At 45.2% G+C, this 144,179-nt stretch overlaps 1 protein-coding gene across 4 annotated transcripts; it reads left to right on the forward strand.

The window, feature by feature from the left end:
- Positions 1-9,441: 9,441 nt before the first annotated feature.
- LOC143792962 (nicotinamide N-methyltransferase-like) lies at positions 9,442-97,419 on the forward strand. 4 transcript variants are annotated; one of them, XM_077279509.1, is made up of 5 exons: positions 9,445-9,524; positions 10,187-10,255; positions 85,759-85,934; positions 93,170-93,380; positions 96,015-97,419. In XM_077279509.1, exons 3-5 carry the CDS (start codon positions 85,784-85,786, stop codon positions 96,436-96,438), a joined length of 786 nt encoding a protein of 261 aa, XP_077135624.1. In that variant the 5' UTR covers positions 9,445-9,524; positions 10,187-10,255; positions 85,759-85,783; the 3' UTR covers positions 96,439-97,419. The 4 variants fall into 4 exon arrangements, with proteins under 4 accessions (XP_077135600.1, XP_077135624.1, XP_077135611.1 ...); XM_077279485.1 differs by lacking the exon at positions 10,187-10,255 and having other exon boundaries at positions 9,442-9,524; XM_077279496.1 differs by lacking the exons at positions 9,445-9,524; positions 10,187-10,255 and adding an exon at positions 82,899-82,967.
- Positions 97,420-144,179: the final 46,760 nt, after the last annotated feature.

Here is a 144,179-nt window from a genome sequence, read left to right on the forward strand (position 1 = left end):
TGGACCTTGACTGGGTCCATCTCCACAGTAGAAGGAGAAAAAATAAAACCCAAAAAGGAGACCTTCTGTACTCCGAAGAGACATTTTGAGCCCTTCACAAATAAAGCATTAGCACGCAGGACCTGAAACACCATCCTGACCTGCTTCACATGGGACTCCCAATCATCAGAAAAGACCAAAATGTCATCCAGATAAACAATCATAAATTTATCCAGATATTCTCGGAAAATGTCATGCATGAAGGACTGAAACACAGAAGGAGCATTAGAGAGTCCAAAAGGCATCACCAAGTACTCAAAATGGCCTTCGGGCGTATTAAATGCTGTTTTCCATTCATCTCCCTGCTTAATGCGCACAAGGTTATACGCACCACGGAGATCTATCTTGGTGAACCAACTGGCACCCTTAATCCGAGCAAACAAATCAGACAATAGTGGCAAAGGATACTGAAATTTGACTGTGATTTTATTCAGAAGACGATAATCTATACAAGGTCTCAAAGAACCGTCCTTCTTGGCCACAAAAAAGAATCCTGCACCAAGAGGGGAAGAGGATGGGCGAATATGTCCCTTCTCCAAAGACTCCTTTATATAACTCCGCATCGCGGCATGCTCTGGTATGGACAAATTAAAAAGTCGTCCCTTAGGGAATTTACTACAGGAATTAAATTTATAGCACAGTCACAATCCCTATGAGGGGGCAGGGCACTGGACCTGGGCTCATCAAATACATCCTGGTAGTCAGACAAAAACTCAGGGACCTCAGAAGGAATGGAAGAAGCAATAGACACCAACGGAGTATCGCCATGAATTCCCTGACAACCCCAACTTGACACAGACATAGCTTTCCAATCTAAAACTGGATTATGAGCCTGCAGCCATGGCAGACCCAAAACGACAACATCATGCAAATCATGCAGAACAGGAAAGCGAATCACTTCCTGATGTACGGGAGTAATGCACATGGTCATTTGCGTCCAATACTGAGGCTTATTCTCAACCAATGGCGTAGCATCAATTCCCCTCAGAGGAATAGGAAATTCCAAAGGCTCCAGGACAAAACCACAGCGCCTGGCAAACGACAAATCCATCATATTCAGGGCAGCACCTGAATCCACAAAAGCCATAACAGAGTAGGACGACAAAGAACAAATCAAAGTAACAGACAAAATAAATTTAGGCTGTATAGTGCCAATGGTGACAGGTTTAGTGATCTTTTTTAAGCGTTTAGAGCATGCTGAGATAACATGAGTAGAATCACCACAGTAAAAGCACAACCCATTTTGACGTCTATGACTTTGTCGCTCAATTCTGGTCAGAGTTCGGTCACACTGCATAGACTCAGGTCTCTGTTCAGAAAATACAGCCAAAGGATGAGCAGATTTGCGCTCCCGCAAACGCCGATCAACCTGAATGGCTAAAGCCATAGAATCACTCAGACTAGTAGGGGTGGGAAACCCCAACATAACATTCTTAATGTCTTCAGAAAGACCTTCTCTGAAATTTGCAGCCAGGGCACACTCATTCCATTGAGTAAGCACTGACCATTTTTGAAATTTTTGACAATACACCTCTGCTTCATCCTGACCTTGAGATAGAGCCAGCAACGCTTTTTCTGCCTGATTCTCAAGATTAGGCTCCTCATAAAGCAAACCAAGAGCCCGAAAAAATGCATCTACATTAAGCAATGCAGGATCTCCTGGCGCCAGAGAGAAAGCCCAATCCTGAGGGTCGCCACGCAACAAGGAGATAACAATTTTAACTTGCTGAGCGGAATCACCAGAGGAACGAGGTCTCAGAGATAGAAATAACATACAATTATTCTTAAAATTTAGAAACCTAGATCTATCTCCAGAAAACAACTCAGGAATGGGTATCTTTGGTTCTGACATAGGGCTATGAATAACAAAATCCTGAATACTTTGCACCCGTGCAGTAAGATGATCCACACTAGAAGTCAGAGTCTGAATATTCATGTCTGCAGCTGAGCTTAAAACCTCCCAGAGTTCAAGGGGATGAAAGAAGCTAAACAGACTGCAGCAAAGGAAAAGCGGGACAAAAAAAAATGTACTCAGGTCTTCTTTTAATCCCACTTCTGCGATGCATTAAACACTTTTTGGCCTGCTATACTGTTATGATCCTTAGTGGTTGAGGATCACAAATTACTCCAGCAAGGTAACTAAAAAGGACAAGCTCTAGGGAGGTGGAAAACTGGACTGACCGCAAATCTGAACCTATCCAAACACACTAGAGGTAGCCGGTGAACGTGCCTAAAATTCCTAGACGTCTCGAGCCAGCCTGAGGAACTAACTACCCCTAGAGAGAAAGAAGGACCTCTCTTGCCTCCAGAGAAATAATCCCCAAAGATATAGAAGCACCCAACAGATAATAACGGTTAGGTAAGAGGAAGGCACATACACAGGGGTGAAAGCAGATTCAGCAAATGAGGCCCACTAATATTAGATAGCAGAAAATAGAAAAGGGATCTATGCGGTCAGTAAAAAACCCTTACAAAAATATCCACACTGAGATTTCAAGAACCCCCGCACCAACAAACGGTGTGGGGGGAGAAACTCAGTCCCCTAGAGCAACCAGCAAGCACAGAAATCACATTTTAGCAAGCTGGACAAAAAAACATGATGAACGCTGATAATCAGAAAAATGAACAAACGAGAACTTAGCTTGACTTGGAGAGACTGGGAGCAAGGTAGTCACAAGGAATCTGAAGAGCACTGAGTACATTGATAGCAGGCAAGGAACTGAGTATCCAGGTGAGTTAAATAGGAAACCAACCAAGGATAACGAACCAGCTGATGCAGCCAACCTGCAGAAAGACAACACTACACAGTACCGCTTGTGACCACTAGAGGGAGCCCAAAAATAGAGTTCACAACAAGAACGGCAGGGATTCAGATGTCAGAATAGGCTGTGTTTTTACTGTGGTGATTCTGCTCATGTTATTTCTGTTTGCCTTAAGCGTACTAAGAGGGTTGCTAGGTCTGTTACCATCAGTACTGTACAGCCTAAATTTCTCTTATCTGTGACCCTGATTTGCTCATTATCGTCCTTTTCTGTCATGGCATTTGTGGATTCAGGCGCTGCCCTGAACTTAATGGACTTGGAATTCTCCAGGCGCTATGGTTTTTCCTTGCAGCCTTTGCAGAGCCCTATTCCTTTGAGGGGCATTGATGCTACACTGTTGGCCAAGGATAAACCTCAGTATTGGACTCAGCTGACCATGTAAATGGCTCCAGCACATCAGGAAGATTGCCGTTTTCTGGTGTTGCATAATTTGCATGATGTTGTTGTACTGGGTTTTTCATGGTTACAGGTACATAATCCAGTGCTGGATTGGAAATCTATGTCTGTGACTAGTTGGGGTTGTCAAGGGGTACATAGTGACGTTCCTTTGATGTCAATTTCCTCTTCCCCCTCTTCTGAAGTCCCTGAGTTTTTGTCGGATTTCCAGGATGTATTTGATGAGCCCAGGTCCAGTTCCCTTCCTCCACATAGGGACTGTGATTGTGCTATTAACTTGATTCCTGGCTGTAAGTTCCCTAAGGGCCGACTTTTCAATCTGTCTGTGCCAGAGCATGCCGTCATGTGGAGTTATGTTAAGGAGTCTTTGGAGAAGGGGCATATTCGGCCGTCTTCGTCACCATTGGGAGCGGGATTCTTTTTGTTGTCAAGAAGGATGGCTCCTTGAGACCCGGTATTGATTATCGCCTTCTTAATAAGATCACTATCAAATTCCAATACCCTTTACCTTTGCTTTCTGATTTGTTTGCTCGGATTAAGGGGGCTAGTTGGTTTACTAAGATTTACCTTCGAGGGGCATATAATCTTGTTCGTATTAAACAGGGTGACGAATGGAAAACTGCATTTAATATGCCCAAAGGCCATTTTGAATACCTTGTGATGCCTTTCGGGCTTTCTAATGCTCCTTCTGTATTTCAATCCTTCATGCATGATATTTTCCGCAATTATCTTGATAAATTCATGATTGTGTATTTGGATGATATTTTGATTTTTTTCCAACGATTGGGAGTCTCATGTGAAGCAGAACAGGATGGTATTCCAGATCCTTCGTGATAATGCTTTATTTGTGAAGGGGTCTAAGTGCCTATTTGGAGTTCAGAAGGTCTCTTTTTTGGGTTTTATTTTTTCTCCCTCGTCTATAGAAATGGATCCTGTTAAGGTCCAAGCCATTCATGACTGGATTCAACCCTCATCTGTGAAGAGCCTTCAGAAATTTTTGGGCTTTGCTAATTTTTATCGCCGTTTCATTGTCAACTTTTCCAGTGTGGTTAAGCCCCTGACCGATTTGACGAAGAAAGGCGCTGATGTGACGAATTGGTCCTCTGCGGCTGTTGAGGCCTTTCAGGAGCTTAAATGCTGATTTACTTCTGCCCCTGTGTTGCGTCAGCCGGATGTTTCTCTTCCTTTTCAGGTTGAGGTTGACGCTTCTGAGATTGGGGCAGGGGCTGTTTTGTCTCAGAGGAATTCTGATGGTTCTTTGATGAAACCGTGTGCCTTTTTTTCCAGAAAGTTTTCGCCTGCGGAGCGCAATTATGACGTCGGCAATCGGGAGTTGTTGGCTATGAAGTGGGCATTTGAGGAGTGGCGACATTGGCTTGAGGGAGCCAAGCACCGCGTTGTGGTCTTGACCGATCATAAGAATCTGATTTACCTCGAGTCGGCCAAGCGGCTGAACCCTAGACAGGCTCAATGGTCCCTGTTTTTCTCCCGTTTTGATTTTGTGGTCTCGTATCTTCCGGGATCTAAGAATGTTAAGGCTGATGCCCTCTCTAGGAGTTTTTTGCCTGATTCTCCTGGAGTCCTTGAGCCGGTTGGCATTCTTAAGGAAGGGGTGATTCTTTCTGCCATCTCCCCTGATTTACAGCGGGTGCTTCAGGAATTTCAGGCTGATAAACCTGACCGCTGTCCAGTGGGGAAGCTGTTTGTTCCTGATAGATGGACAGGTAAGGTAATTTCTGAGGTTCATTGTTCGGTGTTGGCTGGTCATCCTGGAATTTTTGGTACCAGAGATTTGGTTGCTAGGTCCTTTTGGTGGCCTTCCTTGTTGCGGGATGTGTGTTCTTTTGTGCAGTCCTGTGGGACTTGTGCCCGGGTCAAGCCTTGCTGTTCCCGCGCTAGTGGGTTGCTTTTGCCGGTCCCTGAGAGGCCCTGGACGCATATTTCCATGGATTTTATTTCGGATCTTCCTGTTTCCCAGAAGATGTCTGTTATCTGGGTGGTTTGTGACCGGTTCTCTAAAATGGTCCATTTGGTACCTTTGCCTAAATTGCCTTCCTCCTCTGATTTGGTTCCATTGTTTTTTCAGCATGTGGTTCGTTTGCATGGCATTCCGGAGAATATTGTGTCTGACAGAGGTTCCCAGTTTGTTTCTAGGTTTTGGCGGGCCTTTTGTGCTAGGATGGGCATTGATTTGTCTTTTTCTTCGGCGTTTCATCCTCACGCAAATGGCCACACTGAGCGAACTAATCAGACCTTGGAAACCTATTTGAGATGCTTTGTGTCTGCTGATCAGGATGATTGGGTGGCTTTCTTGCCGTTGGCCGAGTTTGCCCTTAATAATCGGGCTAGTTCGGCTACTTTGGTTTCGCCTTTCTTTTGTAATTTTGGTTTTCATCCTCGTTTTTCTTCAGGGCAGGTGGAGCCTTCTGATTGTCCTGGTGTGGATTCTGTGATGGACAGGTTGCAGCAGATTTGGACTCATGTGGTAGACAATTTGACGTTGTCTCAGGAAAAGGCTCAACGTTTTGCTAACCGCCGTAGGTGTGTTGGTCCCCAGCTTCGGGTGGGGGATTTAGTCTGGTTATCTTCTCGTCATGTTCCTATGAAGGTTTATTCCCCTAAGTTCAAGCCTCGGTTTATTGGTCCTTATAAGATTTCTGAGATTATCAATCCGGTATCCTTTCGTTTGGCCCTTCCAGCCTCTTTTGCCATCCATAATGTTTTCCATAGATCTTTGTTGCGGAGATATGTGGTGCCCGTTGTTCCCTCTGTTGATCCTCATGCCCCGGTGTTGGTTGAGGGGGAGTTGGAATATGTGGTTGAGAAAATTTTGGATTCTCGTTTTTCGAGGCGGAGGCTTCAGTATCTTGTCAAGTGGAAGGGTTATGGCCAGGAGGATAATTCTTGGGTTGTTCCCTCCGATGTTCATGCCGCCAATTTGGTTAGTGCTTTTCACTTGGCTCGTCCTGATCGGCCTGGGGGCTCTGGTTAGGGTTCGGTGACCCCTCCTCAAGGGGGGGGTACTGTTGTGAATTCCGCTCTTGGGCTCCCTCCGGTGGTTGTAAGTGGCACTTTTGTGAGTTCTGCTCTTGTGCTCCCTCCGGTGGTTTTAAGTGGAACGGCTGCTCCTTGGATTTAGCAGTCAGCAGCTGCTTCCACTGATCGTCTCTTCTGGCTTGGCTATATAGCCTGGCTCTATCCTTCAGCCAATGCCAGTTGTCAATGGTTACTGGTTGGATTCACATCTCTGCTTGGATTTCCCTGATATTCTGTCCAGTTCAGCAAAGATAAGTCCTTGCTTTGTTCTTTTGCAGTCCACATTTTGTGGACTTTATCGTTCTGCTCATTCTATGTTTTTTCTAGTCCAGCTTGTCAGTATGGATTTATTCAGTTAAGCTGGAAGCTCTGGGAAGCAGATTTACCCTCCACACCTTTAGTCAGGTGTGGAGATTTTTCTAAACTCTGTGGTGGATTTTTCTAGTTTTTTAATACTGACCGCACAGTATTCTGTCCTATTCTATCTATCTAGCTAGATTGGCCTCCTTTGCTTCATCCTGGTTTCATTCTGCGTATGTCATTTCTCTCTCCACTCACAGTCAATATTTGTGGGGGGCTGTCTATCCTTTGGAGAATTTTTCTGAGGCAAGATAGCTTTCCTGTTTCTATCTTTAGGGGTAGTTAGTCCTCTGGCTGTGACGAGGTGTCTAGGGAGTGACAGGAACATCCCACGGCTACTTCTAGTGTTGTGTAAAGCTGAGGCACTGCGGTCAGTACAGGTACCGCCTCCTCCAGAGCTCATCCCATGTTGCTCCTAAACCACCAGTTCATAACAGGTAGGAGAAGGTTTTTGCAACCAATCGTGGACTTGTGTTTTGAGATCCGATCGCATATGAGCTGTGTGGTCTCACCTACATACAACAAGTCACATGGGCATTTAATCAAATAAATGACCCAGGAAGTTTCACATGTAAAAAATTCGGGAATTTTGAAACTCTTACCGGAGAGTGGATGGTGGAAGGTCGCACCCTTTTGGACATTATTACATTGGGTACAGTGCAAACAGGGAAATGTTCCTGTTTTAGGGTTCTGGAGAAAACGTTGGCGTGGTGGTACTTTTTTTGGGCCTAAATCTGCTCTGACTAGGGAATCTTTTAAGTTGGAGGCCCGTTTGAAACATGGCAAGAACGGTTCTTTGAATTCAGGAATGTCTGGATGGGCACTGGATAAGAGGTGCCAGTGTCTATGGATGGAACTGTGCAGAATGTAAGTGAAAGGGTGGAAGGAGTGAACAAACAGAATTCGTTTATTAGATTTATTCGGCCTTCGGGAGAGGGTATTGTGGCCTCCCTCAAGATAGAATGTAGGTAGTCCCTTTGTAGAAATTTATTGGACATATCGTCCAGGCGTTGAGGATGAAGACTCTCCTCTGTGACAATATTATTGACCCTCTGAAACTGAGACCTAGGGATGGAGCGTTTTGTGGACAGTAGATGCAGAGGTTATCTCCAGTTTAAATTTTTTTGGGGGCTGTTTCCTCGGTCTCTGGCAGTTCGTGACTTGGTGGATCATTCAAATGTTTGCTGGAGCAACCTGGAGGTCACTTTCAAATTAAAAGTCTATGAAGACCTCATTCTGGTATCTCCTAGACTTGCATTGAGAACTTGTGATGTAGTTTCTGACTTCCAAACAGTCAGAAGTTGCAGTCACAAGATCGCGCCATGGAACCAGAGCAAAGCCAAAAAAAGGTGAAAACGCCAGAGGGTGAATATAAGACCAGGAGCAGGGACATTACATAAGAATTACCACTACAGCGCTCAAAAAAAAGAAAACTCTGGAGTGGTGCTTTAAAGTATACAGTGCAGTATGTATTATTTTATTTTGTTCATACACTAATCATCTTCACTGTTTTCTGTCTCACACACTGTATAAATCGAATTTGTTTTTTAGTTTTTCTTTCCCTATATCTATGGTTAAAATGTGAACTGTGACATCCTCTCACTGTCCAGATTTACCACAAAATGGCTGCTGCATTTTATGCTTCTACTGTTATATAGGCCATGATAGTCACTCTTCACTAACTTTTCTATGCCATGTGATATGAAATCTGCACAGCAGCATCGGGAAGCCTGCCTGCAATCCTTTTGTGGTTGATGTAATTTTCTGTAATGTGTATAATGATAATGTCCATTTTAGGTGATTTAAGCTAAGAGAATGGCAAATTGTTCAGATTCACCTGTTTCTGGAAATTCATAGGATTGATTTAAAAAAAAAAAAGATTTGCTTGGAATCGATTTTCTGATCTCTGTTTATAAAATATGTGAGAATATGACTTTTTTCTGCTCAGTATATATAAATCTAAGCAAGTGAAGGAAGTTTTTTTTTGTGCAGCTCTATATCACTGTGAGAAGTACCGTAATGATAATTCTGCTCATAGTAATGCTGTGCTCCATCTTGGTACATTTCACTTATGCTGATAGTAACATCATATGTTCTGTTTCTGAAACGTAAAAATCTATCAACAATATCCTGTTCCTGCCCAATAGATAGGAAGTCATGGAACTTCTTCTGGTCTACTTGATTACTAGATAGATATCATAATTAGGACAGATTGAGCCTTCCTTATCTTAACAATTAATTTGTTTTCTCCACAAGAGCAAGTGAAATTTCATGTTCTGACGGAGTGACATAGTTTGTAGCCGGTGTGACAGGATGTAAATGGCTTTTTTTTCTACAAGCAGAGCCTGAAAATTCCATTTTATTGATCCTCCAGCAACATAAAAAAAAAAAAGTGCAACGCCTGCTAGGGCTGTGGGGTACTTGGAACCGGGTAGGACAGTTCTTCAGGTCGTTCTTCTTGCAGTCTGTGGCCCTGGGCGCACAATAAAAATGATGAGGGACAGTTTGTAGGGGATTTAACATGATGCCACCTGTGGTGTTCGGCAGTGAGTGGCCGACGCTGCTTAAGGGAACCGATGAGGCCGATGGTGATGTACAGTACAGACCAAAAGTTTGGACACACCTTCTCATTTAAAGATTTTTCTGTATTTTCATGACTATGAAAATTGTACATTCACACTGAAGCCATCAAAACTATGAATTAACACATGTGGAATCATATACTTAACAAAAAAGTGTGAAACAACTGAAATTATGTCTTATATTCTAGGTTCTTCAAAGAAGCCACTTTTTTGCTTTGATGACTGCTTTGCACACTCTTGGCATTCTCTTGATGAGAGGTGGTCACCGGGAATGGTTTTCAATTCACAGGTGTGCCCTGTCAGGTTTAATAAGTGGGATTTCTTGCCTTATAAATGGGGTTGGGACCATCAGTTGTGTTGTGCAGACGTCTGGTGGATACACAGCTAATAGTTCTACTGAATAGACTGTTAGAATTTGTACTATGGCAAGAAAAAAGCAGCTAAGTAAAGAAAAACGAGTGGCCATCATTACTTTAAGGCGGGCGTGACACTCAGCGTAGGGAAATACGGTCAGTATTTTACAGGCGTAATATGCAGAAATGATCCCAAAGCAGTGTTCCGTATGTCATCCGTAGGCAGGGTGTGTCTGCGTATTTTACGCATGTTAACCTCCGTATGTAATCCGTATGGCACCCGTACTGCGTTTTTTTCTCGCAACCATGCAAAATAGACATATTATGGATCCATGGGCTCAAATATTCGTGAAAACATATATACAGTCTATATATATATATATATATATATATATATATATATATATAAATTCAAAGCCATGAGTCTGACCAGATGTGTCTGACCATCTTTGAATTTCCATCTTTTAAATTACAGATTTTTAATTACTATGAATTACACTAGAATTCCATGAAGCATTTACCCATTCATCACTGTTGTACTTTCATCATCCTCATCACCACCTGTATCATCTAATCGAGTTGTTTTGTCTACCCACAGGTACGCTGCTGATCTACTCAGCTTTTCCTGCAATATCTGTCTATGTAAAGTGCATGTAATTGCCACCTGGTATGCTGCTCATCTACTCAGCTTTTCCTGCAATGTCTGTCTATGTGAAGTGCATGTAATTGCCACCTGGCATGCTTTCCTTACCCATTGTTTTCTATCCATATGTACTTCACCCCTCTTGCTTCTTCCTTGGCCAATGTACCCCACCCCCTCTTTATGCCTCGGCTTAATTGTGAACATGTGCTCTGGACACACACGCCCACATCCCTCTCAGCTGTGAGCCCTTAGGTGCACATAAATTCATAGCCATGAGTCTGACCAGACGTGTCTAACCATCTTTGAAATTCCATCTTTAAAATTACAGATTTTTAATTACTATGAATTAGACTAGAATTGTACTGGAATTGACTGGAAGGTAAAGGAATAGAAAGCTACTATAATGTTTCGGTTTCTTTTAACCAAGAGCTGTTTATCTCTCCCAATTAATCAACTGGAAGCAGTTGTTCTAGTGTAGTGTAGGTATTTCTTAGTCCTTGGAGTGATGTGGTTTAAAGAGCTATTAGGCATATCTGTTATGATCCCAGTGGCAAGGATCGCAAGTAGAACTAGCTAAGTGCCTGAACAGACTACAAACTCTGGGGAAGTGGTAAATGAATTGACCGCAACCTGATCCTATCCACACACAACTAAAAGTAGCCGTGGAACGTTACCTAAAAAAATCCTAGACGTCTCATCACGGCCTGAGAAACTGACTACTCCTAGAGGGAACGAAAGTCCTCGCTTGCCTCAGTGAAATGACCCCAAAGATATAGAAAAGCCCCCCACAAATATTAACGGTGAGTTAAGGGGAAAGCACAAACGCAGAGATGAAATTAGATTTAGCAAATGAGGCCCACTAACACTAGATAGCAGAAAATAGAAAGGGAACTGTGCGGTCAATTTAAAACCCTATTCAAAAAGTCCACGCAGAGATTGCTCGAGCCCCCGCACCGACTAACGATGCGGGGGAAGCAACTCTGACCCCAGAGTTAACCAGCGGCAAAAATCACATATTAGCAAGCTGGACTAAACTCATCAAACACGGAAATAATATTGCAGACTGATGAGCAAAAAATGATTAAACAGAACTTAGCTTATCCTGAAGGGACAGAAACCGAAGATTATCAGGAGTAATCAGAAAGGCACTGAATACATTGACAGCCGGCAACAAGTGGAAGTGAAACAGAGCTATATAGGAACCTCCCAGTGACTAATGAGGCAGCTGAAAAGCCACAGATTTGCAGGATAACAAACAAAGCCACCAGGGGGAGCCCAAAACAAAAGTCACACCATACCACCTGTGACCACAAGAGGGAGCCCGAAAATAGAGTTCACAACAGTACCCCCCCTTGAGGAGGGGTCACCGAACCCTCATCAAAACCCCCAGGGCGATCGGGATGAGCCACATGGAAGGTACGAACCAAATCGGCCGCATGAACATCAGAGGCGACAACCCAGGAATTATCCTCCTGACCATAGCTGTCATGATTCCCAATGGCAGGGACACGGGCAAAAACGGACTAGCTCTAGGAAGATGGTATCTCAGGTAACCGCGATGCTGAACCTAACACGCAAATAAAAGTAGCCAGGGGGTGTGCCTACGTTGTATCCCTAGACACCTCGCGCCAGCCGGAGATCTAACTACCCCTAGAAGAGGAATACACAGACCTGGCTTGCCTCCAGGGAAACCCCAAAAGTTATAGTAGCCCCCCACATGTAATAATGGTTAGGTAAGAGGAAAACACAAACGCAGTATGAATATAGATTCAGCAAAGTGAGGCCCTCTGACTAGATAGATGAAAATACAAAAGAGGACTTCGCGGTTACCTCAAAACCCTAAGCAGCCATCCTGAAACGACCTTAACTCCGTTATCAACTCATGACACCGGAGTAGTAATTTCAGATCACTAGAGCTTCCAGCAGCACGAGAAATATAAATGCATGCTGGACAAAACAAACACAAAAAGCCAAAGATTCAACTTAGCTGAATTGCAGACTTGGAGCAGGTAGCAAGCAACAGAGATGCTCTGGTAACATTGATTGCCGGCACTAGAGTGACTGAGAAGCCAGACTAAATAGGAAACTCCCAATTTGCTGATGAAAACAGGTGCACTGGAAACACAAGACCAAAGTCAACCAGTACCACCAGTAGCCACCAGAGGGAGCCCAAAAACAGAATTCACAACACATAGCCCTTCCACTTAACCAAATATTGAAGTCTCCGTCTAGAATCGAAGATCTTCTCCACCACGTATTCCAATTCTCCCTCCACCAGCACCGGGGCAGGAGACTCAACCGGAGGACCCACAGGCACCACATACCTCCGCAACAACGACCGATGGAAAACATTATGAATAGCAAATGATGCTGGGTGGTCCAAACGAAATGACACAGGGTTAAGGACTTCCAAAATCTTATAAGGACTGATAAACCGAGGCTTGAACTTAGGAGAGGAGACCTTCATAGGAACAAAACGAGAAGACAACCACACCAAGTCCCCAACGCGAAGTCGGGGACCCACACAGCGACGGCGGTTGGCAAAGCGCTGAGCCTTCTCTTGTGACAGCTTCAAATTGTCCACCACATGATTCCAAATCTGATGCAACCTATCCACCACAACATCCACTCCAGGACAGTCAGAAGGCTCCACCTGACCCGAGGAAAAACGAGGATGAAACCCCGAATTACAAAAAAAAGGAGACACCAAAGTATCAGAACTAGCCCGATTATTAAGGGCAAACTCGGCCAATGGCAAAAAAGTCACCCAGTCGTCCTGATCAGCAGAAACAAAACATCTTAAATAGGTTTCCAAGGTCTGATTAGTTCGCTCGGTTTGGCCATTTGTCTGAGGGTGGAAAGCCGACGAAAAAGACAAATCAATGCCCATCTTAGCACAAAAGGTCCGCCAAAATCTAGACACAAACTGGGATCCTCTGTCGGAAACAATATTTTCAGGGATCCCATGCAAACGAACCACATTTTGAAAAAACAGCGGAACCAACTCGGAGGAGGAAGGCAACTTAGGCAAGGGCACCAAATGGACCATCTTAGAAAAATGATCACACACCACCCAGATGACAGACATTCTTTGAGAGACAGGGAGATCCGAAATAAAATCCATGGAAATGTGCGTCCAAGGCCTCTTCGGGACTGGCAAAGGCAACAGCAACCCACTGGCATGAGAACAGCAAGGCTTAGCCCGAGCACAAATTATACAAGACTGCACAAAGGAACGAACATCCCGCGACAAGGAAGGCCACCAAAAGGACCTGGCCACCAAATCTCTGGTACCAAATATTCCAGGATGGCCCGCCAACACCGAAGAATGAACCTCAGAAATAACTCTGCTGGTCCATCTATCCGCCTGAAACTCCTGCAGCACTTGTCGCAAATCTGGGGAGATGGCAGACAAAATCACCCCTTCTCTGAGAATACCAGCCTGCTCTGAATCTCCAGGAGAGTCAGGCACAAAACTCCTAGAAAGAGCATCAGCCTTCACATTCTTCGAACCAGTCAGGTACGAGACCACGAAATCAAAACGAGAGAAAAACAACGACCAACGAGCCTGTCTAGGATTCAGCCGCTTGGCCGACTCGAGATAAATCAGATTCTTGTGATCAGTTAAGACCACCACACGATGCTTAGCTCCCTCAAGCCAATGTCGCCACTCCTCAAATGCCCACTTCATAGCCAACAACTCCCGGTTACCGACATCATAATTCCGCTCGGCAGGCGAAAACTTTCTTGAAAAGAAAGCACATGGCTTCATGGCAGAGCCATCGGAGCTTCTCTGCGACAAAACAGCCCCCGCTCCAATCTCGGAAGCATCAACCTTGACCTGGAAGGGAAGAGAGACATCTGGCTGACATAAGACTGGAGCCGAAGAAAACCGGTGCTTCAGCTCCCGAAAGGCCTCCACGGCCGCAGGAGACCAATTAGTCACATCAGAGCCCTTCTTGGTCAAATCCGTCAAAGGTTTAACCACGCTAGAAAAATTATCGATGAAACAACGGTAAAAATTAGCAGAACCCAAGAACTTCTGAAGACTCTTAACAGATGTAGGCTGCGTCCAGTCATGAATAGCCTGAACCTTGACTGGGTCCATCTCAATAGTAGAAGGAGAAAAAATGAAACGCAAAAAAGAAACCTTCTGGACTCCAAAAAGACATTTTGAGCCCTTCACAAATAAAGCATTGGCACGCAGGACCTAAAACACCATCCTGACCTGCCTAACATGGGACTCCCAATCATCAGAAAAAAACAGAATATCATCCAGATTCACAATCATAAATTTATCCAGATATTCGCGGAAGATGTCGTGCATAAAGGACTGAAAGACAGAAGGAGCGTTAGAAAGTCCAAAAGGCATCACCAAGTACTCAAAATGGCCTTCGGGCGTATTAAATGCAGTTTTCCATTCATCACCCTGCTTAATACGCACAAGGTTATTCGCACCACAAAGATCTATCTTGGTGAACCAACTAGCCCCCTTAATGCAAGCAAACAGATCAGACAACAATGGCAAAGGATACTGAAATTTGACCGTGATTTTATTTAGAAGGCGATAATCAATACAAGGTCTCAGGGAACCATCCTTCTTAGCCACGAAAAAGAACCCCGCACCAAGAGGGGAGGAGGAAGGGCGAATAAGTCCTTTCTCCAAGGACTCCTTTATATAACTCCGCATGGCAGCATGCTCCGGCACTGACAAATTGAAAAGTCGTCCCTTAGGAAACTTACTACCAGGAATCAAATTTATAGCACAATCACAATCCCTATGAGGAGGTAGAGAACTGAGTTTGGGCTCATCAAATACGTCCTGGTAGTCTGACAAAAACGCAGGGACTTCAGAAGGAGTGGAAGAAGCAATTGACACCACAGGAGCGTCGCCATGAATTCCCTGACAACCCCAACTTGACACAGACATTGCTTTCCAATCCAAGACTGGATTATGAGTCTGCAACCATGGCAGGCCCAACACGACAACATCATGCAAATTATGCAGTACAAGAAAGCGAATCACCTCCTGATGAACAGGAGTCATGCACATGGTCACTTGTGTCCAGTACTGAGGTTTATTCGTAGCCAATGGTGTAGCATCAATTCCCCTTAGTGGAATAGGGAATTTTAAAGGCTCCAAAACAAAGCCACAGCGCCTGGCAAATGACAAGTCCATCAGACTCAGGGCAGCACCCGAATCTACAAAAGCCATAACTGGGTAAGATGACAAGGAACATAGTAACATAGTAACATAGTAACATAGTAAGGCCGAAAAAAGACATTTGTCCATCCAGTTCAGCCTATATTCCATCATAATAAATCCCCAGATCTACGTCCTTCTACAGAACCTAATAATTGTATGATACAATATTGTTCTGCTCCAGGAAGACATCCAGGCCTCTCTTGAACCCCTCGACTGAGTTCGCCATCACCACCTCCTCAGGCAAGCAATTCCAGATTCTCACTGCCCTAACAGTAAAGAATCCTCTTCTATGTTGGTGGAAAAACCTTCTCTCCTCCAGGCGCAAAGAATGCCCCCTTGTGCCTGTCACCTTCCTTGGTATAAACAAGACAGATTTATCAACCTTTTTTTTACGCTTAGAGCATGCTGAGATAACATGAGCTGAGTCACCACAGTAAAAGCACAACCCATTTTGCCATCTATAATTTTGCCGTTCACTTCTGGTCAGAATTCTATCACATTGCATAGAGTCAGGTGTCTGTTCAGAAGACACCGCCAAATGGTGCGCAGGTTTGCGCTCCCGCAAACGCCGATCAATCTGAATGGCCAAAGTCATTGACTCATTCAGACCTGCAGGCGTAGGGAACCCCACCATGACATTCTTAATGGCCTCAGAAAGACCTTTTCTGAAATTTGCAGCCAGGGCACACACATTCCACTGAGTAAGCACCGACCACCTCCGAAACTTCTGGCAGTACACCTCTGCATCATCTTGCCCCTGAGAGAGGGCCAACAACGCTTTTTCAGCCTGGTTCTCAAGATTAGGTTCCTTATAGAGCAATGTAGAAACATACAAATGATTAGAAAAAGAAGAGGAAAAATCAAAAATTGTGTAACATATGAACCCCTTAAAATTTATAAACTTTAATAGATAATGATTAAAAATACCACTTCCCAGTGAGTACCAAAAAACAAAAATGAAATAGAACAAAAATCTATTCTGTGCACCTTTCCTACAGTACTGACCCTGCACTGGCCTGCTATCCCTGCCTAACAGTGGAGGTTGGCACCCTGATAGATATTTGGCGCCCCCACTCAGCGACGGCTGATACCTACTGGCCCTGGTATAAACCTGACCAGCTAAAGGCAGGAAAACAATGAGCCAGTAAAAGAAATGAAAGAAAGCACGGGTAGAGGAATCAAAGGTGCACAAAAATATGTTGCCAACCTCCCTACATTTCTTTTACTGGCTCATTGTTTTCCTGCCTTTAGCTGGTCAGGTTTATACCAGGGCCAGTAGGTATCAGCCGTCGCTGAGTGGGGGCGCCAAATATCTATCAGGGTGCCAACCTCCACTGTTAGGCAGGGATAGCAGGCCAGTGCAGGGTCAGTACAGTAGGAAAGGTGCACAGAATAGATTTTTGTTCTATTTCATTTTTGTTTTTTGGTACTCACTGGGAAGTGGTATTTTTAATCATTATCTATTAAAGTCCTTATAGAGCAATCCAAGGGCCAGAAAAAACGCATCCACACTGAGCAATGCAGGATCCCCTGGCGCCAATGCGAAGGCCCAATCTTGAGGGTCACCACGCAAGAAGGAAATAATAATTTTAACTTGCTGCACGGAATCACCAGAGGAACGAGGTTTCAAAGAAAGAAACAATTTACAATTGTTCTTAAAATTCAGGAACCTAGATCTATCTCCAGAAAACAACTCCGGAATAGGTATTCTAGGCTCTGACATAGGACTGTGAACAACAAAATCCTGAATAATTTGTACCCTTGCAGCAAGATGATCTACACTGGAGGCCAAACTCTGAATATCCATATCAGCAGCTGAGTTCAGAGCCACACCAAGATTAAGAGGAGGAGAGAAGCAAGACACACAGCAGCTAGACACACGGCAGCAGAAAAAAAAAAAAAATTCTCAAGGCTTCTTTTCTCCTGCTTCAGCCATGCAATTAACACTTTACGGGCTGGCTGTACTGTTATGATCCCAGTGGCAAGGATCGCAAGTAGAACTAGCTAAGTGCCTGAACAGACTACAAACTCTGGGGAAGTGGTAACTGAATTGACCGCAATCTGATCCTATCCACACACAACTAAAAGTAGCCGTGGAACGTTACCTAAAAAAATCCTAGACGTCTCGTCACGGCCTGAGAAACTGACTACTCCTAGAGGGAACGAAAGTCCTCGTTTGCCTCAGTGAAATGACCCCAAAGATATAGAAAAGCCCCCCACAAATATTAACGGTGAGTTAAGGGGAAAGCACAAACACAGAGATGAAATTAGATTTAGCAAATGAGGCCCACTAACACTAGATAGCAGAAAATAGAAAGGGAACTGTGCGGTCAATTTAAAACCCTATTCAAAAAGTCCACGCAGAGATTGCTCGAGCCCCCGCACCGACTAGCGATGCGGGGGAAGCAACTCTGACCCCAGAGTTAACCAGCGGCAAAAATCACATATTAGCAAGCTGGACTAAACTCATCAAACACGGAAATAATATTGCAGACTGATGAGCAAAAAATGATTAAACAGAATTTAGCTTATCCTGAAGGGACAGAAACCGAAGATTATCAGGAGTAATCAGAAAGGCACTGAATACATTGACAGCCGGCAACAAGTGGAAGTGAAACAGAGCTATATAGGAACCTCCCAGTGACTAATGAGGCAGCTGATAAGCCACAGATTTGCAGGATAACAAACAAAGCCACCAGGGGGAGCCCAAAACAAAAGTCACACCATACCACCTGTGACCACAAGAGGGAGCCCGAAAACAGAGTTCACAACACATATCACAAACAAAGCATCATTGATGGAATGGAAATTATGCTAGGCACAACATTAAGTGTTATGACGGCGGAGGGGCAGTCAAAGAAGAACTTTGACTCCAGCTGATGGTGTTGCTGTCAGAAGCTACATTATGCTGCTGTGACAAGACAAGAGACAAGTGATATATATGTCATTATTCTCTCTGCTCCCTTGCCATTCATATCCTTTCTAGAGGCAAAGTAAGTCAATTGTGACCTTCTTTTCATGCTACTACTATTACTACTGTCAGGACGGATGCTGCAAGAAGTGCTAGTTCAGCTGCAGCTAGTGGCTCTTACATATTTTTTCGCTCTGACATGTATATTTTTTCTAGCACAGTTCTATGTCCATTGTTAGTTCCACATTTAACATATATTTTTTTTACAAAAGTATAAAGTTGAAGTCCTTTACCAAAATTTGTCACCACCCTGAAAAAACTATGGAATCATCAATGAATGCTAGGCAGAGATCATGGGATGGCCACAAGACACCAGTCTGCCCGCAATATTGGGGTGGCGTGTAAGCATCTCCAATTTGACAATTTGAATAGGTGCATAAAAAAAGAGACCTGCAGTGTCAAATTTCTCAATTTACTCTAAAAATTAGTAATGAAATGTGTGGTTAAAGCAAATTAACTCAAAAATGGAAAACCTAACCTCAGATGCTAAGAAGCAGGAACACACCCTAAAAATCCAGCAAGAGTCCACAGTATAGTTATGGGGTCAATGATTGCCAAAGTGGATTACGAAAACAGATATGCAAAAAAAATAAATTGTGTGTATAATGTTTTCACATTTTGATTTTTGGTTTTTAAAACACTACTATCTCTTCAGACCCACAAAAATATCCTGGAATGCTATGGTACTTGATAAGTTCATGTACATTAAAGTAATTTAAGGAAGCAACCAGCAGTATTATTGCAGTGTATACGGTTGTTAAATTCCACTACGGAAATAATTGTAAAACCTTAACCTTTTTCTAGATTTTTTTTATTTTATCTTCTTCCCTTTCAAAAACATGCAAAGTATGTAAACCTAAAACACTGTGTTATTAGGTACTTACATGGAAAGTAATATGTGGTAACAACCAGCATTATTGTTATGACATATATGGTTGTTACATTTGACTATTAACCTCTTTCTGCCAGCTGACAGAATAGTACGTCAGCTGGTAGTATCCCCCGCTTTGAGGTGGGCTCTGGTGGTGAGCCCACCTCAAAGCCGCGACATGTCAGCTGGTTTGAACAGCTGACATGTGCACGCAATGGGCTCAAGCGGAATCGCATTCCGCCCGTGCCCATTAATAAGTTAAATGACACTGTCAAACTGACATTGGTATTTAACAAGCGCCGCTGGCCGCGTGGCCAGAAGTACTTGCACCGCTGACCCCCATCATATGATCAGGGGTCATCGGTGCGTTGCCATCACAACCAGAGATCTCCTCGAGACCTCTTTGGTTGTTGATGGCAGATTGCTATGAGCGCCACACTGTGGTCGGCGTTCATAGCAAGCCTCTAATTCTGCTGCATAGAGGTGATCTGTGCATCACCTCTAGGTAGCAGAGGTGATCAAGTAGTGCATGCTTCTAGCCTCCCATGAAGGCTATTGATGCATGCCAAAATTAAAAAAAGTTATTAAAAATATTTTTTGCCCCAATCAAAATAAAACAATAAAAAACATCAAACCTTCACATATTTGGTATTGCCGCATTCAGAATCGCCCGATCTATCAATAAAAAAAGGATTAACCTGATCGCTAAATGGCGTAGCGAGAAAAAAATAAAAACGCCAAACTTTAAATGAAATGACGGATGATCAAAAGAACGTATCTGCACCAAAATGGTATCATTAAAACTTCAGCTCAGCATGCAAAAAATAAGCCCTCACCTGACCCCAGATCACGAAAATTGGAGACGCTACTGTTATCGGAAAATTGCGCATTTTTTTTTAAGCACATTTTGGAATTTTTCTTACCACTTACATAAAAGAGAACTTAGACATGTTTGGTGTCTATGAACTCTATGAATCATAATGACATGTCAGTTTTAGCATTTAGTGAACCTAGCAAAAAAAAACTAAACAAAAAACAAGTGTGGGATTGCACTTTTTTTTGCAATTTCATCGCACTTGGAATTTCTTCCCATTTTCTGTTACACGACATGTTAAAACCAATGGTATCGTTCAAAAGTACAACTCGTTCCGCAAAAAATATGTCCCTAAATGGCCATATTGATGTAAAAATAAAAAAGTTATTGCTCTGGGAAGAAGGGGAGGGAAAAAAGCAACCAAAAAAGCTCCGGGGTGAAGGGGTTAAGTCAGCTGTAAAACCTATATTTTTTTTTTTTTTTTTTTTTTATTTTACTTTTTTTAAATGATCCCTTATCCATGAACAAAAACGTCAGCATGACGTAAAATCAGATATTGCAAAGTAGGTATGCATAGGTACACACCTCGAAACTTAGATACGTCAATATAGTGCATACGGCAATATGGAGTGTACAGTGGTACTGTCATGCTGCAGCAATGCAGGTATATGCAGACTCCACGAGGGGGAGTGGGTGAGAGAAAAAGAGGTTGCACTGTTACCGCAAAGCAGCAAAGTGCATGCTGCACCTTGACACCAGGTGGCAACAAAAAGTTGTCAAAACGAGCCAAGTCAGTAAAGGACGGTAAGCGTATAGTTTAAAGGGAAAAACAGAACTCATAGTCAAAATAAAAGCCGAGGGTCAGAACCAGCCATGAGCAAAGGTACAGAGACATGAGACAGAGAACAGAGTCAGAGTAAGCCAGTAGGTCAAAAGCCAGGCAGATGTGTGGTAGCAAAGACGGAAGACAGGAGATGAAGTCAGAGTTCAAGCCGAGTCAAAAAAAGGAGGGGATACACACCAGAGTCACTAGGTCAGGTACAGGAGACAGGTCACGCACCAGTAAGGGAAGTCAGTGGCAAAAGGAAAACTGGGTTTTAACAGGTTAGCAGCCCCAGCAAGCCCAAAACTATCACTGACACAAGCTGCCAGCGATATCTCCAAGAAATAGCCACTCCCAAATCAAAGAGAGGCAGCAATAGTTAACACCAGCATGACCAGGCTGGAGTAGGAGAAACAGAAAGCAAACTCCGACCGTCATGACAGGTACTAATATAGCTATGACAAAAAATAAATTATGTCCATTGTATTAGAGATTAAAAAAATATTGCACTCTTGGTACTTTCCAAAATAGATCAGGACAAAAAAAGCTTGTTAGATTCTTGTATGAAAAGTGATCTCCTGCAACAGGCAGTTGTGTTCAGGAGGCATGTACAATATTGGTCTACTACAGCAAAGACAGAAAAAAGGCAGAAAATGTTAACAAGCAGACACTTTGTGAGGTAGACAGTTCACTTTTTCCTTCTGGATTCTAGAGATTTGTGATTTGCATTAAAAAATAACAATAATAATTTGTTCTCTGCTTGGGACACACAAGCCTAGGTTTCAGGATTCTGCATTACAAGCAAATTAAGAACACAGGTTATTAAACTTCTGTCTTGGTTTGCACTTGACATGAATGAAGATTGAAAAAAAGGTGCTGCTATGCTGTTACTGACATATCTATGCAGCTACATCACTTTCTTATCACACTTAAATCTTTGGATTATTATTCACAGTTGATGTCTATTTTCAATGTGGTTCACTAGTGCAATTTTGATATTTTTCTGTCCCTGTGTGGAAGGAACTGGGCTCTAAGAACTTTCATAGCTATGCTGTAAAACCATAAAATGGCATTCCTTGGCCAGTGCTCATGTCATGTCAGACGCTGTTCACACTAGGGCGTCCGACAGACAGCGGTAATTCCTCATTCATCCACTATATGCTCAGTGGCGCCGGCTAGATTGATCCAGATTGTCCGGGGTTAATTTGGCTGGTACTCGGGTTGGAGGCTTAGTCACGCCCATTGCCTTTAAATAGTTTTGCTGGGCTTTGGGCGTCGCCGATTATAGCTTGTGTCTTGTGCCTGGTGATCTCGGTCTGGAGTGGTGGTCTAGGAGAGGAAATATCGTATCTGGTGGTGTATTATCCTTCGTTATATTTCTCCTTCATATATTTGTATTGTTTTGCCCTGTGCACATTATAGTGTTTTCCTGTGTGTCTGCGGCGTGGTGCGTTTTTAGTTTTCCCTGTCTGTGCTGTCATGAATCCCAATGGCTAGGGATAGCACTGGACAAGCAAAGTACAAATAAATAACGGACGAGCTCTAGGGTGATGGAACCTGGGCTGACCGCTGCCCTACGCCTGACAAACGCAACTAGAGATAGCCAGGGAGCGTGCCTACGTTGGTTCTAGACGCCACGCACCAGCCTAAGAGCTAACTAGCACTGCAGAGAAAATAAAGACCTCACTTGCCTCCAGAGGAATGAACCCCAAAAGGTATAGTTGCCCCCCACATGTATTGACGGTGAAATGAGAGGAAGGCACACACATAGAGATGATATATAGGTTCAGCAAATTGAGGCCCGCTGTAACTAGAAAGCAGAAGGATATAAAAGGGGTCTGAGCGGTCAGCAAAAAACCCTAATCAAAAAACCATCCTGAGATTACAAGAACCCATGTGCCAACTCATGGCACATGGGGAGAACCTCAGTCCACTAGAGCTACCAGCTAGCATAGAGACATAATTAGCAAGCTGGACAAAAAAAACCAAACAACTGAAAATCAGCACTTAGCTTATCCTGAAAGATCTGGGAGCAGGTAGTCAGGAACCAAACTGAGCACATCTGAATACATTGATAGCCGGCAAGGAGATGACAGAAAGGCCAGGCTAAATAGGAAACACCCAGCCTCAGATGGACAGGTGGAAACCAGAGACCGCAACCCACCAAAGTCACCCAGTACCAGCAGTAACCACCAGAGGGAGCCCACAAACAGAATCCACAACAGTACCCCCCCCTTGAGGAGGGGTCACCGAACCCTCACGAGAACCCCCAGGGCGATCAGGATGAGCTCTATGGAAGGCGCAGACCAAATCAGTCGCATGAACATCGGAGGCGACCACCCAGGAATTATCCTCCTGACCATAACCCTTCCACTTAACCAAATACTGGAGTTTACGTCTGGAAAAACGAGAATCCAAGATCTTCTCAACAACATACTCCAATTCTCCCTCCACCAGCACCGGAGCAGGAGGCTCAACCGAAGGAACAACGGGCACCTCATACCTCCGCAATAACGACCGATGGAACACATTATGGATAGCAAACGATGCTGGGAGATCCAAACGAAAAGATACAGGGTTAAGAATCTCCGAGATCCTATAAGGACCGATGAACCGAGGCTTGAACTTAGGAGAAGAAACCTTCATAGGGACAAAACGAGAAGACAACCACAGCAAGTCCCCAACAAGAAGTCGGGGACCCGCGCGGCGACGGCGATTAGCAAACTGCTGAGTCTTCTCCTGAGATAACTTCAAATTGTCCACCACCTGATTCCAAATGTGATGCAGCCTGTCCATCACCACGTCCACTCCAGGACAATCCGAAGACTCCACCTGACCAGAAGAAAAACGAGGATGAAACCCCGAATTACAAAAAAAAGGAGAGACTAAAGTAGCAGAACTAGCCCGATTATTCAGGGCAAATTCGGCCAGTGGCAAAAAGGCAACCCAGTCATCTTGATCAGCAGAAACAAAACACCTCAAATAAGTTTCCAAGGTCTGATTAGTTCGCTCCGTCTGGCCATTCGTCTGAGGATGGAATGCAGACGAGAAAGACAAATCAATGCCCATTTTAGCACAGAACGTCCGCCAAAATCTAGACACAAACTGGGATCCCCTGTCAGAAACGATATTCTCCGGAATCCCATGCAAACGAACCACGTTCTGAAAAAATAAAGGGACCAACTCAGAGGAAGAAGGCAACTTAGGCAAGGGCACCAAATGAACCATCTTAGAAAAGCGGTCACACACAACCCAGATAACGGACATTTTCTGTGAAACAGGGAGATCAGAAATAAAATCCATGGAAATGTGCGTCCAAGGCCTCTTTGGGATGGGCAAGGACAACAACAACCCACTGGCTCGAGAACAGCAAGGCTTAGCCCGAGCACACACCTCACAAGACTGCACAAAGGTGCGCACATCCCTTGACAAGGAAGGCCACCAAAAAGACCTGGCCACCAAGTCTCTAGTACCAAATATTCCAGGATGACCAGCCAACACAGAAGAATGGACCTCGGAGATGACTCTACTGGTCCAATCATCCGGAACAAACAGTCTTTCTGGTGGACAACAATCAGGTTTATCCGCCTGAAACTCCTGCAATGCACGTCGCAAGTCTGGGGATACGGCGGACAATATTACCCCATCCCTAAGGATACCAGTGGGCCCAGAGTCTCCAGGAGAGTCAGGCACAAAACTCCTGGAAAGAGCATCTGCCTTCACATTCTTTGAACCTGGCAGGTATGAAACCACAAAATTGAAACGAGAAAAAAACAACGACCAACGAGCCTGTCTAGGATTCAGACGCCTGGCAGACTCAAGGTAAATGAGATTCTTGTGATCAGTCAAGACCACCACACGATGTCTAGCACCCTCAAGCCAATGACGCCACTCCTCAAATGCCCACTTCATGGCCAAAAGCTCCCGATTACCCACATCATAATTGCGCTCGGCGGGCGAGAATTTTCTAGAGAAGAATGCACATGGCTTCATCACCGAGCCATTGGAACTTCTCTGTGACAAAACCGCCCCCGCTCCAATCTCGGAAGCATCAACCTCAACCTGAAAAGGAAGTGAAACATCTGGTTGACACAACACAGGAGCAGAAGAAAACCGGCGCTTAAGTTCCCGAAAGGCCTCCACAGCCGCAGGAGACCAATCAGCAACATCAGCACCCTTTTTAGTCAAATCAGTCAAAGGTTTAACAATACTGGAAAAATTAGCAATGAACCGACGATAAAAATTAGCAAACCCCAAGAACTTCTGAAGACTCTTAACAGATGTAGGTTGTGTCCAGTCACAAATCGCCTGAACCTTGACGGGATCCATCTCAATAGTAGAAGGAGAAAAAATGTATCCCAAAAAAGAAATCTTCTGGACTCCAAAAAGACACTTTGAGCCCTTTACAAACAGAGAATTGGCCCGCAGAACCTGAAACACCTTCCTGACCTGTAGAACATGAGACTCCCAGTCATCAGAAAACACCAAAATATCATCCAAATACACAATCATAAATTTATCCAGATATTCACGGAAAATATTGTGCATAAAGGACTGAAAGACTGACGGAGCATTGGAGAGTCCAAAAGGCATTACCAAATACTCAAAATGGCCCTCAGGCGTATTAAATGCGGTTTTCCACTCATCACCCTGTTTTATCCGCACAAGATTATACGCACCGCGAAGATCTATCTTAGTGAACCACCTAGCTCCCTTAATGCGAGCAAACAAATCAGTCAATAATGGCAATGGATACTGATATTTGATTGTAATCTTATTCAGAAGGCGATAATCTATACAAGGCCTCAGGGAACCATCTTTTTTTGCCACGAAAAAAAAACCTGCTCCCAGAGGGGACGAAGATGGACGGATATGTCCCTTTTCCAAGGACTCCTTAATATAATTCCGCATAGCAGTATGCTCTGGCACTGACAAATTAAATAAACGACCCTTAGGGAACTTACTGCCAGGAATCAATTCTATAGCACAGTCGCACTCCCTATGAGGGGGGAGCGAATTGAGCTTAGGCTCCTCAAAAACATCCCGATAGTCCGACAAAAACGCAGGGATCTCAGAAGGAGTAGATGAAGCGATTGAAATCAGAGGTGCATTATCATGAACCCCCTGACATCCCCAGCTTAACACAGACATTGTTTTCCAATCCAGGACAGGATTATGAGTTTGTAACCATGGCAGACCAAGCACTAGTACATCATGTAAATTATACAGTACAAGGAAGCGAATCACCTCCTGATGAACGGGAGTCATGCGCATGGTCACTTGTGTCCAATACTGCGGTTTATTCATAGCCAATGGTGTAGAGTCAATTCCCCTCAGAGGAATAGGAACTTCCAGAGGCTCCAGACTAAAACCGCAGCGTTTGGCAAATGACCAATCCATCAGACTCAGGGCAGCGCCCGAATCCACATAAGCATCGACGGAAATGGAAGACAGTGAACAAATCAGAGTCACAGATAAAATGAACCTAGGCTGCAGAGTACCAATGGCAAAAGATTTATCAACCTTTTTTGTGCGTTTAGAGCATGCTGATATAACATGAGCAGAATCGCCACAATAAAAACACAATCCATTTTTCCGCCTATAATTTTGCCGTTCACTTCTGGACTGAATTCTATCACATTGCATAGTCTCAGGTGCCTGTTCAGAAGACACCGCCAACTGGTGCACAGGTTTGCGCTCCCGTAAACGCCGATCAATCTGAATGGCCATAGCCATAGACTCATTCAGACCTGTAGGCGCAGGGAACCCCACCATAATATCCTTAATGGCCTCAGAAAGACCATTTCTGAAGTTAGCAGCCAGGGCGCACTCATTCCACTGAGTAAGCACCGACCATTTCTGAAATTTTTGACAATATATTTCTGCTTCATCATGCCCCTGAGAGAGGGCTAATAAAGCCTTTTCAGCCTGAATCTCCAGGTTAGGTTCCTCATACAGCAATCCCAGTGCCAGAAAAAACGCATCCACACTGAGCAATGCAGGATCCCCTGGTGCCAATGCAAATGCCCAATTCTGAGGGTCTCCCCGCAGGAAAGATATAACAATCTTGACCTGTTGAGCAGGGTCTCCAGAGGAGCGAGATTTTAAAGAAAGAAACAATTTACATTTGTTCCTGAAATTCAGGAAGGTAGATCTATCTCCAGAGAAGAACTCTGGAATAGGAATTCTAGGTTCAGACATGGGAGTGTGAACAACGAAATCCTGTATGTTTTGAACCTTTACAGCGAGATTACTCAGGCTGGAAGCCAAACTCTGGACATCCATATTAAACAGCTAAGGTCAGAGCCATTCAAGGGTTAAGAGGAGGTAAGAAGCAGCTAGACAGCAATTAAGGGCTAGGTAGCAAAACCTCTAAAGGAAAAAAAAAAAAAAAAAATTCCCCAGAACACTTCTTTTTCTCCTGCTTCAGCCCAAACAATTAACACTTTGTGGGCCGGCTATACTGTCATGAATCCCAATGGCTAGGGATAGCACTGGACAAGCAAAGTACAAATAAATAACGGACGAGCTCTAGGGTGATGGAACCTGGGCTGACCGCTGCCCTACGCCTGACAAACGCAACTAGAGATAGCCAGGGAGCGTGCCTACGTTGGTTCTAGACGCCACGCACCAGCCTAAGAGCTAACTAGCACTGCAGAGAAAATAAAGACCTCACTTGCCTCCAGAGGAATGAACCCCAAAAGGTATAGTTGCCCCCCCACATGTATTGACGGTGAAATGAGAGGAAGGCACACACATAGAGATGATATATAGGTTCAGCAAATTGAGGCCCGCTGTAACTAGAAAGCAGAAGGATACAAAAGGGGTCTGAGCGGTCAGCAAAAAACCCTAATCAAAAAACCATCCTGAGATTACAAGAACCCATGTGCCAACTCATGGCACATGGGGAGAACCTCAGTCCACTAGAGCTACCAGCTAGCATAGAGACATAATTAGCAAGCTGGACAAAAAAAAACAAACAACTGAAAATCAGCACTTAGCTTATCCTGAAAGATCTGGGAGCAGGTAGTCAGGAACCAAACTGAGCACATCTGAATACATTGATAGCCGGCAAGGAGATGACAGAAAGGCCAGGCTAAATAGGAAACACCCAGCCTCAGATGGACAGGTGGAAACCAGAGACCGCAACCCACCAAAGTCACCCAGTACCAGCAGTAACCACCAGAGGGAGCCCACAAACAGAATCCACAACACTGTGCTTTCTGTAGGGGTTGGTGTGAGGTCTTATCACTGGGTGGCGGGTGGAGGTTTTAGCTTAGTACTGAAACAGGACTCAGGGTCAGGCCTGGTGGCCCAGACATGCACACCTTCAGTATAAACTCTGGGAGAGGGACAGACAGGGTTTCCCTAGTTTGAGGGATATTGCAGGGGCCCGGGTAATCAGCTGTAGTCTACCCAGTACCCCCGTGACAGCTGATCTTTTATATTGGCTGTTATAGTAACCCCTGATTTGCCGCACTAGCTCATGTAATGTGATAACTGCAGAGCAAATGCTGAAGCCTGCCAAGTTGAGCCTGATGTCATCAGTCCGCCCAGTGTCTCTTCAGCAGTGTGTGAAATAAAGTGCAGATGTAGCAAACTTGTGGTGGACCTGCGCAAATTGTCTCCTGGGGCTACTCACTCACTGTACTACACAATTTACATTTTTAAGGTCTGCCGCAATATCGGAAGGCAAAAAAATTGTGGGTCACCATTTTCCAGCTTTCCAATACTATAGCAAAAGTATTGAGAAAAAGAAAGGCAGTCCGCAAAACCGGAAGTGATGGCGCACCGCAAAAACAACATTCTGTTGTTTTGCGGCCCCATTGATTTACAATGGGGGCCGTGTCCGTAATCTATGAAAAAGATCGAGCAAGCTCGATCTTTCTTCACGGCCATAAATTCGGCCCTCACAGCCATATGATGCATGGCTCACCATGCAATTGTTGTGGCCCGTTTTTGCGGCCTTATAGAAATATTAGGGGCCGCAAAAATGGGCCACAAAACAATGGCAACTTTAAAAGAAACCTTACAGATTCACTTTACGTGCTAGCTAGTATTACTGGCCTTCAACACTTACATCAGTTCCCACAATACAGACCTCATTCCCCCTTTACATTGGGAACAATTTTACTCAGTTCAAAGGTCTTCTGTTTCCTTGGGATCAGCTGGTTAGCAGACAACCAATGTCTGTTAGTTTACTGGCTTGTTTGAATCTCAGATGCCCAGTCACATGTCTTTATTACAATGGCAATGGCTTAAAACCTTACATTACCTGATAAAGAAGATATTTGAGTTGGGAATGACAAAGTCGCAAATTATGGATTCTGCCAAATTCCTTTCAAACTGGCCCTGTCCAGCTTACTATACTTTCAGAAACAATGGAAAGCATGACACAAAGATACCTCTATATAAGATACAACACATGGTGTTATTGCTTTTATGAATAACGCAAAGCTATTACTAAAATACAGAATTTTCAAAGCTTTAAAGGTATATTTAATTGTCTAAATAATATTCAAAGCAAAATATAAAATATTTACCAAAACAGCTTGTTCCAAACAAAGTTAAATCCAAAATGGCAGGGCTCAAACAAATTAGTCCAGAACCACTCTTTCCACCACTTGTCCAGCACTGCAGTAAAGACCTCAAACTGCAGATCATTTTTGTTAGCACAGTGTCAGTGTAACTCCAAGTGTCCCTTTCTCCTTCCTGCAGAGATGCCGGCAAGTTCACATACCCATCCTTGCTCCCTCAGCATCTGATTCCTTCCAGGACCTGGGCACGATACAAAAGTCTGCAGGGAGTGTTCCTAGGGGCCAGTGAACATGCTGATAAAGATGTCTCTCACCAATAGCTGGGAGACTTCTGCTATTTAAGGCACCATTCCCTATTGGGAGGTGCCTTAGCAACTCACACATCAGTGTATATCCTGCAGTGTATTTGTAAGGTCCTTCTACCTGTGCTCTCTGTATCTGATTCTTTTCATCCCATTTACATGTCCCAGTCTGCCCTTTCTGCACCTAATCCTGCCCGTACTGCAGTTCAATACCTGAACCCATCCTGATTATGCCTAGTCCTGTTTCTGATTTGGCTATACCAGCTTCTGTATTCCTGCACCAGTGTTTCCGTACCTGTGGCCAGGCCGTGTTCCTGTAGCTATCCTGTATCTATCTACCGGCTGCATACATCCTGCTAAGCAGCTCCTGGCCGCTCTTGCTTCCCTGTGCCCTTGAAGTCAGGTCAACCACCGTGGCTTCGGAGTCCATCCAGGAATAGCACCTGGCATCTACCTGGGTTCAAGCCAGACACACCATCAGGGGCTCTAGTGAAGAAACAGGTGTTCACTTAGCTACGCCCCTGCAGGCTCTTTCCAGACCGTGGCACAGTGGCTTCACAATCTAGTGCATAACATTTTGCTAAGGCCATGGAATCTGCTGACTCTCATACCCCTCTTGTCTCAGACATGAGCCACAAGATGCCCTATCAGAGAGATCAACAAGACAAGATATTATCTTATCTATGGATGGTTAAAACACCTGCCTGGATGCTCTGACATTAGCCCCCACATCAGCTCCGGTTCAAACAAGTCTTCCTCTAGTCCTAAACCCCATCTGTCTGCACCACCATGTTTTTGCAGGGATCCAAAGCAATGTCAATGTTTTATCAACCAGTGCTCTCTGCACTTTGAACTGCTGGCCCACCAGTTCTCCTCTGATTGGGCAAAGATATCCCTTCTGATGTTTCATCTAGAAGGAGAGTGTCTGTCATGGCTCAAACCGTTGTGGGAAAGAGTAGATACAATAATTTCAGACCTGCAGGTCTTCCTGAAGGTGTTCCACATAGTATTTGATGAACCAGGTTGAGTTACCTCTGCTGTTGGAAGGACACAGATCTGATCCAGTGACCATCTCTGAACCATGGATATGTTTGGAGAAAGCCAATTTTGGCACCCACTGGTCACCTGGTTCCATGGAGATGGTCAGATAAGCCAGGTGGTCACTCTCGTGTCAACTGGCTTTGGACCTTGTATGGACTCTATGGATTGTTCTTGGTCATCTCCCTATGCTTGTCATTACCTCTTCTCTGTGTGTGTATTACAGGTGGAATAGCAACCCACTGAGCTCTGACGTCATGTCAACTGGCTTTTGACCTTGTATGGACTCTATGGACTGTTCCCTGTCATCTCCCTACGTTTCTCAATATCTCTTCTCTGTGTGTATATCACAGGTGGAATAGTGACCCTGGGAGCTCTGATATAACATCTACCATTATCCCAGTGAGACAACGGAAGAGTAAGACCTTGTCATCTGCACTATGTTGGGGTAATTGCTGAGATTGTTCTGTTTGCTATTGTGTGTTGTGGTTCAATAAAGTATTGCCGCAGTGTTTTGCCTTAACCCTGTGCTGTCTGTGTAGTGTATTGCCCACTGGGCGATAGAACAGGCATTTAGTGGTATGAGCCCTGGTCCATGCAGACTTGCTAAAGACAGCTGGGCCAGCGAACGAGAGCACCCACTGACCCCGTTCTTCCACAATTGGTGGCAGCAGTGGGACACTACTGTGCCCGGTGGAACCGGGGGAGCTGCAGGGAACTAATGTTCGTAGACATTGTCCAGGGCTCCACAACCAGGGAGGTATACAGACAGACTCAGCAGACCAGTGATGGGGCATGCACAGCAGGTTTAGAAAGCTACTATGTCCAAATCCACCAAATCGGCCTTGGGAAGAGGACCAGAGTGGCTATATGACCTCAACAAGAAATGGAAACTACAGGACATGTTCCAGCTTCAATGGATTGAATAGAATTTAATCTTGCAACTACAGAATGTGGAGGAAGCCATGCGTGGACCCGATGGATACCAGTTGTTACTCTTCAATTACATATGGAGTTTATTTTGCTAAGGAGGATATGAAATATGCTCTAAGGAAACTGGATGATTGGAATCCTATCATGTCTGTCTAATTAATATGGGGGAGCTATGTGAAGAAACCAAAGTATATCTTAATTACCCAGACAGCTATGTTTTTGTAAACAAATAAGTACTGACTTTACATCTGTATTGGCTTGTGGATTTAAGTGTTCATGTCTGGTGTTTCAAGAAGACAGACTTGCAAACTGATATACCATTTAACATACTCTATAAGTCTGTAATAGTGACTTGTACATAGTGTGTTTTTATCTTTGTTTATTTATGTGTGCTGATATGCTAACTGTGCATTGAATTCTGAAACCAGCTTGGTGATTTCTAAAGCAGAGAGGGAAAGACTGTGCAAATAGATTGAATGGACAAGTAGTACTACTTGATCTCATCACCATTGTTTACCTTATCTTGATGTTGGACTGAAGGACACTGGGTAATTCTAAAAATAGCTTACATGCTATCACACTAAACGATATTGCTAGCGATCCCTGACGTTGCAGCATCCTGGCTAGCGATATCGTTGTGCTTGACAGGCAGCAGCGATCAGGATCCTGCTGTGATATCGCTGGTCGTTTAGGAAAGTTCAGAACTTTATTTGGTCGTCAGACCATTATCCCAGCAAGACAACAGAAGAGTAAGACCTTGTCATGTGCACTATGTTGGGGTAATTGCTGAGATTGTTCTGTTTGCTATTGTTGCTATTGTGTGTTGTGATTCAATAACGTATTGCCGCACTGTTTTACCTTAACCCTGTGTTGTCTGTGTAGTGTATTGCCCACCAGGAGATAGAGCAGGCGTTCAGTGGTATGAGCCCTGGTCAATGCAGTCTTGCTAAAGACAGCTGGGCCAGTGGACGTGAGCACCCACTGACCCCATTCCTCCACAGCGGTATCACAATTTCTTCCATGTGTCCCTCTTGAAGACGATTATCTTGAGTCCTTCAAGGATCCTAGTGTCCCGCCTACCCCATCAGCTCCCAGGATGTCTTTGAGGTGAAGAATATTCTAGCTTTGAAGAGGCTGAGAAGGAAGAGCTTTTCTTAGTTGATTGGAAAGGATTTGGATCTGAAGAAAGGTCTTTGAAGCCCAAAGAAAATATATTCATGCTTCACTTCTTCAGACATTTCTAGCAGGTTTGAAGAAAAGGTGGTGTAAGGGGGGGTACTGTTAGCTCAGCGGCAGCATCTCTGCACATGTCCCCTTCCTCCTCCCTGCAGGGATGCCGGCATGTTCATTTACCCATTCGCGCTCCCTCAGCATTTGTTTCCTCCCAGGATCTGTGCATAGCATGCAGGCCTATTGGGAGTGTGCCTAGAGTGCGCGTGTGCTTCTGATCTCTTAAAGGGCAAGCGTGCTTGCTGTTAAAGATGTTTCCAGCTAATAGCTGGGAGACATCTGATATTTAAAGCACCCTCCCCTTTTGGGAAGTGCCTTAGGAACTCCAATTATCAGTTTATGTCCTGCTGTCCAGTTGTATGGTCCTTGTAGCTGTGCTCTCAGCATCTGATCCTGTTTACCCTATCTGCACCTGATCCTGCCCGTCCTGCGGTTCCTATACCCAAACCCATCCTGTGCCTAGTCCTGTTCCTGATTCGGGTAAATTAACTCCTGTGTTCCCGTACTTGTGGCCATCCCATGTTCCTGTACCAAACCAACTTGTGCCTGAGCACGCATCTTTCTACCAGCCGGATACATCTTGCTAAACAGTTCGTGACTTGTCCTGCATCAATGCCCCATTGGGAGTCAGCTTCCATGGCTCTGGGTTCTGTCCTGGAGGGACACTTTGTGTCCACCTGTGTTCAAGTCTAACCATACCATCAGGAGTTCTGGTAAAGAACCAGGTTTATGCTTAGCTACTCTCTCCGGACCGTGGTACAATGGTTCCACAATCACAAGCAAAACTATTTTTTGTTTTTTGCCAGATGGTAAAGATGATACATTTGTGATCTCACAGGTGTGTCCAGCTGGACTGTATCAGCAGGACAGCACACTGGTTCAGTGGTCAGCACTGTAGCCTTGCAGTGCTGGGGTCATGCATTCAAATCCCGCAATGGACAACATCTGCAAGTAGACTTTATGTTCTCCCTGTGTTTGCTTGGGTTTCTACCATGTACTCAGGTTTCCTCCCACACTTCAAAGACATACTGATATGAAATGTAAATTGTGAGCCCCAATGGGAAAAGTTTGGATAATGTATGTAAAGTGCTGTGGAATTAATGGTGCTATATTAGTGAATAAATAAAATAAAAAACATACAATTGAGCTTGAACTTCACCCTCTAGGCTATGTGCACACGTTCAGGATTTTTAGCGTTTAGCATTTTTTTCGGCCGTTTTCCGCCGAAAAAAAATGCTATAAAAAGCTTACATAAGCATCCCATCATTTTTAATGTATTCCGCATTTTTTGTGCACATGCTGCGTATTTTTCCACGGCGGAATTGCATTCTGGAAAAAAACGCAGCATGTTCATTCTTTGTGCGGAATAGCGGCGATTCCGCACACATAGGAATGCATTGATCTGCTTACTTCCCGCATGGAGCTATGCCACCATTCGGAAAGTAAGCGGATCATGTGCGGTTGGTACCCAGGGTGGAGGAGAGGAGACTCTCCTCCTGGTCCTGGGAACCATATGCTTGTAAAAAAAAAATCATGATATTCTCACCTTCCAGCCTTCCCGCTCCTCGCGATGCTCCCGTTCCCAGTAACGCCTTGCGATAATAACCTGTGATGACACTACGTCATCTGGGGTCATTGCAGCGAGGCATTTCTGGGAACGGGAGCTGCCGGGAGCATAGTGAGAAGTGGGAAGGCTGCGGGGGCCATCAGAAGGTGAGAATATCACAATTTATTACATTTTTCATTATTTTTAACATTATATCTTTTTACTATTGATGCTGCATAGGCAGCATCAATAGTAAAAAGTTGGTCACACTTGTCAAGCACTATGTTTGGCAAGTGTGACCAACCTGTCAATCAGTTTTCCAAGCAATGCTACAGATCGCTTGGAAAATGCTAGCATTCTGCAAGCAAATTACGCTTGCAAAACGATAGTGTTTAATGGGAATATGCATGCCAATTCTGCATGTGTATTTCCCGTGGCAGGGAGTTGCAGAATTGCCACTGAAATTTCCGCTGGAATTCTGCAACGTGTGTACATAGCCTTAATGTGTAATATTGTCTGGCATCTTGCTCACTTAAGTCAAAGTATGCATGCAAGGGCTCCCCACTGAGAAATGGAGCAATGTTGACTGCCCACTGGTCTGCTGGCATTCACTTTCTCTCAGCAGCTCTCCCAAAAATTGGGAGGTATGCTTTCTCATGGTCCTCAGGTGTTATTTTCTGCAAAGAAGATAGTACTTCTCTCTGAGGAGAGACACATTCTACCTGGATCTTTTTTGCCAACACTAGTGATGAGCGAGTGTACTCGTTGATCAGGTTTTCCTCAGCATGCTCGGGTGACCTCCGAGTATTTGTTATTGCTCTGAGACATAGTTTTCATCACCTCAGTTGCATGATTTACGGCTTCCAGATACCCTGAATACATGTGAGGAATGCCTGTTTGTTAGGGAATTTCCACATGTATTCAGCTTTTCTGGCAGCTGTAAATCATGCAACTGAGGCGATGAAAACTATATCTCCGAGCAATAACAAATACTCGGAGGTCACCCGAGCATGCTCGGGAAAACCCGAGCAACGAGCACACTCGTTACTCGAGATTTCTCGAGCACGTTCGGGTGTCCTCCAAGTATTTTTTAGTGCTTGGAGATTTAGTTTTCATCACCTCAGCTGAATGATTTACATATCTTAGCCAGCATAAGTACATGTGGGGATTCCCTAGCAACCAGGCAACCCCCAGATGTACTTATGCTGGCTAAGTGATGTAAATCACTCAGCTGCAGCGATGAAAACTAAATTTCCAAGCACTAAAAAATACTGGGAGGACACCCATATCTCGAGTAATGAGTATATTCGCTCATCACTAGCCAACACCTTTATCTGCTCCAACAGATATCTGTGAGATTTCTGTGAGTAAATTATTAATTTTTTATTTGTTGGCATTGGATTTTTTGCTATATGGGCACTGCATACTGCATCTGCTCTTTGGTCTTGACCAGCTGTTTAACAACATCCTTCATGCCTACAGTGATTGGTTTTGTAAGTGCAAAAGACTTAACCCACAATATACAACTTGCTGGATTTTCATACCATCAGACTCCACCATATGAACAGGTTAGCGAATTAGCTCACATAATCATCACTATTTTCTTTGTCAGACAGGTGAACACAGTCCATACCAAGCAATTGTGATGAAACTGGCCACAACTGGTTTTATTGAATCCATATATAAAATTCACCCAAAGCTAAGCACAAATAATATAAAATACAATCTTAGGCTAGCTGGCCAATAGCTATTCATCATAAGCTTCAATAATACTGGGTCTAGTGCACATTATACCAAACAAACAATTGCTTTACTCACACAGCAGATTTCCCAGGATCCAGCAGTCAGACATCTCTGCTGCTGCTCTTTCATTCATATGGTGGACTACATTTCTCTCACACCCCAAGATCAGACAACAGACCAGGTGGAGGCGTTGGACTGCTCCTATCACCCAAATGTACCTTTCAAGTTATCCCCCAAGCACACTCACTTGTCTTCTTTTCTTTTGAGGTCCATGCTGTCAGAGTCTACATCCCCTTCTCAATGCTAAGCGTAGTGGTTTGTAACGTCCTCCGGGCCCCTCCCATCAGTTCCTGGATCACTTTGGCACCTGGCTTCCACATTTTCACTCCAGTGACATCCCTACCATCATCATGGGAGACTTTAAGATCCCCATTGCGTTTCCCCTCTCCCCATCTTAAGCTCACCTTTTATCTCTAACCTCCTCCTTTGGCTTTTTGCAGCTTACTAACTCTCCTATACACAAAGACGGAAACCTCAACCTGTTCTTCTCTGAGTTTTGCTCAATGTATGATTTTACCAACTCCTCTTTCCCGTTCTCTGACCACAACCTGCTTTCATTCTCTGTCAAGAACTATCACCCCGCTCAGGACACCCCCAAATTCCACACTTATTATATTCTTGCCATTAACACCCAGAAATGTATGAAGAATTTGCAGTTATCATTGGCCCCAATCTCCTCCCTCTCAAGTCCTGAGTGCACTGAAATATTATATTGAAACACTGCAAAGTGCCCTGGTGAGATATGGGAAAATGTTATAATTTTGTTTTCCAATGGAATTCCCCGTCAAGATAAGTTTGGACCAAAAATACTTGTTTCAGACCACTCAGCCCCTTCCCTTGGCATGCATTCCCCAAGGCCATAAAAAAACAAGCAATGTTTTCTTTTAATTAAAAAGCCAGGAAGAAATTCTTTGAAGCTTTTAACACAAGGGTGTGAACTCTTCTGCAAGCTACAGGCAAACTGGACTCTTTTGTCTGACTGAAGCGCATGGAAACACCGTGGCACAACAAGTCACAGCAGGCCTCTGAGGTATTGGAAAATGACCTATAATAACAAAATGCAATATCTTTGAGACTAGCCGAGCGCATAGTCAGAATCGGCATTCCTTCCCCCTTATGCCCGTGCCCGGCTGCCACCTGTAGCACTCTGAGTTATTGAGTTATAAAGAATAGCTTTAGGAATTTAATTTGGTATTCATATTTAGTCTCAATGCACAGATAAAATCCAGCGGAACCCAGTGGCGGCGCGCCGACCCATTCAGAGCTTAGTTATGGGCCATCCATGATTCTGGGCAGAAAATCATATTTTAAGACATGTGATAAGGGAGGCAGCCCAGCCCAGGGGTGGCAGCAGAGTGTGGGAGGGAGCAGCCTAGGAGATATAAGGACACCCCTCATTTACACTTAGTTTTTCTATCGGCAGAAGGATACATTAGCTGACGCAGCCAGGAAAGCCTGTAACTAAGATTTGGACCTGTAATCCATCAGTCACTCCATGTGGTCACATGCTACATAGCACAGTAATTGCAACCTATCTATACCCTACCTCTGTACTACACTCCTGATTGTATACCTGTATATTGTGCTTATATATATGCCTATATAGTTGTTGTGCGCCTTTTCGGTGATTAAATATAAAATTAATCTTGGGCTGCTCTTTTATCTTGATTCACAAATCCCCACTTCCGCATGCTCAGTTGGTCAATTATACTCTACTCTTGGTTTCCAATCCGACAAAAGCCTGTTGTCGGACGGGGCTTATATATAACGAGGAACTAGAGGCAGAATACCATACAGTGTTAGTGAGGAACTCTGGCAGTGACGGACAGGTTTATATATATACACTGTGTTCCAAATTATTGTGCAAATAATATTTCCTCATATTTTCTCTAAATTACCTATCTGAATTGCAGTCATTTTTATTTTCCAGTCATCTACTATTCTAGTATAATTGCAATGTTTTGGAACAAACTGCCTATGAAAACAGTATCTTTTAAAAAAAAATAAACACTCAAAATGCATGTTCCAAATTATTATGCACAGCAGAGTTTTCAACCTTTTTTTTAATTTTGAACAAAAAATGGTCAGTTGTGAAGTTATAAGCATTATCAGCTTATTACAAAATGAAATCAAACAGTTTTCAAGTGAAAACTTTATTTTAGGTGATGTTACATTTGCACATAGGACCCCTTGTTCAAAAGAAGCTTCTGAATTCTCTCGTCCATTGAATTTGTCAGTTTTTGGATCGTTTCTGCTTCAACTGTTTTGCATGTGGACAGAAGACCCTCCCAGAGCTGTTGCTTAGATGTGAACTGCCTCCCGCCATCATAGATACTCCTTTTTATGATGCTCCAGAGGTTCTCAATGGGGTTGAGGTCAAGGGAAGATGGTGGCCACACCATAAGTTTGTCCTCTTTTATGCCCATAGCAGCCAGAGATGCAGATGTGTTTTTTGCAGCATGAGACGGTGCATTATCATGCATGAAAATGATCTTGCTGCGGAAAGCACGGTTCTTCCTCTTGAACCATGGCAGGAAGTGTTGTTTTAGAAACTCCACATAGATTATGAAGTTCATCTTTACCCCTTCAGGGATCATAAAGGGGCCGACAATCTCTCTCCCCATGATTCCAGCCCAAAACATTACTCCACCTCCTCCTTGTTGGCGCCTTAGCCGTGTTTTCATGGGGTATCCATCAATCAGCCATCCTCCACTCCATCCATCTGGACTATCGAGCGTTGCACGGCACTCATCGGTGAACAAAACAGTTTGGAAGTCAGTCTTCATGTATCGTTTGGCCCACTGGAGCCGTTTCTGCTTGTTGCAGTGGATAGAGGTGGTCGACAGGATGGCTTACGCACAGCTGCAAACCTCTGAAGGACCCTGCATCTTGTTGTTCTGGGAACGTTGGAGGCACCAGCAGCTTCAAAAACTTGTCTGCTGCTATGACAAGGCATTTTTGCAGCTGCTCTTTTAACCTTACGCAATTGCCTGTTGGAAAGAGTCCTCAATTTTTCCTTATCAGCACGCACACGTGTGTGCTGGGAATCAGCTACATACTTCTTAATTGTGCGATGATCACAATGAAGTGTCTTGGCAATGTTGATTGTAGTCATGCCTTGACCTAAATAGTCCACAATTTGTTGCTTCTCAGCAGCCGACACATACTTTTTTTTACCCATTTTGGCAAAAAATGTAGGCTGCTTAATAATGTGGAACAGCCTTCTTAAGTAGTCTTGCCTTTATTTGGACACACCTGCCAAACTAATTTGCACAGGTATCTGCAATTGCTTTCAGTGATATAAAGAGCCCTGACACACATCACCATCAATGAGTTTAAATGAGAAACAAAAAGATTCTAACCTTAGCACTAGTGTTGAGCGATACTTTCCGATATCGGAAAGTATCGGTATCGGAAAGTATCGGCCGATACCGTCAAAATATCGGATCCAATCCGATACCGATACCCGATCCCAATGCAAGTCAATGGGACGAAAATATCGGAATTAAAATAAACCCTTTATAAACTTGTAGGTTCATTCTACATGAAGGAAAACAACTAAGAATAATGTAGGATGTATTGGGGGACGTGGCGGAGATATTAAAGGGACAGAGGTTTAGCCCAATGTAATAGAATAGCAGGATTTTTAATTTTTTTTTATGAAGTTCGGCGTTAGAAAGAATTTGACTATGTTATTTTTTTTTTTTTTTATGTCAGATATTGATGTTTCACTACTTCCACGCCCTTCACCTTCTTTTTTACTTCTCCCACGCTTTCTTCTTAATTATCCTCATCATCAGCTTCTTTGACATCAACTTCTTCACCTTATTCATCTTCTTCTTCATCTTCTACCTATTATTTTTTGGGTTACATTGTTCATATTCTTTTTATTTTACTATTATCTTCATCATATTCAACTTCTTCATCATATTCTTATTTGTGACAGGCATTCCCGTAGTTGTTATCTATAAAAGTTTGAAGATTACACCTTCCGTTCTGCCTGTCACAAACCAGTTACATTTGTCCGCGTTCAGTTTGGCCTGCAGCATCAGGCTTTATCCAGGGGCACCACGAGGAGGAACGGACTCACCCCCATACACTGCTTAGTCTTCTTCTGCTTATAATTTACATAATATTTTTTTGCTCTGATATTTTGTGTTATGCTTAATGTCCTTCTGCTCTTTGTTCTGCAGCCTCTTGTTCTTCTGCTTCTCGGTCTTCCAGGTCGTCGTCGTCTCCAGGGTCGTCGTCTCCGGGGTCGTCGTCATCGGGGTGGTCTCCGGGGTCGTCGTCATCGGGGTGGTCTTCAGGGTCATCGTCTCCAGGGTCGTCGTCATCACGGTGGTTGTCGTCTCTGGTGTCGTCGTCATCTTAGGGGTGTTCTTCCGGGTCATCGTGTTTAGTCTCTTGAACTTGGAAATGTAGCAGAAGGTACAAGAAGGCTGAGAAAATGCCGAGAACCAGCTGATGGAACTGGAACTCGGATGGCTACCCGAAGGTCCAAGAGCCAATGGAACTACCGAGGACCAGCTGACGTTACTGGAACCCGGTTACTAAGCAGGAGGTACCCGTGCCTGAAAGCACTACCAAGGACCACCTGACGTTGGTGGAACTCGGATACCCAGAGGGAGGCACCTAAGCCAAAGGCTCTGCCCGGAACCAGCTGACGGTACTGGAACCAGGATGGGGAGCAGAAGGTACAAGAGCAAAAGACACTGCCGAGAACCAGCTGACGGTGCTGGAACCCGGATGGGTAGCCGAAGGTCCAAGAGCCAATGGAACTACCGAGGACCAGCTGACGTTACTGGAACCCGGTTACTAAGCAGGAGGTACCCGTGCCTGAAAGCACTACCAAGGACCACCTGACGTTGGTGGAACTCGGATACCCAGAGGGAGGCACCTAAGCCAAAGGCTCTGCCCGGAACCAGCTGACGGTACTGGAACCAGGATGTGGAGCAGAAGGTACAAGAGCAAGTGTCTGCGTGGCTTTTGCAGGACACGTTGCCGGCTGCACAGCAGGGGAACAGCTGGCGGTGCTGGACCCCACTGACACATTGGCGAGGTGTTTGGCTCTGTGCAGCCAGCACTTCCGGACAGCAACGAGCGGTGTTGTAGCCCGGGCTCTGCAGGGGGAGCAGAGTGTAGGCCGAAGCCTACTTGAACCAATTTCAAAGGTAACCTTTAACCCCCCCTCAGGGGTTAGAAAGTAGAAGAGCCACAGCTTATGCAGCAGTAGTGCTGCACAAGTCAAAGGTTGCTCTTTTAATTTCGCTCCTTGCACACGCTGAATGAAACACGTATAACATTTAGCCCTTTATACAGTCAAACTGTGTTGGAGGCGCGAGTTCCCTTTGTAATGAGACGCAGCACAGGTGTCAAGAATCCCACCTTGGTGCTGGGTGCAGCCTCCCGAGCGTTGTTATTTGCTGTACAGGAGTCTGCGCTGTCGTGTTATCCCCTGGCCTAGCGCCGTTAGCGCTGCCCATCTTCTGGCATCATGTAATGTCGGCCGGTGCGGTTCGCGATGCCCATGAATCCCAGCCCCGCAGTGTCTTAACATTGTTAAAACACTGCGGGGCTGGGATTCAGGGCCTGGCGCAGCACATATGTTCGCCTCTCACACTCGGGTCCTTACACCCGCTTCAGACTGTGCGGCGTCATCTGATCCCTTATCGCATGCCACGGCCATGAAGCCGCACAGTCCGAAGAAGGCGGAAGGAGAGGAGGGACAGGCGAACTGATGCACTGATCCTGCCCATCAATCACACCCTCGCAGTCCCAATAAATAAGACACCGAGGGGCGTTGTGTGGGTCAGGGCGGCCGCAGAGGCGCAGGCAGCCAAACAATGATGCCAGAAGACGGGCAGCGCTACCAAGGGGGTTGCAGCGTGTCATTACAAAGGAAAGTCACACCACCGGGACGGTTAAATGGTCACACAGAGGACACATTGCAGACGTGTTTTCAGTTCCACATGTGCGAGGAGAATACGTTTCTGAGCCACCTTGCACACATGCAGCATTACCGCTGTACAAGGTGGCTGGATAACGTAAAAACGCCTGGGGGAGGGGGGACAGGTTCCCTTCAATTTCAGTTCTTGTGTCTGCGTGGCTTTTGCAGGACACGTTGCCGGCTGCACAGCAGGGGAACAGCTGGCGGTGCTGGACCCCACTGACACATTGGCTGGTGTTTTTCTCTGTGCAGCTAGCACATCTGGGCAAAAACTGGCGGTGTGTTAGAGCCCAGGGACAGCAGGAGGAGGAGCAGGAGGAGGAGGAGCAGGGGGAGGGGAGTGTAGGCCGAAGCCTGCACAGGCGGCAGCTTTGGGTGTGTTGTGTCTGCGTGGCTTTTGCAGGACACGTTGCCGGCTACACAGCAAGGGAACAGCTGGCGGTGCTGGACCCCACTGACACATTGGCGAGGTGTTTGGCTCTGTGCAGCCAGCACTTCCGGACAGCAACTAGCGTTGTTGGAGCCCGGGCTCTGCAGGTGGAGCAGAGTGTAGGCCGAAGCCTAATTGAACCGATTTCAAAAGTCACCTTTAACCCCCCCTCAGGGGTTACAAAGTAGAAGAGCCACAGCTTATGCAGCAGCAGTGCTGCGCAAGTCAAAGGTTGCTCTTGTAATTTTTCTCCTTGCACACGCTGAATGGAACACGTATAACATTTAGCCCTTTAGACAGTCAAACTGTGTAATGGAGGCGCGAGTTCCCTTTGTAATGAGACGCAGCACAGGTGTCAAGAATCCCACCTTGGTGCTGGGTGCAGCCTCCCGAGCGTTGTTATTTGCTGTACAGGAGTCTGCGCTGTCGTGTTATCCCCTGGCCTAGCGCCGTTAGCGCTGCCCATCTTCTGGCATCATGTAATGTCGGCCGGTGCGGTTCGCGATGCCCATGAATCCCAGCCCCGCAGTGTCTTAACATTGTTAAAACACTGCGGGGCTGGGATTCAGGGCCTGGCGCAGCACATATGTTCGCCTCTCACACTCGGGTCCTTACACCCGCTTCAGACTGTGCGGCGTCATCTGATCCCTTATCGCATGCCACGGCCATGAAGCCGCACAGTCCGAAGAAGGCGGAAGGAGAGGAGGGACAGGCGAACTGATGCACTGATCCTGCCCATCAATCACACCCTCGCAGTCCCAATAAATAAGACACCGAGGGGCGTTGTGTGGGTCAGGGCGGCCGCAGAGGCGCAGGCAGCCAAACAATGATGCCAGAAGACGGGCAGCGCTACCAAGGGGGTTGCAGCGTGTCATTACAAAGGAAAGTCACACCACCGGGACGGTTAAATGGTCACACAGAGGACACATTGCAGACGTGTTTTCAGTTCCACATGTGCGAGGAGAATACGTTTCTGAGCCACCTTGCACACATGCAGCATTACCGCTGTACAAGGTGGCTGGATAACGTAAAAACGCCTGGGGGAGGGGGGACAGGTTCCCTTCAATTTCAGTTCTTGTGTCTGCGTGGCTTTTGCAGGACACGTTGCCGGCTGCACAGCAGGGGAACAGCTGGCGGTGCTGGACCCCACTGACACATTGGCTGGTGTTTTTCTCTGTGCAGCTAGCACATCTGGGCAAAAACTGGCGGTGTGTTAGAGCCCAGGGACAGCAGGAGGAGGAGCAGGAGGAGGAGGAGCAGGGGGAGGGGAGTGTAGGCCGAAGCCTGCACAGGCGGCAGCTTTGGGTGTGTTGTGTCTGCGTGGCTTTTGCAGGACACGTTGCCGGCTACACAGCAGGGGAACAGCTGGCGGTGCTGGACCCCACTGACACATTGGCGAGGTGTTTGGCTCTGTGCAGCCAGCACTTCCGGACAGCAACTAGCTTTGTTGGAGCCCGGGCTCTGCAGGTGGAGCAGAGTGTAGGCCGAAGCCTAATTGAACCGATTTCAAAAGTCACCTTTAACCCCCCCTCAGGGGTTACAAAGTAGAAGAGCCACAGCTTATGCAGCAGCAGTGCTGCGCAAGTCAAAGGTTGCTCTTGTAATTTTTCTCCTTGCACACGCTGAATGGAACACGTATAACATTTAGCCCTTTAGACAGTCAAACTGTGTAATGGAGGCGCGAGTTCCCTTTGTAATGAGACGCAGCACAGGTGTCAAGAATCCCACCTTGGTGCTGGGTGCAGCCTCCCGAGCGTTGTTATTTGCTGTACAGGAGTCTGCGCTGTCGTGTTATCCCCTGGCCTAGCGCCGTTAGCGCTGCCCATCTTCTGGCATCATGTAATGTCGGCCGGTGCGGTTCGCGATGCCCATGAATCCCAGCCCCGCAGTGTCTTAACATTGTTAAAACACTGCGGGGCTGGGATTCAGGGCCTGGCGCAGCACATATGTTCGCCTCTCACACTCGGGTCCTTACACCCGCTTCAGACTGTGCGGCGTCATCTGATCCCTTATCGCATGCCACGGCCATGAAGCCGCACAGTCCGAAGAAGGCGGAAGGAGAGGAGGGACAGGCGAACTGATGCACTGATCCTGCCCATCAATCACACCCTCGCAGTCCCAATAAATAAGACACCGAGGGGCGTTGTGTGGGTCAGGGCGGCCGCAGAGGCGCAGGCAGCCAAACAATGATGCCAGAAGACGGGCAGCGCTACCAAGGGGGTTGCAGCGTGTCATTACAAAGGAAAGTCACACCACCGGGACGGTTAAATGGTCACACAGAGGACACATTGCAGACGTGTTTTCAGTTCCACATGTGCGAGGAGAATACGTTTCTGAGCCACCTTGCACACATGCAGCATTACCGCTGTACAAGGTGGCTGGATAACGTAAAAACGCCTGGGGGAGGGGGGACAGGTTCCCTTCAATTTCAGTTCTTGTGTCTGCGTGGCTTTTGCAGGACACGTTGCCGGCTGCACAGCAGGGGAACAGCTGGCGGTGCTGGACCCCACTGACACATTGGCTGGTGTTTTTCTCTGTGCAGCTAGCACATCTGGGCAAAAACTGGCGGTGTGTTAGAGCCCAGGGACAGCAGGAGGAGGAGCAGGAGGAGGAGGAGCAGGGGGAGGGGAGTGTAGGCCGAAGCCTGCACAGGCGGCAGCTTTGGGTGTGTTGTGTCTGCGTGGCTTTTGCAGGACACGTTGCCGGCTACACAGCAGGGGAACAGCTGGCGGTGCTGGACCCCACTGACACATTGGCGAGGTGTTTGGCTCTGTGCAGCCAGCACTTCCGGACAGCAACTAGCGTTGTTGGAGCCCGGGCTCTGCAGGTGGAGCAGAGTGTAGGCCGAAGCCTAATTGAACCGATTTCAAAAGTCACCTTTAACCCCCCCTCAGGGGTTACAAAGTAGAAGAGCCACAGCTTATGCAGCAGCAGTGCTGCGCAAGTCAAAGGTTGCTCTTGTAATTTTTCTCCTTGCACACGCTGAATGGAACACGTATAACATTTAGCCCTTTAGACAGTCAAACTGTGTAATGGAGGCGAGAGTTCCCTTTGTAATGAGACGCAGCACAGGTGTCAAGAATCCCACCTTGGTGCTGGGTGCAGCCTCCCGAGCGTTGTTATTTGCTGTACAGGAGTCTGCGCTGTCGTGTTATCCCCTGGCCTAGCGCCGTTAGCGCTGCCCATCTTCTGGCATCATGTAATGTCGGCCGGTGCGGTTCGCGATGCCCATGAATCCCAGCCCCGCAGTGTCTTAACATTGTTAAAACACTGCGGGGCTGGGATTCAGGGCCTGGCGCAGCACATATGTTCGCCTCTCACACTCGGGTCCTTACACCCGCTTCAGACTGTGCGGCGTCATCTGATCCCTTATCGCATGCCACGGCCATGAAGCCGCACAGTCCGAAGAAGGCGGAAGGAGAGGAGGGACAGGCGAACTGATGCACTGATCCTGCCCATCAATCACACCCTCGCAGTCCCAATAAATAAGACACCGAGGGGCGTTGTGTGGGTCAGGGCGGCCGCAGAGGCGCAGGCAGCCAAACAATGATGCCAGAAGACGGGCAGCGCTACCAAGGGGGTTGCAGCGTGTCATTACAAAGGAAAGTCACACCACCGGGACGGTTAAATGGTCACACAGAGGACACATTGCAGACGTGTTTTCAGTTCCACATGTGCGAGGAGAATACGTTTCTGAGCCACCTTGCACACATGCAGCATTACCGCTGTACAAGGTGGCTGGATAACGTAAAAACGCCTGGGGGAGGGGGGACAGGTTCCCTTCAATTTCAGTTCTTGTGTCTGCGTGGCTTTTGCAGGACACGTTGCCGGCTGCACAGCAGGGGAACAGCTGGCGGTGCTGGACCCCACTGACACATTGGCTGGTGTTTTTCTCTGTGCAGCTAGCACATCTGGGCAAAAACTGGCGGTGTGTTAGAGCCCAGGGACAGCAGGAGGAGGAGCAGGAGGAGGAGGAGCAGGGGGAGGGGAGTGTAGGCCGAAGCCTGCACAGGCGGCAGCTTTGGGTGTGTTGTGTCTGCGTGGCTTTTGCAGGACACGTTGCCGGCTACACAGCAGGGGAACAGCTGGCGGTGCTGGACCCCACTGACACATTGGCGAGGTGTTTGGCTCTGTGCAGCCAGCACTTCCGGACAGCAACTAGCGTTGTTGGAGCCCGGGCTCTGCAGGTGGAGCAGAGTGTAGGCCGAAGCCTAATTGAACCGATTTCAAAAGTCACCTTTAACCCCCCCTCAGGGGTTACAAAGTAGAAGAGCCACAGCTTATGCAGCAGCAGTGCTGCGCAAGTCAAAGGTTGCTCTTGTAATTTTTCTCCTTGCACACGCTGAATGGAACACGTATAACATTTAGCCCTTTAGACAGTCAAACTGTGTAATGGAGGCGAGAGTTCCCTTTGTAATGAGACGCAGCACAGGTGTCAAGAATCCCACCTTGGTGCTGGGTGCAGCCTCCCGAGCGTTGTTATTTGCTGTACAGGAGTCTGCGCTGTCGTGTTATCCCCTGGCCTAGCGCCGTTAGCGCTGCCCATCTTCTGGCATCATGTAATGTCGGCCGGTGCGGTTCGCGATGCCCATGAATCCCAGCCCCGCAGTGTCTTAACATTGTTAAAACACTGCGGGGCTGGGATTCAGGGCCTGGCGCAGCACATATGTTCGCCTCTCACACTCGGGTCCTTACACCCGCTTCAGACTGTGCGGCGTCATCTGATCCCTTATCGCATGCCACGGCCATGAAGCCGCACAGTCCGAAGAAGGCGGAAGGAGAGGAGGGACAGGCGAACTGATGCACTGATCCTGCCCATCAATCACACCCTCGCAGTCCCAATAAATAAGACACCGAGGGGCGTTGTGTGGGTCAGGGCGGCCGCAGAGGCGCAGGCAGCCAAACAATGATGCCAGAAGACGGGCAGCGCTACCAAGGGGGTTGCAGCGTGTCATTACAAAGGAAAGTCACACCACCGGGACGGTTAAATGGTCACACAGAGGACACATTGCAGACGTGTTTTCAGTTCCACATGTGCGAGGAGAATACGTTTCTGAGCCACCTTGCACACATGCAGCATTACCGCTGTACAAGGTGGCTGGATAACGTAAAAACGCCTGGGGGAGGGGGGACAGGTTCCCTTCAATTTCAGTTCTTGTGTCTGCGTGGCTTTTGCAGGACACGTTGCCGGCTGCACAGCAGGGGAACAGCTGGCGGTGCTGGACCCCACTGACACATTGGCTGGTGTTTTTCTCTGTGCAGCTAGCACATCTGGGCAAAAACTGGCGGTGTGTTAGAGCCCAGGGACAGCAGGAGGAGGAGCAGGAGGAGGAGGAGCAGGGGGAGGGGAGTGTAGGCCGAAGCCTGCACAGGCGGCAGCTTTGGGTGTGTTGTGTCTGCGTGGCTTTTGCAGGACACGTTGCCGGCTACACAGCAGGGGAACAGCTGGCGGTGCTGGACCCCACTGACACATTGGCGAGGTGTTTGGCTCTGTGCAGCCAGCACTTCCGGACAGCAACTAGCGTTGTTGGAGCCCGGGCTCTGCAGGTGGAGCAGAGTGTAGGCCGAAGCCTAATTGAACCGATTTCAAAAGTCACCTTTAACCCCCCCTCAGGGGTTACAAAGTAGAAGAGCCACAGCTTATGCAGCAGCAGTGCTGCGCAAGTCAAAGGTTGCTCTTGTAATTTTTCTCCTTGCACACGCTGAATGGAACACGTATAACATTTAGCCCTTTAGACAGTCAAACTGTGTAATGGAGGCGCGAGTTCCCTTTGTAATGAGACGCAGCACAGGTGTCAAGAATCCCACCTTGGTGCTGGGTGCAGCCTCCCGAGCGTTGTTATTTGCTGTACAGGAGTCTGCGCTGTCGTGTTATCCCCTGGCCTAGCGCCGTTAGCGCTGCCCATCTTCTGGCATCATGTAATGTCGGCCGGTGCGGTTCGCGATGCCCATGAATCCCAGCCCCGCAGTGTCTTAACATTGTTAAAACACTGCGGGGCTGGGATTCAGGGCCTGGCGCAGCACATATGTTCGCCTCTCACACTCGGGTCCTTACACCCGCTTCAGACTGTGCGGCGTCATCTGATCCCTTATCGCATGCCACGGCCATGAAGCCGCACAGTCCGAAGAAGGCGGAAGGAGAGGAGGGACAGGCGAACTGATGCACTGATCCTGCCCATCAATCACACCCTCGCAGTCCCAATAAATAAGACACCGAGGGGCGTTGTGTGGGTCAGGGCGGCCGCAGAGGCGCAGGCAGCCAAACAATGATGCCAGAAGACGGGCAGCGCTACCAAGGGGGTTGCAGCGTGTCATTACAAAGGAAAGTCACACCACCGGGACGGTTAAATGGTCACACAGAGGACACATTGCAGACGTGTTTTCAGTTCCACATGTGCGAGGAGAATACGTTTCTGAGCCACCTTGCACACATGCAGCATTACCGCTGTACAAGGTGGCTGGATAACGTAAAAACGCCTGGGGGAGGGGGGACAGGTTCCCTTCAATTTCAGTTCTTGTGTCTGCGTGGCTTTTGCAGGACACGTTGCCGGCTGCACAGCAGGGGAACAGCTGGCGGTGCTGGACCCCACTGACACATTGGCTGGTGTTTTTCTCTGTGCAGCTAGCACATCTGGGCAAAAACTGGCGGTGTTAGAGCCCAGGGTCAGCAGGAGGAGCAGGGGGAGCGGAGTGTAGGCCGAAGCCTGCACTCGAGCAAGTTGAAAGGAAACCTTTACCCCCCCCCCCCCCCAGGCGTTTGTAGCTGAAAGAGCCATTGTGTACAGCACTAATGCTGGAAAAGGTAAACTTAGCTCTTTTAATTATGGTCCTTGTACATGCGGAACCTAACATTTATGAAATGTGTCCCCACACAGCGTTAAACCGTCCGGTAGGTGGAACTTTCCTTTGTCGTGTGACGCAGCACAGCCATCATTTTTACCCCCTTGTCGCCGTTCGCCCCCTCCTCAGCGTTGTTTGAATCTGTCCCGGAGCCTGCGCTGTTAGGTTAGCCCATGGCCATGCACACATGTTGCGCTGCCCGTCTTCTGACCTCATTTGGTGTCAGGCTGGCTGCGCCTGTGCGGGTGCGCTGGCCGAGATCACGCCTCGCAGTGTCGTCTAATGTAATCCCACCGCGGGCCTGTGATCCGTGCCCGTGCGCAGTGCATATCCTCTCCTCTCACTCCCCTCCCTACGGCTTCTTCAGACTGTGCGGTGTCACGGCCGTGGCATGCTATTAGGGACCAGCTGACATCGCACAGTCTGAAGAAGCCGTAGGGAGGGGAGTGAGAGGAGAGGATATGCACTGCGCACGGGCACGGATCACAGGCCCGCGGTGGGATTACATTAGACGACACTGCGAGGCGGGATCTCGGCCAGCGCACCCGCACAGGCGCAGCCAGCCTGACACCAAATGAGGTCAGAAGACGGGCAGCGCAACATGTGTGCATGGCCATGGGCTAACCTAACAGCGCAGGCTCCGGGACAGATTCAAACAACGCTGAGGAGGGGGCAAACGGCGACAAGGGGGTAAAAATGATGGCTGTGCTGCGTCACACGACAAAGGAAAGTTCCACCTACCGGACGGTTTAACGCTGTGTGGGGACACATTTCATAAGTGTTTGGTTCAGCATGTGCAAGGAGCATCACGAAAAGAGGCACTTTTTCCCTTTGCATCATTACTGCTGCACAAGGTGGCTCCTTCAGTAACAAACGCCTGGGGGGGGGGGGGGTCAGGTTCCCTTACATTTAACTTGTTGTGCCTGCGTGGCGGTCGCAGTACACGTTGCCGTATACACAGCAGGGGAACAGCTGGCGGTGCTGAACCCCACTAACACATTGGCGAGGTGTTTGGCTCTGTGCGTACAGCACTTCTGGACAGCAACTAGCGGTGTTGGAGCCCAGGGACAGGAGGAGGAGGAGGAGGTGGAGGAGATAGGAGGGATTGCCACACACACAGCAGGGGAACAGCTGACGTTACTGAACCCCAATAACAGAGGAGGGACTGTTGACTGTGCGTACAGCACTTCTGGACGGCAACTGGCGGTGTTGGAGCCCAGGGGCAGGTGGAGGAGGAGGAGGTTGGAGGAGGTAGGAGGAGGTAGGAGGGATTGCCACACACACAGCAGGGGAACAGCTGACGTTACTGAACCCCAATAACAGAGGAGGGACTGTTGACTGTGCGTACAGCACTTCTGGACGGCAACTGGCGGTGTTGGAGCCCAGGGACAGGTGGAGGAGGTGGAGGAGGAGGAGGTTGGAGGAGGTAGGAGGGATTGCCACACACACAGCAGGGGAACAGCTGACGTTACTGAACCCCAATAACAGAGGAGGGACTGTTGACTGTGCGTACAGCACTTCTGGACGGCAACTGGCGGTGTTGGAGCCCAGGGACGGGTGGAGGAGGAGGAGGTTGGAGGAGGTAGGAGGGATTGCCACACACACAGCAGGGGAACAGCTGACGTTACTGAACCCCAATAACAGAGGAGGGACTGTTGACTGTGCGTACAGCACTTCTGGACGGCAACTGGCGGTGTTGGAGCCCAGGGACGGGTGGAGGAGGAGGAGGTTGGAGGAGGTAGGAGGGATTGCCACACACACAGCAGGGGAACAGCTGACGTTACTGAACCCCAATAACAGAGGAGGGACTGTTGACTGTGCGTACAGCACTTCTGGACGGCAACTGGCGGTGTTGGAGCCCAGGGACGGGTGGAGGAGGAGGTTGGAGGAGGTAGGAGGGATTGCCACACACACAGCAGGGGAACAGCTGACGTTACTGAACCCCAATAACAGAGGAGGGACTGTTGACTGTGCGTACAGCACTTCTGGACGGCAACTGGCGGTGTTGGAGCCCAGGGACGGGTGGAGGAGGAGGAGGTTGGAGGAGGTAGGAGGGATTGCCACACACACAGCAGGGGAACAGCTGACGTTACTGAACCCCAATAACAGAGGAGGGACTGTTGACTGTGCGTACAGCACTTCTGGACGGCAACTGGCGGTGTTGGAGCCCAGGGACGGGTGGAGGAGGAGGAGGTTGGAGGAGGTAGGAGGGATTGCCACACACACAGCAGGGGAACAGCTGACGTTACTGAACCCCAATAACAGAGGAGGGACTGTTGACTGTGCGTACAGCACTTCTGGACGGCAACTGGCGGTGTTGGAGCCCAGGGACAGGTGGAGGAGGTGGAGGAGGAGGAGGTTGGAGGAGGTAGGAGGGATTGCCACACACACAGCAGGGGAACAGCTGACGTTACTGAACCCCAATAACAGAGGAGGGACTGTTGACTGTGCGTACAGCACTTCTGGACGGCAACTGGCGGTGTTGGAGCCCAGGGACGGGTGGAGGAGGAGGAGGTTGGAGGAGGTAGGAGGGATTGCCACACACACAGCAGGGGAACAGCTGACGTTACTGAACCCCAATAACAGAGGAGGGACTGTTGACTGTGCGTACAGCACTTCTGGACGGCAACTGGCGGTGTTGGAGCCCAGGGACAGGTGGAGGAGGTGGAGGAGGAGGAGGTTGGAGGAGGTAGGAGGGATTGCCACACACACAGCAGGGGAACAGCTGACGTTACTGAACCCCAATAACAGAGGAGGGACTGTTGACTGTGCGTACAGCACTTCTGGACGGCAACTGGCGGTGTTGGAGCCCAGGGACGGGTGGAGGAGGAGGAGGTTGGAGGAGGTAGGAGGGATTGCCACACACACAGCAGGGGAACAGCTGACGTTACTGAACCCCAATAACAGAGGAGGGACTGTTGACTGTGCGTACAGCACTTCTGGACGGCAACTGGCGGTGTTGGAGCCCAGGGGCAGGTGGAGGAGGAGGAGGTTGGAGGAGGTAGGAGGAGGTAGGAGGGATTGCCACACACACAGCAGGGGAACAGCTGACGTTACTGAACCCCAATAACAGAGGAGGGACTGTTGACTGTGCGTACAGCACTTCTGGACGGCAACTGGCGGTGTTGGAGCCCAGGGACAGGTGGAGGAGGTGGAGGAGGAGGAGGTTGGAGGAGGTAGGAGGGATTGCCACACACACAGCAGGGGAACAGCTGACGTTACTGAACCCCAATAACAGAGGAGGGACTGTTGACTGTGCGTACAGCACTTCTGGACGGCAACTGGCGGTGTTGGAGCCCAGGGACGGGTGGAGGAGGAGGAGGTTGGAGGAGGTAGGAGGGATTGCCACACACACAGCAGGGGAACAGCTGACGTTACTGAACCCCAATAACAGAGGAGGGACTGTTGACTGTGCGTACAGCACTTCTGGACGGCAACTGGCGGTGTTGGAGCCCAGGGACAGGTGGAAAAGCAGAGGAACACAATGTAGGCCGAAGCCTGAGAAAGTCGAAAGGGAACCTTTAACCCCCCCCCAAGGCGTTTGTAGCTGAAAGAGCCAGCTTGTGCAGCACAAAAGATGCAAAAGGAAAAGGTGGCTCTTTTCATCATGCTCCTTGCAAACACAGAACTAAACACTTATAAAATGTGTCCACTGATACCGTAAAACCGTCCCAGAGGTGGGACTTTCCTTCGTAATGTGACACAGCCCACCCGTCATTCCTACCCCCCCGGCGCCGCGCACCGGCTCCTCAGCGTTGTTTTATTCCGTCAAGGAGCCTGCGCTGTTATGTTATCCCGTGGCCAGGCACACTTAGCGCTGCCCGTCTTCTGGCATCATTTGGTGTCTGGATGGCTGCGCCTGTGCGGCCGCGCTGGCAGAGAGCCCGCCTCACAGTGTCTTCTGATTTAATCCCACTGGGGGCCTGGGATCCATGGACATGCGCAGTGCATATCTGAACCTCCACCTCTCACTCATCTCCCTATGGCTTCTTCAGACTGTGCGGTGTCACGGCCGTGGCATGCTGTTAGGGACCAGCTGACACCGAACAGTCTGAAGAAGCCATAGGGAAATGAGTGAGAGGTGGAGGTTCAGATATGCACTGCGCATGTCCATGGATCCCAGGCCCCCAGTGGGATTAAATCAGAAGACACTGCGAGGCGGGCTCTATGCCAGCGCGGCCGCACAGGCGCAGCCATCCAGACACCAAATGATGCCAGAAGACGGGCAGCGCTAAGTGTGCCTGGCCACGGGATAACATAACAGCGCAGGCTCCAGGACGGAATAAAACAACGCTGAGGAGCCGGTGCGCGGCGCCGGGGGGGTAGGAATGACGGCTGGGCTGCGTCACATTACGAAGGAAAGTCCCACCTCCGGGACGGTTTTACGGTATCAGTGGACACATTTTATAAGTGTTAAGTTCTGCGTGTGCAAGGAGCTAAACAAAAATAGCTACCTTTTCCTTGGGCAGCATTACTGCTGCACAAGGTGGCTCTTTCAGTAACAAACGCCTTGGGGGGGGGGGACAGATTCCCTTACATTTCAGTTGTTGTGTCAGCGTGGCGGTCGCATGACACATTGCCGGCTACACAGCTGGGGATCAGCTGACGTTACTGAAACCCAATAACACTGGGTCGTATGTTTTGACTGTGCAGACGGCACGTCTGAGCCTCAACTGGCGGTGTTGGAGCCCAGGAATTTAAGTTCAGGTGGTAGAAAGATGAACACAACAGGAGACCTGGATAACGTATACAGTGACCTAATTATTCAATCAGGAGGAGGAGTGGCAAATTCCGGCGAGATCCAGGCCTTGTTCATTTTCAGGAAAGTAAGCCGGTCAACGTTATCGGAGGATAGTCGCATGCGACGGTCAGTTAGTACACCACCTGCAGCACTAAAGACACGTTCCGATAATACACTGGCCGCAGGGCAAGACAGCACCTCCAATGCATACTGGCTTAGCTCTGGCCATGTATCCAGCTTTGAGACCCAAAACTTGAAAGGGGAAGAGCCGTCTGGGAGTACAGCAAGAGGGCAAGACATGTAGTCTGTCACCATCTGACGGAACCGTTGCCTCCTGCTGACTGGAGCCGTCTGTGATGGTGTAGACTTTTGTGGCGGGCACAGAAAACTGTGCCACAGTTCGGCCATACTGGTCTTGCCTTGGGCAGAGGCACTGCTTCTGCTCCCTCTTTGTGCAGAGCCTCCACCACGGCCTGGACGCACTGAGCTGCTTTGGAATGCACTAGCAGCACTTCTCTCAGTTGGAATGGAGAAGATGATGGAATTGACCAGTGTGTCTTGGTACTCCCGCATTTTTCGCTCCCGGTTCAACGGTGTGATGAGGCTTTCTACGTTGTCCCGGTAGCGAGGATCGAGGAGGGTGAACACCCAATAATCAGACATGTTGAGAATGTGGGCGATGCGGCGGTCGTTTCTCAGGCACTGCAGCATGTAATCCACCATGTGCTGCAGACTGCCAACTGCCCAAGAAACGCTGTCCCCTGCTGGAGGCGTGATCTCTGCCCGCTCGTCATCACCCCACCCTCGCTGTACACACTGACTACTGGACAATTGTGTAACTCCCTCCTCTGGACGGATGTCTTCCTCCTCCATTGACTCCTCCTCATCCTCCTCACAAACGGTCCCCTGCCTACGCGTTTGTGAGGAACCACGTGGCGCTGACTGTCCAGAAGATGATGGAAATGGTGAATCCTCATCCTCCACCTCTTCCACAACATCATCCCTTAGCGCTTGCAGTGATTTTTCAAGCAGGCAGATAAGGGGGACAGTCATGCTGACTAGTGCATCATCTGCACTCGCCATCCGCGTGGAATAATCAAAGGGACGCAAAACCTGGCAGACGTCATTCATAGTGGCCCACTCTGTGGTTGTGAAGTCTGTACGGCGCTGACTGCGACTTTTTTGCGCCTGAAGCAGCTGGTACTCCATTACAGCTTGCTGCTGCTCACACAACCGCTCCAACATATGTAACGTGGAATTCCACCTGGTAGGTAGGTCACATATGATGCGATGTTCCGGCAGGCGGTGTCGGCGCTGCAGAGCCGCAATGCGCGCTTTTGCCGTGCTGGAACGCCGCAAGTGAGCACACTCTAGGCGGACCTTGTGCAGCAGTGCATCAAGATCCGGATAGTCCCTCAAAAAGCTCTGCACGACCAAATTGAGCACATGTGCCAGACATGGGATGTGAGTGAGGTTGCCGAGGCCCAGAGCTGCCACCAGATTTCGGCCATTATCACACACTACCATGCCTGGCTGGAGATTCGCTGGCACAAACCACACATCGCTCTCCTGCTTGATGGCATTCCAGAGCTCCTGCGCTGTGTGGCTACGATTCCCCAAGAAAATTAATTTCAAGACGGCCTGTTGACGTTTGGCCACGGCTGTGCTCATGTCGGTCGTAACAGGTACACGTTCATCACGGGTCCATGTGGAGGTGGACTGTGACGGCTCCTGCAGCGATGATTCTGAGGAACTGGTGTAGGAGGAGGAGTCAATGCGTACAGAATGGATTCCTGCAATCCTTGGAGTGGGCAGGACACGTCCTGCGCCACTCGCACGGTCTGTACCCGGCTCAACGACATTAACCCAATGGGCAGTGAGGGAAAGGTATCGCCCCTGTCCATGTTGACTGGTCCACGCATCGGTGGTGAGGTGGACCTTGCTACTGACGGCGTTCAGTAGCGCGTGTTTTATGTGTCCCTCCACATGCTTCTGCAGGGCAGGGACGGCTTGCCTGCTGAAGTAAAAGCGGCTGGGCACATTGTACTGTGGGACTGCCAATGACATGAAGTCACGGAAGCTGTCAGTCTCCACCAGCCTGAATGACAGCATTTCCAGTGACAGAAGTTTGGCAATGCCTGCAGTCAGAGCCTGTGCTCGTGGGTGGTTTGACGAGAAAGGCCGCCTTTTCTCCCATGCCTGTACTACCGATGGCTGTAGACTGGGCTGGGAGTGTGTGGATGACTGGGAAAGTGGCGCTGCGGGTGGAATTACAGCGGGTCTCTGGACAACAGGGGCAGAGGTTCTTCCACGGCGATCCTGGGAGGACGCCGAACCAGCTGCGTGTGAGGTAGAGGAAGAGGCAACACGAGCTGAAGAGGTGGTAGCTGCCGCTGTTGGTTGGCCTACCTCTTCAGTGTGTTTTTCTAACTCCGCCGGGTGCCTGTTGCGCACATGTTTCCACATGTTGGAGGTATTGAGGTTGCTGACATTTTTCCCTCTTTTGACTTTTTGATGACACACGTTGCATCTGACATAGCAAATGTCATCTGCAACTGTGTCAAAAAAGGACCAGGCACTGCAAGTCTTGGGAGCGCCCTTTTTGGCTTTTGGAAGAGACATGCTCCTAACGGGTGCCAAAGCGGAGGCTGCAGGATCCGCAGTCTTCCCCCTCCCTCTCCCTCTTTGGGCCGTACGGGGAATCTCTTCCTCAGAGCTGCTCCCACCACCTTCCTGTCCCTCACGCCAAGATGGGTCGAGGACCTCATCATCTACACTACCCTCTGCCCCCAACTGCTCCTCCTGGGTAGTCTCAGCAGCAGAGCACGCACCAGTAAGTGGCACCTGAGTGTCATCATCAGCTGATGCGGCCTGCGATGTGGTGACCGGAGCCACTGGCCCACCCGCCTCTTCAGAGGAAGACAGAAAAAGCTGTTGGGCATCACTGCACCCTGCCTCTTCTTCCATTTCTCCAATGCTGCTTGGCTGGCCCCCTGTTTCCAAGCCAAGAGATTCAGAGAACAGAAGTAGAGACGGCTCCTGTCCTGGGCTCTCTGTCTGCCTGGGCAATTTGGCAGGTGGTGAAGAGACAGATGGCTGCTCTCCAGTGCTCTGTGTCTGAGAGGATGTGGCACTAATGGAAGTTGATGCATTAGCTGCCATCCATCCGACAACAGCTTCAATTTGTTCTTCACGCAGCAGCGGTGTACGGCGCTCTGACACAAAGCTTCGCATGAACGACTGTTGCCTGGTGAATGTGGGTGCTGATGAGTCACCGGTGCCCGCAGCAGGCACAGAATCCCCACGTCCCCTCCCTGCTCCGCGCCCACGCCCACGTGCCTTACTCACTGCCTTCTTCATCTTGGTTGACTGATAAAGATAAGCAGAAAAGTACTAACGGATTTGTGTGCTTATTCCTGAGCAACTCCTCCTAACAGGTATAAGAAGCACTAATTATCTAAAGTGTGGACTAGACTTTAATATGAGCTAATGTGGCCTACAGAAATGTAAAGTGGTGTAACTGGTGTGTTTGGTGAACTGTATTATTTATTTATTTTTTGGGGGCTGAACTGACAACAGATAGAGCTGCAGTCACACGGAGACCGTGCAGACAGACGTAAACGGCGCTGCAAGGCCCAAAAACCCTCCTCTACTTTATCCTATGTAGTGTTTTTCCACAAATTAGCTGGAGACGGGTGGAAAGACACTAATAGGATTTTTTTAAATTAATTAGCAGCAGACTACACTACTTTGAAAAAAAAGAAAATTGATTTGGCGGTATGACGCAGTGAAAAACCCTGAGCTGGAGACAACCAGGCTACAGCTGCTCACAGATTACAGGGCGAGCTGCAGTCACACGGAGACCGTGCAGACAGCCGTAAACGGCGCTGCAAGGCCCAAAAACCCTCCTCTACTTTATCCTATGTAGTGTTTTTCCACAAATTAGCTGGAGACGGGTGGAAAGACACTAATAGGATTTTTTAAAATAAATTAGCAGCAGACTACACTACTTTGAAAAAAAAGAAAATTGATTTGGCGGTATGACGCAGTGAAAAACCCTGAGCTGGAGACAACCAGGCTACAGCTGCTCACAGATTACAGGGCGAGCTGCAGTCACACGGAGACCGTGCAGACAGCCGTAAACGGCGCTGCAAGGCCCAAAAACCCTCCTCTACTTTATCCTATGTAGTGTTTTTCCACAAATTAGCTGGAGACGGGTGGAAAGACACTAATAGGATTTTTTAAAATAAATTAGCAGCAGACTACACTACTTTGAAAAAAAAGAAAATTGATTTGGCGGTATGACGCAGTGAAAAACCCTGAGCTGGAGACAACCAGGCTACAGCTGCTCACAGATTACAGGGCGAGCTGCAGTCACACGGAGACCGTGCAGACAGCCGTAAACGGCGCTGCAAGGCCCAAAAACCCTCCTCTACTTTATCCTATGTAGTGTTTTTCCACAAATTAGCTGGAGACGGGTGGAAAGACACTAATAGGATTTTTTTAAATAAATTAGCAGCAGACTACACTACTTTGAAAAAAAAGAAAATTGATTTGGCGGTATGACGCAGTGAAAAACCCTGAGCTGGAGACAACCAGGCTATAGCTGCTCACAGATTACAGGGCGAGCTGCAGTCACACGGAGACCGTGCAGACAGCCGTAAACGGCGCTGCAAGGCCCAAAAACCCTCCTCTACTTTATCCTATGTAGTGTTTTTCCACAAATTAGCTGGAGACGGGTGGAAAGACACTAATAGGATTTTTTTGAATAAATTAGCAGCAGACTACACTACTTGGGAAAAAAAAAAAAAAAAAGGAACAGTATGAGGCAATGAACCACCCTCCCTGAACTGAATACAACCAGCTATGGATGGCCTATGTGGCTGCACTCAGACTGGAGACTGGGCTGCACTCACACACACACACACACAGACCCTGCAGATCGCTGTGAAAACAGCGCTACAAGGCAAAAGCAAGGTGAATAGTAGGTGAACACAGCGGTTGCTAAATTAGCCTTTGGAAAGCACAAAGAAGCAAATCGCTATCTCTAAACTGTCCCTCAGTCAGCAAACAGCGTCCTGTCACTAACTGAATTCACAGCAGAGTGATCGCAAAATGGCGCCAGCGACTTTTAAACTGCATCATGACATCATTACACCAGCCAATCACAGCCTTGCCAGTAGTTTCATGCCCTCCATGCTAAACAGGATGTGCCCACACTTGGAATCAATCTCATTGGCTGAATTTCTGCTTTTTGAATCTTAGAACTTCCGATTCCGGTATCCGATACGCGGCAAGTATCGGAATCCCGGTATCGGAATTCCGATACCGCAAGTATCGGCCGATACCCGATACTTGCGGTATCGGAATGCTCAACACTACTTAGCACTCCTAAACTCTTTGTGCGTAATAATTTGGAACACAGTGTATTTCCCCAGCCTGGAATGGTGATGTATATCCCCCCTCACTGGGAGCTCCTCAATAACTCGTACCTATAAGGGAAGCCTTTCCGGCGACTATTTGCCTCAGTGCTGTTCCCTGAATGACCTGGGGAAAGTAGTGGCACCAGAGAGCCGATCCCTGCTGGGTCCTTCTCTTACCTCCCCCAAGGTGATCAAAATCAAAAACCCCTTCACCTGTACGATCCCTCACAGCCTTTGATGAAGCCGCACTGTCAATACATAGAAAAACTGCACAGATGGTGACAACCCTAGCACATGCTGCAAACACGTTTCCTACAGTGGTGTTTCAGGTGCGCCGAGAGCCTGTGGAGAAAATCCAATCTGCCTGAAGATTTCATCTGTTACAAGTTTATGCTTAAAACATACAACTCTGCCTTTCACCTCTCCAAACTAACCTATTTCAACACCCTCATCATATCACTATGCAATTATCCTAAATGTTTCTCTCGTGGTTCTCTTCCTACCTCTCTGACCGCTCCTTCACTGTGTTTTTGTTGGCTCCTCCACTTCTCATCTTCCCCTTACTGTTGGGGTTCCTCAAAGATCAGTATTAGGCCCCCTCCTCCTCTCCTTGTATAATGCCCTATTGGACAAACAATCAGTAGATTTGGTTTCCAGTACCATCTCTATGCTGATGACACCCAATTATACACCTCTACTCTTGACATCTCAACTGCATTATTACAAAACGGCAGTTATTGTCTTATCACTGTCTCCAACATCATGTCCCACCTGTATCTGAAACTGAACCTGTCAAAAACTGAACTCCTTGTGTTTCCTCTCTCTATTAACCTGTCTATGCCTGACATTGCCATTTCCATGTGTGGTTCTGCCATTACTCCACAGCAACATGCTCGCTGTCTCGAGGTCATACTTGATTCAGAGCTTTCATTCACCCCTCACATCCGATCACTGGCTGTCATGTCGGACGCTGTTCAGACCAGGTCGTTCGACAGACAGCGGTAATTCCGCTTTTGACCACTATGCGCTCATTGGCGTTGGCTAGATTTTATCTAGCTGGTCCAGGGTTAATTTACCTGGTGCTCGGATTGGAAGCTGGGCCATGCCCACTGCCTTTAAATAGTTCTCCTGAACATTGAGCGTCGCCGATTATAGCTTCTGTCTTGTGCGTGGTTATCTCGGTCTGGAGTGGTGAGCAAGTAGTTGGAGTACCGTTGCTGGTGGTGTATTTCCCTTTGTCTTATTTGCTCCTTCCTATATTTGTATTTGTTTTGCCCTTTGCATTAAAGTGTATTCCTGAGTGACTGCGGCATGGTGCTTATTTTTCCGTTATCCTTGTCTGTGCTAACTGTGGGTATTGGAGTGTGGTCTTCACTCGGTGGTGGGAGGTAGTTTCAGCCTACGGTTGAAACAGGAGTTAGGGCAAGGGTGGAGGCTCAGACATGCACACCATCAGTGTAAACTCTGGGAGAGGGTCAGTCAGGGTTTCCCTAGTCTGAGGGAAATCGCAGGGGCCCGGGTTATTAGCTCTTTCCTGCCTAGGTCTCCCGTGACACTTTCTTTCTCTTGTTATCTGCATCTCAAAAACATTTTTAAAATTCGATCTTTTCTTACTTTCAACTCTGCAAAAACTCTTACTGTTGCTCTTATTCATTCTCATCTGGACTATTAATCAGTCTCCATCTTACCAAGCTCTGTGAACAGTTTTATGCACTGGAGCTCAGGAAGGATATAATGGAACTGGAGCTAGTACAAAGGAGGGCAACAAAATTAATAAAAGGGATGGGGGAACTACAATACCCAAAGAGATTACAAAATTAGGATTATTTTGTCTAGAAAAAAGATGACTGAGTTGCGATCTAATAACAATGTATAAGTATATAAGGGGACAATACAAATATCTCTCCAAGGATTTGTTTATACCAAGGAAGGCAACGGTCACAAGGGGGCATTCTCTGTGTCTGGAGGGCAGTGAGAATCTGGCACTGTTCTATAGGGGAGATCGTTGCGGGATACTCGTTATTAATTGGACTGCATTGGAGAGGGAGTATACGGTTGGTTTATTATTTTTTACGTTTTGCAGGCGATCGAGGGCGTCGCAGGAATTAGGCGTGCTTGTAAGCATGGTGAAATTAAGAATATTAAAAAAAAAAATTTCTGGTTGTGTCTTTATTTAACTCTTTCACTACTATATGATTAGTAATAGATAGGTGTCTTATTGACGCCTCTCCATTACTAACCAGGGTTAATGTCACCTTACAATACAATGGTGACATTAACCCCTTATTACCCAATATCCCAGGATTACACAGGAGTGGGAAGAGAGGGGCTAAGTGCCAGAATTGGTGCATCTTAGAGATGCGCCATTTCTTGGCCGGCTGTGGGCTGGTATTTGTAGCCAGGGAAGGCCAATATCCATGGCCCCTTCCTAGGCTATGAATATCAGCCTGCAGCTGTCTGCGTAGCCTTTCTGGCTATAAAATATAGAGGGACCCCACATCATTTTTTGGGGGGTCCCCCCTATTTTAATAGCCAGACAGCTACGCAAACAGCTGAGGGCTGATAATCATAGCCTGGGAAGGGACCATGGGTATTACCCCCTTCCCAGGCTACAAATATTGGCCCCCAGCTGTCGGCTTTCCCCCTCTGGTGCAGAAAATTGCATGGAAGCCATTTTTTTCCCTTTTTGTCAAAATTAAACATATTGTTCATTAATAAACATTGACCTTGCTGTTATATATCTATGGATATATCTATAGATATATCTATATATCTATAGATGGATATCTATGGATATATCTATGGATATCTATGGATATATTTATAGATACATAGATATTTCTACATATGCATAGATATATCTATCCATATATATATCTAACTATCCATATATCTATCTACATCTATCCATAGATATATCTATCTCATTCCTTCTATCTATCTATCTACCTATCTATCTCATTCCTTCTATCTATCTATCTATCTATCTATCTCATTCCTTCTATCTATTTATCTACCTACAGATAGTGTGATGCATTGACCCCTGTTACAGGTAGGGGGCACTGCATGGTCTTCCTGGAATACACATGGAGGCACCTTGAGGCCATAGGAACGCATGACAATTGCAGGCATAACTGTGGTGATGAGTCAAAGTCTGGCATTATTGTGAATGGCTGGTATTTGTGTCATAGGGAAGATACTCTGCACTGTTAGCCTGAAGTAAGGATGTTCTGGGACCTGTAGTCCCACAAGTAATTGTGTGGTTTGCATAATTGTGAAGGGAGGCTGGCAGGCCTAGTTATGAGAGCTCGGTGGGTCGAACTAGCCACACACACCACCACCCATCTATGGGAGTGGTTACAGGTATATAATGTGACCAGGGTGTGGGTCACATGTCTCTGAGTATGGATCTAAATGGTCTGTGCTGAAGGTCCTGAAAGAGCCTATGTATTGGGAGTGCTATCTCCCTGAATAGCACATGGTGGGGCTTTGGATCTGGTGGACTGGGGTGTTGGATGAATGTCCTGAATAGCACCTGGACTGGACAAGCCACATGCCTGTGTGTTGGACGGTCCCAGGTAGGGACGGACATCCTGAATAGTGCACTGTGGATGGCCTCTGTGTTGGGAGGTCCTGGGAATAGGACTGGATCCCTGAAGAGCACAGAGTGACCGTGGACCTGGATGGTCTGTGTTGCAAGCTCCTGTGAGTGGAGACTTCCTAGAAGCACCTGTAGCGCCCCCACTGCCGCAGGGCCGAGGGGTACCCGGTACCGGGCCTCTGAGTCTCTGCTCTGGGGTTGTCACGGTGGCTATTCCCGGTCCGTGACCCTGCCGAGGGGCGCACAGTGAATGATGTGACGGATGTAGATGGTGCGGTGCAGTAAATAACGAGGACACCAGGTTGCAGTCTCTTTACTTCTTTACTGAAGGTTTTAGAGACCTCAGTCCAGAGCGCTGTCCACCGGGCTGTCAGAGACCGGCCGGTCCAAAGGCACATCAGGAGTTCTCTTTACAGGTGGGAATCAGTGTCTACCTTCTAGCGCTGGGTGTTGTAGTCCTTCCCTGCTGAGCTCCCGGGATAGTCCTCACAACTGAATCTGTCTGTCTCTGATGTTCGTTCTCTCCGTCCCCCCAGGTGATATGGTAGGACGCACCCGTATGACGGGGTAGGCCTGGAGTTCTTCCGGGACCCTAGAGTCGCCCCTCTCCCACAGCTGCCTCCTTTGTCTGCTTAGGTGATTTGTGTGAGACAGCCAACCTATAATTGGCTGCCCTGCCGTGGTTTGCAGTAGTACTTAGAGTCTCTTACTTGCTCGGCGTACCGGCCACCGACTGTTTGCGCCTCAGAAGGATGTTGCCTCGGTCTAACAGCATGACTCCTTCTGGTCCTAATTCCTCTTTACTGTATTCCCGTTGTTCACTGGTTAGTTCTGCTCTTAGGAGTCTGCCAGGATCCCATCCCTGACAGGTCCTCTCACCAGCTCTTCCCAGTTACTTCTCCCTGTCTTCCTGTCCAACCCCCAGTTTTACCAGAGTGTGAGGAGTGGCCTAGTAGATAGGACCACCCCCCCCTGGTGGCCGGAGTGTGAAGTGTAGTGAGGTGTTACCTGATCAGAGAAACTCCTTTAGTGCAATCAGACGTACCATAGCTCCCCATAGTGGCGGAGCCACAGTACTGCAACGACCAGAACTCTGGGGCGCTGCACACCTGTAGAGACCGTGGTCCTGGATGGTCTGCGACGGCTTCTGTGCTGTGTTGGGGAAGCTACCATCCTTCGGTAGCTCTGGACTGACTGATGTGTGTCTGCCAGGCAAGTTGGTGAACACCGTAAGGCTGCTTTCCCAGGAAGAGTGGACTAACAAGGAGTCAGCAGGTGGAGCAGGAGCTCCCGTAAGGTACCTCAATAGACTGTTGGTGCTTGTTATGTGTCATGAACTGTGTGGTAACCCACATCAAACTGGTCAGAGGAGGACCAGCATGTTTAGTTGCCGCTAGTGATGAGCGAGTGTACTCGTTGCTGGGGTTTTCCCGAGTACGCTCGAGTGACCTCCGAGTATTTGTTATTGCTCGGAGATATAGTTTTCATCACCTCAGTTACATGATTTACCACTTCCAGATATGCTGAATTCATGTAAGGAATGCCTGTTTGTTAGGGAATTCCCACATGTATTCAGCTTATCTGGAAGCCCTAAATCATGCAACTGAGGCGATGAAAACTATGTGTCTGAGCAATAACAAATACTCGGAGGTCACCTGAGCGTGCTCGGGAAAACCCGAGAAAAGAGTATACTCGCTCATCACTAGTTGCCGCAAAACTAATGATGTGCAACTTAATGTGATGTCCTGACAAAGTGTGTAATGGACTGTTCGTGATATGGTTTATGAGTCTTTATTAAACCGCATAGACGGTTTTGTGCTTGTGTGCATTTATCCCATTGCCAAGCGAGTGGCCTCCAACACATGCAGTGAGCGCAACCTCACAATAGATAGATAGAAGGAATGAGATAGATAGATCTATAGATATATAGTAAAAAAGGAACAGCACAATAGTTCACAGCGGGTGCCAGGCCTCCAGGCAAACAGTCTAATACTTGCCAAACTAAACAGAAGAAAAAAAACGAAGGCAGCACTCCAGTTGTTTCAGGTGGAACAAAGTGAAAAAACTTTATTCTGCCCCACTAATCCTGGACAACGTTTCAGCTCCTCCTGAGCCTTTGTCAAAACAAAACAGCAGTGGAATTCAGAAAATGAGAGCCGGAGGCGGCGCATGCGCAGATTGAGATTTTGTCTCATCAATGAGTTGAGATCTAAATCTGCGCATGCGCTGGCTCCGGTGGCCACATTTCTAAAGCCTAATACCGGGAGATCGTGGATCCTGCTCTTGCTTCACACGTCTGCCATTTTTTCGAAGCCCACCTTCCAGCCCAGGGCCAAGTATTACCCCACTCCTGCCGCCACCAACTTCCTGAAGCAGTGACCCTGCCAAGTGTTACCCCGCTTCACCGCCATTGCTCTTTTCTCCCTGATAAGCTACATTTGGACTATAATATGCACTTTTTTCTTCTCAGATTTTTTGGGAAAAAAGTGCATCTTATAGTCCGCAAAATACGGTAAATCGAAAGAATAAAAGTGAAAAAACCCTGACCTTAAAAGAATTTGTTAACAGGATCAACCCTCATAAGGTGTTTAGTAGGACATGTAGTTCATAGTAAGCTGAATAAAATGATATCTTGATAACTGCTATCCAATGTTTTATTCCAGAGAAATCCACATTTTTCCTAACATATAAATGAGCTGTTACAGTTTATAGGTGGGACACAGATCTTCCTCAGAATCTGCCTCAAGAGTTTGTTTTATATGAAAGAGGATTTCATTGTCACTTCGTAGGCAGATTCTCAAGTTGACCTATGACCGGCCTATAGATCTTAACAGCTCATTGACATGTCTAAAAAATTTACATTTTTTCTGGAATAAGACATCGGACAGCATATATAGATGTATAATTTTATTTGAAATGTTTTACCTAAATTACCATATAGATGGCTTAGGAGGTTTAATCGTACTGACAGATTCCTTACATACAAAGGGTTGATTTTGGATGAAGTTAATATCTCATGTTTCTTTTTCGGGAATGATAACTTTAATAAGGCTCCTTGGAATACTAATTTTGATATAGGACAAATCGATGAGAAACATTTTTAGAAAAGTTGCTTGATAAGCAGTTTACTTTGTGGAGGGGATGAAATTATATAACTTTAGTGATCTGTTTCTGAGAAATGTGCATATAAAGTAGAAACTGCTCTGGGGAAGTTAAAAGAAGTTTGTGTTTGGATCCCTCCTTCAATTATATAATGCTTTATATAAGATATATTATATAAAATATGCCTCTGGTTTTATATTTTCTTGTTTTGGATTCATTCCATATTTAATTTTTTGTGTTGTTATTGCTTAAGCCTTTTCTGTAGAAGCTACGGTATATGTTTTCATAACTATTCATAACCTTGAAAAAGGATAAAACAAAGTTGTCGCCTAAGGTTAACAAATTCTTTGGCATAGCTTATTTTGAGATTCTGCTTTCTGTGTATCTTTATGTAAAGATCTGATTTCTCTTTTCATGTTTACTAAATTGATTGATCGCCTACTTATACCGTATATACTCTGTAAGTATTTCATAAAGAAAATCTATTTCTAACAAATTATAATTTCAAGGGATTCCTTGCTGGTGGAAGGGGTTGATTTGCTATATTTTGTTGAGCGGGATTAGGAGGATGACCGATCAAGTTAAAAGTTTCAGTGGTTGAATTTCTATTTGTTTTTCATCCATCAATTTAACAGAATTAGTACAAGCCACTCTGCTTAACCAGTCCCAAGAGCTCAATGGCATTAAGACTTCTACCCTGGAATGTAAGGGGAAAGCTTTTTACTTATGAAAACTTATAGGCTACGTAATGTCCATCTGGGAATTTAATTATGCAAATAGTCTCTTCGGAGAAACAGAGAACTTGAAAGCAGCAATCCTACAAGTAAATATTAACAATTTATTGACCCCTGCCACATGACATAGGATAAAAAGACAAACTAGAAACTCCAATGGCAGCCTTGCATTTCATGATGTTAACCCTCACCAGTGCATAGCAGGAGATCTGATTTGACTAGGGAGAGGTGTCTAACATGGGGCCTAAAGGGGAATGATTGGTACTCTGGGAATTTAAATATGCAAATAGCCTGTCATGGGTATACCACGAAAGAGAGGAGCCAGAAGTGTGCACTGTCTGATTTCTCTTACTCCTCCACTGATTATTATTATTATAATACATTTTTATAGCGCCATTTATTCCATGGCGCTTTACATGTGAAAAGGGGGCAAGTATAGATAAATACAATAAACATGAGCAAAAACAAGTCACTAACAGGTACAGAAAGAGAGAGGACCCTGCCAGGAAAGGCTCACAGTCTACAGGGGATGGGTGAGGATACACTAGGCGAGGGTAGAGCTGGTCATGTGGCAGTTCAGTAGGTTGAGGATCATTGCAGGCTGTTTGCTTGTTGAAAGAGGTGAGTCTTCAGGTTCTTTTTGAAGTTTTCTGTGGTAGGCGAGAGTCTGATGTGTTGGGGTAGAGAGTTCCAGAGTATGGGGGAAGCACGGGAGAAGTCTTGGATGCGGTTGTGGGAAGAAGAGATAAGAGGGGAGTAGAGAAGGAGATATTGTGAGGATCGAAGGTTGTGTGTAGGTAAGTACCGGGAGACCATGTCACAGATGTATGGAGGAGACAGGGCGTGGATGGCTTTGTATGTCATAGTAAGGGTTTTGAACTTGAGTCCCTGGAAGATAGGAAGCCAGTGAAGGGCTTGGCATAGGGGAGAGGCTGGGGAATAGCGGAGAGAAAGGTAGATTAGTCGGGCAGCAGAGTGTAGGATGGATTGTAGCAAGAAAAGGAAAATCCAGCTTCCAAAAAAATTCCACATTTATTGTGAATAAAACATGACGTCCAGTAGGATAAATTCACATGATAATGAGTAACAGGTTATGCGATTCGAACAATAGCTTGTTCTCAAAGCTGTAGGATGGATTGATGTGATGCCAGAGTGCTAGAGGGGAGACCAGAGAGTAGGAGGCTGCAGTAGTCAAGGCGGGAGATGATAAGGGCGTGCACTAGTGTTTTTATGGTTTCATGGTCAAGGAATGCGCAGATATGGGAAATATTTTTGAGTTTGAGGGGGCAGGAGGAGGCAAGGGCTTGGCTATGTGGCTGATTAGAAGCACTTCACCTTCATATTAAACAGTGCAGGTTTCTGCTAGCAGTGCAGGGGTTCATTTGTTCAGTTTAGAGCTCCTGGAAGCTTTCTTGCTTTGATGGTCTAAGCTGTTCAATGTTGGACACTCTCCTCTGCTATATATACTCACCTCTGGCAAGTAAGGATTGACATTGTTAGTTTAGTACTGCCTAGTTCTGGTGTTTGAGGTGTTGGTTGTTTGAGGAGGCATTTTTTGTTGTTCTGAAGACTGTTACTTGGTGATTTGTCTGTGTGCATATCCTCATTCTCTCTTTTTTGGTTTTTCCTCCTTTTAGTTCCCGGTGCTCCACTTTGTTGTTTGTGAGTACATATTTGTATGATTGGTATTTTCTCTTATCCTTGTACGTCTTTCCTTGTTAGTCTGGTTTGTGCATTCTTATACACTACAATTCCCCACTTCCCTGGGTGAAGGAGGTGACAGATAAGAGTTGATAATGGAGCTCAGCTCTTCACCATCAGAAGCAATCTGATAGCAGGGATAGCTAGCTGTTATGATCCTAGTGGCAAGGATCGCAAGTCTGACTGGCTAAGTAACTAAACAGACGACTAGCTCTGGGGAAGTGGTAACTAGATTGACCGCAACCTGATCCTATCCGCACACAACTATAGGTAGCCGTGGAACGTTACCTGAAAATCCTAGACGTCTCTTCACGGCCTGAGAAACTGACTATTCCTAGAGGGAAAGAAAGTCCTCACTTGCCTCAGTGAAATGACCCCAAAGATATAGAATAGCCCCCCACAAATATTAACGGTGAGTTAAGGGGAAAGCACAAACGCAGAGATGAAATAGATTTAGCAAATGAGGCCCGCTAACACTAGATAGCAGAAAATAGGAAGGGAACTGTGCGGTCAATTAAAAACCCTATTCAAAATATCCACGCAGAGATTGCTCGAGCCCCCGCACCAACTAACGGTGCTGGGGAAGCAACTCCGTATCCCAGAGCTTACCAGCAGCAAGAAATCACATATTAGCAAGCTGGACTAAACTCATCATACACAGAAATCATATTGCAGACTGATGAGCAAAAAATAATCAAACAGAACTTAGCTTCTCCTGAAGAGACTGAAAGCGAAGATAATCAGGAGTAATCAGAATAGTACTGAATACATCGACAGCCGGCAACAAGTGAAAGAGAAGCAGAGCTAAATAGGAACCTCCCTAGTGAATAACGAGGCAGCTGATCCAGCCACAGACCCGCAGGATAACAAACAAAGCCACCAGGGGGAGCCCAAAAACAAAAGTCACACAATACCACCTGTGACCACAAGAGGGAGCCCGAAAACAGAGTTCACAACAGTACCCCCCCTTGAGGAGGGGTCACCGAACCCTCATCAAAACCCCCAGGGCAATTAGGGTGAGCCACATGGAAGACACGAACCAATTCGGCCGCATGAACATCAGAGGCGACAACCCAGGAATTATCCTCCTGACCATAGCCCTTCCACTTAACCAAATACTGAAGCCTCCGTCTAGAAATACGAGAATCCAAGATCTTCTCCACCACGTATTCCAATTCTCCCTCAACCAGCACAGGGGCAGGAGGCTCAACCGAAGGAACCACAGGCACCACATATCTCCGCAACAACGACCGATGGAACACATTATGAATAGCAAACGATGCTGGGAGGTCCAAACGAAATGACACAGGGTTAAGGACTTCCAAAATCTTATAAGGACCGATAAACCAAGGCTTGAACTTAGGAGAGGAGACCTTCATAGGAACAAAGCAAGAAGACAACCACACCAAGTCCCCAACGCGAAGTCGGGGACCCACACAGCGACGGCGGTTGGCAAAGCGCTGAGCCTTCTCTTGTGACAGCTTCAAATTGTCCACCACATGATTCCAAATCTGATGCAACCTACCCACCACAACATCCACTCTAGGACAGTCAGAAGGCTCCACCTGACCCGAGGAAAAACGAGGATGAAACCCCGAATTACAAAAAAAAGGCGAAGCCAAAGTAGCAGAACTAGCCCGATTATTAAGGGCAAACTCGGCCAATGGCAAAAAAATCACCCAGTCGTCCTGATCAGCAGAAACAAAACATCTTAAATAGGTTTCCAAGGTCTGATTAGTTCGCTCGGTTTGGCCATTCGTCTGAGGATGGAAGGCCGACGAAAAAGACAAATCAATGCCCATCTTAGCACAAAAGGTCCACCAAAATCTAGACACAAACTGGGATCCTCTGTCGGAAACAATATTTTCAGGGATCCCGTGCAAACGAACCACATTTTGAAAAAACAGCGGAACCAACTCGGAGGAGGAAGGCAACTTAGGCAAGGGCACCAAATGGACCATCTTAGAAAAACGATCACACACCACCCAGATGACAGACATTCTCTGAGAGACAGGGAGATCTGAAATAAAATCCATGGAAATGTGCGTCCAAGGCCTCTTCGGGACAGGCAAAGGTAACAGCAAACCACTGGCACGAGAACAGCAAGGCTTAGCCCGAGCACAAATTCCACAAGACTGCACAAAGGAACGCACATCCCGCGACAAGGAAGGCCACCAAAAGGACCTGGCCACCAAATCTCTGGTACCAAATATTCCAGGATGGCCCACCAACACCGAAGAATGAACCTTGGAAACAACTCTCCTGGTCCATCTATCCGGGACAAACAGTCTCTCCGGTGGACAATGGTCAGGTCTATCCGCCTGAAGCTCCTGCAGCACTCGTCGCAAATCTGGGGAGATGGCAGACAAAATCACCCATTCTCTGAGGATACCAGCCGGCTCTGAATCTCCAGGAGAGTCAGGCACAAAACTCCTAGAAAGAGCATCAGCCTTCACATTCTTCGAACCAGGCAGGTACGAGACCACAAAATCAAAACGAGAGAAAAACAACGACCAACGAGCCTGTCTAGGATTCAGCCGCTTGGTCGACTTGAGATAAATCAGATTCTTGTGATCAGTCAAGACCACCACACGATGCTTAGCTCCCTCGAGCCAATGTCGCCACTCCTCAAATGCCCACTTCATAGCCAACAACTCCCGATTACCGACATCATAATTCCGCTCGGCAAGCGAAAACTTTCTTGAAAAGAAAGCGCATGGCTTCATCACAGAGCCATCAGAGCTTCTCTGCGACAAAACAGCCCCCGCTCCAATCTCAGAAGCATCAACCTCGACCTGGAAAGGAAGAGAGACATCTGGCTGACATAAGACCGGAGCCGAAGAAAACCGGCGCTTCAGCTCCCGAAAGGCCTCCACAGCCGCAGGAGACCAATTAGTAACATCAGAACCCTTCTTGGTCAAATCCGTCAAAGGCTTAACAACACCAGAAAAATTAGCGATGAAGCGACGGTAAAAATTAGCAAAACCCAAGAACTTCTGAAGACTCTTAACAGATGTAGGCTGAGTCCAGTCATGAATAGCCTGAACCTTGACTGGGTCCATCTCAATAGTAGAAGGATAAAAAATGAAACCCAAAAAAGAAACCTTCTGGACTCCAAAAAGACATTTTGAGCCCTTCACAAATAAAGCATTGGCACGCAGGACCAGAAACACCATCCTGACCTGCTTAACATGGGACTCCCAATCATCAGAAAAAAACAGAATATCATCCAGATACACAATCATAAATTTATCCAGATATTCGCGGAAGATGTCGTGCATAAAGGACTGAAAGACAGAAGGAGCGTTAGAAAGTCCAAAAGGCATCACCAAGTACTTAAAATGGCCTTCGGGTGTATTAAATGCAGTTTTCCATTCATCACCCTGCTTAATACGCACAAGGTTATACGCACCACGAAGATCTATCTTGGTGAACCAACTAGACACCCTAATGCGAGCAAACAGATCAGATAACAATGGCAAAGGATACTGAAATTTGACCGTGATTTTATTTAGAAGGCGATAATCAATACAAGGTCTCAGGGAACCATCCTTCTTAGCCACAAAAAAGAATCCCGCACCAAGAGGGGAGGAGGAGGGGCGAATAAGTCCTTTCTCCAAAGACTCCTTTATATAACTCCGCATAGCAGCATGCTCCAGCACTGACAAATTGAAAAGTCGTCCCTTAGGAAACTTACTACCAGGAATCAAATTTATAGCACAATCACAATCCCTATGAGGAAGTAGAGAACTGAGTTTGGGCTCATCAAATACATCCTGGTAGTCCGACAAAAACGCAGGGACTTCAGAAGGAGTGGATGAAGCAATTGACACCACAGGAGCGTCGCCATGAATTCCCTGACAACCCCAACTTGACACAGACATTGCTTTCCAATCCAGGACTGGATTATGAGTCTGCAACCATGGCAGACCCAACACGACAACATCATGCAAATTATGCAGCACAAGAAAGCGAATCACCTCCTGATGAACAGGAGTCATGCACATGGTCACTTGTGTCCAGTACTGAGGTTTATTCATAGCCAATGGTGTAGCATCAATTCCCCTTAGTGGAATAGGGAATTTTAAAGGCTCCAAAACAAAACCACAGCGCCTGGCAAATGACAAATCCATCAGACTCAGGGCAGCACCTGAATCTACAAAAGCCATAACCGGGTAAGATGACAGGGAACAAATCAGGGTAACAGACAAAATGAACTTAGGCTGTAAAGTACCGATGGTGACAGATTTATCAATCTTTTTTGTGGGCTTAGAGCATGCTGAGATAACATGAGCTGAGTCACCACAGTAAAAGCACAACCCATTTTGCCGTCTATAATTTTGCCGTTCACTTCTGGTCAGAATTCTATCACATTGCATAGACTCAGGTGTCTGTTCAGAAGACACCGCCAAATGGTGCGCAGGTTTGCGCTCCCGCAAACGCCGATCAATCTGAATGGCCAGAGTCATTGACTCATTCAGACCTGCAGGCATAGGGAACCCCACCATGACATTCTTAATGGCTTCAGAAAGACCTTTTCTGAAATTTGCAGCCAGGGCACACTCATTCCATGGAGTAAGCACCGACCATTTCCGAAATTTCTGGCAGTACACCTCTGCTTCATCTTGCCCCCGGGGAGAGGGCCAACAATGCTTTTTCAGCCTGGTTCTCAAGATTAGGTTCCTCATAGAGCAATCCAAGGGCCAGAAAAAACGCATCCACACTGAGCAATGCAGGATCCCCTGGCACCAATGCGAAGGCCCAATCTTGAGGGTCGCCACGCAAGAAAGAAATAACAATTTTAACTTGCTGAACGGAATCACCAGAGTAACGAGGTTTCAAAGAAAGAAACAATTTGCAATTGTTCTTAAAATTCAGCAAACTAGATCTATCTCCATAAAACAACTCCGGAATAGGTATTCTAGGCTCTGACATAGGACTGTGAACAACAAACTCCTGAATACTTTGTACCCTTGCATCAAGATGATCTACACTGGAGGCTAAGCTCTGGATATCCATATCAGCAGCTGAACACAGAGCCACACCAAGATTAAGAGGAGAAGAGAAGCTAGACACACAGCAGCTAGACACACGGCAGCAAAAAAAAAAAAAAAAAATTCTCAAGGCTTCTCTTCTCCTACTTCTGCCATGCAATTAACACTTTACTGGCCGGCTGTACTGTTATGATCCTAGTGGCAAGGATCGCAAGTCTGACTGGCTAAGTAACTAAACAGATGACTAGCTCTGGGGAAGTGGTAACTAGATTGACCGCAACCTGATCCTATCCGCACACAACTATAGGTAGTCCTCACTTGCCTCAGTGAAATGACCCCAAAGATATAGAATAGCCCCCCACAAATATTAACGGTGAGTTAAGGGGAAAGCACAAACGCAGAGATGAAATAGATTTAGCAAATGAGGCCCGCTAACACTAGATAGCAGAAAATAGGAAGGGAACTGTGCGGTCAATTAAAAACCCTATTCAAAATATCCACGCAGAGATTGCTGGAGCCCCCGCACCAACTAACGGTGCTGGGGAAGCAACTCCGAACCCCAGAGCTTACCAGCAGCAAGAAATCACATATTAGCAAGCTGGACTAAACTCATCATACACAGAAATCATATTGCAGACTGATGAGCAAAAAATAATCAAACAGAACTTAGCTTCTCCTGAAGAGACTGAAAGTGAAGATAATCAGGAGTAATCAGAATAGCACTGAATACATCGACAGCCGGCAACAAGTGAAAGAGAAGCAGAGCTAAATAGGAACCTCCCTAGTGAATAACGAGGCAGCTGATCCAGCCACAGACCCGCAGGATAACAAACAAAGCCACCAGGGGGAGCCCAAAAACAAAAGTCACGCAATACCACCTGTGACCACAAGAGGGAGCCTGAAAACAGAGTTCACAACAGCTAGCGCACCCCTAGCTTTAGGAATTGGGAAGGAGCCACTAGCCCTGGGATATCTTGCTACTGTGCCATGAAATAAACTCTTTGGATTAAAAGAGGACTTGATCTCTATTGCACCTATTGGAAGCAGCAATCCCCTTGATGAGGATGTAGCTTAATTAAATATGAGTCAGGTGACAGCTCTCTTTATAACTGTGGTATTTATGGAACCTACATCAGTAGGGCTATTATTATCCTTGATCAAGGAAGCCGAAGCTCCCAAAATGCGTAGGATTAGGTGATTGCTATCATTCTATCCCGACTACAGGTGCGGGAGTGACATCACTACCTCTACCACGAGCAGCAATCTCCACTCGGTCTGTTTCCGAGGTGAAGCTTGATATGTGCCACCAGCAGGGGCAACGCTCTAGCTCACCCGGTCTAGCATAGCCCTCTCAGACCTATCTGAATCTATTCATACCGCAGTCACTTTCCTGGATAAATTCAAGACAGGTCAGTCACTATCATTTAATTTCACTTTATTCATCATTACAAATTATCATCCGGGGAACCACAGAGAAGTTTATCTAAATTACCTATGTTGGTGTCCTGGTGTTCATGTGGTTAAACAGCTGAGACGCCAGAGGTCGGGGACTGATATATTACTTTCTCTAACAGACATTCCCCTGCAGGCACTATTACCTCCTTGTGCAATCACATTGCTAGGCATTGGAAGGCATGCTGCCATATGTGTTTGCTTTCCGCTGTCAGACCTAAGCTGACAGCTTGGTCAGATGTGAGACCCCGGTGGACAGGTGTAATACACTGCCTCCTGACACATTTCTTTCCATAGCTGCCCCCACTCAACACCTTCAAACTACCGACTTACCCAGCAAACACGTCCCCAGCTTTCCTTAAATACGTCTGCAGCCCAGACTGTTCATTCAACCAGGGAACACTCTCAGCTACAACGGTAACTTCATTAATGCATCATATGGTTACATATATGAAATATACTTAATCACTTTTTGATTATTGCTAATACCATTGATGGTCTTCAACCTATTAGGGTGAGTAGGAAAGGATTGCAGTTAACCATTCTTATTTTTTTTTATCTATCCTGCTTGTGTTATTCTTTTTTTTTTTTTTTTAATTTTTTATTTTCAAACTTTTCAACACATATAAACAGGCAAACAGTCATACAGGTTACATGAGTCAGATGAGGGTGGATACATATTTAAAATGGAGTATACTGTCGCATTTCGGCCGAACCCTCAATACGGAATAATAGCCGGAAGTATCCACAGTTCTGATTGTGGCAGAACTGATATGCGATCCAAGTAATAGGCTACGCAATCCGTAACCTGAGTCTCAAGAAGATATCGATCAGAAATTAAAACCAACAATAACAAGAAGACAGTCAAAGAAAAATAAAAAATAAGAAGGAAGGGGAGAGGGAGTGGGGGGAGTACCAGGGGTGGGGGACTCGAGGTGAGGGGGGAGAGAAGCGGTCAAAGCAGAGCTCTTTATACAAAAATACCCCGTCAGAGATAAAAAAAAAAAAACGGTCAGAATGAAAACATAAACATACGGGGAGCAGAACAGATAATTATGACCGATTAGGAAGCAGAGAACAGGGCGAATATCGAGCATGACTCAAACAAATAGGTAATTGAGCTGTATCTGGGTCCATCACAGTGCAGTAAAAGAACTTTAGGAGAAACAAGTTAGCACAACCAAATGTTGTGTAAGGAGGATAGTGAATGGGAAACTAAGGGGTAGTTTGAGATGCTAGCTGTCAGGGCAGCCGTACACTAAAGAATTTGTCATGCGTATGTGAATCCCAACTGGTCAGCTCTTCCATCCTGAAGATGTCCTGGGCTTTTTTAAGCCATTCATGAGGGGGGGGGACGTTTGTCTCCAGTGTATGGCGATCAAGTGCTTGGCAGCGGCTATTAGAAGGGGGAGTAGGTCATGCTTCTTAGGTTTGTAGGACTTCGTGGGGAGGGACAGTAGAACCTCTTGAGGAGTCAAACTCTGCGTTATTAGTTTCATCTGGCGGAGTCGATTAAAAATCTCCTCCCAAAATCTAGCGATATTTGGGCATGACCAAAAAATGTGCACCAAAGAGCCTCTAGTCTTCATACATCTCCAGCACAGCGGAGAATCCGAGAGGCCAAAGTGGTAGAGCGACTCAGGGGTTCTGTACCATCTGGAGAGGACTTTAAAGGCATTCTCCTGGAGCAAGACACATCTTGAGAACCCATGTGAGTGTTCCAAGACCTGTGCAATTTCTCTATTGGAGAGAGATATGTTCAGCTCAGACTCCCATGAGGAGATACAGTATATAAGGGTTTAAAGTGAGATTTAGGGGAGATTAAGTTATGATATAGTTTGGAAATTAATTTAGGGGGCGTAGGGTTGAGTTTAAGAAGAAGTTCCAGCCAGAGCCAATCTGAATTAGTTTGGATGTCCGACTTAAGCCTAGAAATAATATATTGTACATGGTGGATTTGAATGAAATCTTTGGGATGTTTCTTGGCGTCTCGAGGCCAACTGTTTGTGCAACTAATTTGGTTGGAGAGTAGGTGTGAAATTGGGAGGGTCGGCAGGGATTTCCAGAGGTCAAATGTGTCTATATATTTTGGTTCAATGAGCCAAGGTATAACTCCCAGAGGCATATTGTCCAAAAAAAGGCAACGTGGCCAGTTGTTCTGGACTAGCTTCTTCCTTATAGTCAGGGTGTTGCAGGTTATTTCTTCCAGAGAATTTTGTGGGGGGGCAGCAGAGGTCCAGAGATACTTCTCCGCCTCACCTCCCATTAACAAGCGTTCAAGATTAGGGGTTTTTGGATCATGTCTTGATTTAACCAGGCACATCCACCTAGCCAGATGTATCGCCTGGTAGTAGGTCTTAAAGTTTGGGAGTCCAAGGCCACCTTTCTTTTTCGGGAGCGAAAGTATTTTGAAGGGTAGTCTAGCCCTCCTGCCCCTGCTTGTGTTATTCTTATTTCAATTACACTTTAGAATCTCAGATTCCTGGTTGATACACAATATCAGTGCCACCATTTCGACTTTTATTTATCATTGTTTGGGTTTCCGACATTAATAATAGCCATTCCTCACATTGGGGCTTAAAGAGCAACATTATCTGTATGTTTGCCCTTGATCCCTTCATTCTTGTGTGAGGACAGATCATACATCTAGTTTGGCACATATATTTTTTAACAGTTTGAGAGCCGTTTGGAACCTCTTTTTGTCAAAATCGACCCTTTAACAAGCCTCGTCATGTGACTTAGAAGACATGTCTTTCGGGATGTTTGCAAAGCAGGAAGTCTTATTTGGCTTGGAGAGAGTCTAAGGGGGAACCATTTTTCTTTATGGAGAGTGCAAAATTGGTCTAAGGGGACATATAAGCTGGAACTAGAGTTGTAGTTCTCTTTCCGTGTAAAGAAGCTATTTGTATATTTAAATTCCCAGAGGAGCATTACATGGCCTATTAGTCCCCTTACACTGAAGAATCATTAAGAAGACCTAGTGTCAGAAATGTCTTACCTAACCAAATTGGGTTTCCTGCTATGCAAAGATGAGGAGCAAACACCCCAAAACGTGTCATTAAATGTAGTCTCTGATTTGGCTTCTTATCCTAAGTCATGTGGCAAGGCTCTTTAAAGGGATGATATGACTTCTAGGATAGTTACTTCAAGTAGATGCCACTAGAGTTTAAGTCCTCTTCCCCTCTGCAGTGGCTGTTTGTACTTTTATCCTGTTCATGGATCTGTTCTTTACTGTACTGTCTTGCCAGTTGCCTCCATAGTGAAGCATATGGCTAGTGGTCCGAAATCAGGAAGAGGTGTCATTACTTTAGGCCAGAATCAAAAGAGTAATGAAAGGGCAATAGTCAGGTTCCTTAGCAGAATGACATTTTGGAGTTTTATGTGACTATTAGATATTTAGAACCATACTGAAAATTTTAGCTTTTCCATTTATATTTCAAAATTTTTTGGGGGGGATCTTTCTGGTCCTTGATTTTCTAAGACTCAAGTGCTCTTTTTGAAAAATAATTGATTATATAAGCATATCGTTGACAATTTACAATTATGTCAATCATTTTGAAAAGTCACAAAATATACAGTATGAGCAACAGGGAGCTGCGCAAGCATTTTCCAATTGTTGGCAATTTCACGCCATTTCTGCCCAGCTCCACCCGAATTTATGGAGCTCAGGTGTGACAGGAGCAAGACACAACAGCTCGCCTAAATCATAATGTGCTGTGGGGTTCTTTATGCCAGAAATTGCACTCCAGGTCCTGATTAGAGTAAGATTTGTGATGCAGCTCACAAAAGTGCACAGCCCTTGTCAGAATAATAATAATAATTTTATTTATATAGCGCCAACATATTCCGCAGCGCTTTACAACTTATAGAGGGGACTTGTACAGACAATAGACATTACAGCATAACAGAAATCACAGTTCAAAACAGATACCAGGAGGAATGAGGGCCCTGCTCACAAGCTTACAAACTATGAGGAAAAGGGGAGACACGAGAGGTGGATGGTAGCAATTGCTTTAGTTATTTGGACCAGCCGTAGTGTAAGGCTCGGGTGTTCATGTAAAGCTGCATGAACCAGTTAACAGCCTAAGTATGTAGCAGTACAGACAGAGAGGCTATTAACTGCATAAAGTGTATGAGAACACGATGCGAGGAACCTGATTATGTGTTTTTTTTTTGTTTGTTTGTTTTTATTATTATTAGGCCACACAGGGATAGTTAGGTTAATGCGTTGAGGCAGTAGGCCAGTCTGAACAAATGCGTTTTTAGGGCACGCTTAAAACTGTGGGGATTGGGGATTAATCGTATTAACCTAGGTAGTGCATTCCAAAGAATCGGCGCAGCACGTGTAAAATATTGGAGACGGGAATGGGAGGTTCTGATTATTGAGGAATCTAACCTGAGGTCATTAGTGGAGCGGAGAGCACGGGTAGGGTGGTAGACTGAGACCAGAGAGGAGATGTAGGGTGGTGCTGAGCCATGGAGTGCTTTGTGGATGAGGGTAGTAGTTTTGTACTGGATTCTGGAGTGGATGGGTAGCCAGTGTAATGACTGGCACAAGGTAGAGGCATCGGTGTAACGGTTGGTGAGGAATATGATCCTGGCAGCAGCATTCAGGACAGATTGGAGTGGGGAGAGTTTGGTAAGAGGGAGGCCAATTATTAGAGAGTTACAATAGTCCAGACGAGAATGAGTAAGTGAGACAGTAAGAGTTTTTGCAGAGTCGAAAGTAAGAAAAGGGCGAATTCTAGAAATATTTTTGAGATGCAGATAAGAAGAGCAAGCCAGTGATCGGATGTGGGGGGTGAATGAAAGCTCGGAATCAAGGATGACCCCAAGGCAGCGGGCATGTTGCTTGGGAGTAATGGTGGAACCGCACACGGAGATGGCAATGTCAGTCAAAGGTAGGTTAGTAGAGGGAGAGAACACGAGGAGTTCAGTTTTTGACAGGTTCAGTTTCAGATAGAGGGAGGACATGATGTTAGAGACAGCGGTAAGACAATCACTGGTGTTTTCTAAGAAGGTCGGAGTGAAAGCAGGAGAAGAGGTGTATAATTGGGTGTCGTCAGCATAGAGATGGTACTGGAAACCAAATCTACTGATTGTTTGTCCAATAGGGGCAGTATTCAAAGAGAAGAGGAGGGGGTCTAAGACTGATCCTTGAGGAACCCCAACAGTAAGGGGAAGGGGAGAGGAGGAGGAACCAGCAGAACATACAGTGAAGGATCGGTCAGAGAGATAGGAGGAGAACCAAGAGAGAATGGTGTCCTTGATGCCGATGGAGCAGAGCATAGTGAGGAGGAGCTGATGATCCACAGTGTCGAATGCTGCGGAAAGATCCAAGAGAATTAGCATGGAGTAGTGACCATTAGATTTAGCTGTTAGTAGGTCATTAGAGACTTTAGTGAGGGCAGTTTCAGTAGAGTGTAAAGAGCGGAAGCCAGATTGAAGAGGGTCGAGAAGAGAGTTATCTGAGAGATAGCGGGTAAGACGGGAGTGGACCAGGCGTTCCAGGAGTTTAGAGATGAAGGGAAGATTAGAGACAGGTCTATAATTAGCGGCACAGTTTTGGTCGAGGGAGGGTTTTTTAAGTAATGGATGTATGATGGCATGCTTAAATGAGGAGGGAAAAATACCGGAAGTGAGGGAAAGGTTGAATATTTTTGTTATGTGAGAGGTGACAGCCGGGGAAAGGGACTGGAGGAGATGTGACGGAATGGGGTCACTGGTGCAAGTGGTCGGGCGAGAAGATGCAAGGAGCCTGCTTACTTCTTCTTCTGTAACTGGTTCAAAGTCAGAGAGTGAACTAGATGCAGTGGGGGAGGGAGGACAGTGCCTGGTATGAAGAGATTGGGAGATGATTTCCTGTCGAATGTGGTCAATTTTTTCATTGAAGTAATTGGCCAGATCGTCAGCGCGGAGATCTGTGGTTGGGGCCTGCTCTCTTGGGTTGAGTAGGGACTGGAAAGTGTCGAAGAGACGTTTAGGGTGATTGGACAGTGAGGTGATGAGGGTGTTGAAATAGGTTTGTTTGGAGAGGTGAAGGGCAGAGTTGTATGTTTTTAGCATGAACTTATAATGGATGAAATCTTCGGGTAGATTAGATTTTCTCCACAGACGTTCGGCGCACCTGGAGCACCGCTGCAGGAAACGTGTTTGCAGCGTGTGCCATGGTTGTCGCCATCTGTGTCGAGTTGCTCTATGTATAGGAGGAGCAGCTTCATCCAGGGCACTTTGCTCAGAAGTATGCTCTTCTTAATCAGTCAGGAGTGTCTGACTCCAGCATGATCCCTTATCAAGGCCAGCATGAACATCATCGGTTTTGATGAATTGGGGCTCTAGTCTTTCACCCTTGCCAGCCAGTCCAGGAGATTTTTGTTTTTTTTACACTTTAGTTTTTACTTCCCTTCTTACAAAAGCCTTTTTCTATTTTTCCATAAACATACCCACACGAGGGCTTCTTTTTTGCAGGAAAAGTTGTAATTTTGAATAACACCATCCATTTTATCATGTTGTAAACTGGAAAGTTGGAAACAAATTCCAAATGTGGCAAAATAGCTAAAAAGAATAAAGGTTGCACCATGCTACACCAGGAATGATTACTCTAGAACAAAGAAACTGCATTACTGCCATAGAAAATGGGAAAAAATGAAGAAAAAAGCTCTATATAATGTATATATGAAAAATTCATCTGCAAAAATTGCTATGAACAATAAAGTAAAAGAGAAGGTACCTAGAGTATAGATTGGTCAAAATATGTGAGCCCAATTGCCATGTCAAGGTGTCCTTCAAAAATTGGGTCCCTATCCTGATATGTCACCTCTCTTGGGCAAAAAAGCCTATAATTTAGGGAACATGAATGTAGTAGTTAGATGATCCATTGTGTGTGTACTTGGACGTTCCAACATGGCAAAGATTCAAAATACGGGGCCAAGTCGACCTGTCATTGGCTGCAGTAGAACAAAGTGAAGGTTCTGGAGTGGCCATCTCAGTCTCCTGACCTCAATATCATTGAGACACTCTGGGGAGAACTCAAGCACGCAGTTCATGCTAGACAGCCCAGGAATTTCCATGAACTAGAAGTATTTTGTCAAGAACAGTGGGCATCTAAGAAAATAAAGAACCTCATCCACAACTACCACAAAGACTTCAAGCTGTCTTTGATGTTAGAGGGGGCAATACACGGTATTAAGAAATGGGGTATGTGAACTTTTGATCAGGGTCATTTTGATGTTTTGGGTTGTCATTATGATTTAAAAAGAGAAAACACAGTAGTTTGGCAACAAATGGCTGCACCCAACCACTAACCATGAAAAAAGGACACGAAAAAAGGCAAAGAAAGCAAAAATTCTGCCGAAGTACGTAAACTTTTGAGCACCACTCTAATTTTCTTTCCATATTATCCATCATAATTTTCATTCTGTATGATCTGGCACAGTTGTAGTATTTACAATAAGGATGAGATAGATTGTCAAGCAAGTAGTGTCTTGTCTTCTGCATACCATTCTGCTTTGCTTAATGAATAACTTGCATAATTAACACCCCTAGTTTAATTGTTCGCCAAATGATACATCCCTGCCTTCAGCTTCTTCCTATATATAATTCCTTAATTTCCTGGAGGGGTTCAATTGCCCTTCTGTTCGTTTATCCTGCAAGACTTCTCAGCAGCCGTTTTCTGAGATCGCACAGCCACTCCGGTAATGGCATATATGTATTATAGGGAATTGTCAGCAAACCTCAAACTATTTATTTGTGTATGTAACTCTTTCAAAATCTTCATACAAGTGATGATTTCTCTGCAATAGATGAAGAGACTGGCCATGTAAAGGTATTGTTTGAGTTGTCTTTGAAAGAGATACATGCACATGTAAATAGATTGGGGTGTGAAACCCTGCTGACAGTTTCCCTTTAATAATTTTATGTGTATTATTTTGTAATATTTGCTGCCTTCTGGCTCTGCTGCTTCAACCTTGTAGCATTCTCTATCTTAGAAGGTATGTGTGGGTTCTCCTTCTCAAACATTGCTTGATCAGATGTATTTTTTCACTCCTCCTTCTCTTATATATTCTGGAGCTCTTTTCTTGTACTGATGGTGGTTCTGGTAATGTGTTTTTGTACTGATAATGGTTCTGGTGCTGTATTCATGTAGAGACGAGTATATACATGAAACTAGTGACATAATTTTAGAATGATCAAGTGGGAGTTTTTTGTTACCTGTTAATGCTTATTTCCCTTCAGTTTAAAATGGAAACTGTTGTCACAGAATGATTGTTCAAACCAAGCACAGGTGCTCGGTGCACCCTTAGCTTAGCCAAACTTTTAAGTGCACCCTCCCATCTACTTGGTTTCCCGCTCTATCCATACACAAACCCTCTTTTCAGTTGAATACTGCCTTTATAGACAATTTATCCCTCATTAAAAATCTTCTCTGTTCCTCAGAATGCTGGGATTTTTTTTATTTTACAGTATACTATTGTCAAGGTTACCGGCCACCTCTTTAGTTTATTCTGATGGTGTAAACTGTGACTTGCGAATTGTACCCCTTGCTGACATTTGAAGTACTGGTATGAACTGCAGAGCGGTGAACACGGTAAGTAGGATGCTCCCACTATGGCCGGGGTCACACTTCCGAATATAATGTGAGAAACTTGGCCACATTTCCTGCATCAATACCTAGCACTGTTGCCGGCACTTTGGTCCCGAGTGCCGGCAGAAGTGTTAGGTATTGATGCTTGAGTTTCTCGCATTATATTCGCAAGTGTGACACCTGTCTAACTGTGTGAAACACTGGTGTGACAGGTGTGACAGGCCAGTTAGTGTATTTATGTACTGGCGATTCTGGTGCTGTAGTGTTATACTGACGATGGCTAAGATACTAAATTCATGCACTAGCTATGTTTCTGTTGATACATTCATGATGTGGTTGTGGTATCATGTACTGATGGTGGGCTGGTGCTGCATTTATTTACTGATGGTGGTTCTGGTCCTGCACATGTGCAGCAATCCATAACTTGTCAGATGATGTGCTACATGGCTATATTGTTAGATTATTGCACCGTCTGACAAGATATGGATTACAACATCTGTAATCCATTACAAATTATCACATACTGCACAGTTAATAAATAAATATTTTGTAACATCGTAACGGTGCCAACCTTATTTTTGGTGATTATATATATATATACTAGATTGTGGCCCGATTCTAATGCATCGGGTATTCTAGAATATGCATGTCCCCGTAGTATATGGACAATGATGATTCCAGAATTCGCGGCAGACTGTGCCCGTCGCTGATTGGTCGAGGCAACCTTTATGACATCATCGTCGCCATTGCAACCATTATGACATCTACGTCGATACTGTGCCCGTCGCTGATTGGTCGAGGCGAATTTGCTGCAGACTGTGCCCGTCGCTGATTGGTCGAGGCAACCTTTATGACATCATCGTCACCATGCTGTGCCCGTCGCTGATTGGTCGAGGCCTGGCGGCCTCGACCAATCAGAGACGTGGGATTTCCAGGACAGACAGACAGACAGACAGAAAAACCCTTAGACAATTATATATATATATATATATATATATATATATATATATATATATATATTTGTACATATAATTACACCTAAAGCTAGTACAACTGTATAAGAAAAATACGTATAAAATAAAGAACTGAAATTTTATGAAAGAGGAGATAATGTGAGCTGAAAGAAATAGCACAGATAACGAGAGACAAATTAATTGAATTTGCCTAAAATTTCACACACAAAAAATCCGATTTATCAGAATCTGAATTTTATTGCAAATTGCTTCAGGAAACACCATTAAAATGGTGAGAGGCCAGTAGCCATTTTGTAAGATGGCCAGTAAGAGGTGAAAAACAATCTTACAGCCAACTCTTTTCTGCACTCCCCATATGAGTCCCTTCACGCCCGGAACTTCCATTGACTATTCTATCTCCAGTCTTCTATTAGCTATGCCCTATGTTGTCAGATGGGGTAAAAGGCACATCAATGACATGCATAAAGCCGCATGTAACCGTATGCACCGCAATGAACATCAGTAACGAGAATCATAGTCCATGAGATGATGTGAGCCCTAGTGAACATAAGATGTCAGAAATATGCAGGAAAATAAAAGAACTCATTGGAAAACCAAGAGCAGCAGAGAAGGTACAAGGAGCGCCGAAGAGAGGGGAGCATAAGATTTTTTTAAATCCTTATTAGCTAATTAAATTTGCATCAAAGTTATCCAATATGATTATAATTTTCCCCCATTGAATTGAATGAATCGGCCCTAATCGAGTTTCTTGAAATTCGTTCATCTCTACAAATAACACCTGGTGAGTGGTGATCTATCATGTGAGCGTCAAACTCAGTTCTGCTTCATCTGTTATTTTCCATAAATCCTACATATAAATCTGCACAAATCGAATATTATTCATGGGAAAGCTATTATGTATTAATCATAAAACACATTTTATTGTAGAAAATCTGTAGATAAGAAGACTACAATGAATCCCTGCCTGACGCTGTATTATCCTGAAGAAGCGATCAATCCCAAGATGCTCCTGGAAGAATACTTCTGTCAACATGTTCAATTCTCTACTTTTAAGGAGTCTACGATTAACATGCAGAGATGTTTCTATAAAGCATTTAGCTCAGGTAAGTGAAGAAAACGGTATCTCTCATACAAATGTATTTAATAGAGATAATATTTTTTATTTGAATTCCCCAGGTTTTGCAATTTTTTTCACAAAAATTTGAGCTCTATATACTCCACCTGCCCTAAAAAGTTATACAATACTCTGAGGTCTCCTAGGACTGTACCCAGCCCATTGCTATCTCTTTAAGGCCAGCAGTCTTCGTAATGAAAAAGTGGTGACCTCACCAAAGAAACGGAGGGTAACCAGTAGTAATCAACACTCCATTTAATACCACAGTGCAATGACAGATTTTTCCTTTTTTTTTATTATTAACCCCTTAATGACCCTCAAGCTTTTTTGGGTTTTGCATTTTTGTTGTTCGCTCCCCTTCTTCCCAGAGCCATAACGTGTAGTGTTGAGCGATACCGTCCGATACTTGAAAGTATCGGTATCGGAAAGTATCGGCCGATACCGGCAAAGTATCGGATCTAATCCGATACCGATACCCGATACCAATACAAGTCAATGGGACTCATGTATCGGACGGTATTCCTGATGGTTCCCAGGGTCTGAAGGAGAGGAAACTCTCCTTCAGGCCCTGGGAACCATATTAATGTGTAAAATAAAGAATTAAAATAAAAAATATTGCTATACTCACCTCTCCGACGCAGCCTGGACCTCACCGAGGGAACCGGCAGCGTTGTTTGCTTAAAATTCACGCTTTTCCTTCCTTACGTGAAGTCCCGGCTTGTGATTGGTCGCGTGCCGCCCATGTGGCCGCGACGCGACCAATCACAGCAAGCCGTGACGTAATTTTAGGTCCTTCAGGATTTTAAAATTACGTTCTGGCTTGTGATTGGTCGCGTCGCCCATGTGACCGCGACGCGACCAATCACAAAGCCGGAACGTAATTTTAAACTACTGAATGCCTAGAAGGACCTGAAAATTACGTCACGGCTTGCTGTGATTGGTCGCGTCGCGGCCACATGGGCGGCACGCGACCAATCAGAAGCCGTGACGTCACGGAAGGAAGGAAAAGCGCGCATTTTAAGTAAAGAACGCTGCCAGTTCCCTCGGTGAGGTCCAGGCTGCGTCGGACAGGTGAGTATAGCAATATTTTTTATTTTAATTCTTTATTTTACACATTAATGTTGTTTCGATACCGATACCCGATACCACAAAAGTATCGGATCTCGGTATCGGAATTCCGATACAGCAAATATCGGCCGATACCCGATACTTGCGGTATCGGAATGCTCAACACTAATAACGTGGTTTTTTTTCCCAGAGCCATAACGAGTTGTACTTTTGAACAACACCATTGGTTTTACCATGTCGTGTACTAGCAAACGGGAAACAAATTTCAAGTGTGGTGAAATTGCAAAAAAAAGTGCAGTCCCACATTGGTTTTGTGTTTGGCTTTTTTGCTAGGTTAGCTATATGCTAAAACTGACGAGCCACTATGATGCTCTAGGTCATTATGAGCTCATAGACACCAGACATGTCTAGGTTATTTTTTATCTAAGTGGTAAAAAAAATCCAAACTTTGCTAAAAAAAAAAAATAAAAAAAAAAATTGCGCAATATTACGATACTCATAGCGTCTCCATTTTTTGTGATCTCGGGTTGGGTGAGGGCTTATTTATTGCATGCTGAGCTGATGTTTTTAATGATAACATTTTGATGCAGATACATTCTTTTGATTGCCCGTTATTGCATTTTAATGCAATGTCGAGGCGACCCAAAAAAAGGTTTATTGATCAGGTTATTCCTTTTTTGTTATTGATATATTGGGTGATTCTGAATGCAGTGATACCAAATATGTGTATGTTTGATTGTTTTATTGTTTTATTTTGAATGGGGCAAGAGGGGGGTGATTTGAACTTTGATTTTTTATTTTTTTTTTCATATTTTTTAAAATATTTTTTTTAACTTTTGCCATGCTTCAATAGCTTCCATGGGAGGCTAGAAGCTGACATAGCCTGATCGGCTCTGCTACAGATCGCTCCTATGTAGCTGAATGACAGCATAACTATGAGCGTCGACCACAGGGTGACGCTCACAGCAATCTGACATCAACAACCATAGAGGTCTTCAGGAGACCTCTGGTTGTCATACCGACGTATCGCTGACCCCCCCGATCACGTGACAGGGGTCAGCGATGCGTGCATTTCTGGACCGATGACCGGAAGCGCTAGTTAAATGTCGCTGTCAGAGTTTGACAGCGGCATTTAACTACACTGTGTGCAGAATTATTAGGCAAGTTGTATTTTAGAGGATTATTTTTATTATTGATCAACAACTATGTTCTCAATCAACCCAAAAGACTCATAAATATCAAAGCTTAATATTTTTGGAAGTTGGAGTGTTTTTTTTTATATTTGGCTATCTTAGGAGAATATCTGTTTATGCAGGTAACTATTACTGTGCAGAATTATTAGGCAACTTAATTAAAACCAAATATATTCCCATCTCACTTGTTTATTTTCACCAGGTAAACCAATATAACTGCACAAAATTCAGAAATAAACATTTCTGACATGCAAAAAGAAAACCCCCCCAAATTAGTGACCAATATAGCCACCTTTCTTTATGATAACAATCAACAGCCTTCCATCCATAGATTCTGTCAGTTGCTTGCTCTGTTTACGATCAACATTGCGTGTAGCAGGTTCTATATGGGGTTCAGGTCAGATGAACAAGGGGTCCATGTTATTATTTTTTTTCTTTGAGACCCTTACTGGCCAGCCACACTGTGGAGTAGTTGGAGGCATGTGATGGAGCATTGTCCTGCATGAAAATCATGTTTTTCTTGAACGATACCGACTTCTTCCTGTACCACTGCTTGAAGAAGTTGTCTTCCAGAAACTGGCAGTAGGTCTGGGAGTTGAGCTTCACTCCATCCTCAACCCGAAAAGGTCCCACAAGATCATCTTTGATACCAGCCCATACCAGTACCCCACCTCCACCTTGCTGGTGTCTGAGTCAAAGTCGAGCTCTCTGCCCTTAACTGATGCAGCCTCTGGCCCATCCATCTGGCCCATCAAGAGTCACTCTCATTTCATCAGTCCATAAAACCTTTGAAAAATCAGTCTTAAGATATTTCTTGGCCCAGTCTTGACGTTTTATCTTATGTTTCTTGTTCAAAGGTGGTCGCTTTCAGCCTTCCTTACCTTGGCCATGTCCCCGAGTATCGCACACCTTGTGCTTTTTGTTACTCCAGTAACGTTGCAGCTCTGAAATATGACAAAACTGGTGGCAAATGGCATCTTGGCAGCTTCACGCTTGATTTTCCTCAATTCATGGGCAGTTATTTTGCACCTTTTTTGCCCAACACGCTTCTTGTGACCCTGTTGGCTATTTTCCATGAAACGCTTGATTGTTCGGTGATCACACTTCAATAGTTTGACAATTTCAAGACTGCTGCATCCTTCTGCAAGATATCTCACAATTTTGGACTTTTCAGAGCCCCTCAAATCTCTCTTCTGACCCATTTTGCCAAAGGAAAGTAAGTTGTCTAATAATTAAGCACACCTTATATAGGATATTGATGTCATTAGGCAACACCCCTCCTCATTACAGAGATGCACATCACATGATTTACTTAATTGGTAGTTGGCTCTCAAGCCAGAACAGCTTGGAGTAGGACAACATGTATAAAAAGTATCATGTGATCAATACAACATGCCTAATAATTCTGCACACAGTGTAGTTAATAGGAATGTGAATCACAATTCTGCCCGCACCTATTGCAGGCACATGTCAGCTGTTCAAAACAGCTGGCATGTCCTGGCTTTCATAAGGGCTCACTGCCGAAGCCCGCATCTAAGCAAGGGTTCTGTCATTGAATGTACTATTCTGTCCGAGGACAGAAAAAGGGTTAAAATCAGTCCAAAATGATCTGTCTTGGATATTTATTATCAGACAAGCAAGTCTTTGCAAAACACTGACTCAAGCTGAAGGTGTCACTGTCAGTGGTAACATCAGTCTGCTCGAGAGACTCATTTAGGCCGAGGTCAAACTTAAGGTACCTTCACACTAAGCGACTTTACAATGATATCGCTAGTGATCCGTGATGTTGCAGCGTCCTGGCTAGCGATATCGTTGTGTTTGACACGCAGCAGTGATCAGGATCCCGCTGTGACATCGCTGGTCGTTGCTGAAAGTCTAGAACTTTATTTTGACACTGGATCGCCCGCTGACATCACTGAATCGGTGTGTGTGACATCGATCCAGCGATGTGTTCACTGGTAACCAGGGTAAACATCGGGTTACTAAGCGCAGGGCCGCGCTTAGTAACCCGATGTTTACCCTGGTTACCAGCGTAATTGAAAAAAAAAAACCACATACTCACATTCCGGTGCCCGGCGTCCGCTTCCCTGCACTCCTCCTGCATCCTGTGTAAGTGCCGGCCGTAAAGCAGAGCGGTGACGTCACCGCTCTGCTCTGTGGGAGATGCCGGAGATGTTCGGCGCTGACACAGGATGCAGGAGGAGTGCAGGGAAGCGGACGCCGGGCATCGTTGGTTGCTGGAGAGCCGTCTGTGTGACAGCTCTCCAGCGACCACACAGCGACTAAACAGCGATGCTGCAGCGATCGGCATCATTGTCTGTATCGCTGCAGCATCGCTTAGTGTGAAGGTACCTTTACAGTAAGGAAAATCGGTCCAAGTCTCCCAGCCAAGAGTCGTACAAGTGTTCTCCGTATGGTCATCTGTATATAATGTGTTTGCAATGTGATTTCTCGCACCTATGTTTCTGTATGATATCCGTATGACATGCATATGGCTTTACATTTCTCACTGCTTTTCCCCATTGAATTTATTGGCTCAATGGGCTGAAATGAGGAAAATTTGTGCATATTTCTTGCAAGTCACACTAGTGGTCCGTGTGGTGTCTGAGTTTTTCTCGTATAGGCTTGCATTGGTGAGTCTTGGACGATATATGCCTACAATTGCAGCATGCTGCAATTTTTACATGCGTGTCAAATACCCCTGAGAAAAATTACGGTGATGTGAGCTGCCCCATAGATTAACAGTGGTCTGAGTGCTTTGCGATGTTTTCCCGCATAGTACTCATCCATATTCTAAGGTAGGTAGCCTTAGAGTTGAAATGGTGGAGTCTGCATTTTTGCAATGAAATAAACAATTTATTTATCTACCAACTGGTGTGCTGTGATTCACTCTTTTTATACACAAGAGTTTGGATCTTATGGGTCTAAGACTGACATAGTATGCACTCACCATTTCAGATCTTTGATTTCCCGACCTCTGTCATTCGGACGTGATTATGCGGAGCTGCTTTTTGTATCTTTACATCATCCTGTTGTGACTGAGATGAATGACATGTCCTATGTTTCAATGCATCCTACATTTCCCACTAATACTCTTACAGGAGGCTAAGGAAAGTTATTGTGGCATTTGGTTGGTAGTCCTACTGCATGGATAATTGGGGACAGTGGTGGGGCTTCTGTTCCTGTGGCTAGGGGCTACCACATTCTTAGCCATGGTAAGTTTTTTTCTTCTACACTACCTTGTCCATTACCTTTGCCACTTTTTCCTCTAAAATACACTTTGTGCAATACTATAATTAACGTTTGACAATCTTTTCAACCCCAATGATTTAACCCTTGCCAAATTGGAAGTAAGAAATAGTAAGCAGACAAGAACATATACAGTAATCAATTGATGTGACATCTATGGTTGATATATCTGACTAGTAAAACAAGTGTGCAAAAACAGACATGCACAGCTAAATGTCTCACGTATAGAAAAGAATGTGTGCTTTCAGCTCAGCTCTTAAATGCTGAGGTAGATCCATGCGAAGTGCTCAGGTGAAAAATCCTAGTTGGCAAGGAATGCATAGGACTTGGAAAGTTAGTTAAATTCCAGCATTTGATTTTCACTGTGTATTAAAACAAAAACGTCTTTTGAAACATGCAAAATAAAATCATAGAAATATTAAAAAACAGGACATTCTGGAACAAAAACCTATGCCCTTTGAACTGGCTTTTGTGTGTGCTTCTTATTCATGGCCCTTATCCCCTTTCCGACGTTGGGTGTAAGAATACGCCCACATCGAAATCCCTCCCTTTGATGTGGGCTCAGGTGCTGAACCCACATCTTTCCCAGTACGTTAGCTGTTCTGTACAGCTGACATGTACCTCTAACAGCCTCAGGTGGAATAGCGATCCACCCGTGGCTGTTAAACTGATAAACAACGCTGTTAATCTCTGACAGCAGCACTTAACTCGTGCTTACCAGAAATGCATCGGAAATCTTGCCCATTGGTGATCCCCGTCACGCGATCGTGGTCACCGATGGGTCTGCATGACATCCAGAGGTCTGAAGCAGACCTCTATGGTTGTCATTGCCAGGTTGCTATGAGCACCAATTGTTTTTTCCCGTTTTCCAGAACACAATATGTTAAAACCAATGGTGTCATTCAAAAGTACAACTTGTCCAGCAAAAAACAAGCCCTTACATGTCCATTTTGACCAAAAATAAAAAAGTTATGGCTCTGGGAAGAAGGGGAGCAAAAAACTAAAATGCAAAAACGTTGAAGGGGTTAAATAGAAAGTTGAAACAAATGCATCTCAAAAACCTTAAAAGTAACAATTAGACTTAGTGAATGGATGCCATGCTTGCCAGATCAGTTTTTGATCTTGCCAAAGCCAGGAACTGATCTCAGAAAGTATGTGGACCCTTCCTATAAGAGCAGCTTTCCAACTTTACTTTGATGCAACTTACTGTCAATAAATACTTGACAAAAATACTGTCATATGGATAATCCCAGTAGGTATATGGGCTATATCTTGTGGATCCATGACTATTCTGAAAGACTCTTGGCATAACCTAACAGCCACAGTTAGAAAGACACTGGTCGACATTAGGAAAATATAGATATTACATGAACTGGTCGAAACAGTACAATTTTTAGTACTAAAAAGATGCCGCGCTAGAGGATTGCTACATGCAGATTGCCGTGGCTCCTCTCTGGGTTACAATTTTGTTGATTTTGGTCAACAAGCTTTCACGCTAGACATTTTATAGTTTCATCAACAACAGACAAAGCCAAAAAGGTGAATTTAATCATCATTATGAATTTTCAGATGAAGTTAGGTTTTTGTCTGTATAGTGGCAATAGTCCAAATCCAAAATAATTAACTGGGCCAACATGTCCGACCTAAGATGAGGTTTTATTATATAAAGTAGAAAATTGTGAATATTTTAAATTTACATTTTCTCTGTTCACAGGTTTGGTTAGCGGGAAAACCCTGATAGACATCAGTCTTGGTCCTATTATCATGCACCTTATTTCAGTCTGTGAGTTCTTAGAAGAAATTTCAATGCTGAAACTCAATGACGCCTCCATTACGGAGCTTGAACTGTGGAAAAACAAAGATCCCAAGGCCTTTGACTGGTCTCAAACTTCAAAGCTCTTCATGGAGTTAAAACAGTTATCCAGGTATAGTATGATGTATAATATCTACTTTGTTCCTGACAACTTTATGACCCAACATACAAGTGGACAATGAATGAGTTATTGAAGAGTCCTGGTCGTTGCAGTACTGTGGCTCCGCCACTATGGGGAGCTACGGTGCGTCCGATGGCACTGAAGGAGTTCATCTGATCAGGTATCACAGACACCAATACATTTCACAGCTGGGCCTCCGGGGGGAGCTAAGGGTGCTATTCATTAGGCCACTCCCCACCATAGTGGGTAAACTGGGGGTCAGGCAGGAAGTTAGATCAGAAAGCTGACTGGATTGGACGAAGCAACACCTGGTGGCAGAGGGTGTTGTGGAGGAAGAGACAGTAGGGTCTCTGTCAGGGGTGGGATCCTGACAGAGGCTTGGCATTGGAAAGAACGTAACGGGTTCGCGCCTGCTCCGGGAAGCGGCGGTGCCCAAGAAAGGACTAGAAGCGAGATAGATTGTGCTGAGTGAGAAACGAGATCAAGCAATAGGAGAATACCAGTAGGGGTCGTGCTGTAAGACCGGAGCAACACCCTACTGAGGCGCACTACCGGTGGCCGGAACGCCGAGGGAGTAGAATAACATTCAGCTTCAAGCAATACTCTAAACAGCGGCAGGACAGTCAGTCTAAGGCGGGCTGTCTCACACAAATCACCTATGAAGTCTTGGGGGGCACCTTGTGGAGAGGGGCGACTCTAGGGTCCCGGAAGAGCTCCGAGCCTACCCGTCAAACGGGTGCCGTCCCAACCAGAACATCAGGGAGGGACGGAGGATTAGAAGAACATCATTTAATCGAGTTGTGAGGGAACTTAAGAAACAGACACAACGGTTGTGGGGACTTTCCGTAAGCACAGCAGGGGAGGACCGCAACACATAGCGCTAGAAGGAAGGCACCGATTTCCACCTTCCACTCTGGAGGTGCCATTGGACCGGCCGGACTTGCGCAGCCTGGTGAACCGTATTCTGGACTGTGGACTTAGAGATCTTCAGTAAAGAGGTAAAGAGACTGCAACCTGGTGTCCTCGTTATTTACTGCACCGCACCACCACTATCATCATCCGACACATCGTTTACTGTGCGCCCCTCGGCAGGGTCACGGACCGGGGCCTAGCCGCCGTGACAACCCCAGAGCAGAGACTCAGAGGCCCGGTACCGGGTACCCCTCGGCCCTGCGGCGGGTGGGGGCGCTACATTTATATATATCTTTTTTCACTACTTTTGATTTGAAAAGATGAATGATATGACGATTTTAACTTTATTTTACTTGTTTTATGTTATTTTTAACTTTTTTATATTAATTATTTGATCTCGTGTGCAATAAACTAATACACTCTAATATTGCATAATATTAACTATATACAGCTCTGGCAAAAATTAAAAGACCACTTCAAAATGTTCAGTTTGTCTGATTTTTCTCTTTATAGGTATATTTTTTAGTAAAATGTAAATTGTCTCCGAAGTTCCAAGCAATACATTTTGTATTTATTTTCTGAGAAATGGTCACAATAACAAAACAATGCATTGCTTGCTAACCTCAAATATTGCAAAAAAAAACAAGTCCATAATCATTTAGATACAACAATACTAATGTTTTAACTTAAGAAGAGCTCAGAAATCAATATTTTGTGGAATAACCATGATTTTTAATCACAGCTTTCATGCGTCTTGGCAGCTTCCCACCAGTCTTTCACACTGCTTTTGGGTGACCTTATACCACTCCTGGTAAAAAAATGTAAGCAGTTCTTCTTTGCTTGATGGCTGCTGACAATTCATCTTCCACTTGATTATAATCCAGAGGTTTTCAATGGGGTTCAGGTCTGGAGATTGGGCGGCCATGACAGGGATTTGATGTGGTGGTCCTTCATCCACACCTTGATTGACCTAGCTGTGTGGCATGGCACATTGTCCTGCTGGAAAAACCAGTCCTCAGAGTTGGGGAACATTGCCTGAGCAGAAGGAATCAACTGTTTTTCCAGGATAACCTTGTATGCAGCTTGATTCATAATCAATTCCAGCCTTGCATAATCTAAATGATAATGAACTTGTTTGTTTTTTTTTGCATTATTTGAGGTCTGCAAGCAATGCATTTTTTTGTTATTTTGATCATTTCTCATTTTCAGAAAATAAATACAAAATGTATTGGAACTTCGGAGACATGTTGTCAGTAGTTTATAGAATAAAAGATTTAGAAATATACATATAATGAGAAAAATCAGACAAACTGAAAATTTGGAAGTGGTCTCTTAATTTTTGACAGAGCTGTATTTAACTCTCTATGGAACCCCAATCACAGGTGTCTGTTATTCGTAACCTGTGGAAGCCTCTAGGGTAAAAAAATATGACTTTTTGAAAACCCTATTAACATTATAATTTTGCAATTCTGTACATTTTTATAAAAAAAAATGTTGTGATTTTTTTTATTTTCCCATCACTAATAGGTCATGTTCCAAGAGTTATTATAATTTTTATTGTATAAATCAATGGCAGCTGCTATGGATACAATTCTATGTAGATGGAGGAGCAAAAGACAGAGCTCCTTCCTCCTCCTCACAGGAGAGTTTCTGTACATAAGATTCCAGGTGTAGCTGAATTTTCTGATGTCGTGAAATGTTTGTATTTTACAGCGATGGGTGGGAAGAACAAGAGGAAATTCTAAGAGGAAAAATAAAGGAGATTTTAAAATTGGACCTCTGCAATGATGACCTTCTGAATTCACTGCCAAAATTTGACTGTGCCACGGTTGTATGGGGTTTGGAGACAATCAGCAAAGACCACGAGGATTACAGAAAAAATCTAAAGAAATTCAACAATTTAATCAAAGTAGGGGGACATCTGTTATGTTATGCAAATATTAATTCTTCCTATTTTAAAATTGGAGGACACAAGTTTCACATATTACCCTGTGATGAAAGTTTCTATAGGAAAGTGTTAAAAAAGGAAGGGTTTGAAATAAAACATTATGAGAATCTGGAAAAATTAATGATCTCTGGTGCTGTAGACCATGATCGAGTGGTGTTCATCGTCGCCCAGAAAGTCAGAGAAGTCTAGAACTGGGGGACGTCTTCACCATGAATTTATTTCTGGAGAGGTATCTGCTGTCTCTGCTATAAAATATAATATAATCCATTTTAATGATTATACAAAATTTGCTTAATCAAAGAAATATTACACAATTGGCTATTTGCTTTAACCCTTTCACTAGGTGTAGTTACTCACTATTAAGAATTTGTGTTTTAATCCAAGAAATTGAACCCAATACACTCTCATACTAAAGCAAAACATATAGCCAAAGTCTAAGACCGGAGTCACACTACAGCAAGATATGGCCAAGTCTCGCAAGTTAAAAACAAGCTCTGGCACCGGCACTCCGGAGCGGAGCGTGCATCTCCATGTATTGCGAAGCGGCCGCACGCTCTGCTCTGGAGTGCCGGTGCCAGAGCTTGGTTTTAACCTGTGAGACTCGGCCGTATCTCACTGTGTGTGATCCCGGCCTAATAGTCATCTTAGTGGCTTTGTTGCGCAGTGTGCATTGCCAGGATTTTCCAGTGCTGGACACGAGCAGTCATGTGTCAACAAGTAAGCGATTTGCATACTTCCGGCAACCTGCTGAATAGACGTGTCTGGCTTTGCTCCATTCACTTGTGTTTCACATCTAGTCGATATGTGACCGCATGATTTCAAATACCATAATTGTGGTCAAGTGACCGCCCACTACCAGCACTGGAGAATCCTGACATCGTACACACTGCACACAGTGAGCATTCACAAGTCTGCAGTCACAGAGACTGACAGCAGACTTCAACCTCAATCCTGAATGATTTCTTTAAGTATAACTAATAGAGGACCAAGCAGACCAATCATGTCTAGGCTAGTTATGGAGTTTAGCATTAAATTTTCTAATTCTGATGAGTTCAATTGTTCCTTAAGCTTTTATAATGTTGCTGAATTATTGGCTCATAGAGTGTGATATAAATCCTGTTTGTTACTCTCCATGTTCAATTCTAATACAATAAACTGTATGAACACAAAGCATTGTGGGTATTTACTACTGAACAGAGAACTGTATTTTGAGGTTCTTTACATAAGTCTTACCCTTAGATAAAGGACATATCCAGATATGTAATGTGCTGAATTTTATGACAAGTATACATGAATTTTATGCATTGTGCACTCAATGGCAATCATGTGAATAATCCAGTGTCCCAATACTGAGTGGGCTGCTCTCTTTGTCCCCTTCACAGCAGAAAATCTCAGCACTACTTCAACCAATCTGAAGCAATTCATCTAAATGAATCCACAGTTTTAGGCTTATCACTAATAGGGATAGAAAAAGGCCCACTGTGTGTATGTAAGTCGTGTACCGGGGTGAGTTCCTCAAGATACAGGAAAGTCACAGTCAAGAATACCGACTCTCTCACAGTTCACTCATCGCAATTATTTTACTTAGTTATGTGGGTGACTCAACCGGAAAATAGAAAACTTTCAAAACATTATACAGGAATGTGAACAGATGGCATGACTGCTCAATATACACACAAAAGAATACAGCCGCCTCTGTAAGCGCTAAGATGTATGCAAACATTGAATATATGAAATATGAAGTTCCGATATTATATATTCAATGTTTTCAGACATCTTTGCACTTACAGAGGTGGCTGTTCACATTTGTGAGATGGTCAGTTTTTATTTTTTTTGTACTTTACTATTGGAGGTGGTGATTTGCCGGTTTCAGACCCAGGGTAGGTGGGTATGTATGAGTTATACATACTCCTGGCCAGTCTGCATGGCCTTGCTCTAAATGCACTTGTGTGGAGTGAGGTCGTGACTCGTGACCTCTAGTCGCACACACCCACTGGCCGTGCATGTCACTTTAGCATTTCAAGAAGTTTAATTCGGCTTCTGAACCCAAACAGTAACACGAACTTCAATGAGAAATCCATATTTGGAGTTCAGCACCGGACACTAGGTGGGTACGAACCCCAAACTTTATGGTTCAGACTCGCTCAAATCTACTCATCGGGTCTCAAGGCAACCTCATTCATATGCATTGTGCTGCGATACACCAGTAACACCTAGGCTGTTCAGCCCCAGCCTTATAGCCTGTGGAGCTGTTGACGTATCCATGTATATTTGTGGACCGAGTAGTCCATAACAAATCATGTTGATAGTCTGATTTTGATCCAAGTCGAACATCGAACTCTTCAACCCAAGTATATTTTCTCTTTGAAAAACAAACAAACTGGACAACACTCTGTGCAATCCACGTGTTGCCCAATTGTTATGTTTGATAAATAAAGGTTAAGAAACTTCTTATATTAAAAAAAAATGATGAAATTCTGATGGTAAAAACTGTTACACTGATGACATTTTTTTTCCGTATGAAAAAAACACCGTCCCTTCCATTGATAAGATAATAAATGCATAATTAGAATACGATATTAGTTGAAAAAATGCGTAGAAAAGGGAGGACAGCATTAGTTAGAATTTACGAATCTCATTCTCTTGAGAAATAATAAAAAAAAAGCATAAAAAGAGGCATTGAAGATGCTATATGTGAAAAAGCGCTATGGGTACAAACAGAATATAACAAAACTAAATGTTTAGTGAGCTAATTAAACATTCCAAAACCGTGTAGAAGTGTATGCATCTGTGTTCTCTAAGAATGCAATTGTAGCACCAATTGTTCTTCACGGTGCCATCGGAGGAATGAACAAATCCACTCTATCCATAAACAGAGAGATGGTGAGGGAATCTTAGCTAATTTAAATTACTTTAAATCTCCTCGTCCAGATGAATTGCATCCTAGGGCACTTAAAGAGTTAGCAGAGTAAATTGTAGAACCACTAGCCAGAATCTTTGAAAATTCCTGGAGAACAGGAGAAGTCCCAGAAGATTGGAGAAGGGCACATGTTGTTCCTATCTTCAAAAATGGAAAGAAGATGGAGCCAGGAAATCAAAGCCTTACTTCACTACCAGGAAAGATCTTTCAGCAAATTATTAAACAGCATGTACATAAGTACTTGGATAAGAATACAGTAATTAATCAGAGCCAGCATGGGTTTGTAACAAATTGTAACACATTTCCCTCTATGATGGAATCACTGAATAGGTGGACCAGGGAAATGAGGTAGATATAGTATATTTCAATTTCTGCAAAGCATTTGATAAAGTATCTAATACTATCTTTATTGAAAAAATGACCAATTTTGGTATTGACAAGGCAACAATTGGGTGGATTCAAAACTGGCTGAATGATCATACTCAAAGAGTGGTAGTAAAGATTTCCACATCCAGTTGGAAAAGTGTTTCAAGTGGAGTACCACAAGGCTCTGTCCTGGCCCCAGTGTTGGTCAAGATTTTTATAAATGATCTAGATAATGGTACTGAAGGTAAACTAATCAAATTTGCAGCCGATGCAAAACCTAGGAGGGTGTTATGGACCTGGTGGTTAGGAGCACCTGGAATGACCTGATAGTCAAACTGCCAAAATAGAGCGAGCTCTGGGAAGTGGGAGCTCTGCTGACCGCAACCCTGATCCTATTATCACACACACTAGAATTAGCCGTAGATCGTGCCTGACTCTGCCTAGACGACTCTTCACAGCCTGAGAGGTAACTACCCCTAAAGAGAAATATAGCCTCACCTTGCCTCCGAGAAATACCCCAAAAGGAAAGGGCAGCCCCCCACATATATTGACTGTGAGTTAAGAGGAAGGCACAAACATAGGAATGAGACAGGTTTCAGCAAAGGAGGCCAGACTTACTAAATAGACAGAAGATAGGTAAAGGGATCTTTGCGGTCAGCACAAAAACTACAAAAAGCCACGCAGAGTGAGCAAAAAACCACCGCACCGACTCACGGTGCGGTAGGTGCCTCTCTGCAACCCAGAGCTTCCAACTAGCGAGACAATATCATGATAGCTAGCTGGACAGAAACTTATCAGGTACTCAGAAATATATTCAGCACACAAATGAACAACAAATGAGCTTAGCAGAGACTTAGCTTCTGTTGAAGTAGACAGGTCATCAGGAGATCCAAGTGAGATCTGAACCAGTACTGATACATTGACAGCTGGCATCAAGTAACGATCTGAGCAGAGTTAAATAGAGGAACCAGCCCAGTCCTAAACGATGCAGCTGAGGAAGCCACCTCAAGAGCAGCAGCTTCACTTTCAGCCACCAGAGGGAACCCACGGACAGAACTCACAAAAATACCATTCCTGACCACAGGAGGGAGTTCGAGAACAGAGTTCACAACAGGAGGGATAGTTAACACTAGAGAAGACAGAGAAAGGATTAAGAAGGCTCTAGATAAACTTGATCAATGGGCAGTGACTAATAGAATGGTATTTAATAGGATGAAATGCAAGATTATACTGTACATCTGGGCAAGAAAAAAGAAAATTACATCTACAAAATGGGAGGAATAGAACTAAGCAACAGTACATGTGAAAAAGACTTGGGTATACTAATAGATCACAGACCACACTTGAGTCTATAGTGTGATGCAGCAGCAAAAAAGGCAAACACAGTTCTAGGATACATTAAGAGAAGGATAGAGTCTAGATCACGTGAAGTAATATTCCCCCTGTACTTCTCCTTGGTCAGACCTCATCTGGAATACTGTGTCCAGTTCTGTGAACCCCATTTTAAAAACGTAATTGAAAAACTAGAGCAAGTTCAGAGAAGAGCTACCAGGATGGTAAGCAGACTGCATAGTATGTCCTACGAGGAGTGGTTAAAGGATCTGGAAATGTTTAACTTGTAAAGAAGAAGGTCTAAGAGGAGACTTAATAGCTGTGTAGAAATATCTGAAGTGACGTCCCACTGTAGTGGGATCATCCTTATTCGCATTTGCACATGGAAACATGAGAAGAAATGGAATTAAACTGAAAGGGTCAAGATAGATTAGATATTGGAAAAAACTGTTTGACAGTGATGCCGATTGATGAGTGGAACAGGCCGCCACGAGAAGTGGTGAGTTCTCTTTAAATGGAAGTCTTCAACCAGAGGCTAGACAGACTTCTAGCTGAGATGGTTTAGTGGATCCTGCAGTGAGCAGGAGGTAGGAGATGATGACCTTGGAGGTTCCTTCCAACTCTAACATTCTACGCTTCTATGTTCCACATTGTTAATAAACAAATGCATAATATCCATATTTACTAAAAAAAATCCCTTTTAAGTAACAGAAGAATGACATGTATATGACTGATGTAAATAATGTAACAATTCCTCTTATCATAACAAAGTCTATTGATGCTCACGTTAAACATCCAGTAGACTTCAAAGTTTTGTAAACTTTGCTTTCTGTCGCCTCGTCTATTTTTTTCTTTTGCAAAGTTCTGAAATTTTTTAACTACTAAATTATCAAAATAGAACTTAAACCCCTTAACCCCTTTTTCGTTTTTTGTTCCCCTTCTCCCCAGAGCCATAACTTTTTTTTGCTTTCTGTCAATATGACCATGTGACGGCTTGTTTTTTTGCGGGGAAAAGTTGTAGTTTTGAACGACATCATTGATTTTAACATATTATGTACTGGAAAACTGGAAGAAAAATCCAAGTGCGGTGAAATTGCAAAAAAAAAGTGCAATTCTACATTTTTTTTTTACTACGTTCACTAAATACTAAAAATGACCTGCCATTGTGATTCTCTAGGTCAGCACAAGTTGACAGACAACAAACATGTATAGGTTACTTTTTACTTAAGTGGTGAAAAAAAATCCAAAATTTGTTAAAAAACAAACAAACACCATTTTCTGGGTTATTTTTTGCACGCTGAACTGATGTTTTTATTGATACAATTTTGGTGTATTTACAATGTTTGATAACCCGTTATTGCATTTTATTGTAATGTAGCGGTGACCAAAAAAAACCATAATTCTGGTGTTTTGAATTTTTTTCTCGTCACGCCCTTTTGCGATCGGGTTATTTCTTTTGTTATATTGATAAATCTGGTGATTCTGAATGCAGCTATACCAAAAATGTGTATTTTTGATTTTTTATTGTTTCATTTTCAATGGGAAGAAAGGGTGCTGATTTGAACTTTTATATTTTTTTAATTTTTTTTTAAACATTTTATGTTACTTTTTTCATGCTTCAATAGTCTCCATGGGAGACCAGAAGCTGCAGTACTTTGATCACCTCTGCTACACACAGGCGATGATCAGATCGCCTGCGTGTAGCAGAATTGCTCACCTGCTATGAGCGCTGACCACGGGGCGGCACTCATAGCAATCTGGGAATGACAAAAGCAGAGGTCCAGAGATCAGTTGCAGAACTCTGGTTGTCATGTCGACCCATCGGTGACCCGCGATCATGTGATGGGGTCATCGATGGGCGGAGCCAGTTACGCCCTTCCTGTAAGCGCAAGTCAAATGACAATGTCAAAGTTTGACAGCGGCATTTAACTAGTTAATAGCCACGGGTGGATCGTGATTCCACTTGCGGCTGTTGCGCGCACATGTCAGCTGTATAGATCAGCTGACATGTGCCCAGAAAGGTGCGGGCTCAGGAAAGGAGCACCTTAATCCAGCTAATCTGAAGAATCAGCTTCTCAAGTCATTCTAACCACACAATGAATGCCTTAACACTAAAATCCACAGAACAATGGAAGAATTGAGGATTTTTTGTTCACGATTTCAGCACAATTGGAATTCTTTCCCTTTTTCTTCAGTACCTTATGGTAAACTGAATGGTATAATTCAAAACAATAATTCCATAAAAAAGTCAAACACACACCTATGTCAAAATAAAAAAGTAAAAATAACAAACACATGTCTCTTGGAAGACGGGGACAATAAAATTTCCTTAAAGTGAATCCGTCAGTAGGATCAACCCTACTAAGTCGTCTAGTTGGGCATGCAAGTCATAAAAAGTTGAATAAAATGATATCTTGATATCTGTGATCAGATTTTCCAGGGAAATACACATTTTTATTAATATGTAAATGAGCTATTAAGATCTATGGGCGGGGCATAGATCTAATTGAGAATCTGCCTCTAAGACTTATTTTAAATAAAAAGGAATGTTACCAGTGGGAGACATGTAATGACTGACACAAACCTATGTAAGAAGGAAATCACAAAATACTCCAAAACATTATGCAACAGCCCACTATTACCGGTAAATCATGTAACTTATAACACTGGATTCACGAGGCAGGCAAGAATGGTATAAACAATACTTTATTAATTGATTATGATGAGAACAATAGAACTAAAAACATGAAACACAAAAGGACATGATTAACCACTTAAAAACAGTTTGAATGTTTCCCTCCCTTTATTCCAAGAGCTATAACTCTTATTTTTTTGTCGACGTAAATGTGACCTGGTAATATGATTCTCTAGGTCAGCATGAACACGCAACTACCAAATATGTAAAGTCTATGTTTTATATAAGTGGTGAAAAAAAAATCTGAATTTCATAAAAAGAAATTTATATTTTAGGGATATGCGGCTGTGTGAGTGTTTCACCCTTCCCCCCCCACGCCCTCCTTTATTGATATCATTTTGGGATAGATACGATGTTTTGATCGCCTGTTATTAAATTTTTTTTCCATTGTTGCAGTGGATGAAAAACTGCAATTCTGGTGTTTTTATTTTTATTTTTTGCTACGCCGTTCATCCATTGGATTCATTTATTTTATATTTTGATAGATCGGACTTTTACGAAAGCAGTGATATCAAATAGGTTTTTTATATATATTTTGTTCATTTCATAATTTTTAGTGGGGGAAAAGAATGAGAATTTGAACTTTTATATATATTTTTAAAAACATTTTTTCCACTTGCTACTGTGGTTGTTAGTCCCCTTAAGGGACTTGAATCTGCAATATGATCGATTGTACTATGTACAGGGTGGGCCATTTATATGGATACACCTAAATAAAAAGGGAATGGTTGGTGATATCAACTTCCTGTTTGTGGCACATTATTATGTGGGAGGGGGAAAATTTTTCAAGATGGGTGGTGACCATGGCGGCCATTTTGAAGTCGGCCATGTTGGATCCAACTTTATTTTTTCAATTGGAAGAGGGTCATGTGACACATCAAACTTATTGAGAATTTCACAGGAAAAACAATGGTGTGCTTGGTTTTAAAATAACTTTATTCTTTCAAAAGTTGTTTACAAGTATATGACTTGTAAAATGTGTTCAAAGTGCTACCCATTGTGTTGGATTGTCAATGCAACCCTCTTCTCCCACTCTTGACACACTGATAGCAACACCACATTCCCATTTTATTTAGGTGTATCCATATAAATGGCCCACCCTGTACTACAGTGCCACAGAATTGTTGTACAGTATATAGTAAAAATCACGGCCTTCTGTGAACACCAGTCAGAGGATAGTTTTCACAGGACTACTGGGATGGCAGACACAGGGGTCTTCAGCAGATCTCTGGATGTCATGGCAACACACGTGATGTGATCACGGGAGCGCTGAAGACCCTATAGAATGGCATGCCTCCCTGCTGATGATATGGGCCTGTGGGCACAGGGAAAGTCCAGGAGGAACAGATAGTAAGCATGAAGATGTGTTGTAATAAGGAAATAAGGAGCAAGAAATGTTGTGCCCTATCCTACGTGTTACAATCTGATGAACTTGAAAATTTCAAGTAAACTTCAGTTTGTTGAAATTAACTTGGCGTCCCCTGACGTGTGTGCAGTATCTCCCGAAGATGGAGGCCTGGAGACAGCAGATGCCTGTGGCCTATGAGTGTGATGCATCCCAGTCTGGACAACACACCGGCAATGGGACAAGATTTTCCAGTAAAGTGCCAAGGTATTATAGAGCAGCAGATTGCCCATGACTAATACCCTCGGTCACTTTACACAATGGCCTATGATTCAATTTCATGTGTTTCATTTTTTTCTAGTTTTACTGTTCTCACCATAATCAATTAATAAAGTAACTTGTATACTATTATTGCCTGCCTCTTGTATACAGTGTTTTAGGTTATTTACTGCATGTAATGACTGACAATCGGCTTTCCTGATCTACACGTCTCACACTGGTAACATCTCATAGTAACATAGTAACATAGTTAGTAAGGCCGAAAAAAGACATTTGTCCATCCAGTTCAGCCTATATTCCTATATTCCATCATAATAAATCCCCAGATCTACATCCTTCTACAGAACCTTATAATTGTATGATACAATATTGTTCTGCTCCAGGAAGACATCCAGGCCTCTCTTGAACCCCTCGACTGAGTTCGCCATCACCACCTCCTCAGGCAAGCGATTCCAGATTCTCACTGCCCTAACAGTAAAGAATCCTCTTCTATGTTGGTGGAAAAACCTTCTCTCCTCCAGATGCAAAGAATGCCCCCTTGTGCCCGTCACCTTCCTTGGTATAAACAGATCCTCAGCGAGATATTTGTATTGTCCCCTTATATACTTATACATGGTTATTAGATCGCCCCTCAGTCGTCTTTTTTCTAGACTAAATAATCCTAATTTCGCTAATCTATCTGGGTATTGTAGTTCTCCCATCCTCTTTATTAACTTTGTTGCCCTCCTTTGTACTCTCTCTAGTTCCATTATATCCTTCCTGAGCACCGGCGCCCAAAACTGGACACAGTACTCCATGTGCGGTCTAACTAGGGATTTGTACAGAGGCAGTATAATGCTCTCATCATGTGTATCCAGACCTCTTTTAATGCACCCCATGATCCTGTTTGCCTTGGCAGCTGTTGCCTGGCACTGGCTGCTCCAGGTAAGGTTATCATTAACTAGGATCCCCAAGTCCTTCTCCCTGTCAGATGTACCCAGTGGTTTCCCGTTCAGTGTGTAATGGTGATATTGATTCCTTCTTCCCAGGTGTATAACCTTACATTTATCATTGTTAAACCTCATCTGCCACCTTTCAGCCCAAGTTTCCAACTTATCCAGATCCATCTGTAGCAGAATACTATCTTCTCTTGTATTAACTGCTTTACATAGTTTTGTATCATCTGCAAATATCAATATTTTACTGTGTAAACCTTCTACCAGATCATTAATGAATATGTTGAAGAGAACAGGTCCCAATACCGACCCCCTGCGGTACCCCACTGGACACATCGACCCAGTTAGAGACTATACCATTTATAACCACCCTCTGCTTTCTATCACTAAGCCAGTTACTAACCCATTTACACACACTTTCCCCCAGACCAAGCATTCTCATTTTGTGTACCAACCTCTTGTGCGGCACGGTATCAAACGCTTTGGAAAAATCGAGATATACCACGTCCAATGACTCACCGTGGTCTAGCCTATAGCTTACCTCTTCATAAAAACTGATTAGATTGGTTTGACATGAGCGATTTCTCATAAACCCATGCTGATATGGAGTTAAACAGTTATTCTCATTGAGATAATCCAGAATAACATCCTTCAGAAACCCTTCAAATATTTTACCAACAGTAGAGGTTAGACTTACTGGTCTATAATTTCCAGGGTCACTTTTAGAGCCCTTTTTGAATATTGGCACCACATTTGCTATGCGCCAGTCCTGCGGAACAGACCCCGTCGCTATAGAGTCCCTAAAAATAAGAAATAATGGTTTATCTATTACATTACTTAGTTCTCTTAGTACTCGTGGGTGTATGCCATCCGGACCCGGAGATTTATCTATTTTAATCTTATTTAGCCGGTTTCGCACCTCTTCTTGGGTTAGATTGGTGACCCTTAATATAGGGTTTTCATTGTTTCTTGGGATTTCACCTAGCATTTCATTTTCCACCGTGAATACCGTGGAGAAGAAGGTGTTTAATATGTTAGCCTTTTCCTCATCATCTACAACCATTCTTTCCTCACTATTTTTTAAGGGGCCTACATTTTCAGTTTTTATTCTTTTACTATTGATATAGTTGAAGAACAGTTTGGGATTAGTTTTACTCTCCTTAGCAATATGCTTCTCTGTTTGCTTTTTGGCAGCTTTAATTAGTTTTTTAGATAAAGTATTTTTCTCCCTATAGTTTTTTAGAGCTTCAATGGTGCCATCCTGCTTTAGTAGTGCAAATGCTTTCTTTTTACTGTTAATTGCCTGTCTTACTTCATTTCATTTAAAATAAGCTCTGGAAGCAGATTCTCATTGAGAGCTATATTCATTCCATAGATCTTAACAACTTATTCACATATCAAGAAAAAATCTTGTATTTCTCTAAAATGAGACATCGGATCACAGATATCAAGTTATAATTTTATTCAGCTTCCTAGGACCTACATTCCCATATAGATGACTTAGGAGGGTTGATCCTACTGACATACTCCTTTGAAGAAGTAGATATTGGATAACATTTATTTCTGATGTTTATTTTTGGGAATGATAACTTTGATAAGGCTCCTTCGAATACTAATGTTGATAGTAACTAATAGTCGAGAAACATTTTTAGAAAGAACAAGAAGACATTTCATAGCTTTAGAGAGTTATTTTGGAGAAAATGTGCATATGTAAGCAGGTTGTTGGAATGCAACATGCAGACCAGGCCAGGTAGGAGAAAACAGTGAAACTATTTATTTCTAAAATACAAATGGAAAAGCGTTCATGATAAACGATAAATTGCATAGAACAGAGTAATCACGGAATAAAATATACAATATTTTATATACAGTAGTAGGCCATTCGGCTCATTTTAACTATTATAACAGTCCTCTTTTCTAGTCTAGCAACTGCCTAGTAGGAATAGTAGTCACAGTAATATAGGTATCACCACAAAGTTTCTGGTTATGCCTGCTAAACTGCAAGTCCTAAAGTCTAGCAGGGCTCTCTGGGCCTCTTTTGCATCAGCCGGCCACCATCTCGCCTGCTGCTCTACCCCTGCCCAAACACTGTACCGTAGGTAAGTGCTGGGAGCAATGGCCCAACTCACTCGCGCCTCCTGTTCACCACCGCAGGCATCAGTTGGTTGCACAGAGAACACAGACGTGTGGATTCGTGGATCGAGATAAAAGGACAGCCCAAGGTTAAATGATATATTTAATCACCTTAAGGGCACACTAGAAAAAACACTATATATACAATGAATATACAAATGCAATGGGCTGATATGCAAATACAGGTGGTAGTACACAAAGTGTAAGCAGATGAAACATAAGTCAATTGCCAGCTTAATGTTATGCCTATGGAGCTAGACCACATAGGAGGTGTGAGGTGCAAGCTGTTTCCAGTTTCTCCCAACACACTGCAGGGCGGCGTAATCTCTCTTGGCAGAGAACAGAAGCCGAAAGCCTCGTAAAATCACTTAACTCCTTAGTCAGTCACTCCCCTCCCACCCCCCGAGATGGCCCTAGTCTATTATGGATCATAGCTTCTCTAAAGGCCCCGTCTCACATAGCGAGATCGCTAGCGAGATCGCTGCTGAGTCACAAGTTTTGTGACGCAACAGCGACCTCAGTAGCGATCTCGCTATGTGTGACACGTACCAGCGATCAGGCCCCTGCTGCGAGATCGCTGGTCGTGTCGGAATGGCCTGGACCATTTTTTGGTCGTTGAGGTCCCGCTGACATCGCTGAATCGGTGTGTGTGACACCGATCCAGCGATGTCTTCACTGGTAACCAGGGTAAACATCGGGTTACTAAGCGCAGGGCCGCGCTTAGTAACCCGATGTTTACCCTGGTTACCAGCGTAAATGTAAAAAAAAACAAACAGTACATACTCACCATCTGATGTCCGTCAGGTCCCTTGCCGTCTGCTTCCCGCTCTGACTGTCTGCCGGCCGTACAGTGAGAGCACAGCACAGCAGTGACGTCACCGCTGCGCTCTGCTCTCACTGTACGGCGGCACTGTCAGAGCAGGAAGCAGACGGCAAGGGACCTGACGGACATCAGATGGTGAGTATGTACTGTTTGTTTTTTTTGGTAACCAGGGTAAACATCGGGTTACTAAGCGCGGCCCTGCGCTTAGTAACCCGATGTTTACCCTGGTTACCCGGGTGCTGCAGGGGGACTTCGGCATCGTTGAAGACAGTTTCCACAATGCCGAAGTCGTTCCCCTGATCATTGGTCGCTGGAGAGAGCTGTCTGTGTGACAGCTCCCCAGCGACCACACAACGACTTACCAACGATCATGGCCAGGTCGTATCACTGGCCGTGATCGTTGGTAAATCGTTATGTGAGACAGGGCCTTAAAGAAGGTCATTGGGCAGTGGTTTTGTTGTCATTGGATCTGGCCAAACCTTCATTACATTCAGAAACTAAACACAGCTTCACTACCTGGCTTCTATTAGCTGTTCTATGTACCAAACTACCCCTGGATAGTGTTGAGCATTCCGATACTGCAAATATTGGGTATCGGCCGATATTCGCTGTATCGGAATTCCGATACCGAGTTTCGATATTTTTGCGTTATCGGAAATCGGAATCGGGATCCATATTCATGTAAAAAATAAAGAATAAAAATAAAAAATATGGATATACTCACCCACCGACGGCCCCTGGCTCTCAGCGGTGCAACCGGCAGCCTCCGTTCCTAAGAATGCAGTGAGTGTAGGACCTGCGATGACGTCGCGGTCTTGTGATTGGTCGCGTGACCGCTTATGTGACCGCTCACGTGACCGCGACGTCATCGAAGGTCCTCCCACTCCCATCTCCAAGACTCCTTGTGTTCTGCACCAATTCTTTGGAATGCACTACCCAGGACAATTCGATTTATCCCCAATACACAGTTTTAAGTGTGCAGTAAAAATGCATTTCTTTAGACTGGCCTATCGTCTCAACACACTTATTTAACTATGCTTGTTTTGCCCATACAAAATTTTCTTCAAAATCAGGACCCTCACATGATCTGTTCACGCACCCTCCATAAACTTAATGGCACTCTGTGTCTGTATGTACACATACTGGTTGGAGACTGATTCATGCAGCATTATATGAACACCCTGTTTATCACATTGATGGCTGGACCATACAACACAAGCAATTGTTACCATCCAACTTATGTGTCTCCTCTCTTTCCTTATAGATTGCAGGCTTGCAAGCAGTGACCTCTCTCCTCTCGATATCCGTTGATAAATGTGATATCCATGGGCATTCCCAGCCTATTAATATCAGCCCCGATGATTATTCCCTAATATCAGCCCCCAGCTGTCTTCTTTTCCTTAGTTGGTTATTAAAATTAGGGGGGACCCCATATAATTTTTTGAGGGGTCCCCCCATTTATAATAGCCAGCAAAGGTAAAGCAGACAGCAGGGGGCTGATTTTAATTAGGAAATAATCATCGCTGTGAGGCAGATGATTTTTAATTAAGATTGTGTCAATTGGAATTACGATTGATGGATCGCCCCTCCATTTATTTTTATTATTATTATTATTATTTATTTATATAGCACCACTAATTCCATGGTGCTGTACATGAGAAGGGATTACATACAGAGTTACAGATATCGTTAACAGTAAACAAATTTACAATGACAGACTGGTACATTGGGGAGGGGACCCTGTCCTTGCGGACTTACATTCTTTGGGATAATGGGGAAGAGACAGGAGGTCGGTGTGCTGCAGCACTGGTGGTGGTGAGGCGGCAGAATGGTTATTGCAGGCTGTAGGCTTTCCTGAAGAGATGGGTTTTCAGGTTCTGTCTGAAGGATCCGAGGGTGGTGGATAATCGGACTTGTTGAGGCATGGAATGGGGAATATTCAGGAGAAATGTTCGAGGAGGTTGTGTGAGGAACGAATAAGTGTGGAGGAGGGTAGGAGGTCTTGCGAGGCTCGAAGATTACGTGAGTGAAGATAGTGTGAGATAAGTTCAGATATACAGTAGGGAGGGGACAGGTTGTGGGTGGCTCCCGATCACAAAAATCACAACCTCTCTCAACCAATCATGCCAATCTTAAAAAAGGGTTGTCCCTTTTCAGAAAATCATGGTCCTTGGTTTGTTATACAAAAAAAAGAAACCACACTTTACTCACCATCCCAAGGTCTTTGACACTTCTACCAGTGTCTGGTGTTGGCTGCAGTGCTGATATCACGTCGACTGACAGTGCAGCAGTCCGTCCGCTTTGAGCAGGGTGTCCTGTCTACACTAGTAAGGCTTTGTGCACACGATGCCTTTTTGATGCATTTTCACTGCGTTTTGTCATGTGAAAATGGGCTAAAAATGCTGTTGGTTCCTTATTCCTAATTAAATGACAATCCTGAAGTGTTGTACACATGATCAGAAAATTTCCTTTGAGTATTTGTAGTGCGTTTTTATCAGGAGCATGTCAATTCTCTGTGCATTTCTGCAGCAATTTTCACCCATTGACTTCAATTGAGTCAGTCAAATCCACAGCAAAAAAGCAGACACAAACATATTTGCAGATTTGCTAAGTTTTTGTTTGCGTTTTTATGTACTTCCTATGGTGTTTCCCACACTGTGGTTCTTGTCGATGGTAATGTTACCACCAGTAAGACAGTCCGTCAGAGTGCTATGGGGTCATGCTGTCAGATGTCAGCATGAATCCACAGCTATGACTGTGAAACACAGCTGTGACCCCTGGTAAGAAGCTTACCGCAGGTCAGCAGGCGTGGGCTGATGAGCATACTCCTCCCATCAGGCTGCTGTCACTGATAACAGTGATAGCAGCAGCTGCTGATGAGAGAAGTAGTCTCTAGTCAGCGGTGCCTGTGCTCACACATAAAATAAAAAAGTAAATAATTACATACATATTCAAATAAAAATAAAAACACATTATACTCACCTAACACCAAATCCCCATTTCCCTTGTCTCCTAGAAAAAATGTAAAATAAAAAAACACTATATGCTCCCCTTAATGTCCAATCCCCGATGCCGATGTCTCCTATAAAAAAATAAAAAAATAATAAACCACCATATACTCACCTGTCAGCCGTAGTCCACGTAATTCCAAGTGTCCCACGGTGATCTCACATTTAGAGCAGTCACATCAGGAGATGTGACTGTTCTACCTGCTGCCGGCAATACACTGACAGGAGGTAATCGCTCCCGCAGTGTATCACTGAGGTTCCGTGAGAGAGTTCACCCGAGTTCATCAGCTGAACAGCTCTGGTGCTCTCACTTACGGCACCACCGCTGTGTGAGAACGTTTTCACACACTGGTGGTGCCGTAAGTGAGAACACCTCAGCTTATCAGCTGATGAGTGGCGAACTCTCTCTTGGCAGCTAAGTGATATACTGCGGGAGCGATTACCTCCTGTCACTGTATCGCCAGCTGTCTTTGAGAGAAGTCACATGAGTGACTGCTCTCAAAGTCATCAGGATCGTCGTGGGACATTATGGATTATTTTCTCTGTGGACAGGTGAGGAATATTGTGGTTTATTATTTTATTTTTGTTGCAGGAGACGTTAACGTCAGTGGATTAGGCGTTCGGTGAGTATGGCTTAATTAAGATTCATTAAAGGAGTCTCCTATACTTACAGTATGAAAGTGGTTTCATCACTATCCCGGAAATAAGCCGGAGGTATGCTTTGAATCAGATGTCCATTTGGGATCACATCCGTGAGAGGGAAGCACCTCCTAAATCTTCTCCTTCTACACTTCTGCTTGAAGTTGTGGATCGAACAGGACTAGCACAACTTCATACATCTCGGATGGGCGGCCAGTCACAGTGTTGGATCCCAATTATCTCGAAATTCCAGCATAGTGTTGTATCTATCTCTCACAACCTTCACAGGTGAGCCCTTATATACGGATCACTTCTACTTTTATATTATTTATATTGCGTGTAGGTAGCGCTCTCTTGTTTTCTCTCTCCTTTCCTCAGTCTCCTATAAATCCTTTGTACAAAGACAAGTCCAGCAATGTCTTTCCATGGCCAGTTCCTTCCTCCATTACTGAGAAATTGTCATTTGAATTGATATGCAAATGAGTCTGTAGATTGAAGGACTCTGTCACTCCAGATCAATTCCACACCTAGCACTGCATCCTTCATTCAAATGCTGATTACTCAGTAACAGATGAATGGACTGGTGAGGAAAATGTATAGTCTCCAAAGAAGTTGAGAGAAATATGCGCAACTGGGCAGAGGGACTGGATTTATCACCGCCATTACTTGCCACTCATTCGGGTAAAAAAAGACTTAATTTATTTGCCTATTTTTCCCATTATGCTATCCTGAGTGTTTCCTCTTGTTCTATCCTCACAATGGGTTTGTCAAGGTATGTCATGATTAGTACTCAGAGTAATATGAAATACTGGCTTTCCCTATTGTTACTATGCTAACTTTAGCAGTATTTAACACTGAATAAATATATCTAACTGTTTAATAGCAAGATATTCAGATTGGATGGCATAAAGTGGTGACATAGGATATAAATCTTGTTAGCAGGTATACAAAACCATTTATAGTGTGCAATATAAGCACAGGAAGGTCTTTCTAAGGGCTGTCCCACACGTCCAGATAATTCCGGTACCGGAAAAAATTGGTACCGGAGTTATCCGAGTCCATGTGCCTGTGAGCTCACGTAGGCCATACGTGCGGCACACGTGTGCGGCCCGTGTGCCGAGTGGGTACCACATGGAGCGTGTGGTACCCACTCTGCATCGTGCTGAAGCCGCGATTCATATCTTCTGTGCAGCAGCGTTTGCTGCATAGAAGATATGAATAATAGTGTTTAAAATAAAGATCTATGTGTCCGCCGCCCTCCCACCCCTTGTGCGCCCCCGCTGTTCGGAAAATACTCACCCGCTTCCCTCATTGGCTGTCACTCCTTCCTGGTCTGGCCCCATCTTCTCCTGTATGCGGTCACGTGGGGCCGCTCATTTACAGTCATGAATAGGCGGCTCCACCCCTATGGGAGGTGGAGCCACATAGTCATGATTCTAATCGTCGGCCCCACGTGACCGCATACAGTAGAAGGGGCGGCCAACACAGAACACTGCGAGGGAGCGGGTGAGTATTTTCAGAACAGCGGGGGGGGCGCACAGGGGGTGGGAGGGTGGCGGACACATAGATCTTTATTATAAAAACACTATTATTCATATTTTCTCTGCAGCAAACGCTGCTGCAGGGAACATATGAATCGCGGATTCAGCACCAGTGGGGTGGACAGTGCTTACTGTAGCATTGTCTCCTGCATGCCACATGGACTGCAAACGGAGAAGGTCCGTGTGTGGTCCGTGTTTTACACGGACCCATTGACTTTAATGGGTCCGTGTAATACGTGCGCTCCCACGAACACTGACATGTCTCCGTGTTTGGCACACGGAGACACGGTCCCCAAAAAATCAATGACATCTGCACAGATGCATTGATTTTTATGGGTCTAAGTGTGTCAGTGTCTCCGGTACGTGAGGAAACTGTCACCTCACGTACCGGAGCCACTGACGTGTGAAACCGACCTAACAGATATAATTGATTATACTCTAATGTTTCAATGTATATTTATTGGCACTGCTTATGCACTTTATATTTGTGGTTTTTCCATCTATAGTATACATTGCTAAGATACGACACGTAATTATGTTCTTAAAATATGCCATTGCATAATTATTGAAGTTTTTTTTATCTTTCTTGCAAATTTTTCTTTGTAAGTCTAGTCCTTCCTTTTTATCATGTACCTGTTAGGCTTCTTTCACACTTCCGTTTTTACAGTCTGCATAGGATCCGTCAAAATACTGAAAAGATGGATCCTGTGCAGATTGTAAAAAACGGGTGCACTGGGTCCGTTTTCTTTTGACGGACCCGTCAATGCTATGTGCACCTGTTGTGCATGTATCTTCACAGTGGTTTTCCGCTGCGAAAACGCTTACACAACACAGCCCATGTTAAAATAATAAAAAATAAAAAATCGCATTATTCTTACCTTCCGGCGTCACCCGCAGCCATCCCGATGCTCGTGACGCTCGTGATGCTCCCGTTCCAGTAATGCTTTGCGAAATGACCCTCGCGAGACCACTACGTCATCTGGGGACTTTGCTGCGATGCATTGCTGGGAACGGAAGCATCGCGAGCATCATGAGCATCGGGAAGGCTGCAGGTGACACCGGAAGGTAAGAATAACACAATTTTTTAGTTTTTTTTTAATTGTTTTAAACATTATACCTTTTTACTATTGATGCTGCATAGGCAGCATCAATAGTAAAAAGAGAGAGAGGGGGAGCGAGAGAGAATTTCCCTAACTGGAAATTCTTCCACGCATGCTCAGTTTCAAAAGACGGAACCTGTCGCTGGATTCCTGCTTTTGACAGTCAGCAACGGATCCTGCGTCTATAGGCTTCCATTATAGCCAATGACGGATGGTGCAGGATCCGTAGCTGAGCAATTTTCCGCCGTGCACAAAAAACGTTCCTCTGTGCGTTGTCTCCGCCCGACGGACAGCGATTTTGCAACAGATCCAGTGCACAACAAATGAAACATGTGGCCGTCTGTCACAATCCGTCACTAATACAAGTCTATGAGAAAAAACGGATCCAGCAGAAACATTTGCTGGATCCGTTTTTTTCACAAAATGACGCATTGTGACGGAAAAAGAAAGACGGAAGTGTGAAAGAGGCCTTAGGTGTCGAGTTCCGGCTGCTGCACAGGGGGAATCTCGAACCATGTCTTCTGTGGTCTGCCGTTCTTCCTCAGCTGCAGAGGATTCTGCTCAGCAGAGACATCGGTCCCAGCATCTTGCTCAGGCTGATGCTGTGCGTCTGGTTACTGCTGCTGTCCCCGATCCAGCTATTGTAGCCAGCATTTGTCAGCGGCGAGCAGACGCTCCTGGGACTATGCTATAAAAGGCTAGTATAACCTCAAATTGTGGTGTGTATGAATGCGTGTATGTTCTGGTGAAAGCTCCTAATTGAACCCCTTCCCTAGGTTTTGTTTTCTGAGTGTGGGTGATTGGAGCTGACTAGCGCCAGTTAAGTGCATACCAGTACCGAGCACGATTCTATAGCGTCAAACCAGAGGCGTTCGCCATTGCGGTGCCATGCGCAGTTAGTGCGCGTATACTTTTCCTAGTTAGGGTGGTTAGTGGCTAGCTTTTTGTCCTAATAAAGAGGTACTGCGTTGATCTCGAAACGCGTTGACTTTGTAAACCTGTTAAAATAAAGTATCTAATGAAAATATTAGTAAAATTCCATTATCAGCAGCGCATCCAGTGACACTTCACCCAGATATGTTCTTTCTCTAAGTCCTTTGGACTGGTGTCTTGCAGCAGCTGATCTATGCGTTTGTTACATGTTGCTTTGTTGCAACACCACCAGGTGAGCAGATCCATGTTTGTTTGTGTGTTGTTTTAACATTTAAAGCCCTAGTGTGCGCTCTTCCTTTTCCCAGTTTGCCTTACTACTAGACTCATGTGTTGACTCAAAGGCAATGGAGGCCTGATGGTCTTGGAAGCATACTGATACAGGCAATTACCATTGTTATTATCCTTAGAGTTTTCTGATAATAGTAGTCTAAGAAACTGATATTTGTGCCTCCTGAGTGTGGCTAAGCATGAAAGCAGGTAGAGGTGTTGCATGTGGTATCAGAGCTACCAGAACACCAATCCCTCACCCACCTCATCTTACTTTGATGTTCAATTTAAATCTGTAAATGCTGGCCCAAACACCAGTAAGATAGCAGGAATGCGGGATGCAGTGATGAGCAGGAGGCAGAACAAGAGTTAAAGGGTTTATTACAAGGGTTACTGCATGCAGGGAATGAAAGGTTAAGGGGAAAGTAAAACTGGGTGTTGTGTCAGGGTAGAAACAAACAGTTTTGAAACTGGTAAACTTATCAGTCTGATGGTTTCCTGGCTGTGGAAGCTTGAAATCCCACGGTGGCACTGTAGGTGATGCGTGAAGTCTCTGGCCTGTTCTTGAAGGAAGGTGATGCACTGTCTCCTGACAGAAGCAGCATATCCTAGTTCTTTGAGGCGAGGTACCGGGTTACCAGGGAGATGTCCACAAAGTGAAGCAGTCTCTGACACCACTGGAAGATGTCTCCGTACAGTGCTGGTGACGGAGATGAAACTACCCGACTCTCGACAATCCGTCTGGTCAGATTTAGGCTGCACACTCGCGGCAGTCAGTGGAATGATGCGGGTCAGAGCTTCAGTCATCGGGGTGAACCAACACACAAATTCATATCCATGTGGTCTGAGAAGCTGCAGCGTGGGCCTGTACATTCACGTAGCCCCACAGAGAGTGAGTCAACCTTCTCCAGCAGCAGTATCTCGCTTTCCCGCGCACTGTCCCTTTTATCTCTGACATGCCACCTACAATTGAGTGCAAAGGTCTGTCCGGGTTGGAAAGCTTTCCCCCCAGCAACAATGGTGACAGCCCAGATAGTTCCAGAACCAGCACGAGAGAAGCAGCACCGTCCTGGTCCATCTTCCTACACACCGATACTTCATGCATGGCTAATTGCTGCCGTGCCATGCTACAGTTTGTACTGTGGGTTGTGGTGAATTGAGGCCACTTTCCTGGTGTCTCCCCCTAATTGGATGTGTTTTGGCAGCTTTTGGGGCCTTTGAAGGTGTTGTGCATGCATTTGTTTTTGCCTCCCATTGACTGTAATGGCCTTCAGTTATGTTCGGTGAATGTTTGACAAATAAGTCAGTGAATATTGCAAATTCGGCAATCGTAATCCGAACCGAACATTAAAATATTTGCTCATCAGTTAGGAGCTGTGGGCGAAGCTCTTCTTTGGTCATGGGTATTAGTGGCAGATGATATCTGAACAACACAGCCATCATCTAGTGGCAAAGATGAAGGCTCAATTTCTGAGCCTGTAACAAATTCAGGGAGTCGGCATATGAAGTAACTATATGGAAATGCATTGGTATTCGTAAGGGTAAGGGTTTGCATTGAAAAGGGTCAAAGTTTAATACAATTGTCACTTGGAAGGGCTGGCTATTATGCTGAAGATCTGTGCCTTAATTTATCCAGACCAATGCTTTTCCTGTCAGTTTTGATGAGGGGACGTGGCAAAGTGAAGGATCATGATTCAGTGAGAATTGTCTCACTGACTGGAGTAAGATTTCTGTTGTAAAGTACCCTACAGCGTGTCATGAATTAGATATGTTGCAGCATAATATTACCATCTCACTCAAGTGCCATGAAAACTCTGTGCTATGAAAAACTTTTGCTACTTTTCAAAGAAATCTTCACCCGATTACTTTGATAATTGAGGACCCAAGTGCGGAAAGTTGGCTGTGACAAGTGTCATTATACATCTTTGCTAAGCATAGTTGCGCGTTTCTCAGTGCATGGGATTCATCATCTCACCCTGGCACCAAGGCAGACCTACTTTCAAGAATGCCTGACTCAGGTATCTAGCAAGTGGTTTGTGTGGCAGCCATACCACCTCCACTTTTGCTGCACTTCTTGCTAGCACAGTGGATGCCCAAAACAATAAAGATTCAGCAGCTTGTAGATCTGCAAGTAGTGGGTATCTGTCCAAATGTGCTAGTGGATAGCCAAAATTAGACACATACAAAATAGATCAATGGCCGCACTCATCTGTGATAAAATAAGGAAATGTGAAATATATGGAATGTGAATAGTATACTGGCTTATGAACTTTATGAAAAAACACATGAGATTTTTAGCACAAGATTTGGCCAAAAGTTGTGAGCCCATTCACCAAACGTCAAGGTAATCTCAGATAGAATGGGTAACTAACCTGACTGCCTAATGTGAACACTTACCTATGGCTAATAACATAATAAAGCCTACTTATATTGGAGGCTCAGAACCAACTGTGTTGAGATGTAATTAAAATCGCAGCTTGGTGAAGGGCGGGACGTTCAAGTCAGAATATAGTATATAGTAAAAATAAGTAAACTGACTGAACAATATATATATAATATATGCTAGTGCATAGCCAAAAAAAGACACATACAAAATAGATCAATGGCCGCACTCATCTGTGCTAAAATAAGGAAATGTGAAATATATGGAATGTGAAAAAACACATGTCTTTTTTTGGCTATGCACTAGCATATATTATATATATATTGTTCAGTCAGTTTACTTATTTTTACTATATACTATTTTCTGACTTGAACATCCCGCCCTTCACCAAGCTGTGATTTTAACTACATCTCAACACAGTTGGTTCTGAGCCTCCTATATAAGTAGGCTTTATCATGTTATTAGCCATAGGTAAGTGTTCACATCAGGCAGTCAGGTTAGTTACCCATTCTATCTGAGATTACCTTGACGTTTGGTGAATGGGCTCACAACTTTTGGCCAAATCTTGTGCTAAAAATCTCATGTGTTTTTTCATAAAGTTCATAAGCCAGTATGCTATTCACATTCCATATATTTCACATTTCCTTATTTTAGCACAGATGAGTGCGGCCATTGATCTATTTTGTATCTGTCCAAATGGTCAAAGTTGAATGCTGTCTGTTGCAGATTTCACCATATATTTAAGCCATAGCTTCTGAAATTCAGACAATAAACCATTCAAAATAATATTGGGGTTGTAGATATTGCCAAGATGATCAATTGAAGGAAAGATGTGGATGAGAAAACTTGGATTTCTGTAGACTTCATTTAGATCATCTGGTGATTGCAGATGAGATGTCCAGTCTCCTTCATGCACATAATAAATAAACTTTTATGCTGCATTATGAAGCACAGTCGCAAGGGGTAGGGTACAGTCGACAGTGGTCCTGCCACAAAACCTTCTTAAAGGAGTCAGGAGCTCTTGATGGTGTCCTTGATATTTTTCAACAAATCAGATGGGCTAGAAGGTTTCTCCTTTTTCTAGCAACTTTCAGGATGTCCCAGGAGAATATCAATGTGTTCGGTGAAGATCCTCCAAACATTGAAAGGAAGTAAAAAAAAAAAAGTCAGAGCCTGCAGAAATGCAAAGAAATTTTACATTGAATTTTATTTTTTATTTTTTTAATTTCTTTAAAGGCTTTTGTAGGAATGTATTCTTAGAAATGAAAGATGGCCACGTTGTTTCAAGGGAAGCAATCATTGCTGCGAGAAGGATGACGTTCAATCCAGATTGTGTTGCCTCCATTGATTAATCATTAACTCTCTCAACCAATTGAGCCAGCTTTAAAAGGGTTTGTTCCCTTTCAGAAAATCCTGGCCCCTGGGAGCAGTTTGTTACAAAATAGAAACCACACTTTACTTACAATCTCAAGGTCTACCGGTGAGTCTTCACAACTTCTACCGGTATCTGGAATTGACGTGGCGCTAATATCACATTGACAGTGCAGCAGCCCATCAGTGAGCTCAGCTACTCTGAGTGAGGCATTCAGCCTACACTTGCAAAACCACAGCTCACTGATTGGTCTACGCTTACAGAATTACAGTACGTTAGCACCTTATCCAGTACCAGACACCGGGAGCAGCAGACTCACCGTTGAATCCGGGAAGGGTGAGTGAAGCCCAGTTTGTTTATTTATAAGAACATGTGCCCAAGGACCAAGATTTTCTAAACGGGGAAAACATTCTTAAAGCAGGAGAGTTACTAGTGCAGTTTTTTTTCAGTTAATTGGGATCTTTATTGTTCGTCCTCTGGAGTCAAAGCACTGAGGGGTAGTGTTGAGCGATACTGTCCGATACTTGAAAGTATCGGTATCGGAAAGTATCGGCCGATACCGGCAAAGTATCGGATCTAATCCGATACCGATACCCGATACCAATACAAGTCAATGGGACTCAAGTATCGGACGGTATCCTGATGGTTCCCAGGGTCTGAAGGAGAGGAAACTCTCCTTCAGGCCCTGGGATCCATATTAATGTGTAAAATAAAGAATTAAACTAAAAAAATATTGCTATACTCACCCTCTGACGCAGCCTGGACCTCACCGAGGGAACCGGCAGCGTTGTTTGCTTAAAATGCGCGCTTTTACTTCCTTCCGTGACGTCACGGCTTGTGATTGGTCGCGTGCCGCCCATGTGGCCGCGACGCGACCAATCACAGCAAGCCGTGACGTAATTTTCAGGTCCTCAATGCCTAATTCTAGGCATTCATGATTTTAAAATTACGTTCCAGCCTGTGATTGGTCGCGTCGCGGTCACATGGGCGACGCGACCAATCACAAGCCGTGACGTCACGGGAGGCAGGAGACGCGCGCATTTTTAAAATTACGCCACGGCTTGTGATTGGTTGCGTGCCGCCCATGTGACCGCGACGCGACCAATCACAGCAAGCCGTGACGTAATTTCAGGTCCTGAATGCAGAAATAGGCATCAGGACCTGAAATTACGTCACGGCTTGCTGTGATTGGTCGCGTCGCGGTCACATGGACGGCACGCAACCAATCACAAGCCGTGATGTAATTTTAAAAATGCGCGCGTCTCCTGCCTCCCGTGACGTCACGGCTTGTGATTGGTCGCGTCGCCCATGTGACCGCGACGTGACCAATCACAAGCCGGAATGTAATTTTAAAATCATGAATGCCTAGAATTAGGCATTGAGGACCTGAAAATTACGTCACGGCTTGCTGTGATTGGTCACGTCACGGCCACATGGGTGGCACGCGACCAATCACAAGCCGTGACGTCACGGAAGGAAGTAAAAGCGCGCATTTTAAGCAAACAACGCTGCCGGTTCCCTCGGTGAGGTCCAGGCTGCGTCGGAGAGGTGAGTATAGCAATATTTTTTATTTTAGTTCTTTATTTTACACATTAATTGTGTTTCGATACCGATACCCGATACCACAAAAGTATCGGATCTCGGTATCAGAATTCCGATACCCGCAAGTATCAGCCGATACCCGATACTTGCGGTATCGGAATGCTCAACACTACTGAGGGGTCATTCCCTAGAGGGTCAGTTTCTACTCTGTGGAACATAGTATTGAGTTGCGTACCTTCATACAATATTTAGGATCTCAAATGATATGACAGGCCATGAAATGTACTTTAAAAAGTCTGAAAATGTTCACATGAAGTTAAGATTATTTGTATTAAATTAATAAAGTAAATGGTGCTTATTGCTTAGACATAATTTTCTTTCCATATCATCTGGCACGCTCCTAGCATTTACATTAAGGATATGACAGATTGTCAAGCAGGTAGTGTCTTGTCTTCTACATACCATTCTGCTTTGCTTAGTTAATAACTTGCATCATTAACACTAGAGTTGAACAACTTTTACTTTTTTCGGATCGAGTCGGGTTTCGCGAAACCCGACTTTGTCAAAAGTCGGGTCGGGTGAAATCGGCCGATTATTGCGTAAAGTCGGGGGCCAACTGAAACACGAAACCAAATGCAAGTCAATGGGGAATCAAAGTCGGCAGTGAGTGGAGGACAGGAAAACACCTACAGTGCCCATTTTAATGCCAAAAACATCAATTCTTATTACTGAAGCTTGTCAATCTTAATTTACTTTATAATAATAGTTAGGCATTGAAAACTGGGGGTCATTTGGCTAAAGTTGTGGGGGGTAGGGCTGGCTCAAGATTTTCGTGGGCCCAGGAAACGCGGAATACGTCACGGCGGTGGAGCAGGGAGAGGTAAGTATTTCAACTTTGCAAGTACTGTGATCCTGAGCAAGCAGGGGGGGCCCATTCGTTGGCATTGGCACTGGAACAGGGCCCCTCATAGTACGGCGGTGTGTTTTGCGGTGGGTGGCACCTCCCACCGGCAGAGACACTTTTGCGTACTATGAGGGGCCCTGTGGCAGTGACGTCGCCAACGAGTATTCCCCTCCGCACCTGATGAAGGAACCTGCACTTTCATCTGCACCTTCCTCTTTGTCCCCGTGTAAGGTGGTATAGTATGCGGGAAGGGGAATCTGACTTTCAGCAGGGTCAGATTCTGGCTGTGTAGAGTGCAAGGGGAATGTAGTGGTCTGGGTCAATATACCAGCAGACTCATCTAGCAGTGGCTGGGCAATGGGCAGGATGAGGAGGAAACACAGATATAGGCCCAAATAATAAAGTGGGCTAAATGCAGTTCAAAATTGGTAACAGGACTAAACAGGCGGCATTGCTTTGTTCAGTGGAGGACAACTGTAAGGAGTGGCAGACACGGTTAGTAGGCCCAAATAATAAAGTGGGATAAATGCAGTTCAAAATTGGTAACAGGACTAAACAGGCGGCATTGCTTTGTTCAGCGGAGGACAACTGTAATGAGGGGCAGACACAGTTAGTAGGCCCAAATAATTAAGTAGTCTAAATGCAGTTCAAAATTGGTAACCGGACTAAACTGGCGGCATGGCTTTGTTCAGCGGAGGACAACTGTAAGCAGTGGCAGACACAGTTAGTAGGCCCAAATAATAAAGTAGGCTAAATGCAGTTTAAAATTGGTAACAGGACTAAACAGGCGGCATTGCTTTGTTCAGCGGAGGACAACTGTAATGAGGGGCAGACACAGTTAGTAGGCCCAAATAATAAAGTGGGCTAAATGTCTGCCAAAAAATTGTTCATAAATAAACAGGTGGCATAGCTAGGTACAGGGGTGGGCTCCTCTGCTGAGTAGCAGACAGTGGTAGTAGGTGCAAAGTATTAACTGGTCTAAATGGAGGCCAGGGCCCCTGTATATTTTAACTATCATCTATCATTTCAACAAATTTGTATTGGCAGTGCCATTGAAGGATTTAACATCCCAGACTACACAGTGGTGGAGCAGGGAGAGGTAAGTATTGCAAGTGGTAGAGCACTGTTCGAGCTGGGGGGAACAGTCTCTCGTGGGCGGTGGTACTGGAACAGGGCCCCTCATATTACAATGGTGTGTCTGACGTTGGTTGTGCACCACCACCGTCAGAGACACTTCATTGTACTATGAGGGACCCTGTGCCAGTGCTGTCGCCAAAGAGTGGGCACACCCACCTGTCCAGGCAAACGCCACTCGCACGGGTGCTTGCGCCAGGTGGTGACCACGGCCCTGTGAGGGGAGTCAGCCCATTTAGGGAGGTATAAAAATGGCCTATGGTGGACATTCAGCAGCTGCAAATGGAGGAATTGGAGCAGTCAGTAAGAGGAGGCCAAAAGCAAGACATTTTTCAGGCAAGCTACTTGTCAGCACGGGAAGGTGGAGCCAAATAATTTGAAATCCATGATTGGTTCATTTTAATGAAGGTTAGATCATCAACATTTCGGGTAGCCAGACGTGTCCTTTTTTCGGTCATTATTGAACCAGCAGCACTGAAGACTCTTTCTGATAGCACACTAGCAGCAGGGCAAGAAAGCTCCTGTAATGCATATTCTGCCAATTCAGAACAGGTGTCTATTTTAGATGTCCAGTAATCAAAGGGGAATGACCTGTGAGGGATAACATCGATAAGGGAGGAAAAGTAGTTCGTAACCATACTGGACAAATGCTGTCTCCTGTCACTTTGAATCGATACAGCAGTACCTGTCATGTCAGCGGTCATTGCGAAATCACTCCACAACCTGATCATAAAACCCCTCTGTCCAACGCCACTTCGGATTTGTGCACCTCTAACACCTCTGCCATATTGCCCCCTATGGTTCGTGTGAGAACCATCACCGCCGCTGTGTGCTGGGAATGCCTGAACCAAATGGTCTACAAGAGTTCCTTGTTTGGTAGCCAATATTTGCTCAAGGTTCTCATGTGGCACGATATTTTGTAATTTTCCTTTATATCGTGAATCCAGGAGGCAGGCCAACCAGTAATCGTCATCGGTCATCATTTTGATAATGCGGGGGTCCCGTTTTAGGATACGCAAGGCATACTCAGCCATGTGGGCCAATGTTCCAGGTGTCAATTCACTGCTCGTGCTGGGTTGAGGAGCACTTTCTTACAAATCAACATCACTTGTGTCCCACGAAAACCCTGTACCTGACCTTGCAACGTCACCAGTTTCTATTGCCCCCTGAGAAGCATCCTCCTCCCATAAATATTCATCCCCATCATCCTCCTCCTCCTCCTCTTCATCCGCCACCTCGTCCAGGAGAGTTCCCTGAGCAGAAAATGGCTGACTGTCATCAAGGCTTCCCTCCTCCTCGGCTGCAGACACCTGCTCCTTAATGTGCATCAAACTTTGCATCAGCAGACGCATTAGTGGGATTCTCATGCTTATGATGGTGTCGTCTGCACTTACCAGTCATGTGCATTCCTCAAAACACTGAAGGACTTGACAGAGGTCTTGTAGCTTTGACCACTGCACACCAGTCAACTCCATGTCTGCCATCCAAGTGCCTGCCCGTGTATGTGTATCCTCCCACAAATTAATTACAGCACGCCTCTGTTTCCACAGCCTCTGAACCATGTGCAGTGTGGAGTTCCACCTTGTTGCAACATCGATTATTACGCAGTGCTGGGGAAGATTCAGCGATCGCTGATGGTTCAGCATACGGCTGGAGTGTACGGGCGACCGGCGGATGTGCAAGCAAAGTCTTCCCAGCTTCAGGAGCAGGGCTGGTAACTCCGGATAATTTTTGAGGAAGCACTGCACCACCAGGTTCAAGGTGTGAGTCAAGCATGGTATGTGTTTCAGTTCTGAAAGGGCTAAGGCAGCCATAAAATTCCTTCCGTTATCACTGACTACCTTGCCTGCCTCAAGATGTACACTACCCAGCCATGACTGAGTTTCTTGTTGCAAGTACTCGGCCAGTACTTCCACGGTGTGTCTGTTGTTGCCCAAACACTTCATTTGTAACACAGCCTGCTGATGCTTACCACTAGCTGTTCGATAATGGGACACCTCGTGTGCAACACTGGCAGCTGCGGATGGAGTGGTCGTGCTACTACGCTCTGTGGATGAGCTTTCACTTCTGTAGGAGGAGGAGGAGAAGGAGGAGGGGTGGCGAATGCCTACAGCCAACTGTTTCCTAGACTGTGGGCTAGGCAGAACTGTCCCACTTTGGCTGTCCCCTGTGGGCCCTGCATCCACCACATTAACCCAGTGCGTGATGGACACGTAACGTCCCTGGCCATACCTACTGGTCCATGCATCTGTTGTATTTAGATTTTGAAGATTCTTCCCTCTGCTTAAGGTCTTTGAGCATTTCTTGCAGATAACTTTTGACTGATCATTTGGATCTTGGTTAAAAAATTGCCATACTGCACTGTTCCTACTATCGAATACCTTTTCAGGCATTGCATGCTGTGCTACTTTCACCGGATGGCCACGCTGTCCTAAAACTGTTTTTGTTTTTGACACACGTTTTTGGCCTGATACAGGCCTGCCAGATGACAGCTGTTGCGATGTAGATGGCTGCTGTGGATCATCCTCCTCCGCTTCTGAGCTACTGGCAGCGGCACCCTCTTCCCCAATGGCTGCCAATCTGGGTCAACAACTGGGTCATCTATCACCTCCTCTTCAATGTCATGTGCACCTTCCTCTGTGTCACCGTGTAAGGTGCTATAGCATTCGGGACGGGGAACCATAGTCTCATCAGGGTCAGATTCTGGCTGAGTACACTGCGAGGGCAATGTAGTGATCTGAGTCAATGGAACAGCATAATAATCTAGTTGTGGCTGTGCATCAGTGCACTCCATGTCCGATTCATCTTGTAATGGGCAGTTAACAATTTCCTTTCTAACCCAGGCACGGTATGTGTAAAGAGCTCCATGGAGTAACCTGTAGTGTCGCCTGACGCATCCTTCACTTTTAGTTTGGGTGTAGGACACAAGGAAACGTCTTGTTCCTGACCGGGAGCACCCACTGACGACTCGCTGCTTTTATATTTTGAACTTTCTGAAGAGGAGGTGAAAGAGCTAAAGGCTGAGTCAGCAAGGAAAGCCAAAACTTTTTCCTGCTGCTCCGGCTTTAAAAGCGGTTTTCCTACTCCAAGATAAGGGAGCCTTCGAGGTCTTGTGTAGCCAGACGATGTCGCTGGCTCAACACCTCCAGCCTTAGGTGCTATTTTGCTTTTCCCACTACCACCAGATGCTCCACCACCACCATCAGTACCAGCTGGCAACGACCGCCCAAGGCCTCTTCCACCAGACTTCCTCATTTTTGGGAAAATGTTACCAAAATAACAACCGTTATATGGTACTGTAAAACAAGGTAGAAGGTGCATATAAACTTGTTGAGAATTTAAATCTCCCTTTTTATTTTTGGGGAGACAGCACCACAGCTCAGGCCAAGTGTAATGATACTTAGTGGCTGAGGATCACAAATAGACCAGCAAGTGAATTAACTTAGGACAAGCTCTAGTGAGATGGTAACTGGACTGATCGCAAATCTGAACCTATCCAACACAACTAGAGGTAGCCGGTGAACGTGCCTAAAAAAATTCTTAGACGTCCCGAGCCAGCCTGAGGAACTAGCTACCCCTAAAGAGAAATAAAGACCTCGCTTGCCTCCAGAGAAAAATCCCCAAAGATATAGAAGCCCCCAACAAATATTAACGGTGAAGTAAGAAGAAGGCACATACATAGGGATGAAATCAGATTCAGCAAAAGAGGCCCACTAGTACTAGAAAGCAGAAAATAGAGCAGGGGTCTATGCGATCAATAAAAAACCCTACAAAATATCCATCCTGAGATTTCAAGAACCCACACACCAACTAACGGTGTGTGGGGAGAAACTCAGTCCACTAGAGCAACCAGCAAGCGAGGGAATCACATTTTAGCAAGCTGGACAAGAAAACATGATAAACATTACTGATCAAAAAATGAGCAAACAAAACTTAGCTTGTCCAGGATGGACTGGGAGCAGGGTAGTCAGAAGGAATCTGAGTAGCACTGATTACATCGACAGCCGGCAACAAGTGGAAGTAAAACAGAGCTATATAGGAACCTCCCAGAGGATAATGAACCAGCTGGTAGCCAGAGACCAGCAGGAAAACAAACAAGGCCACCAGGGGGAGCCCAAAGCGAAAGTAACTCCATACCACCAGTGACCACAAGAGGGAGCCTGAAAACAGAGTTCACAACAGTACCCCCCCTTAAGGAGGGGTCACCGAACCCTCATGAGAACCCCCAGGGCGATCAGGATGAGCCACATGGAAGGCACGAACCAAATCGGCCGCATGAACATCAGAGGCGACAACCCAAGAATTATCCTCCTGACCATAGCCCTTCCACTTAACCAAATACTGGAGCCTCCGTCTAGAAATACGAGAATCCAAGATCTTCTCCACCACGTATTCCAATTCTCCCTCAACCAGCACTGGGGCAGGAGGCTCAACCGGAGGAACCACAGGCACCACATACCTCCGCAACAACGAGCGATGGAACACATTATGAATAGCAAATGATGCCGGGAGGTCCAGACGAAATGACACAGGGCCAAGGACTTCCAGAATCTTATAAGGACCGATAAACCGAGGCTTGAACTTAGGAGAGGAGACCTTCATAGGAACGAAGCGAGAAGACAACCACACCAAGTCCTCAACGCGAAGTCGGGGACCCACACGGCGACGGCGGTTGGCAAAGAGCTGAGCCTTCTCTTGTGACAGCTTCAAATTGTCCACTACATGATTCCAAATCTGATACAACCTATCAACCACAACATCCACTCCAGGACAGTCAGAAGGCTCCACCTGACCCGAGGAAAAACGAGGATGAAACGACGAATTACAAAAAAAAGGAGAAACCAAAGTAGCAGAACTAGCCCGATTATTAAGGGCAAACTCGGCCAACGGCAAAAAAGTAACCCAGTCGTCCTGATCAGCAGAAACAAAACATCTTAAATAAGTCTCCAAGGTCTGATTAGTTCGCTCAGTTTGACCATTCGTCTGAGGATGGAAAGCCGACGAAAAAGACAAATCAATGCCCAATTTAGCACAAAAGGTCTGCCAAAATCTAGACACAAACTGGGATCCTCTGTCAGAAACAATGTTCTCAGGAATCCCGTGCAAACGAACCACATTTTGAAAAAACAGTGGAACCAACTCGGAGGAGGAAGGCAACTTAGGCAAGGGCACCAAATGGACCATCTTAGAAAAACGATCACACACCACCCAGATGACAGACATTCTCTGAGAGACAGAGAGATCAGAAATAAAATCCATGGAAATGTGCATCCAAGGCCTCTTCGGGACAGGCAAAGGTAACAGCAAACCACTGGCACGAGAACAGCAAGGCTTAGCCCGAGCACAAATTCCACAAGACTGCACAAAGGAACGCACATCCCGCGACAAGGAAGGCCACCAAAAAGACCTGGCCACCAAGTCTCTGGTACCAAATATTCCAGGATGGCCCGCCAACACCGAAGAATGAACCTCGGAGATGACTCTGTTGGTCCATCTATCCGGGACCAATAGTCTCTCCGGAGGACAGCGGTCAGGTCTATCCACCTGAAACTCACAGCACACGTCGTAAATCTGGGGAGATGGCAGACAAAATCACCCCTTCTCTAAGGATACCAGCCGGCTCTGAATCTCCAGGAGAGTCAGGCACAAAACTCCTAGAAAGAGCATCAGCCTTCACATTCTTCGAACCAGGCAGGTACGAGACCACGAAATCAAAACGAGAGAAAAACAACGACCAACGAGCCTGTCTGGGATTCAGCCGCTTGGCCGACTCGAGGTAAATCAAATTCTTGTGATCAGTCAAGACCACCACACGATGCTTAGCTCCCTCGAGCCAATGTCGCCACTCCTCAAATGCCCACTTCATAGCCAAAAGCTCCCGATTACCGACATCATAATTCCGCTCGGCAGGCGAAAACTTTCTTGAAAAAAAAGCACATGGCTTTATCACAGAGCCATCGGAACTTCTCTGCGACAAAACAGCCCCCGCTCCAATCTCGGAAGCATCAACCTCCACCTGGAAGGGAAGTGAGACATCTGGCTGACATAAGACCGGAGCCGAAGAAAACCGACGCTTCAGCTCCCGAAAGGCCTCCACAGCCGCAGAGGACCAATTAGTCACATCAGAACCTTTCTTGGTCAAATCCGTGAAAGGCTTAACAATACCAGAAAAATTAGCTATGAAGCGACGGTAAAAATTAGCAAAACCCAAGAACTTCTGAAGACTCTTAACAGATGTAGGCTGAGTCCAGTCACGAATCGCCTGAACCTTGACTGGGTCCATCTCAATAGTAGAAGGAGAAAAAATGAAACCCAAAAAAGAAATCTTCTGGACTCCAAAAAGACATTTTGAGCCCTTCACAAATAAAGCATTGTCACGCAGGACCTGAAAGACCATCCTGACCTGCTTGACATGAGACTCCCAATCATCTGAAAAAAACAGAATATCATCCAGATACACAATCATAAACTTATCCAGATATTCACGGAAGATGTCATGCATAAAGGACTAAAAGACTGAAGGAGCATTAGAAAGTCCAAAAGGCATCACCAAGTACTCAAAATGGCCTTCAGGCGTATTAAATACAGTTTTCCATTTGTCACCCTGTTTTATACGCACAAGGTTATACGCACCGCGAAGATCTATCTTGGTGAACCAACTGGACCCCCTAATGCGAGCAAACAAATCAGTTAACAATGGCAAAGGATACTGAAATTTAACCGTGATTTTATTCAAAAGGCGATAATCAATACAAGGTCTCAGGGAACCATCCTTCTTAGCCACAAAAAAAAATCCTGCACCAAGAGGGGATGAGGACGGGCGAATATGTCCCTTCTCCAAAGACTCCTTTATATAACTCCGCATGGCAGCATGCTCCGGCACAGATAAATTGAAAAGTCGTCCCTTAGGAAACTTACTACCAGGAATCAAATTTATAGCACAATCACAGTCCCTATGAGGAGGTAGAGAACTGAGTTTGGGCTCCTCAAATACCTCCTGGTAGTCTGACAAAAACGTAGGGATTTCAGAAGGAGTGGACGAAGCAATTGACACCACAGGAGCGTCACCATGAATTCCCTGACAACCCCAACTTGAAACAGACATAGCTTTCCAATCCAGGACTGGATTATGAGTCTGCAACCATGGCAGACCCAACACGACAACATCATGCAAATTATGCAATACAAGAAAGCGAATCACCTCCTGATGAACAGGAGTCATGCACATGGTCACTTGTGTCCAGTACTGAGGTCTATTCATAGCCAATGGTGTAGAATCAATTCCCCTTAGTGGAATAGGGAATTTTAAAGGCTCCAAATCAAAACCACAGCGCCTGGCAAATGACCAATCCATCAGACTCAGGGCAGCACCTGAATCTACAAAAGCGTTAACCGGGTAAGATGACAGGGAACAAATCAGGATAACAGACAAAATGAACTTAGGCTGTAAAGTACCGATGGTGACAGATTTATCAATCCTTTTTGTGCGCTTAGAGCATGCTGAGATAACATGAGCTGAATCACCACAGTAAAAGCACAACCCATTTTGCCGTCTATAATTTTGCCGTTCACTTCTGGTCAGAATTCTATCACATTGCATAGATTCAGGTGTCTGTTCAGAAGACACAGCCAAATGGTGCACAGGTTTGCGCTCCCGCAAACGCCGATCAATCTGAATGGCCAGAGTAATTGACTCATTCAGACCTGCAGGCGTAGGGAACCCCACCATGACATTCTTAATGGCTTCAGAAAGACCTTCTCTGAAATTTGCAGCCAGGGCACACTCATTCCACTGAGTAAGCACTGACCATTTCTGAAATTTCTGGCAGTACACCTCTGCTTCATCATGCCCCTGCGAGAGGGCCAATAACGCTTTTTCAGCCTGGTTCTCAAGATTAGGTTCCTCATAGAGCAATCCAAGGGCCAGAAAAAACGCATCTACACTAAGCAATGCAGGATCCCCTGGCGCCAATGCGAAAGCCCAATCTTGAGAGTCACCACGCAAGAAGGAAATGATAATCTTAACTTGCTGAACGGCATCACCAGAGGAACGAGGTTTCAAAGAAAGAAACAATTTACAATTGTTCTTAAAATTCAGGAACCTAGATCTATCTCCAGAAAAGAGCTCCGGAACAGGTATTCTAGGCTCAGACATAGGACTGTGAACAACAAAATCCTGAATACTTTGAACCCTAGCAGTAAGATGATCCAGACTGGAAGCCAAGCTCTGGACATCCATGTCAGCAGCTGAACTCAGAGCCACACCAAGATTAAGAGGAGGAGAGAAGCTAGCCACAGCAGCTAGACACACGGCAACAACACAAAAAAAAAAAAAATTCTCAAGGCTTCTTTTCTCCTGCTTCTGCCATGCAATTAACACTTTCTTGGCCGGCTGTACTGTAATGATACTTAGTGGCTGAGGATCACAAATAGACCAGCAAGTGAATTAACTTAGGACAAGCTCTAGTGAGATGGTAACTGGACTGATCGCAAATCTGAACCTATCCAACACAACTAGAGGTAGCCGGTGAACGTGCCTAAAAAAATTCTTAGACGTCCCGAGCCAGCCTGAGGAACTAGCTACCCCTAAACAGAAATAAAGACCTCGCTTGCCTCCAGAGAAATAATCCCCAAAGATATAGAAGCCCCCAACAAATATTAACGGTGAAGTAAGAAGAAGGCACATACATAGGGATGAAATCAGATTCAGCAAAAGAGGCCCACTAGTACTAGAAAGCAGAAAATAGAGCAGGGGTCTATGCGATCAATAAAAAACCCTACAAAATATCCATCCTGAGATTTCAAGAACCCACACACCAACTAACGGTGTGTGGGGAGAAACTCAGTCCACTAGAGCAACCAGCAAGCGAGGGAATCACATTTTAGCAAGCTGGACAAGAAAACATGATAAACATTACTGATCAAAAAATGAGCAAACAAAACTTAGCTTGTCCAGGATGGACTGGGAGCAGGGTAGTCAGAAGGAATCTGAGTAGCACTGATTACATCGACAGTCGGCAACAAGTGGAAGTAAAACAGAGCTATATAGGAACCTCCCAGAGGATAATGAACCAGCTGGTAGCCAGAGACCAGCAGGAAAACAAACAAGGCCACCAGGGGGAGTCCAAAGCGAAAGTAACTCCATACCACCAGTGACCACAAGAGGGAGCCTGAAAACAGAGTTCACAACAGCCAAGTGTGTAACACAACACAATGTAAGTGGCAGAACGTGGCTGGCTGATATACGACAAACTAACAGAACTGACGTATATCCACTTTGTGACAATTTGAATCTCCCTTTTTTGGGGGGGATATTGCACCACAACTCAGGCCCAGTGTATAACACAACACAATGTAAGTGTCAGAACGTGGCTGGCTGATATACGACAAACTAACAGAACTGACATATATCCACTTTGTGACAATTTGAATCTCCCTTTTTTTGGTGGGAGACTGCACCAAAACTCAGGCAGCCCAGTGTATAACACAACACAATGTAAGTGGCAGAACGTGGCTGGCTGTTATATGACAAACTAACAGAACTGACGCATATCCACTTTGTGACAATTTTAATCTCCCTTTTTTGGGGGGGAGACTGCACCAAAACTCAGGCAGCCCAGTGTATAACACAACACAATGTAAGTGGCAGAACGAGGCTGGCTCTTATACGACAAACTAACAGAACTGACGTATATCCACTTTGTGACAATTTGAATCTCCTTTTTTTGGGGGAAGACTGCACCTCAACTCAGGCCCAGTGTATAACACAACACAATGTAAGTGGCAGAACGTGGCTGGCTGATATACGACAAACTAACAGAACTGAGGTATATCCACTTTGTGACAATCTGAATCTCTTGTGAGACCGCAATGCACTCTTGAGACCGGAGCGCGCGAGGAGCGTCGGTAACCGCTTCGCCTGGATCCGGGGCCAACAGAAGGTGAGTATATAACTACTTTTTATTTTAATTCTTTTTTTTAACAGGGATATGATGCCCACATTGCTATATACTATGTGGGATGTGCAATATACTACATGGGCTGTGCAATATACTACGTGGCTGTGCAATATACTACATGGGCTGTGCAATATACTACGTGGGCTGTGCAACATACTACATGGGCTGGGCAATATACTACGTGGGCTGTGCAATATACTACATGGGCTGTGCAATATACTACGTGGGCTGTGCAATATACTATGTGCGCTGTGCAATATACTGTGTGGGCTGTGCAATATACTACGTAGGCTGTGCAATATGCTACATGGGCTGTGCAATATACTGCATGGGCTGTGCAATATACTGCGTGGGCTGTGCAATATACTGTGTGGGCTGTGCAATATACTACATGGGCTGTGCAATACACTATGTGGGCTGTGCAATATACTGCATGGGCTGTGCTATATACTACGTGGGCTGTGCTATATACTGCGTGGGCTGTGCGATATTCTGCATGGGTTGTTGTTGTGAATTCTGTTTGTGGGCTCCCTCTGCTGGCTACTGGTGATACTGGTTGACTTCTGTCTTTTATCTCCAGTGCACCTGTTCCCATCAGGCAATGGGAGTTTCCTATATAGTCTGGCTTCTCAGTCATTTACTTGCCAGCTATCAATGTTACCAGAGCTCCTCTGTTACTTGCTACCTGCTCCAAGTCTGCTGATTCAGATAAGTTGGATCATCTGTACCTTTGTGAAAGTTTTGTCCAGCGTTCATTTGGATCATTTGTACCTTTTGTCCAGCGTGCATTTATATGAATCTTGCTGCTGGAAGCTCTAGCGAACTGAAATGACCACTCCGGTGTCATGAGTTGATGCCGGAGTTTAAAGTCATTTCAGGATGGTATTTTGTAGGGTTTTGAGTTGACCGCGAAGTCCACTTTTGTATTTTCTGCTATCTAGTTAGTGGGCCTCTCTTTGCTGAACCTGTATTCATACTGCGTATGTGTTTTCTTCTTAACTAACCGTCATTATATGTTGGGGGCTACTATTACTTTGGGGTTTTCTCTGGAGGCAAGCCAGGTCTGTGTTTCCTCTACTAGGGGTAGCTAGATCTCCGGCTGGTGCGAGACGTCTAGGGATAAAACGCAGGCACGTTCCCCGGCTACTGGTAGTTGTGCGTGAGGTTCAGCATCGCGGTCAGCTTAGATTCCATCTTCCTAGAGCTAGTCCTGTTTTTGCCTATGTCCCTGCCATTGGGAACCATGACAGTATAGCCGGCCAATGTGTTAAAAGTATTGGCTGAAGAAGGAGAGAAAAGAAGTTTCTGACACCTTTTTTTTTTTTTTTTTACTCTGAAGTCTGTCTAGCCATAATTGCAGTCTGCTGCTTTTCTCTCCTCTTAATCCCTGAATGGCTCAGATCTCAGCTGCTGAAAAATGGATATCCAGAGTTTAGCTTCAAATCTGAATAATCTCGCTTCTAAGGTTCAAAATATACAAGACTTTGTCATACATGCTCCTATGTCTGAACCTAAAATTCCTATACCAGAGTTTTTTTCTGGAGATAGATCTCGTTTTTTGAATTTTAAGCACAATTGTAAATTGTATCTTTCTCTGAGATCTCACTCCGCTGGAAACCCTGCTCAGCAGGTTAAGATTGTTATTTCCTTGCTGCGGGGTGACCCCCAGAATTGGGCATTTGCTTTGGCGCCAGGGGACCCTGCGCTGCTCAATGTGGATGCGTTTTTTCTGGCGCTGGGGTTGCTCTATGAGGAACCTAATTTGGAGATTCAGGCTGAAAAAGCCTTGATAGCCCTCTCTCAAGGGCATGATGAAGCTGAGATATATTGTCAAAAATTTCGAAAATGGTCTGTGCTTACTCAGTGGAATGAGTGCGCCCTGGCGGCGAATTTCAGAGAGGGTCTCTCTGACGCCGTTAAAGATGTCATGGTGGGGTTTCCTATGCCTACAGGTCTGAATGAGTCCATGGCAATGGCTATTCAGATTGACCGGCGTTTGCGGGAGCGCAAAACTGTGCACCATTTGGCAGTGTCTTCTGAGCAGGCACCGGAGAATATGCAATGTGATAGAATTCTGTCCAGAAGTGAGCGGCAGAATTATAGGCGTAAAAATGGGTTGTGCTTCTATTGTGGCGATTCTGCTCATGTTATATCAGCATGCTCTAAACACACAAAAAGGGTTGATAAGTCTTTTGCAGTTAGCACTTTGCAGTCTAAGTTTATTTTGTCTGTGACTTTGATTTGTTCGTTATCATCTATTACCGTGAATGCCTATGTGGATTCTGGCGCCGCCCTGAGTCTTATGGATTGGTCCTTTGCCAGGCACTGTGGGTTTAGTCTAGAGTCTCTGGAAGTCCCTATCCCTTTGAAGGGTATTGACTCCACACCATTGGCTAGGAATAAACCTCAATACTGGACGCAAGTGACTATGTGTATGACTCCAGACCAATAATAATAAGTCACTTGGCACTCAAATGGTTTCTTTCAGATGAAAAAAGTGAACATCCCATATATTTGTGCATCCAGTTCAAAGATTATTTAAACGTTTTCGGTCAAATCACAAGACCTTCATCAGAAATATCTTTAACAAAACTGGAAGCATAGGACAATGAGGTATATGAGCCTAGGCAACCCGGGATGGAAAGCGCACCTGGAGCGTCTCAGATCCTTGAAGGGAGAAGGAGGGCGTGTATCCGCCGCTGCATATGGCACTCATAGACGTCCGGTCCGTCACGCTGTGTGGAGTGATCCCGCAGCCCCCGTATTAAGGGGGCAAGGTGGTTCTCTAAGATTGACCTTCGGGGTGCGTATAATTTGGTGCGGAATAAGCAGGGAGATGAGTGGAAAACTGCATTTAATACGCCCGAGGGCCATTTTGAGTATCTGGTAATGTCTTTTGGTCTTTCTAATGCCCCTTCAGTCTTTCAGTCCTTTATGCACAATATTTTCCGTGAATATCTGGATAAATTTATGATTGTGTATTTGGATGATATTTTGATTTTTTCTGATGACTGGGAGTTGCATGTTCAACAGGTCAGGAAGGTTTTTCAGGTTTTGCGGGCCAATTCTTTGTTTGTGAAGGGTTCAAAGTGTATTTTTGGGGTTCAGAAGATCTCTTTTTTGGGGTACATTTTTTCCCCTTCTTCTATTGAGATGGATCCTGTCAAGGTTCGGGCTATTTGTGATTGGACGCAACCTACTTCCCTTAAGAGCCTTCAGAAGTTCTTGGGCTTTGCTAATTTCTATCGTCGATTTATAACTGGTTTTTCAAGTGTTGTTAAGCCTCTAACGGATTTGACTAAGAAGGGTGCTGATGTTGCCAATTGGTCCTTGGTGGCTGTGGAGGCCTTTCGGGAGCTTAAGCGCCGCTTTTCTTCTGCCCCTGTGTTGCGCCAGCCTGATGTTTCACTTCCTTTTCAAGTCGAAGTTGATGCTTCCGAGATCGGAGCGGGGGCGGTTTTGTCGCAGAGAAGTTCCGATTGCTCGGTGATGAGACCATGTGCGTTCTTTTCTCGAAAATTTTCGCCCGCCGAGCGAAATTATGATGTTGGTAATCGGGAGCTCTTGGCTATGAAGTGGGCCTTTGAGGAGTGGCGTCATTGGCTTGAGGGTGCTAGGCATCAGGTGGTGGTCTTGACTGATCACAAGAATCTGATTTACCTTGAGTCTGCCAGGCGTCTGAATCCTAGACAGGCGCGCTGGTCGTTGTTTTTCTCCCGGTTTAATTTCGTGGTCTCATATCTACCAGGTTCAAAAAATGTGAATGCAGATGCCCTTTCTAGGAGTTTTGAGCCTGACTCCCCTGGTGATTCTGAGCCTACGGGTATCCTTAAGGATGGGGTGATATTGTCTGCTGTCTCTCCAGACTTGCGACGTGCTTTGCAGGAGTTTCAAGCGGATAGGCCTGATCGTTGTCCGCCTGGGAGACTGTTTGTTCCAGATGAGTGGACCAGTAGGGTCATCTTGGAAGTTCATTCTTCTGTGTTGGCAGGCCACCCTGGAATCTTTGGTACTAGAGATTTGGTGCCCAGGTCCTCTGGTGGCCTTCTCTGTCTCGGGATGTGCGTACTTTTGTACAGTCTTGTGATGTTTGTGCTCGGGCCAAGCCTTGCTGTTCTCGAGCTAGTGGATTGTTGTTGCCCTTGCCTATTCCGAAGAGGCCTTGGATGCACATCTCTATGGATTTTGTTTCGGATCTTCCGGTTTCTCAGAAAATGACCGTCATCTGGGTGGTGTGTGACCGTTTTTCTAAAATGGTTCATTTGGTACCCTTGCCCAAGTTGCCTTCTTCATCTGAGTTGGTTCCTCTATTTTTTCAGAATGTGGTTCGTTTACATGGTATCCCGGAAAACATCGTTTCTGACAGAGGATCCCAATTTGTGTCTAGATTTTGGCGGGCATTCTGTGCCAGGATGGGCATTGATTTGTCTTTTTCGTCTGCATTCCACCCTCAGACGAATGGCCAGACGGAGCGAACTAATCAGACCTTGGAGACTTATTTGAGGTGTTTTGTGTCTGCTGATCAGGATGACTGGGTCGCCTTTCTGCCGTTGGCAGAGTTTGCCCTCAATAATCGGGCTAGTTCTGCCACTCTGGTTTCTCCTTTCTTTTGCAATTCAGGGTTTCACCCTCGTTTTTCATCTGGCCAGGTGGAATCTTCGGATTGCCCTGGAGTGGACACGATGGTGGATAGACTGCACCGGATTTGGAGTCATGTGGTGGACAACTTGAAGTTGTCCCAGGAGAAGACTCAGCAGTTTGCTAATCGTCATCGTCGTGCTGGTAATCGCCTTCGCGTTGGGGACTTGGTGTGGTTATCTTCTCGTTTTGTCCCTATGAAGGTCTCTTCTCCTAAGTTTAAACCTTGGTTCATAGGTCCTTATAAGTTTTTGGAGATTCTTAATCCTGTATCGTTTCGTTTGGACCTACCAGCATCTTTTACTATTCATAATGTCTTCCATCGGTCTTTGTTGCGGAGGTACGAGGTGCCGGTTGTTCCTTCTGTTGAGCCTCCTGCCCCTGTGCTTGTGCAGGGTGAATTGGAGTATGTTGTGGAGAAGATTTTGGACTCTCGCATTTCCAGATGGAGACTTCAATATTTGGTTAAATGGAAGGGATACGGTCAGGAAGATAATTCTTGGGTGACTGCCTCTGATGTTCATGCCTCTAATTTGGTTCGCGCCTTTCATAGGGCTCATCCAGATCGCCCTGGTGGTTCTCATGAGGGTTCGGTGCCCCCTCCTCAAGGGGGGGGTACTGTTGTGAATTCTGTTTGTGGGCTCCCTCTGGTGGCTACTGGTGATACTGGTTGACTTCTGTCTTTTATCTCCAGTGCACCTGTTCCCATCAGGCAATGGGAGTTTCCTACATAGTCTGGCTTCTCAGTCATTTACTTGCCGGCTATCAATGTTACCAAAGCTCCTCTGTTACTTGCTACCTGCTCCAAGTCTGCTGATTCAGATAAGTTGGATCATCTGTACCTTTGTGAAAGTTTTGTCCAGCGTTCATTTGGATCATTTGTACCTTTTGTCCAGCGTGCATTTATATGAATCTTGCTGCTGGAAGCTCTAGCGAACTGAAATGACCACTCCGGTGTCATGAGTTGATGCCGGAGTTTAAAGTCATTTCAGGATGGTATTTTGTAGGGTTTTGAGTTGACCGCAAAGTCCACTTTTGTATTTTCTGCTATCTAGTTAGTGGGCCTCTCTTTGCTGAACCTGTATTCATACTGCGTATGTGTTTTCTTCTTAACTAACCGTCATTATATGTTGGGGGCTACTATTACTTTGGGGTTTTCTCTGGAGGCAAGCCAGGTCTGTGTTTCCTCTACTAGGGGTAGCTAGATCTCCGGCTGGTGCGAGACGTCTAGGGATAAAACGCAGGCACGTTCCCCGGCTACTGGTAGTTGTGCGTGAGGTTCAGCATCGCGGTCAGCTTAGATTCCATCTTCCTAGAGCTAGTCCTGTTTTTGCCTATGTCCCTGCCATTGGGAACCATGACAGGTTGTGCAATATACTGCGCGGGCTGTGCTATATACTGCATGGGCTTTGCAATATACTGCATGGGCTGTTCAATATACTACATGGGCTGTGCTCTATACTGTGTGGGCTGTGCAATATATTAAGTGGGCTGTGCTATATACTACGTGGGCTGTGCAATATACTACGTGGGCTGTGCTATATACTGTGTGGGCTGTGCAATATATTAAGTGGGCTGTGCTATATACTACGTGGGCTGTGCAATATACTACGTGGGCTGTGCAATATACTACTTGGGCTGTGTAATGTATTACGTGGGCTGTGCAATGTACTACATGGGCTGTGCAATATACTGCTTGGGCTGTGCAATATACTACGTGGGCTGTGCAATATACTACGTGGGCTGTGCAATATACTACGTGGGCTGTTCTATATGCTACGTGTGCTGTGCTATACACTACGTTGGCTGTGTTATACACTACGTGGGCTGTGTTATACACTACATGGGCTGTGTTATACACTACATGGCCTGTGTTGTACACTACGTGGCCTGTGTTGTACACTACGTGGCCTGTGTTATACACTACGTGGCCTGTGTTATACATTACATGGCCTGTGTTATATACTGCATGCGTGGGCTGTTATATACTATGTGGCTGTGTTATATGCTATGTGGGCTGTTATACACTCCATGGGCTGTGTAATATACTACGTGGATGTGCTTTATACTCCATGGGCTGTGCTATATACTCCGCGGGTTGTGCTATATACTATGTGGCTATGCTATTTACTACGTGGCTGTGCAATATACTACGTGGCTGTGCAATATACTACGTGGCTGTGCTATTTACTATGTGGGCTGTTATATACTACGTGGCTGTGCTACATACTACGTGGCCAGCAGCGAACAATCAGCAACAGGTGCAGTCCGGCCGCGAATTGGCGCGGGATTTGAACCACGCTTCGCTAATTGGTTGCGGCCGGCCGAATCCTGTGTATTCAATGTATTATTCTAAAATCTTCATAAGTAAACTACATACATATTCTAGAATACCCGATGTGTTAGAATCGGGCTACCATCTAGTCTACTATATAATTGTCTAAGGGTCACTTTCGTCTTTCTGTCTGTCCTTCTGTCTGTCTCTCACGGATATTCATTGGTCGCGGCCTCTGTCTGTCATGGACATCCAAGTCGCTGATTGGTCATGGCAAAATGCCCACGACCATTGCCACGACCAATCAGCGATGGCCATAGTCTGGCAGCGAAATGGCCACTGCTTTACTGCCCTGCAGTCAGTGCTGAGTGTTCACACAGGGTTAATGCCAGCGTTAACGGCCCCCGGATCCAGGCGAAGCGGTTACCGAGGCTCCTCGTGCGCTCCGGTCTCAAGAGTGCATTGCGGTCTCGTGAGATGATGATTTGTCACGAGACCGCTACATCATCATCTCACGAGAACGCAATGCATGGAGTGGTCACAGAAGCGTCGTGAGGAGTGGGGAAGGCCTGTTCTGGATCCGAGGGTCCAACGGACGGTGAGTATATAACGATTTTTTATTTTTTTTAATTATTTTTAACATTAGATCTTTTTACTATTGATGCTGCATAGGCAGCATCAATAGTAAAAAGTTGGTCACACAGGGTTAATAGCAGTGTTAATGGAGTGCGTTACACCACGGCATAACGCGGTCCGTTAGCACTGCCATTAACCCTGTGTGAGCGCTGACTGGAGGGGTTATGGAGCGGGCACCGACTGCGGGGAGGAAGGAGCGGCCATTTTGCCGCTGGACTGTGCCCGTCGCTGATTGGTCGTAGCTGTTTTGCCGCGACCAATCAGCGACTTGGGATTTCCGTGACAGACAGACAGAAAGACAGACAGAAGGACAGACAGAAAAACGGAAATAACCCTTAGACAATTATATAGTAGATTGGGGTGTGAAACCCTGCTGACAGTGTCCCTTTAATAATTTTACATGTATTATTTTGTAATATTTGTTGACTTCTGGTTCTGCTGTTTCAACCTCATAGCATTCTCCATCTTTGAAGGTATTTGTGGGTTCTCCTTATCAAACATTGCATTATCTGATGTATTTTTTCACTCCTCCTTCTCTTATATATTCTGGTGTTCTTTTCATGTACTGATATTGGTTCTTGTGATGTATTATTGTACTGATGATGGTTCTGGTGCTGTGTTCATTTAGTGATAAGTATATACATGAAACTAGTGACATCATTTGAGCCTGATAAAGTGGGAGCTTTTTGTTACCTATTAATGTTTATATCCCTTCCGTTTAAAGGGAAACTGTCATTACAGAATGACTGTTCAAACCAAGCACATGTGCTCGGTGCACCATGGGCTGAGCCAAACATTTAAGAGCACCTTGCCATCCACTTGTTTTCAATTTCTCTCTACACACAAACCCCCTTTTTAATTTACTTCTCTGCCTTTATAGACCCAGAGAAGGGCTGAGATAGAGGGAAAAGAAGTGAGTAGAAGGTTTGCACTTAAATGTTTGGCCACATCAAGAGAGAACTGAGCACCAATTTGAACAGTCATTCTTTGTTAACAAACACACTCAAAGGCTGGCCTCACACTAGCGAGTATTACGCACGTATGAGAGGTGCAGAAAATACGGATTGCATACGGTACAATGATTCTCTATGGCCCAGCTCCTATCAGCCGTATTTTACGGATCCGTATTATACGGTCTTGTACAGCCGTAGAAAATCACTGCATGCTGCATTTGTCACCGTATTGCGCAAAAAATCTGCCAATGAAAGTCTATGGGGGCGAGAAAAATACGGATTACACAGGGACCATGCATGTGACTTGCGAGAAATACGCCAGACATCTCCAGACATCTCCAGACATCGCCAGGAGCAAGGAATTGTGCCAAGCCCTCAATGAGGAAGCTCAGACATGCTAATTAGCTGAAAAAGCCACACAAACATCCCGGAAGTTTGGCGCTCGCCTCCACGGAGTTTCAAGCAGCATGGCCAGCATAATAAATGTGGACATGCTCCTCATCCTGGTCCAAGAAAGGTCAGAAATCTGGGACCAGCGGGATCCTAATTATTCTAACCGGGCCAGGAAAGAGGCAGCTTGGAGGACCATCTGTAGGATCCTTTTCCCAGATTATGCCCAACGGCCACGTGCGGAGCAGACACAACTTAGTAAGCACACTAATGTATTGACATTAATTTACCTTGAAAGATGCTTTCCCTACATGATTACAGGAATAATCTTTTTTCTCTTGGGCATTTTTGTCCAAAAACAAAGATAATTAACATGATAAAGTGTTTAGGTACATAGCTAATATTGATGTTGCGTTGGGTACTATTTTTTGGAGTCAAAACTCGTACAGAGGGGTGATGACCCTGTCCTTATGTTTTTTAAGTGTGTTTTTTTCTAATAAAAATTTTAACTTTAGGCTAATCAGTTAAGAAGGCATTTTATTATCATCGTTCAAATATTATCTAATGTAAGTCCGCAAGGACAGGGTCCTCTCCCCTCTGTACCAGTCTGTCACTGTAAAGTTGTTTACTGTCAACGATATCTAGAACTCTGTATGTAACCCCTTTCCCATGTACTGCACCATGGAATTAATGGTGCTATATAAATAAATAATAATAATAATAATAATAATAATAATAAAAATCTATCAATGCCAACTGTATTAAGCAATGTGCATAATGAGCTTAAACAATATTTGTTACCATGTCATTTGCAGTGGATGATGTTATGAGACGATGGCGCAGCATCAGGGACCAGTACCGGCGGGAAAGGCAGCAGCGTGCAAGAAGTGGGTCAGCAGCACCACCGAAAAAAAGGAAATATATTTATTACGACCGTCTTTCCTTTTTGGATGCCAGTATGGATCTAAGACAGTAAGTCATAACCACACAACACATTTTTTTTAAAAAATATTATTATTAATATTATTTGTTCTGGTTATTCCATGGCGATTTAGATGTAAGGATGGGTAAACTTATTCCAAAAAATAATGTAAACAAAAAATAATGTAAAAATGGTCCTGAAGGAGAGAGGACCCTGCCCGCTAAACCTCACAAGCTACAACAAGGGATGGGTTAGAATACAGTAGGCGAGGTTCGAGATGTTCATGCAGTGGTTTGGTCGATGGGTGGTTACTGCAGGTTATGTGATTGTTTGAAGAGGTGGGTCTTCATGCTCTTTGTGTAGCTTTCAAGGGTAGGCGACAGTATGATGTGTTGTGGTAGTGTTTTCCACAGTAGGGGTGATACTCGAGATAAATCTTGTATACCATTGTGGGACTAGGAGATAAGAGCGGAGTAGAGAAGGAGATCTTGTGCTGATCTGAGGTT

Source organism: Ranitomeya variabilis, chromosome 1, assembly GCF_051348905.1.
Source record: "Ranitomeya variabilis isolate aRanVar5 chromosome 1, aRanVar5.hap1, whole genome shotgun sequence".
Lineage (NCBI taxonomy): Eukaryota > Metazoa > Chordata > Amphibia > Anura > Dendrobatidae > Ranitomeya > Ranitomeya variabilis.

Bases quoted from the DNA above. Each gene is read 5' to 3' on its own strand.
- LOC143792962 (XM_077279485.1), top strand. From the start codon at position 9,454: ATGACTGCTTTGCACACTCTTGGCATTCTCTTGATGAGAGGTGGTCAC. The intron at 9,525-85,758 runs GTGTGCCCTGTC...ATTTTATTGTAG, and splicing joins GAATGGTTTTCAATTCACAG to AAAATCTGTAGATAAGAAGA. The intron at 85,935-93,169 runs GTAAGTGAAGAA...CTCTGTTCACAG, and splicing joins CTATAAAGCATTTAGCTCAG to GTTTGGTTAGCGGGAAAACC.